The following is a 121896-nucleotide window of genomic DNA, read 5'->3' as shown; positions in this document are numbered from 1 at the left end:
GGCCAGAGCACTGTTAGTGGATCCTTTAGAAAACCCAGCAAGGTAGATCAATTTTTGAGCAACTTGGGGAAACTATAATGGCTGCAGGACACGTGCTCTCATGCTGGGAATGCTAATACTCACTTCACCCAAGTGAAAGGCTATTTTTTTGACTATGTATGTCTTACATTTCAAACCGTGTCTAGCTAAGACAAAGTCCACGCAGCTCTTGCATTAGCTATATTAAACAAGAAGGCAAAGGTGATATCCCTAAGCTGCTTTTTATACTGCAGGATTTTGGAGCAACGTTCCTGTGAGTTTTGCACGGACAATGCAGCAGTCATAGTCCTAGACTCATTGGAAACCCCTCCCTGCTGCATATAAAAGCTCCTCTTTTTTGAAAACATCATTTACTTTTGGAAAATGACGCCAAAAACATATACATCTGTGGCTTCCCGTCAGTGCAGGAGAACAGTTTTTGTCCACATTTCTCATGTTTCTTAGCACGCTCTCCTGTGCCTCGGCCAGAGCTATCAATATAACTTTCTGCTGAGTCAGGCTGCTGGTTTCCTTATCCCAAATCCCAAACGGGTGGTTTCAAGTACTCCAGACATTTTTCAGCTATAGTTTGAAACCCAACCAAGCCCACAGGGATATAATTCTTCTACTGACTGACTTGCAATTGAATTGGTTTTCTCCCGGGAAGAGCAAGCAGGCCTGCAAAAGCAAGACTGCAACAGCCATCCCAGAGGCCAGCACCCCCTTCCCAAAAATCAAGTGAACTGCTGGGATGGGCAGTTTCGTTTTTTCTTTAACTCTATGATTCATGCTGTTTATCATGAAAGTGATCTTGGTCACAAACTGCCTGCTGCAAACATCCCTGCACAGCTCGGGACCTTGTATAGCCCTGCCATCTATTTTATAAACGTGCTTCTCCTGCCGGTGTCCCTTCCCAGAGCTGGCACTCCTCAGCCCAGAGCACCTCGAAGGCGCGTTGCTGGTCACAGTGGATTCAGCGCCCAGGGACTGCTCCTGAGGACGCCCCCGCTTGGGGGTTTCCAGTCGAACCCTTCAGCATGGCCATGTCTGGAGCCCGCCGAGGCCAGTATAAGCCAGTGTTCCCGTTGCCTCCAGTGGTCTCGGGATCAGGCTCCTCTCCCCAGCCTCCACCTCCCCCAGCCACCCTGTTACACTTGGTTGCTCTGAAATCGTTCATTTTCCAGATCCTGCGTCTAGATGCCTACGATATAATAAAACAGAGCAAAGGCAAATCTGCAATGTAGAGATCCATTATGCTTTATTTACATGCGTCACCATCTCTTTTACAAACTAGATTACAATTTAAAATGGAATACACAAGGCAATATCTACTAACACCAAGTGGAGTAAGCACTGCGTCTCAACTTCGTTTGGAAAGGGGCAGAGCTCCAAAACAAACTTGCTTCCAATCTCTGTGTAGTAAGGTAGTATATTCATCCAGGGCAGCATCTTTTTTTTTTTTTCTATAAAATCCTCCCTAAGAATGCAACATGAGAGTGTCTGCTTTCAAATGAAAGTACAAGATAGCCCAAATGCAAAGTATAAACTGTTCAGCTCTTCGGTATGTAAAGATTGCCATGCGTGATAAGGCTGTGGATTTAAAATTCTTCCAATTTACATGGCTTGAAACAAAAGCAGATAAAACAGCTTTACAGATACTGTATACATATTTTTTTCAATCATGCAACTTTTATAAAAAAAGTTAAACATGTGAAGCCAAATGTACAATCCATTTTTTCCAACCCACAGTAACGAAATGTATCTATCTGGTCCCCCTTTGCATCTGTTGGCATTCCTAATGTACATTGTGTACTAAAAAACAATTACAGGACACTGATTGCCAAGCAATGACATCACTTTAGAGAAATACATGACCTAAAAGGTAGCTTTTTGGAGCAGTGGCACAAATACTTCTGGAATTAGGCAGTGGCCAACTAACTAATCAAGAGAAAAAAATTTACAAAATTATTAAATAAAACCCCAACCCTGTGACTGTAGGAACTGCATAAATGTCACCTTTTTTAGAACTTTTTTTAGACAAAGGGTTTAAGCAATACCTGTGTAATTCTTCTGGACCTGTATCTGTTTTACATGACTTCAGAAGGAAAATTTCTATGCATAAAGATGTTCAAAGACTCAAAGGCCAAAGTTTTTCAAAAGGTAGGTTCCCAAAATCAGCCATTTTTATCTATATTTTGACATGGAAACAAGTGACCCTTTGAATTCGGGAAGATGTATTTATCCAGTGCCTCTGAAGACGACGGCAATTCTTAGACACCTAAATGCCCATGTAGGGCAGTGATCTTCCAGTGGGCCTCCAGCAATCAGGCACCTCTCCTTCCCCGGAAAAGCAACGAGAGCAGAGCAGCTAGCCCTGTGAGACCACTTCGAAGTCCCCGCCTTAGGTGCCTGGCACGAGGCGCTTCAGTTTGAAAATTTTGGCCACAAAAACGAGCAAGAGAGAAACCAAAGCAAACTGAAGAGGTTGTCCAAGCCCATCCCTCTCCAGTTAGTGCAGGGGACATCCTCAAAAGAAGGGGCCCAATCTGTCCTAGACAAGCCAATGAAAATGCTTTCCTCGACATTGCTGGGAGGTAGATTAGGCCTTTCAGCTGGTAATGCTTTTAATATTTTTCAAAAAACTTCTCTGCCATTGACTGGTTGTCTCCAAATCAGTCGGGTTTTTTCCTCCATTTTCTGAACAGAGCGGACCATATTTTTCCCTTTCATTGACGTCAGCGTGAGTTAGCTCCATGAGCTTCAATGGAGCTACGCCGCACTGCTGAGAGCAGAAATCGCCCGGCTATGTTTAAACTGACCGCCTGGTGTGCGACAAGGACAGCTTCCGTACCGAGAACAAAAATTAAACAACGGATTTTCGTCATGCCATCCGGCTAGGCTGGAGCCGGATTATAGAGAGGTCTTGGTGGCGGTCCCCAGCTCCACAGTGGTGGCTCGAGGGCAGCGCCCCGTCCCTGGGAGGGGGGACTGCAGAGCGAGGCTGGCCAAAATGCGGGGTGCGAGCCGGCGGGGGAAAGGCCGCCAGCGTGATTCATGTTTCCAGACATACCGGGGACTTGACAACCACGGGTGACCGCTGTACGGCCTGGGTGATCTGGACAGCTGGCTACTGGAAATATCTCCCCAGATATGGAGATCGGCAATCAGCCTCAGCTAACTCCAATAAACATATAATAAACTAGTCCCCAAACTGACCAATAAACTGCCTTGATGTAAAAACAAAAAGAGAAGTTTATTTAAAAGGAGAATGATAAACCCTTAGCTGCTTGGAAGAGTTGGTAGGCTACAGGGCTATGATAACCACAACCGCACAGAGCTTACACAGCCATAACTGCGTGGTGCAACCAAGAGGCGCAGCGGGAGCGTGAGGAGGTCACAACACAAAACAAAACTTCCATCACACAAGGAGCTGTTACTTCACCAATATCACCTCAGGGACCTGGCAAGTAAGGAGCAAGGTAGGGCCCACAAATGCTTGTGTTGTGTCTGTGTGCGTGACTGTGCGTGTGCGCACGTGTGGTGGCCGTGGCGAAAGGGAGTCACTCCACATTGCATGGTAACACGTATCAGTGGGAACTCATGCACTGAAACTTTGGGTTAAAATGCTAGTTTGTTTTCCTAACATCCATGCATAATGAGCCATTTCTGTACATAATAAAATATATTTATATATTTATATGCATAATGCCTTTATGCAAAGAAAAAAACTTCATATATCGCTTTGGAGAATCATGTATACACTGTCCTATTCAGAACTTCTTCATACCAAGTTCATATGTACCATTGGTGTTTTCCCCTCTTTTTTCACATCCCTCCCCCCCCCAAAAGATACTAATAAAAAGTAATCAAATTTTCCAGATTATAGAGAGGATCTATACAGCACCATACCTTTTATTCATTATTATTAATTCATTATTATTCATTTTACAAAAGAAAATCTTAGAAGCAAAATATATAAAACTGCCTTGTCTTTCAGTGTCATTTATCCTGTTACAATCTATGCTCATATGAAAAGCCATTTGTACGATACTGTCACCTTGCCATTCCCTCTCCTGCTTCTTCCACAATGGATTATGCATAATGAGAAGGAAAAAAATAATCAAGGATATGTCAAAAAAAAAAGAAAAAAGAAAAATCACTGACGCAGTAACACACCCTGCAATGATCTGTGCCTGAACTCCTGACGTTGCCGCTGTCAAGCTACTTGCTGATGCAAGCTTATCTTTTCTGCCAAGTGGTGCGTTTTCCTTTCCTTCAGCCTCCCGTTTTTAAACAGATCTTTACGGGTGGTTATGTTCAACTTGTCTGGCAACAGAGGGGCAGCTCAGCTTATGACTTCTTCCCAGACGACTGAGGCAGCCTAACTGTGCCTCGCTGCGGCAGCAAGGGCAGCCCTGCCAACATACCGTGAGAGGGGAGACTGCTCCGGCTGGCAGCGAACCGGGTCCCGCGCCCGTAAACATGAGGGCAACGGCCTCCTCGCTCAGCCACTCCTCACGAGCACGGGCCAAGAGGCAAACGGGTTGGTTGCCCTTGTTTTCTAATCAGCCCTGGTTCGACGCTTACGGGAAACAGGGGTGTACCATTAAATTTAAGAAAAAGAGTAAAAAAACAAACAAACAAACACAACCCAACAAACAGACCACACAAGTCACCTCTCGCTGGAAGTCGGTCAGTTGATTGGTATAATGACTGCTGTATAGTCAGAAAACCTCGTGTCAGAGCAATGCAGGGTTATGATAATCAGGATAAGATTTCCTTGCGCGTAGGCTGTATTTCAGATTTCCCCAGGGAGAGAAAGCAAAAATGGTCAAAAATCTAAGGAAATCAAACTGGAGGCTGGGGAGGAAAGGGTGGGCAGACAGGGAAAACCTCCAAAAAATAAAAAGCCAACTTAAAACATCCCATAAACCATTAATATATTGAAACACCACATACTCATTGACAAAGAACTACTGTAAAGGCTACACAGTGTGTTCTCAACAGGATGGTGCTGAACATTGTCTCCACAGCAGGTGTTTGGCCATCCCAGAAAAGGAAGATTTTGCATACTTTAGAATGAGTTCAATTCCAAAAAAAAAAGAAAGAAAAAAAAAAAAGAGGATCTTCACTCAAGAAAGGGGCTTATTAACAGTCTGCTTCATTACGAAAATAATGCAGGGTTCACAAAGGTCGTAAGCTGTAAACAGTATCACTGTCCACTTGCTGACAGCAGATTTGGCAAAGGGTTCGCTCTCTCTCTATGTCTTGTGTCAGTTTGAGGGCCTGGAGAGGAAGAAGAAAAAGAAGAAAAGACAGTGAGATTGTTGCACATACAGGGGGGGAAAAAAAAGAAAAAATAACCAAAAAAGCCAACCAAGGGAACTTCTAAACCCAACAGCAGTTTAAATTGACAAGCAATTTTCATTTGTTTGTACCCAAAAGCTTCAAATCTTGGAGCAAGGAGTAAGTTGTACGCTGATCCCTCGTGAAAATACTTCTCTCTTGCCAAGGTTTGTGTGTGCTTCTTTACTACCTTAGCTGCTACCAGCATTAAAGCAAAAAACTCTCTCTTAAAGGAAAAACAACGGCCAAGTCTCAGGTACAGAAATTCAGCACATTGCCCATTTGTTCGGCATATTTCCAGGTGAAGCATGGAAGGATCCTTCAGTTTTTCTCCATTTTTCATGATCATCCTTTCTCAACATCACCAAAAGGCTAGACTAATCTTCTGTCAAGGTTTGACACTGAACACTGCCCTTGAATGACAGCTGAAGAAGGCTGCTCAAGAGAAGCAGCAAGGAGCCACAAATTTTGTTTGGACTTTTTTGAGTTTTGACTTTCCTGCACAGTGCAACGTACCATCAACAGACAGCCCGAACTGGGATTAAAAATGTGCTTTGGGCCCAGTTCTTTAGCTAACTGTGAAAATTTTGTGTAGAGGGAGACTGGAAAGGGACACCCTTGGGTGTAGCAGGGGGGATGACTACAAAGGGACGCAGCAAAGTATGTAAAACATTGAGAACAGAAAACATTTCAGCTTGCCAAGGGGCCAGGTTTTCAAAGGTACTCAGTGGCTTAAAGATACAGGTAGGCACCTAGTTGGGTTTTGAAAAGTATGTACTTTTAGACATTCCCATGAAATCCTTCTACACCTTCAGAAATCCCACGTGACAGCCATCTGCACTGCTTGGCACGTAACTTCTCTTACAGACCTGTCCCTGAAGAGGCTTTTGAAATCAGGGCTTTGTCCCCAACACCACTTACAAGAGTTTGAAGATTTTCCCCATGATGAACAACTCATGATTTTACCCAGCCCAAGAAAAATGGGACACTTGCTGAAACCAACAAGCAATTTAAATTGATTACAGGAATGTCTCTACTCTCTAATGAACCTGCTATCAGGCCACCCTCGGAAAAAAGGGTGGATTTAGGGGGACTGCTGGACCAATCTGGTATTACAATTCCTATGTTCCTGTAAAAGAAATCACCCAGTGCATTAGAAAGGCCATCGTGAGATGACTCTCCGCTACTGCAGAGGATATTCTGAGGTCTCTCCTTCTTAAGGTGCCAGACAGTGATCCTGCGATAACATTTCATTAAAATGACCTATTCTGATAATGCTAAATGATTGATGGGAATTTAATCATTTTGTCTTATGGTTATTAGAGCAACAGCATGACAGCTGCTCCCGGTACCATTAGGCGAGCCCTTCATTCAGAATGGCTTAGGGAGCAGACAGATTGCGCATTTCACCCAGACAAAATTTGGCTTTAGTCTTAATTATGTGGGCTTTTGGGGGGGTAGGCTGTTTTTATGAATAAAGGGATTTCTGACTGGATCAACATATTGATTTCTTCATTTCCAAAGAGTAAATTAATACTAGCCGTTCGTCAGTGTGACTGCCTGGCAACGACTCCATTTAGTAAGCGCGTGCTGTTGGCCGTAGCAAGGTCACTCCAAGACATCCAGACAGGCCTGGTAACTCCCAGTATAACCTGGGTTGTGACTTGAATGTGGACCAGATAAGTCCTTGCCCTCTTCACTACCGTACTCCCCAACTTTTCATTAAAACCTTGGCACCTGTGAGGCTGGAAACCAATGACTTCCCAAAGCGCAAATTCACTACAGGGAAAAGCCTCCGTCCTGAGCGCCGCAGCTTGGCAAAGCAGGGAGGCTTCACTCAGCAGCCATTTAAGCTAAGCGTGGGCTTAGCTGCAGCACGTGTGAGAAGTCTCCCTGACTTCAAGTGGAGCTATTAACTAAAAGCAAGCGAGTACAGAAACTCCTGAATAAGTGCCAGAGTAGTGTTTAACATTTAAATTAAAAATGTATGTAAAACATTGTACTATGAAAACTGGAGGACAGATGATCATGGACATAATTTGTGTAAGTGGCACTGCCTGGTATTTTTTCTGAGAGCGCCTGTCCTTCGGACGTTACAAACGTTTAAGAGCCTTAGGCTGAACAGACTGATGCACAGCTAAGGTGGCGTTTGCTCACAGCAGAACCAAAACACGTTCCGTGTTCACAGCTCTGTTTATATGGACTTTGCAAACGGATTAGAAATTGAAAAGAAGTAGATCAAAGTCTTAACCTACATGCCTTTAAATTACCCCATTAAAGTCTACAACAGACACACACGCTCTCGCCTTCTGTCTCTCCACAAAAAACTATCAACTTTGACTTAGTAGCCTGCTATTTCCTAGCAATGAAAACTGTATCAGGCAAGGAAGTAAACACTCACAGAGCCCAATCCTCTGGCTCTAATATGTGGCATAGTTTCTTGTTTCCTTAGGCTGGGGGGAACTTTGGGATAGGGAGCTTCCCAAAAAGCATCCTCTGCCTATTCTTCTTAAGCCGCTCCCTGGAAAATTCAGTTGTCCTTTGAAAAGTTCCTGCGCCAAATCTGGAGTCTACATATCATCAGAAAGTGAAAATAAAGGATTTTACACTTTCTTCTGAAGTTCGGCGCAGTCTTCGCAACCACACTGACACCTGAGTCCTGCCACCCACGCACATGTGCACACAAAAACACACAAGCACACACGCACTGTATTTTCTGATTCTTTAGTGTGCAAGGGATTACGTGGGAGATGAGACGCCCCTTTATTCTTTCCTTTTCTACTCCCTCCCCTCCTCTAGCTTGCTACTTACCTGCTAGAAATGCTACTCTGGCTTTTCTCTGAGACTGAGTCCTTGGTTGGTATTTCCTTCCCAGCAATAGCATTTCCTTACCTCTATCTCACCTCATTGCACCACTTAACTGGAAGGGGCTCTCCCAAGCCCCATGTCAGCTCGTGCATCATCAGAGAAGCTCTGAAGTATCACCTGCCATGTACTGCTTTCTCCCTTGGAGTCCCACCGGTGCTAATTACGCAGCACTGGAAATTTCTTCAGAACAGAAAGGTGACACACTGATGCTCCCCGAGAGCAAGGCACAGATAATGTGCATCGGTGGTGAGTTTATCAGTAAGGTAACCATAACAAATCAGCACATACAGCGTTTGCAGAAAGAAAAGTCATGGGCACCTTTACAGAATTATATTGTTAGAAACTGTGCTATCAATATATAGCTCCTCCACCTGGCAGCTTACTAAAGAGCTCCTGATTTGGCTGAAAGTCTTGTTGAGTGGACTGCATCTTGAAAAATATCACCACTCAAAGCTCCATAAAATAAGTGTTTTCCCTGGGTACCACTCAGTACTGCTCCCCAATGACAGGAAATCCCAATAACTACTTTTATAAGTAACTGTCCAGAGGTTTTGGATGTAAACATGTTGAAGGAAACTTTCATCCTTCAGTGGTAGACGTACATTTATTCTAGTGCCTCTGTCCCTTGTTTTTGTGACAGCCACCAGCAGTACTACTTCTACTCTAAACGGGGGTAGGCGCAACAAGCAATACTTGATTATGTATGTTGACCGCTCTTCTCTTGTTGAAGTTAATATTCCACCTGGCATTTTCACAGCTCAGTCCTGAAGAGTACAAAGTGTTTAGAAACGAATAAGGAAGATAACTTTTGTGGCCAACCCTTCTCTGACGACAGAGTTGCCGCATGAGTTTTTTGTTCTCTCTCTCTCTATCTGCTCTCTCTGGGATAAAACGCTTGCCCAGAACTGTCATGAGATGCCATGACTATTAACATGCATGTTATTCTGATATATCAGTCTTCTACCTCCTCCCTCGTTGTGGGAGACAGTGCTGTTTGTCACGACTGTAACAACACTAATGCTTGTTCTTGCAGAACGAAAAACTTGCAGCATCACAAAAAGTGTAGAACTCATGATAAACCATGGCTTTACTTTTTGTACCCGCCCCCCCCTACACAGAATAAACCTCTGTGATTTAAGAGTGAAGCTTTAAACCAGATTGCCTGCTTGGGAGACTAGCATTAATTTATTGGCATAAAGTGACTTTAGTTCTATGGATCTCAGCACTTACTCATCTAAATCTGCTTTCATCTTTCCATGAACTGTATATTTTGTCTGTATAAGGCAAACCGGAGGAGGGAGAAGAAATTTTTCTTTTCTTTTATTCTTTCTGCTTTTGTGTAGAATATATATCATATGTAATTAAATCTTTAATAAATTACCATCTCTTTTATGCACGCGAATAGTTTGAATCAGGTAAAAAATAGTATGTTGAACTTCTACAACCCTTTATGAAGCTTTTAACAAACTAAACCTCACTCACAGAATGACAGAAAAGTCTAGGTTGGAAGGGACTTCTGGAGATCACCTGATCCAACCATTTGTTGAAAGCAGGGCCTTAGATCAGGTTATCCAGGGCTCTCTCAAGCCAAGTCCTGAATATTCCAGCAAGGGAGATTTTACAACCTCTCTGGGCAGTTCACTTTACCGCTCCGAAGCAGGTAAGGTGCCTCCTGCCCAGTGTGCAGATAAAAAGGAGACACCCAGAAAGAAAGTGGTAACCTATGCTCACACAGTTGAAGGGAAAAGTAGCTCAAGGTTTCCCCTATGTATCTGGACCCGATACTGAACACCTGAATCCACAGGAAATTCTGCACTTGCTTGCAAGAGGAGCAGGCTCATACAGACTACACTACATATGTCACTGTGTTGTTGCCCATACAAAAAGACCATATGCTGCGACACTTGTTTTTACACCTACAGATATGTCAATATGCAGTTATGCTGGCTTTCCAGCACAAGCATTATTAATATGCAATCTGTCTTTGTCTGAGAATCGCCACATCTGGCTAACTTTATTTCTCTGCCCTGGCCAACTGTGAAAAATTCAGATGCAGGGCATCACCTCTCTACACTCTCCAAGCTTCTTACTTGACAATTTTATGGCAAATTTTATCTTCAGCCCTTCCTTCAGCGGCCTGAGGAGGGAGGTGGAAATCATGCCAGTTCTAGGCGAGTTCCTGGCAGTTTTGAAATCAAAGATAGTACCGCCATTGATTGAAGGAGGTCAGCCTGGGTGTTCAGCACAGCAGCTTTCAGGCAGGACACTGCTGCACCAGTGCACGGGCTTGCTACATGGGAGAAGAAAGCCCACACTGCTCGCAAAAATATATGTCCTGTGAGGGGCAGAGTACATCGGCTGCAGTAACGGCCCTTTCTTCATGCACTCGGAGGCACTGGGAGGAAGACTGTTCTACCACCTCTGCAGATGAGAAACAGACGGTAACTACCCCACCTGTGCAAGAAGAGAGAAACACTTTGCTTGCACTTTTCAATCTGAAGGCCAAATGCTGCTTTCCTAACTAACTGGACAGGAAAAGGTATCTACATGACTGGCAACAGAAGTAAACATTCTGAATTGTGGGTTTATAGCGTGATGGAAACATGCTACCTACTCTTATTTATTCTAAATACCCTCGCAGAGTTTATTTTTCCTCTGTCGGGTAGCAAGCCGCTTTTTATAAAGATCCTTCCTGCTGTGCAGTCTTCTCATTCTCCTCTGCAGTTCATTGAAAATGACAGGCCAATAATACTTAGATCTCTGAAAAGGAGCTCCACCACGCTGCTGTAAGGCAAGATCCCCTGTATCAGTACTTATATGTGGCAGAGAGAGGCACGAGAGTCAAGGTCCTCCCTCAGAACCAAATTTTCTCTACATTTCTATTAAACACATTACCTCTGAAAGTCAGGAGAAGCCGTTTGCAAAGTAGGCAGTACCAGGGAAAACTAATGGGCAAGACAGGCAGCTAAGCTGAAAATGTGCTTATTCTCGCCACTCTCCATGGAATCACGCGGGAAAAGCGTTGTTTTTCCTGGACCAGTCTCAGACGACCGTGGCAACACAGTGGCCTCTGTGAACTGAGCTTCCCCATCCATTTCCCACTCAACAGATAGATGTCTGTGCCACAAGACTACAACAACAGCCACCCTGCATGGCAACGAGTGGAAAAGCTGATGAAATAGCCTTGTGGTCCCACCACTCAACTGCAGGTACCTTATTTAATGGAGCCACATACTCTGTGTAGTCAATGGTGAGACCAGCTCGATCGGGGGCAACCTTGACAGAAGCTTTCTGGTGGAGATGCCCTCACTCTCCACTAACTGTACCAGGAGCTGAGGGAGGGCGTTGGAAGAACGTCCTTCCTTCATCTTCCTTCTCCTGGCGAGGAGAAAAAGCCCATTTTTTTACTGGGCTGTATTTACAATACTACTCAAATATGGAATAGTGCATGTCTATGCCTTTGCTGTACTTGCGCTCTCAGACTGTCATAAGCATAAGACTTAAACCTCTCAGACTGCCAGTTCATCACTTCAGCTGAGCACTGACTTCCTATGAAAAAATATCTCGACCTTTACTCAGCTGCATGACGTTACGTTTCTAAACAGAATCTCTGATTATGCACTTCTCTACAAAGATATGTTTTCAGGGGGCTATTTAAAAGAGTAGCTCCAAGGAAGGAAAGAAAAAAAGAAATCAACCTGTAACCATCACAGCACATCTCGGAACAAGAGCTAATCTGCAGCTCCTAACAATCACTACAGCTCATTCACATGAAAAAGACGATGTACAAGGACTCGTTCTGTAATAAAATCTGCATGCTGTTGATACAGAGAGGAAAGCATTGGGGAGACCAATTGATGCAGGCTTTTCTAAAAATACCAGTTTATGCTGTCATCTGGTGAGAGTATGTCATCCTGTAATCTTGGCATCTGCAGGGACAGCAAGTTTCTGCCTAATTATTGCTGTTGAATCACATGACAATACATAATGTACTAAAAAATATATAACATGAAAACAGAAAAACACCCAAACCACAGGATGAGAATGTTATCCTGGCTTTAGCTGCTGTCTGCTCGCAACACAAGGCTGTGGAGGGAATCCTGGTTGTTCAGAGATCTTTTGGCTAAGTTTATAAAATACAAAAACGTAACCCCAGTTAAAAAAAGAAAAGTGACTTCCTGAAGCAGTGAGCAATTCATGGTGTTTATATGTCAGCTCCTGCTGCTTTTACTCACTCTGAGCAGGGCTTCAGTGAGCAGCCCTGACTCACAGAGCAAAGTGTGAGCAAGTACTCTAGCTGAATCTGCTTCGTCATATTTTTGAGTGGCTGCAATGGCTCTTGTGAGCGTCTGGAGCCAAATCGCAGACTGCTCGTGACAGTGCAGAAGGCGCTCCAGCCACGTTTACCGCTTGCGCCCGGGGCTCTTTTTTGCAGGGAAATGCCGCAAACGCAATGCCGATGGGGGGCAGCCCTGGCAAGGACGATCTGCCTGGTTGCCCAGGATCCTCCCCGGATCTCTTCCTCCCCGGAGGCGACATGCTCAGATCAAGCCCGGCAGCTCCTCCAGGCGCTAGCTCCTGCGCAGCTAGCACACTGCTGGTGTGCGCCCAGCAAGCGAGGAGCTGGCCCTGGGCTCTCCTCTCCTTGGAGTTACTGGAATCCCTGTTCCCAGCGAAACACGGAGTTTTCCACTCTGTTATTTTCATTCGAAGACTAAACTTGGCGAGTTTGATGTGCAGCTGGTCACAAAACCACCTTTCAAAGCTTGGGCTGGCCGAAACAACACTTCAATGTTAAAAGTGCGCCACCACCTTAACCACTAACCTATTTGAATTGAAGCAGAAGCATTTTGTTCCCCTGAATTTCCTTGAGATTTTTACATGTAGCCCCACCTTGGCTCCACATATGAAACCTGCTAGCCCTACTCCTAAAAACCTCATTTTTGAAACCAACAGAGAAGGGAAGGCCGCTTGGTCCTGAGGCAATCAGGATCCTTAGGCAACAGGTTCTCACGTTCTGGTTTCTGCATTTCACCTTCAATGAGCAGAAAATAAGCTTTCTGGAAAAAATGAAAAACAGAAAAACCATTGTCCTCATGGAACATTGTCTAGCCAGAGCTCTCCGATTCAAAGGGGACAAACTCTATCCAAATTGAGATCTTTTTATGATCTACTGGAACTTTAAGAGGGTGTTTTAGTGAATACTAAGTGATCCACAGATCTATATGTTAGTCTTTGGCATGAATTTCACCCAGAAACAGTTAATTAACAAATCAGCAAGTAGTGCCAACAGGTATGGACGACTGAAATATAAACAGGCATTTCACTACGTTTCACAGGATTTTTCTTTATCGGAGAGGTTAGCTATCATATTGCGTGAAATGATACTCTGCTACTACTAGTAGTTTGTGCACCCTCCTGCTGCAGGAAGATGACTTCGGACTTCAATGATGCTAGAATAAAATGAATGACTAACTGATCTGTGAAGTATTTTACTTTCAATTTTCAAGCAAGTCAACTTGACTTTAGTACAACTCTGCTACAGAGCCCGGAGGGATCCAGCTAAATGGCACGTTAAAATCTCTCTCAAAAGATGCAGTTATATGAGGAGGTTTTCCAACAGCAAAGGCAGCAAAGACGTTCCTGCCCTACTTGCAACTCTGCCACCCCCTTTCCCAAACTCTGCCATCGGAGCCGTCTGGGGAGCTCTGTTATGAACTGGATCACTGAAACAATTGAGGCAAAAACAACTTCTTACGCTGGCTTTGATGCCAGGGGAAATGTTTGTCTAACCGGTGGTTGATCACCAGCTCATGACATTCCAGGCAGCCATAAATCTCCCAAATAGTCTCCCCTGTCAGTTTGTTTAGGGCTATTCTTTGGCGAATGCCAAGTCCCTTAGGATTCACAGCCTGAGAAGGACCACAGAGTAAAGAGGAGAGTGGTGGGAATACCAGACTAAGGGAGGACACATTAATTTAAAAATAAAAGGTATTCTAGAGAAAGGCTAGGAAATACTGACATCTTTATTTATTGATAAATGGGCTGAAAAAACGGCCTGATGATTACTGCAGTGGGTGGAGGGTATATTCAGTACTCTTGGGAAGCAGAGAGAGAGAGAGAGAGAGGGACAGAGGCCTCAACCAGCCTGAGAAGGGAAGATTATGGCTCAGAAAATAAAGTAAGAAAAAAAGCATATTGATTTTCTCCTTTCCTTCTCGTAGCGGAAAAAACAAAACAAGACAAAACAAATCCGGTTCCATGCCTCAACTGGGGCCCTCTGAAAGGCTGCGCATGGCAAACCTCACGGGTGCCAAGCCAGGGCAGTGCAACCGGGGAACGCTCCCTCCAATAAACGTGCACCGGCACTAAACTAGTAACGCTGGAGTCTTTCGCACATGTTTTACCTCCCCTGTAAAGAAAGTGTAATTGATTTTTTTCCTAAGTAAATACCCATCTATACCTGGGGTATGTACAAGCTAAATAACTGTTTATTTGCTCCTTTCTTTTCTAACTAACTTTTCTTTTCAAACTCACCCAAATTTCTTTCCTATTTCTTCATAGAAAACACAGCATTCCCTATGGCTAGGTATGCCAATAACCTATTTTAACTGCTTTAGTTTGCCAGCCGCCTTTCTGAAACGGATTTAACGTCGGCAAGGGCAGGACTGTTCTGCTGGATGCGATTCCTTATGCAAAGATTCTTCACTGAGCTCATCAAAACTGCTCAGAGAAGATTTTAATTCAGGGGTCCCTATTGCAACAGCAAAGCGAAGAAATAACTGCGGAAAAGATTCAGAGTGATTACATCCTATTTCATGCGAGACCCTGTCAAAGTAAGAGACACTCACATGGAAGCAAACTCTCAGACAGCATTAATTAACAGACAAGGAACCGTGCATTATGAACAAGCTCAGCAGAAATCATCTCCGCTTGCACCTGATACCAGAGGCACCCAGGAGCAGCCGGTCCATTTGTCAGAGAGAGAGAAAGAGGCTTCCACAGATGACTGGACAGTAATCCGCCACGGAGGACTCTCTGCTTAATAAATCTGTCCTCCGATATGCGAATCCTTCACACAGATGTGTCAGTTCCTTTCCTCTGAGGGCAGAAAAAGGTGAAGGCAGCTACACTTGTTGTGAATGCAACGGCCCGGGGTTAAGAGGCAGCTGAGAGCGTTTTGGGAGGAACCCACACGGTGTTCTCCCTTCACACTGCCTGGGCAAATCTCCCTCCACGCACCTTTTACCTATACACAGGAAATGATGATGCTGAAAGAGGAGGCTGTGCTCTTTTCCTATTAGGAACGCGTCAAGCAAGATTGCCAATAATATCTATTTTTTAAGCTGCTTTTGGCAAATTGTACTGCTGGATGTTTCACAGTTTAAAAAAAAAAAAAAAACTCATGCAAAAAGATAGGGTTTCTACATCCAAACTGCTCGTGCACCTGGAGGAAGAGAGAACAGATCAACAAGCATGGCCTTCTGCAAATTTTTGCTTCCTGGCTCTCAAATCACTTTTTTTTTCCCTCTATTTTTCCTTCCCTTTCTTAAATTAATGAAGGCCTGGAACTGAAAGAAACCAGAAACCTGTGAACGTCTGTAGCCATTCACTTGACACCCTCACCTTTCCAAGGTGCTACCACACACACGGTCAGCGGGACATTGCTAGGACTGTCCAAGCTGCACCCTCTACAGCACAGCTCCTCTGCAGACCACCTCGTGGCCTTGCACTGCAACACTCCTGCAGTTAGAGCTAAAATGCAAAAGAAGCAGAGGAACTCCTCTCCCTTAGAAAAGCCAAAGTACTGTGCAAACTAATTGGTCCAATAGCAAGAAAGCTTTGCACACTGACTAAATGAAGCACTCTTGTTCAGTCTTGTTTTCCCTTAAATACAGCAGATCAGCATATGTCTGATCCATGGTCCTCTAGACACACAGGAAGACATTCAGGAGGTTCACCACTGCTGTTTACCTACCGCAAAGCTTCCCCTCAAACATCAAACTGTGAAACAGAATGAAAACTCAATTAAAGATGAAAGGGCCATTCACGAGCAAATTATGCACCCTAAAGTCAAAAGACACTGACTCCTTCTTTCCATCCTTTCCCCAGAAAAAATGAAAGTTGGAAGTAAGCTGCAGACTGCATGAATGCCTCTTTCAACCTCACTGTTGGGATACTCTACATACTATTCTGAAGTTAATAGAATACTTTCAATAATTTATGGCTAACCTTTTATCCTATAATATTTTGAAATCTACTCCTTTATGCTAATAAATAAACAAAGGAGAAAGGGCACTTTGTGTGGAACCTGCTCCGTGAGTCAGTGAATATGTACGTGCCAGTAGGCAGAGCTATGGGCAGAAGCCTGCAGAATCACAAAGGATGACAGAAACAATGCTTACAGGTTCAAATGTTCCCAGAGTTACGGAAAAGAAGCTCTGAGAAAAACCTCCATAGTAACCTGAAAAAGTTAATCTGAATCAACTGCCATTTGAGGCTAACATTCAAACAGGACCTATGTCACAACCCAATCCAACTCTTGGTGGAATCCAAAAGAAAATGACACCTACCCAGGTCTTGGGGTGCCCAACCAATTTTATATATTTAAAGCATTAAAATCAAGATGTTCCTGAGTCTAGGATCCTACCTTTGCTATTTCAAAATATAATTCCTCTGGCTGCTATTTTTTATTGCCCTGAGAAATAAATTTAAAAATAAAAATCAACAATTTCACTAGGGTTACTGCACCACCGCAAGAAGTACAACTCTAATTCAGTCCTGATCTGTCCCACATCCCAGATCTTCAGTGTGTGCGTGTGGATCTTGCAAAGACACTTCTCTCCCTTCCTTTGCAGTAATATTGCCCCACCGACTGCAAAGTCTCTTGCCCTATCCCAGTATAACACAGCTTGACTACATGAGGCCTTGGCTGCTGAGAAGAATCCATCTGTTGCGACTTCAAAGAAGAAACGTTGGAGCTCTGCGATTCCTGAAACCCACAAACATTCCACCTTGGTTTGCTTGATTTGGCATTAACATTTCTTATGCCTAAATTAAGCAGGACGCATAGCATCAGATGCGTGCTGACAGTGTTGCAGCTGAGTAACTTTTATAGCTTAGCCTCGTTTCCCTTCACACCTCCAAATTTGTCTTGGTTGTGCCTGCTGCATACCAAAACATAGCAAGCCGTCACAAGCCAAATTGATATTATTAGTGTGCACTATTAAGTGTTTGGTGCAAACTCCAAAAAAACTAAGGAACCAAGTATTTTACCACATCTACAGGGCACTGACCTGTTTGCCCATTTCCCCTGTTCTCAAAGATCCTTCAGCCTGGTACCCAACTCTGTGATGAAGCCTGTTTAGCACCAGTGAAGTTCCCCACATTCAGACTGACAACGTTCTGGGCTGAGATGAGGGAATCAAAGTTAAAATCCAACCCATCTGCATCCATGAGTTCACTGCGGATAATGGACTCCATGTCACACTCCAAGCTCCCATTGAAAATATCCAGGTCCAAGTCACTTGGGAATTTCTCATGTCCCATGACCGGGAGGTTCACGCTAGAGGAATACAAAGAGGAGCCTGAGAGTGGGTCAGAAAGTGTTTGCATAGACTGATTGACAGGTGACTGCTGATGTTTGGTGGATCCCAAGCTGTTTGAGTCATTTAAGCCTATGTTACTGATGGAATTCGACAAGGCACGGCTGCCACTAAGAGAGGAATTGTGAGACTGGTGCTGGTGATGGGGCAGGCTCTGATTGACCAGACCGCCCTGGTTGGACTGCGCAGCAAACGACATCATGGGGTCATTGCGGAGCATGATATTCCTGCGGGAATTCTGGGCGGACACAGCTGTGCTGGCTTGCGACATGAGCGGGTCAGACTGTGTCATCATGACATCGCTGTGACTAAGTGCATCAGAGGCGAGCAGATCCTGCAGCGTCTGGTTGTTATAATGAGAAATGGAAGAGAAGGTGGCCTGCTTGTTCTCTTGAATGGTTTGCATGGGCGACTGGCGAAGGGAGTTCAGGGACGACGGCCCGAATACGGCGTTATTGAAACTACTTGACGGAGAACCCAGCCCTGAACCTTTGGAACCATATGGAAAACTGGAGCTTCTCTGCATTATCCCTCCTGTGGGTGACTGCTGGGAGGAAGGGAGTGTTATGTTGTCCAAGAGATCATCCATGAGGTTGTCTGCCAGTCCGTCATTCAAATTCATTGTCCCAGCCATATCAGTCAACCTAGGTAACTCCACAGTACATGGTTTGTTTACTGATGGGGACAAGCTCGATGGACTACTGTACAGCATGGGAGAAAGTGGAGCGTCATCATCTTGAACGTCATCTAGTTCGGTGCTTGCCAAAATTGGTGACAAGCGGCCACTTATCGTACTGGCGTTTGAATTTGTACGGGAGCGGAAATCTGTCCATGCATCCAGCTCATCGCTGCTGCGAGAAGTTGGACTCCCGGGCCACTTGGAGAGCTGAGAAGGGCTGTCCTCACTTGCCTCTTGGGCAGTTTGCAGAGCTGCCTTTTTCTTAGCTGCCCGCCCTCTGCTCTTCGTGTACTTGTTGCTATTGTCCATTGACACAGCACGTCTTCGCGGTGCCTTCCCACCTTTTCCACCATCTGGATTGATCATCCACCAAGAGCTTTTCCCAGTGCCTTCGTTCTGCACCCTGATGAATCGGCTGTGAAGTGACAAGTTGTGCCGGATTGAATTCTGCAGGAAAGGAATAAAACAAAAAGGTCAAGACCAGCACTACTTCTTTCGCTGCCCAAATCTCAGTCACACAATCAACATTACATGAAAACACCAACATGAATAAAAACATTGGGCCGTGTGGATATCACCAGGGGTTCCTTGGGTGGGGGACACAGGAGGGCTGGCACGTGACTGCAGACTGCCTGCAGGCTGCTGCAAAGCAGGCCCTGCACTTGCACTAGCTGTGCTCTCTTGGTGCCCATCTTCATACCCCAAAATTTGCATCCAAGCAAAAGGAGTGCGACACAGCTCCGTCCCTGGTAGCAAGGAGCTAGACAAGCTAGCAGTATCAGCATGAGGATGCAAGATGTCCAACTCCTCTTTCCTAACCGTTCCTCTGCTGGGATGAGGGTAGAACCCGAGACCTCTACCCATGCCCTCAAATCATTCAACAGCAATAGACTCGAGGGAGCTGCGTTTCTCCTTTACTTTCAACTCAAGACAAAGCTCTATACTGTTGCCAATCTTGCCACGTGCTCCTTCAAACAGGAACTGCAAAAACACTGCCAAAAACTGACTGCAAGGGTGGCCATCCCCACTGCAGCCTCTGCAAACATCTTTTTTATTCTTCGCTGGCATGTGCGTTTGTGTAGTTATTATAACAGCTCTTGAGAAAGCTACACCTGCTGTCGCCCTCTCCGAGAGGCACACAGCACCCGAGGAAGCTCTACTTTCTCTCCTGATCAGAGACGCCAGAATTACGCTTGAACCACAGCAGCTGGCCAGCTGCCCCCCCGATACAGTATCCTCACAGTCTTTAAAACATGACATGACACAGTGCACAGCAACACCTCTGTCCCTGCACACTGCCAGATACAGAGTTGTATAAAGTTGTACGTGGTCGTAGACCCCACACTCTAGCAGAGGCTATAAAATACAGCGCTTTCAAGAGGGGCTGCTGCACAGTCCACTCTTGCACGTTACCTGCTCACGCTAGTCAGGAACATCCACGCGCCGAAAACCACAGCAGCACAAACCAATCAAAATTACCCCAGAACAAGAAGGAAGGCAGAGGAAACCAACCCACAGTAGCTCTAGTGAAAGGTCTTCAGGTTTATGCCGGAATAACTGAGATCAAAAACCTAACTCTACTCATCCTACTGATCTTCGGCTTAACATACAGCTCAAAAAAGGACCAATAAGTGGTGCTTGCTACTGAGAATGCTTCCAACCTTTTTTTCTTTTTTCTTTCCCCCATATGCAAGTCAAAGATTTTTGGAGCCATATTCTCTTGACAAAACAGTTGCACTATTCCTGCATGTTAAAGATGAACAAGTTTAAACAGTTGCATGAATTTTTTTTAATGGGCAAACATCAGCTATATCTATAAAAAGGATAAAAATACATGTGTTCTATCAGCATGTCTTAAAAATACAGCTTCAAAGGGATCATAGCATAATCAAGGCACTGAAGGATTTCCAGATTTAAATGAACAAAGAATATATCAATCAACAAATCATTCACAAGCATCTTGACATTTCCATCGTTAGGATAAAGGGACGTTTGATATACGTGAACTGAAGACACACTGGATGTATAAAGAAATACAGCCCAGCTTTTATAAAATAATTCTTTTCAGTATAAAATGCCTTTTCCCCTCTAAGTGTTGTGGTTTTTATCGGATTCTGAAATGAAAAACATGCCTAAAATTCCTCTCGCACGCAGATAGCAGACACATTTGTGATTATCACTTAATGAAAAGAGAAATTCTATTGACTACGGTTCAAAACAGCAACTGTTACGTTTTAAGCAATTTGCACAGCAGAGCCGACCAGACTTTACAGACATACTCAAGATAAGTTTGGGTCCGTATTTCAGCTATAAAGTTGTCTATTTGTAAGGCGCTATAATGCCATTAAAATATGTTGAATTGAGTTGCAGCATAATAGTTCCTCAGTCTAGGAGGCAAAGAGCTTTTTATTTTTTAACTGATGATATTTTTAACTGTATTTTGAGTCTGGCAAAACTCTGTTTCTAGCCTCTACTAACTAGATGCCACTGCTTACTTCCTCAGGTTTCTTCCAGCTGGCTGGGCACTGTTGACTTCTTGAAAAACAACCTTTGCTGAGATTCCAGCTTGCACTGCATCAGTGCAGGTAGTTCTCACATTCATCCTCTCGGACCGCAATGGACAACTGCACGCAAGAATATTTGCATGGGGATCTCTCTTCACAAAGATGCAGTGACAGGATCAACAGAGCTAAAACGCCATGCCAAACCGGGCTACAAGAGTCCTACAAACCACGCTGAACAAGAGCTAACAATGCTAGATATAAAGAACAAACAGAACACTGACTCTTTTCACTGAAAACAATCTTAGAAAACCCAGAAAAGAAATACCAAAGGTGGCCTACACAACACGCTATGTAGCTTCAAACATGAAAACGAACAGCAGAGTGCCATCAGCTAACAGTTTTCAACCCATGGTATTCTCATAAAATGGCTTATTTCTGCTGGCAGTAAGCATAGCATGAAACTATCTGGTCTAAAACCACAAAAAATCCAAAACAGTCTATTAGTAAAATTATGGGATTGAAGCACCTTTCAGGGATGAGGGCTCTTACATGTGTGGATATGTGTGTGCACATGTATAATTTTCTATTATAGTATCTTTTCACTCAGTGTTGGTAATACACAAGTAATAAAAGAATGTAATAATACTTTTGCATTGAAAATTGGTAGTTATGAAAAAATCCAAGCAGTTTGTTTGCCTTTACATTACGCAATATGCCATTTATGCTCCAGCTCGTTTTTTTCTTTATTTTTCTTTTGTAGGAAGATTGTTTTCTTAGGTATAATTATGGAGCAATTTATTTCTGTGTACCCCATCTCCACCCTCTGTTCAAACACTGCCTTAAAATCCACTTCTTTCACGTAACCTCCCTCACTAAACTCTTCAGCAACAGCATCTGAGTTTCTTGGTTCCTCCTCATGTTGGAAGCTCTGCCAAATCAAATTAGGGCTGGATCCTGTTATCCCTTCACATGTGAGTGTTGCTACAGAAGGCACTGGGGTTGACAGCTCACAGTCAAGGCGGAGCGCTGAGCTGCCAGGCTGCGATCTTGGTGGAAATAAGCCTGTTTTGCACCTGGTTTCTAAACTGTCTATGAAAGTTCACGTCTGCTTAAAATACAAGGAAAGATTCTGGGGCAATGTTTGCTCACGAGCACGTGCCTAAGTGATATATGACCACGTGACAAACCACAAAGGAGGAGGGGAAGCCCCAGAAAATACAGTTTATGATTCAAACCCACCACCATTCAAATCAAGAGGAATTTTGCCTTTGACTTAATTCGGGAGAGGGATGAGGCCATTACGATGGAAACGTAACACATTTTTCCATGCCAAAATACGACGAGAAACCTTAAAAGATCTTTAAAGGAACTCTCGTCGATCTGCCCTGGAGAACATATGTACACGGGACAGATGCCGGCCAGACGGCAGACACCTTGGAAAGAGCTCAGATACCACTGGTGGGTTCGACATAAGGACTGCACAAGAGCAGAGCAGAAAAGAAATATGATGAGCTCCTCCCTTTATTAGTGTTACTATTTATACCAGACTTGAAGTATGCTATGTACTTTGCTCACAGACAGAAGACCGAGGTTCCTGCAGATAAGATCAAGAGGACACAGTACAGCATTGTGCCTAGCCCAGCCGGGTCCCAGTCTCTCGACAAAGTTTTTAAGTGGTCCTGCAGGAAAAAAAAATGGCACTAAAGATAAGAAAGACCCACCACAAGAGGAACACAAAAGACAGGGCAGATGTGATTAGAGGGGAGGACGGTAGAGTGGTACAGGAAAACAACATTGCTTTACCTGACTGCAAGCTTCCCTAAGGTTACTGCCCAAAGGCTTCGCAAAGACACCTCCAAGGGCAAGGGATGAGCTCCCTTCACTAGGCACTTCTTTTGGCAACACCTCTCGCAACCTTTAGCTTTTCATACAGACCTGTACGAGCAAAGGACAGCAGGCTGCAGGGGAGGAGGTGGCCGGCCAGCACGCAGAGCCATTCACTAGCAGGAAATCAGCAGCTGAGTGCCCCGTCTTAGTTAGATGGGCAACATATCAGATGGGTGACACTACTTTCCTAAAACCCAGAGCCACATTTTGAACTTCAAAGAGGTAAATGTTTATCCACTGCACAAAATTTTGTTCAGTCACTGCTTCTTGAAGCAGCCACAATTTGCTCGTGAAAAAAAGGAAAAAAAAAAAAACTCAGTATGTCCTAATTACATGTCACTCGTGATATTTTGGTAAGATGCCAAACGGATGCACTAACAAACATTTCCAAAGTGCTATACACCCGATTGGGTATGAACAACTAAACGAGCTTCCCAGAAAGGGCTTTAGGACTGCGAGTTACTTCAACACTCGGCCGTGGCCAGGCAAAACCAGCAAATCCTTTCGCCTTGAAAAAAGGAGCGAGTTCCCCCACCCCGGCGCGCCTGTGTCTGTGTGCGACTCTTCCAAACCATGTTTACCTTGTGGAGCCCGTCCATTAACGCAGACACCAGCTGCAAGTGCTTCCACTGGAATACAGAGTCCTTTTTGTCTGCAAGCAACATGTGGTATCAATTTATCATTCTCAACAACGCAACAAGGAATCCACTCACTTTAAAAATAAAAAGAGAGTTGTGTAACTTAACTCTTAAAAGCCTCAGCTCAAAAAAAAAAAAAAAAAGAAAGCCTAAAGATTAGCAAGACGAGGTGCAGCTGGTGACTGCCGAGTCCAAGTTACACACTGGTCTGTTTTCATTTCAGCGTTTTGTAGTGGTTAATTCGTTATTTTAGATACAGGCTCCTAAACCGTAAAGTTACATCTACAAATCAAAAGCAGTCGTTTATTTTAACAATTGACACACTGGGAAATGATGAGAGAAAAACAAACACTATCTGTAGACTCATAAATGCTGGTAAAGCTCACTTAGGAGAATAATACTTTATTTTATACTTTACTACCATATTTAATGTTGTAACCTCACCATACAAAGTTTTCTGGTAGCCATGTAGCAGTGAAAGGAGTAAGATGTAATACTACAGAAAAGAAGCCATGAAAATAGCTGCAGTTTATCAGTCTCCAGCTGGCATGGGCTGACTGAATGGCAGCCGCGCTTCTCAATGGCCCTCGCTTGCTAATTTCAATTTCAGTCTCCAACCTACGTCACCTTGCTCAAAATTTTGTAGCGCACATCTCTTTTGGGATGAATACTCCTCCAGAAGACCTTCACTAAAAATTATTTCTTTTCTTGAAGAAAACCAAAACAAAGCAAACTACTTTGCTTGTGTTCATTGGCCTTGAAAAAGGAGCTTGTGAACAATCAACACTTTTCGCCCATCTGTCTGGACCAGAGTTTGTGCCTTCTCATCAAGTAACTCAAAATTTGCTTCAACTACCAGTTTTACATTTTGTTTGCTTTGAAGTCCTCAATGAGATTCAGCAGGAAGTACACACGAAAACAGATGCAGTAATTTCAAAATTATGAATACTGAAAGCCGCCAACTGTGCGCATGCATATACGAATTTCTGGTAAAAGGAATTTGCAGGTCCCAGACAAGGGCATTCTAGTTGGTTGGCTGCATACAGTCTTTTCCTGCTGTGCCCTATAGGACTGTGCTGCGCACCTATAGGAAGGTGCTGCCCTTCTCAAGGAACCTGAAAGTCTACAGGCCAAAGAGGTCTCAAAACATTTTACCTTTCCCATCTTTTTTCCTTGTAAGTTTTTGGAAACCACAACAAGATAAATAATGTAATATAGTAGTGAGAGTGCTCTGGAGACGCAGACTAAAACATAAGGAAAGGCCTCCCTCAGTATCTGCTCAGCCATGTTGCACCAGTATATAGTCTTCTAAACAGCTTTTTTTCATATAAAGCCTACATTATGTGCTCTTGTTTGTTATTATATTTTCCCCTAAATCATTAAAGTTGCAGGAAAAAATTAGCATCGAACAAACTACACGCACAACAAGAGGAAACGTCTCTGACACTGAAGCATTTTTGATGCTCACGATTTGATATTATCTGCAAGTTTCTAAGGCAACTGCCGCCTATCGCCCCAGATGTTCAGCAGCAGCAGCAGCAGGGCGTGAGAGAGCCCCACTGCCACAAAAGTGACATTCAGCAGCCCTTTGTACGGCGTGAACAAAGCCTACTGCCCCTTCAAGCGCTAAAAAGAGAAAGTGGGAAGCCCCGCCACCTCAGCCCAGCCAGTTCCAGGCAAACAGGTCATCCAAGCATACCCTCCTGCTAAGGGGAGAAGAAAGGGAAAAAAAAGGAAAAAAAAAACCCCACCCAACCCACAGATATAAGGGAAAAAAATCAGCTTGACATCTGAAGGATCGTTTTGTGGAGTTCCCTCCTCATCCTCTCCTCAAAGGAGAAGTGTTTCTGACCTTGACTGCAGGGGAAGAGCTAGAAGAGCCCCTTGCCGCAATTACTTCCCTCTCTGTGTCTCCACCTCGGCGTCCCCCCACCGCCTCGCAAGAGAAGTAAAGCGCTGAGTGATATTAAAGCTCCTTGGGAGAATATTAAGTCCAGTGAAGACTTATGCTCTGAAAGCGCAGCCCGCTCAGGTAGGAGAGCCTCTCCTCTCCTCTCCCTCCCTCCCAAAGGAAGGCCCTTGCGCCGTGCCGAATTACGACGGAAGAATTTGATTAGAGCTGGGGAAAAACAAACCCTCCCTAATATTAGGCGCGCCTCGGTCCCTGCCGCGGGAGCTGCTCCTCTCCGCCCGGGCAGGCCGCGAACAATTTGCAGGCAAAGGAGGCTTATGCCCTCCCTTTCCAGGCGGCCGGCATCGGAAAGCGCGTGCCTAAGAGGACTTAGTCACAACTCTATCAAATGTTTTTCCTATTAAAAAACAGTCGAGTTAAAACAACTGCTGCCTCACTCTTTGAGAACACTGATATTGTGAACCGCTGCACTGACGTAAATAAAACTTAGCTCAAAATACACGCTGCCTGGAAATTGTCTCAAAGCATCACACTTCCAGTTAGCAGAAAAAAATCTCCAGTCATTTTACAATCAGATGCCTACTGACCACAGGAGGACTCTAATAAATAACATTTGTTTTGCTTTGAGTACAGCGTGCTGGCTGCCGTTTATTTTTTTCCACCGGGTGTTGGGAGAAAAGAAGCAGGGAGCGAAGAAAACGTTGGCATTTTAAATAAGGTAACTGCGGAGCCCTACTAGAAAGCACAGAGGGTGAGGCAGGGACGAGGCGAAGCGAAGGAGAGGGGGACGCAGCGCGACACAGGGGAAAGGACGCAGGAAAAATCCTCTCGGCTAAAAGGAGGTGGCGGGGCGGGGGGGAGGACCAAACATCACTGAAAAGTGTCACGAACTTCAGAAAGAGAGGACGGCAACGGCTGTGCGGCGCGTGCTTATTTTTTGCAAATTTGGAAACGGCCTGAGTAACCTCTTTCCCAGCTGTTTTTGCTCCTGGAGGGCTGGGGAGAACATGCCATTCCCGCAGCCGGACCTGCGCCGCGCTCGCGCCACGCGCTGCCCGCCGGCTGCTCCGGCTAATATTGAGAGACGCGTACGCTGGCGCTCGCCACCCCACGAAGCCTTGTAAAAACCTTGCAAAAACGTCCCGCTGACGTTTCTCCTCCCGTGTTACACGGGATTTAGGGAGCCGGAAACAAGTCAACGTAACCGGGAGTTTGCTAAAGGCACCTTGTCAAGGGCTTCCTCTTTCGTCCCCTTCTGTCGGGTCGGCGCAAAACTGGAGAGCGCAATTAATTTCAACCAACGGATTTAACTTAATTAAGCGGAGGAATTTTCTTTAAAGCGCTGATCTTGCAAGGTGCTGAATTAATGAAAATCCCATCAGCGTAGGCTTGCCCGGGACATGAACGCAGTCAGTAAAAGAAAGCGATGTTGCCGCTCACGGTTTTTAAAGTGAACTTAAACACGAAGAGTTGCATAGAAAAAAAGCCAAAATGGACACACATGGCTGGGCCTTTGCAGAGATGGTTAGGATCTCTGCTCGCGATCAGTGTCACTGGCCGATTTGTCCTTTTTTTTCCTCCTTTTTTATAACTAAGCCTACCATTTAAAGTGTTTTCACTGTAGAAACTTTGGCAATTACATCACGCTATTTGCAGAGCACCTTCAAGAGGGAATTGCTGACCTTCTCCTCCTCAGTTCCACCGAGCCTCCAGAGAAGTGCAAGCGCACACTTAACTAATCAACATGAAAATTATACCTACAGTAATACTCCTAAAAATAGCTGCCACCGTCTTTATAGGCCCAATCCAATGGTCGCTGCAGCTAATGGAAGAATGAATTCTCAGAGGCCTCAGTGGTCACCAAGTTCGACCTCAATGAAAGCAGTACAACTCTACTGTAAGGCAGGTTTTCATCCTGAAATATATATGCGTTTTTTTTTTTTTTAAACTACAAGAAAAATTGCCCCCTCAATTTTTCCCTTTTTAAAATCCAAAGATCCCTGCAAAAACCTTGCATGGTATTGTGGAAACCAAAGTGCTAACGTTCTATTTTTGTTCATTCTCTACACATGGCCGTTACTATACATTGACTATTTAGAAACAGGCATGGGCGTTCTTTCATGTCCTTATAAATAAATGTGAGTGCTGCTACTGCTTATAATAATTCGCTAAAAATAGTAGTTTCCCATGAAAGATCACAAAGGCCTGTCAATGCTGAATCACCTATTATAAATCTACTAGTTTTTTTGAGTTTTTTTTTTTAAACACTTACTAAGCCTGAGAAATGCAACTAAATCAGCAATAACTTCCACTGTACTGCAGCAGGGAAAGGCTAAAATCAGTGTGCGTTAAGAAAGCCTTTTAGGGCTTCTGCTTTACACAACTGCAATGCTGTCTTGCACGTAGCTCCAGAAAGTGTTAGTTCTGAAGTGACATAACTCCGAAATGATATATTGTTAAATATATGGGCTGTATTAATTGGAAGTGTTGAGCTGCACATATTAATTGCAAATCTGGTGACAGTTTTAGCTAACGTGACTGATTAGAGGAATAGATCTGATATGCTGTCAACTGGCGGAGTCTGCTCAGGCCTGAGCAAGCCCTTCAAAAGCTAGCACCAGCATACGAGACCTTCGAGCAAGGGAACAACCTTCAGTACAGCCCTGGGCATTTCTATTATGTAGACTAATCTGAAACAGGACCCCTCTCCTGAGCTATTTAAAGCATATAATTAGTTTATTATTGAACTAGGAGAGATTCTCTAATTAAAAAAAATGTGCATTTTAAAATATGATGCATTTCAGTTGGCAGCTGACAGGTCAGAAGGAACGCTTTGCTCAACATGAGCAAACATCCATAAGCACAGGCGAGAAGTCGAGGATGGGCAAGAAACGTGATTTTCAGGCTTCTTCTTAAAGTGGGTCTAAATCTCTGCTGTTAGAGGCAAAAACCCTTGTGAGCCCCATGAGAGTGCTTGCCTGGGTGAGAGGGCAGAGCAGCAACCAGAATTGTTCACAGAATTACTCCACTGCAACTTGGGCTGGGGTGCGAATTAGGAGATGATGGATGAGTGAATAGGACAACTTGAAAAACAGGTATCTTTTCTTTCAAAACTCAGTACAGGATAACTATGGTACTACCAACAAATACATGACCCATGCGCTCTTCAAAACATAATGGTAGCTATAAAATATTAATGTATTTTGAAAGTAGAAAGAAATCAGTTTTCCTTTTGATGCTTTCTGATGCAACTTATTTCATCCTGAGTTTACGTTTGAGGACGCATAGGCCCTTGTCAGTCTTTTCCCTCTTTTTTCCCATGTTTTCTAGATTTTCCCTCAATGTAGGGAAACATTTTAAACACAGTGCTTGGAAATCTATTTGAAAAATTGCATCCAAATCCAAAAAATTCTGTAAATACAAACTAAACTCAGGGCATGCCATGATGACATGGATGGGCAAAAACATCCCTCTTTATGCCATCTGCACGGGAACAGTAGCAACATAGCTTTACTCCAGCAGTCTTCCTCCAGTTCGCTCCTTAATCCCGCTGCCATGTGAGTGTTAGACAGAGCAGGGACGCAGCTGTGGAGACACTCAGCTTACAAGACACAGCTTCAGTTTGAACACTGCTGCGCCTCGTCTGCCTTCTCCGACATGACAGCGTTTGCTTTCTTTAATGGAGAAAAGCCTTTTAGAGCCTTAAAATGTGATTGATCTCATCCAACTTGGGTGAGTCCACGTTAGACCCCAGCACGCGAGCTAGTGACTCCGGCCTCCCTTTGTGGGCAGCAGGAGAAACAGGCCCCTCCAGCAAATGATTCCTCCAACCGATCTTCGAATTTTCCTGCCAAGGAGCACAGCGAACACACAAGGGCAGGTACCCAGCCCATGCAACCGGGCACACCTCCGCGTCCATCTTCGGGAAAATCATCTCGACTCCAGCAGGAGTTTTACAGAGCTTGCCCTTAGTCAGGCCAAACACCTTCTCTCCTTTTAGATTCATCTCAGCCTCACTTTAGAAACTGTTTTGTTTTTAATCAAACCTGACCTCACTCAGATGACTTACCTGTTACTGGTTTTACTGGATTTTTTCATTTATTTTCTGTTCACTGCAGGGGTAAAATATACCTCAGGAGCTGACAAAAGGGAAGATGACACCTATTACTCTGCCAATGAATCAGCCCTTCACTACGGCAAGCAGGACATTCCTGTTTCACGTGTAACTGGCAGCAGACACCATCCCAGAAACCTCAGAATCGAGGTAAATGCACAGATATGAAGGTCTTTTTTGTTTTTAAGCTATTTATCTCATCTGAGGAACTAGCGTCACACTGTCATTGATACAATCACAAATCCCAGGTGCTAAACATTGACCTTAAAGTTAGGCTGGGTCCAAAGGCTTCAGTACTTCCCAGCGCATCATTAGTGCCCCACCCCGACACCAGCGCCTGAATAGCACAACGATGACTGGAGCCCTTTCATGTTCCTGGTTTGAACCTGTACGCACGACTGATTCCTCCCGAAGGCAACGCCGGGGCCATGGTGGGGCCTTTGCATCTGTGTCGCTCAGTACATACGCTGGGTAATTGTTCAGAGTGCAGCTGCGGAGTTACAAGGACAAGAAATTTCAGGACCTCGATGGTGTAAAGAGTCAAAGTCTTCACCATGTATTCAGGCAAGCATTACCTGCCTGGTATCTTGCAGTCAGATTGAGTCCCTGTTGTGGAAAGTAATGCACAAGTAGAAGACGCTGCGTGCCCAAAAGCTTACCGTCTCAACAGGCAAAGAGATGTTAAGGAGCCTTAATTCAATAAAAATGCTACGGAACATAAAAATCGAGTGGCTTTGTTTCTTCTAGTTAGCACACACCAGCCATGTGTTACCTGCCCTTCAAGAGAAGCATCAAGGCAAGCTCTCAGTGTCCCGAAATGGTTTCACTTCATGGACAGTGTCCTCTGCTGTGGAAAATTGTAAATGTGGGTTTGCCAAATCAAAATGTCTGCCTCTTGGGCTTGCAAGAGCTGAAGGTATTCGGAGGGAGTCCCTCCATCCTTGCAGATACACACTCTCTTATAGTGCTGGTATGGTAGACTAAAGTCTGCTTCTCAAAGAAATGGGGCATAAACCCTGAATAGGATGTGTGGGCACACACCCCAAATCCTGCCTTTAGGGGAAAAAGAGGAGTTATATTAGTGGAACTATATAGCTTGAAAATAAGTCCACTTTTAAGATCTGTATGGGCAAAACACAGGGCAGATTTTAAAGGACAGTGCTAAGAATGATGATGCCTTTGTACATTGTTATTTTAATGATGCTCTTCAGAGTCTTCATAGCTCAAGAATGCCAGGCCTCCTCCACATGCCAGGTATCATCATTTTCACAATAAAGGAATGTAAGAAAGAAGCATCTTCAAGCTGCAGCTGAAGAGATGAGGAGAGAAAGAAAGGAGCATTGAATGGCAAATGCTTATGGGTATATTCTCCCTCCTCCTGGGAAAGGGAGGGAACCCATTAACCAAGCACATTGAGCTAAGTTTATGTGTGTGCATTATGACAGGTTAGGTAATACTTTTATAATATGAGCTCATATGCAAAATATAGAACGGACTAACACAGACCAGCTTCCTTTTTTTCCTTTTCATAGACAAATAGCAAGGGTCCTCTTTGCAATTAAAACTTAGGAGATGGGGTAACTGGAGTATAGAAATGAACTGGCCTAGTTTTTGGTTAAGACTGGCAAAGTGTACAAACTGGGGAATGATAACAAAATTAAGGAGAGGGCAGAATTTACACTTTTCTCAAGTCAGGCCTTTTTCAGAGCCAGCAGAAACACATTCTGTTTGCAGGCTCCAAGCACATACCCTATTGCATTATATACACATTCTCACCTACAAAGGCTTTTGCATATACCTTCATGTGTGCCCTGTGAGCTGCTTCATGGTCTTCAACAGGAATGCCCACAATGCAAGGATAAGCAGGAGGAGAGAGACACAAACACAAGGAAGTTTCCAATTTTGTCCATAGGCAAGTTTAAAAGCTCACAAAAGCTAATGGGAACTTTCTAGTAGTTTTGTATCAAGCTCTCTTTGAGGTGAAAATATATCATATTAATTCTTTCCAGCAGAAACGGGTTCTTGGTGCCATCCAATCACAGATATAACCCCAGCAGCCCTTCAGAAGCAGAGTAACAACTGAGTCACTAATGTTAAAACAGGGATGAGAAACAGAAAATAAAATAGAATCTAGGCTACTTCCCCTGAGGAGCTAAATACAGTATTTAATGGCATCTATTTATAAGGTTAATAAATTGACTGCTCCAGCTATGAATTGTTGCCATCATCACAACTACAATAGGATGTTCCTGGACAACTTATCTCCGACTAGTATTTTTCCCTTCCGTGACACACACACACAAGTAGGAAGAGACTGGGAGGCTGCCCAGCCTTTCAACATATTCTGCTCATCGGAGGAGATGGTCAGTGATAGCCACACAAGGTTATGGTGGAACAAGCAGCAATGTTGTCAACACAGGGTGGGGAAAGCGGGCGGCAACAGATGGGGTGCTTGTATTTCCCGGCATCTGCAGCAGCTGCCGTCTTTGTCAGCTGTTGTCCCTGTGGCACTCTGCCTGCATGGGCTGGAGCGGAGAACATTTTGGTTTCTCTTCTTTAACTAACCCTGAAAAATTCTCACCGTCCCGTCCCCCTACGTGGCCCTTAAATGAGTGTGTAAAAAGCACTGAAGATGCTGAGAAACCTTAAAGCTACATGTGTAAAGGAACATCTTTTCCCCAATGCTGCCGAAGTGTGGGGCACATCTTTCTTTTGCACCCACAGGACCTTGTCACTTAAGAGTTATATTTTAGTGAGGTAGCTTTGCAAAGGCATGCGCCAGAAAATCTCTCTCCAGCAGACGAGTAAGAACTGAAGCTGATTTTCCAGGAACCCAGCTGAGGCCACCTGACAGGCCTTCTGTATTAGGAGACCCTAAATCTACTTCTAATGCATTATAGCACAACAGGGCAAAATTTTTGCTCATTTTCTCTTTCTCCCCACTGCTAGACCACGCCACCTCTGAGCACCAGCCCTGGCTCAGGGCTGCACCAGGCTGACAGCTACCCACTTCCAGCCCCAAACAAATGGCTCCTGCTTCAAGAGCCAAAAACGTCATCACAAATGCAAACGGGATTAGAGGGTGGCTCAAAACACTACCTCCTGGTTTGATAGCAGGGAGTGCACAAGATACAGGAACGCAGGGAACGAAGCCACCTGGACAGATAATTCCTGGAAAGATTATACGTGTTTGTACTTACCTTCCTCCTTGGGGATGATGCCAGAGAGTACACATTAAACACTGGCAGTGCTGCATTTATGTGTTCTTTCAAGGGAGCTGCTTTCTCTTAGTTCCATCCAGAGTTAGGGCTAACTTTGGCCCACTTGCCAAGAGAGCAACATTTTTGTATAATTAATCCCACACATGCCTTCACAACCTCTCTGTTCAATTACTTTAAAACACTCCATCCATGACTTATCATAAACTCTGGCCATGTTATTATTATCACTTTAAGCATAATCCGAGCATGATCCTGAATAGCAAGTAATCGCTGTTCATGCAAGAAGTCTGGCTGACCTCTACAAAACTCTTCACAAGAGACAAACTTTGCAGGATCAGGGCCTAAGCTTGAAGGCAGGATAATCTCCTCCCTCTGCCCACTCCCTCTCCCTTAGCTCTAGCATCCAGTACACAATGTTCTCTTCATTACTTTGACATAGTCTTTAAGGCTTTAGACCTGAAGCTAGAAAAACAGAATGTGCAAGTTCCGTGATTCAAGGGTATTTAAAAGAGGAAAAAAAGGGCAACTGTTAGTCAGAATCTTCCAAGAGCGAGAATCAGTCTGTGTGCCAGGAGGCAAGAGTCCATAGCTTGAATTTCAAAGGCCTTTCAGGAAAGACTACCTCCAACATACTTTCAGAAGCTAATTTAAACAAGTCACAATTCTGCTGGTTTTTTCTTCTCCTCCTTTTCCATCCAGATAATCTATTTTTTTCACTTGGTGCGAGGCAAAACTTATGCACTCCACTATTTATGTGCACTTACATGTCAATTAACTCTGGATGGCTGCTATATATTGAAACATTGTACAATTTGCAAAACAGTCACTGAGAATTAGAATGCCTTAACATGACACGGTGGCTCAAGCGTATTCCATCTCTTTGGTATTTCAGCCAGCAAACACAGCACACTTTTTTCTGCCTTGCTCCTTTTCATTCCCTTTCCTTTCCTAGGATTAGGACATTGCTAGAACCTGATACAATGCTGTTTGCAGTCATATAATGTTTGAAAAAAGAAAAAAAAAAGTACTGTACGGAAACAGGATCATATCTCAGGCTGCCTGCAATCCAGCACCCTAACACGGCCCAAAATGCAAAGTTGGAGCTTGCATGTTTAGATTACAACTGCAGAAAAATGGAGACAAAAACTAAGTAATCCATTTTAAATGGATACAGACGCCAGAATGGTTGCCAAGACTTTCTGGCACTCGCCACCACATTAAGACCATTTGACTTGTTTCACTCCCAGGTTTCCACTACGAGTGCCTGGTGGCTGGAAGTCATCTGAGGACAAAAGAGGGTCCAGAAGAGCACAGCACCTGCAGCCCGGAGTCTGCTGGGGAAGGGGCTAGCGAAGGGGCCAGCTGGCAGAGCCACGACAGTGAAGAACGCTATTCAAGGAAGGCACAAGATTCGGTGACTTCAGGGAAAACACGCTGCCAACACAGGGCACACAGGGCCAGGCCTGCTTGCTAGACCACAAATAGAGACCAAGAGAGGTCAGTGTGACACTGGGAGTGTTGGCAAGGTCCCTGCAAACACTGGGTTCTGCCTTCCAGAGAATCAGTGCCGGCTGGAAGGTCATAAAAGCTCCAAAGTCTAACTCTTGTGGGTATTAATAGTAGTCACATGTTCATCAGGAGCAGAGTCTATCCTTTCATTAGCACACACTATCATTTTTGCATTAGGTGAAACAAGTCATATCAGAGGATCTGGGACACTGCAAACAGCATGTTTTGCTAGGAGAGCATGAAAAGAAATACAAGGAAACTCTAGTCTTGTTAATGGCTGGTTCCTACAAAGTGCTGCACACTGTCTGCGAGGTGCTGACTCCCTTCAATTCATGCTGGCTTTAACTGGAGAGAAAAGCAATCTGCTAGATCACCCAAAACCTGCTGACAGCAGGATTTGGTTCACTATCGAAGAACTTTCGGAGCCCCACACGTCAAATGACAAAAAGCCCTGTTTTGCTTTGTTCTTTTGGAAATATCTAGAAAGAAAAGCTAGGGGCAGAATCCCACCATCAAAGTTTGCACAGGTGTTCCTGAGAAAAACAAGTAATATGGCTGAGAAACTTTACGGTGTCATGATGTCTTCCTGATGCACAGATTTTCAGACATCATCATACATGCTGCTGCGAGCTCTCCTCCTTTCCACCCAGCCCAGACCTCTTTCTCAAGCGCTGTGATACAGGCACTCTAATATTTTACAGGTTAAATCATATCGTACCTCCTCCAGAGCAGTAGTGTTTTTGAAAATATTGTCATCTTCAGGAACAGAAAAATTCAGATAATCCTACAGGACATGATATGTTTTCTGTCACGGCTATCCCAAAATGTAATGCTAGAACAAAAAACCTGGGACAAATGTCAGCAGATATCACATGCTCTACACAAGCACTCAAAATGAATGCTTTCTGCCACCACGGAAAGGCTGGGAGTATCACCTTCCCTTTGGTACACAGCAACGGTTGCTAGTACTGGCAGACTGCAAGATGCAGAGCAAGACGTTAGTATGACATCATCTGATTATCACTTCGCTTTCTTCATATTCGATTGAACTCCAATAAGAAATTATTTTTAGAAACACCTCAGACAAAATCATGAAAAAAAATCTAGCAGAGATTTGGGTAGAGGTGGGTCAGGGCTGTATTTCTAGCAGACAAAGACTTAACAAGGCCCAGGTATTTAGAAACTGAAACCACAGCAGAAATAACATGCACACATTAGCAGTGAAGGCAATTAACCATGTGAACAACTCCTTTAAAGGTGCAGTGGATTCTTCATTGCCTGAAGTTTTTACAGTTAAAGGTGGATATTCCTCTAAAAGATGGGATGTAGCTGAAACTGAATTAGGGATTCGCTGTTGAAAGAAGTGGCCGAAGTTCCAGAACTTTCTAACCTCAAAATCTGTGCAAGTTTGTTTGCTGGTTGCGCTTGGAAAGTTTGCAGTTATGAAGAAAGTGAAGAATTACCACAGGATACCATGACATATGATGTAAGTATTCAGGGAAAGCGGTACACCCCCCAAAAAAACCCTCTAAAATGTTAAGTGAAAGCGTACGTTGCTCTTACCCTGGCACGAGAAATTAATAACGTCCTGCCTTCTAACTCTGTGTCACCGAGAGCTTTGGAGTAATTGATCTTGCCTCAGATTTCAAGTGAGCTGTGGTGTTTGTTTAGGAGAGGAGGTTCACATGACAGCCTCGAGGTTCTGGAGGAGACCTTTTGTCGAAATGGTGGCCGCTTGCTGGAAATAAATAATCGCAGGGATCCACAGGCAGCTGGTAGGTTGCTGGCAGCGCTCTGCCGGTTCGTGGCGTTGAGCAGTTGTTCGTTATGTTTATGTAACTACAGGTATTAGTATTTACAGCAAACGGCTTCTTTTTTACATCCCTCACTTTGAATATTTGATATCCTTTATGAATTTTAATCGACCGTTGTACTGTCTTGTGTTTTTTAGCTTGTCATTTAGTACGCTTGTACAGTGACAGACTAATGAACTACCGAGCGATGTGAAGAACTGTGTGACATGTCATAACATCTTGTTTTATAAAATAACAGGGCAAAGCTTTCTTTACTTTTGTACTAAGGACAGATTCTCTTCTCTACTTGCCCCAAATGACAGTGAAAACCATGTTTTGAGCGAGAAATTAAAAAAAGCAAGATAGAGACAAAACTGCGTTGTCAGCTTTTCATTTTCTTGCAGGCCTCACCATCAAAACTAAGAACGCTACGCAGCAAGGGGCCCTGGATCATCATATCATTCTGCGTGCAAAACTTCTGACTGACATAAGCAATTGACTTGTCTGCTAATTTGATTTCTACAACTCACTGCGTCGGGACGTGACCGATAAGAGCTGACTAGCAATTCCCACAGATAGGGATTTTGCAGAGCCTTGCATGCAGCACAGCGCAGCCAGCTCCACCCGTTTCTTTCCGTACATGTCCCTTCCACCAGCAGCACTGAGGTGGCCACACAGGACTCTGTATCAGCAGGACCATATGTGTCTGCAGAGATAGCAAAAGCCAGAGGATGCCATTATCTAGCCGAATAAACAACTTCACATGCAAGAAATGACACGTGGCAAGAAAGACCAGGAAGGGACATGGTTTAAGCCTCCTATGATCAGGGGCCGTTGTTTCACTGAATGCCTCTGGGAGATTCAGGGGCCAACCAAAAAGCCAGAGAGCTTTTCAGCGACACTACGCCAACTGTCCTATTTATGGGGAAGTCAGAGTCAAGATGGGCAAAAGCCAGATCCAAAGCAGGGCAGGTGACCTTCTTTGATGTATCTAAATGGAGGACTTCTGTGTGTATGAAAGGCCTCAGATAAATACTTTGGCAAAAAGGAAAGAAAGGGAAAAAGAGTCGGCCAACAAGTAACATGAGTAATTTGAAAAGAAAATTTGGTGGGCAAGAGGTGGGCAATAAACTACAGATAGATTTATGGGAGGCTATCTGCCAGTGAGGCCAAGCAACCCTTTTTTCTGGAGCGGGATAGGTAGGGAGGTGCAAGGGGAAAGTCTGAGAATCTTGTTTACTGGAAAAGCGCAGTTTTAAAACCCTCAGAGAAGACATGACAAATTGAAAAGGAGACCGCTGAAAATGCTCAGACTTCCTGGAATTACACGCCTTGAGTTGAAGGTTGTACGAGTACCCTTGGCCATAAGTGCCTCCCTGCAAAGGACACTGCACTAATGGTGCCGGGGCTGGAAGTTTACATGACATTACCCCCGAAAGTAACAGACTTGGGCAACTTGCCCCTAATGCACCAACAAAAATTTACTGCTTCCCCTGGGCTTTGCAGGGGTCAGTTCACAACGAAACATCCCTCGTCCTTCTCCGAAAGTGCCAGCCGGCCCTCAGGGCTGCACCTCTCTGGGGCGGCACCTGGGGATTCCCGGGGCCCTTCAGCCACTGGCTCCAACGGTGACCGCAGTGTCACACAACAAAGTAAACACGATTTACTTCTAGCAGCAGGGAGAGAACACACTGTTTTCCAGAACCAATAGGAAAAAAAAGGATATGTGTGTGTCTGAGCTCGGCCCAGTACCACCGCATGTTTATGGAGATGCTGCGAACCTAAATTCCTGTAAACTCTCAAGCAGGTGTCTGTTCCCAGTGAACAGCTCCCAAACAACTGCCTCCTTTCTGCCTGGAGAGATTTTTTAACTGTTTATAGTGCCTTTGATCTGTCCCTTCTCAACATTGGCAAAACAAACTGGAGCTGAGGAGGCAGGAGCTTCCCAGTTAATAGCTTGGGCACTGTATCTTAATCCCCCCGCCTGGCCCCGAGGCGTCTTCTCAGAGTCATTTTACCAGCAGCCACTGTCTTGCCTGCCTGCTTGTTTTTCAAACTACCTGCTATTAAACTAACACCACAACAGCCCTATAGTAAACATCCCAATACTGGGAAATACACCTTGTCCACCCACTACAGGGAAGCGCGTGCCAGGCTGGGGATAGAGGGTGAGGAAGAGAGGGAAGGAGAAAGCAAGACTCAGGTTGCCTAACTTTAGCCATCTTGGATGTCAAAGTTGGGAGCTGAGGCTCTCACATGCCCCCGCTGTCCTGAGACACGAGGCTTGTTTCAGAGCACCCAAGATCACAGTTCCCCTGCTCCTTACGTACAGTAGAGAGGCACCTCAAGTTAGACTGGGAAGATTTTCTCCTCTCCCTCCCAAAAGTTATTTTTTCCCTTTGGCTTCTCCCTTTCTGTCTCTAAGACTGCAAGCTCTGTGCAGGCTGGTCTCATCTTCGCATAGCCCTGGAGAAATAAGCCAAATGAGAGCAATAGTGTATGAAAACGGGGAAATTTCTCTCAAGATCGTAATGTTTTTAGCAAACTGACTAGAGGCACAAGGCTCATGTCCTGAATGAGGGAGAAGAAAGGAAGGGAGGCAGCGAGAGATGGGAGGAGGAAGCAGTACTACAGACACACTAGATGATGAATCATCCGAACCAATAAGAAGGTGCTACAGACTTTTTTTTCCTCACCCTTCTCAAGTAAAGGATTTGTATCAAAGAATGAAGGTTTCTCTACCAATAAAACAGACAGGCACTTAGCACCTGTAATTTTAGCCTTAGATAGTAAATTCTGTAATGCTCCATTTTTTATTTCTTTTACTTCTGGAAAATCACTGTCTCCCCACTCTAGTGCTTCTACAGTAGTTAAACAAGCATCAAATGACAAGATAACACACCGATAAACCCCAGTTCAAAGAAGAAATCTCTCTACCCTCGTTTAGAGCAGGAACTTTCCTATTCAGGTACGCCCCTTCAGAGAAAATCCAGAATAAGCAAATACAGCTCTGTTCTTCCTCTTTCATTTAGAAATAAAAAAGAAAAAATAAAAAAACCCCACCATGTGATATGGCCTCAGGGCCATGGCTTTCTAGAAATAAAAGGCCAAGTGAAACAGTTGTTTCCTAAAGAGTTTGCCTGACTGCACAAACACGGTCTCACCAAGCAATGAGCAGCCGATTGGGTTCCTTAAAATCACACATTACAGCTGCTTCTCAGCCTGTAAAGAGGCAAAAGGGCTTCTGCAACTTCAAAAAAGGAAGTATGACTGCTACAGCTGGAGCACCAGAGCTGGGAAGTGGTAAGGAAAAAGAGACAGGGCCGTGGGTTTTGTGCTGACTGAACTTCTGCCTCTCCGCTCCCCAAAAAGCTCAGGCTATCTGGCCATCAAAAACTGCCCAGCTACAGGTCAGGCAAACAAAATCACTGAATCCCTCTTATGAGGAGGCGGAGAGGTGGAGACGTGACTGGATGGCGAAACAGGCAGGAAGCAACGTATCAGCTGGAAAAACTAACACGAATGAAAACCCAAACGTTACCACAAAAACATAAAAGCCATGAAAAAAGGAGAAGTTCCTGCAAAAATATTTTAATAGGTTACCTTTATGTGGATGACTCTTTATGTGAGTCGCTTAGACTGACTCACCCTGTTACCCGCCTCATGGTCCAGCTGTCTGCCAACTCCTGGCTAAACTTGAATATCTTGTGACCGAAACGAAAGCATCGAAGGCTAAAATGCCGCAAGGTAACAAGGTTTTCTTTGTCTAGCATCTCCAAATGTACCACCATTTCCCTTACTCTGGCTGTTATGTATCCTCTGGGTCTATATTCCGTATTTCTGACTTTCACAATCTGTAAAAAACTGGCAGAATCGGTCTTTGCCTCAGCCTACTGACCTCTGCAGTCACTCCCTCCCCAAATAACGGCAACTCGCCCCAGCGGCCCCGACGTCTCACCGCCAGAACGCAAAAAGCCAAAAACCCTTGCGTGCCGGGGCTTTGCTCTCCGTGACTCACACGCTCATCACTTTCAGCGATTTCGATGCAGACCTTACCCCGGCACGGCTAAGGAAAACTGCCCTCTTCATTTGCAAAACACCACTGCAACAGTTGCACCATTTATCCTGTTCCCTCGGTGGCCTCCACACCCTCTTGGGCCATCTCCTCTGTCCCATCCCCAGGTTAGAGGAGAAAGAACCCCAATATAGCAGTAATAAACCAAATATAAACCATACCATAGCCCCCTTCCCATACCGAATCCTGCCCTCCTCCCTGCCCTGGTTAACTCTCTCTCACCTTCAGCTTGCTTTTTAGCCAGGGCCAAGTCTCACTGGAAAGAAGCTTGCAATATTTCACACAAAAGATACTACTGGAAAAAAATGTTGGTTTTTTTTTTTAAAATGTGGATCTGTATTTCAATTCTTTGTTCCTTCGGATAGAAAATTTTGCTGTCATCTACTGTAAACAACTTGCAAGTGCTGGAAGACACAATTGCCGTTTTTTGTGTATGCACAGAAAACATTTGAACACCAACTCTTACAGCAAGCAATCCTGTCTCGCTGGCTTCTGCACTCCCACCGTCTGCCTTTCAAACTGCTTGCAACAATGGTGAGGAAAGCAAACAAACAAACAAACAAGGTATCACTTATTTTCCTAGCTTTCCACCCCAAATCAGGAATGTTTTACTATCTATAAGGTGACAATATAGCTTAAATATGCCTCCTGTCCTCACCAAAAACCATTTTAAAACTAGTAGCCAGGAACAGAAAAAATGTACCAGCTAATGTAATGTGTATTACTCAGTGATAATAAACACTGTACACCCACCTATACTTTTTACTTGATGTGGCTGGAAACTGCTAGGTAAGGTGGAAAAAGTAAGGTAGGCTGCTTTTATTTTTGGCATTTATTTAAAAGTTTAGACTTACTGCAGCAGTTTGTTTACTTTATCTCCTCCTGTTGCTTGCAGCCAACGGGGTGAAGATACTTCGTGGACTAATTCTGAGCGAGGAAGAAAGATGTATCACCCCTTTTGATTTCTTACTACACAACACAGCCAAGCTACAACAGCAACTGAGCTCCACTGAGAGAGGACCTTGTCTTCCTTGCTCAGAGCTCAGCAAGTTAAAGCCCTGTCTAGCCAATAAAGCTCTTTACTGCAAATATCCTTATTAAACACAGCCTTATCAGAGTCCGGTTTCTGGAGTTTCAAGCAGACAAGAATTAACTCTGTCAATATTTAAAATTTCAAGCCTGGATTAGAGCCCAGACCCGAGGGGATGTAGCAGGCGTGTGAGCGGCAGTGCCGGCGGGACCCCCGCTGCCTGCCTCTCCCCACCCCGGGCACGGCTGCCCGCACAACCCCGAGAAGGGGTGACCTCAATGGGGACCTTGCTCCTGTGGCATCCTGAAAATGTTATTGATGGAAAACGCCACAAAACACGTTTTTAATATTGTACTAATAAGGCAGCAGTGAGGCTGTTGCGCTCCTTCATTAGCGATCCCAGGGAAGGATCCTCCCGCTGCCCTTTCCGACAGAAGGAAACCTCCGCGAAAAATCAGCGTGACTCTACTGCTTCTGGCAGGACGAACAAGGTTGGCACAGAGCTCTCAGGTGTAGGTGCTGGGCTTCTGCCAGCAAATGTCAGCCGGGATAGATGGTGAAAATAAACGGTGTGTTGCTAGAAACACTGCAGTCTGCAGGGTTTTTTTTTTTCCAGATAATCTATTGTCTCAACCCGATACCCTACTCCTTACATTTAGTGCAATGACTGGCATTGCAAAGTAATAATTCACATGTCAAGACACTAATCTCTAAAAGCTCATGATTGTAGTAAGGGATATTACGAGTTTGTACCTCACTTTGTAGTATCCTACTGCCTTATCAACTGAGAAATGAAAGCATCTTTCCTGGGACTCACAGTATTGCTGTCAGATCCTTTCACTCGAAAGGTATGGAAGTAGTGTAAAAAGTGATATAGGAATAGGTAAAATGATATGAAAATCACAGGTTGTGCCTACTAGCCTTTTCTGTTTTTCCCCTGGTGTTCTTAGAGAGTCATGCAAAGAACTGGAAGAAAGGTTAGAAGGAAGTTGCCCGAATAAAGGAGTAGAGAGAATATTTTGATCTTGCATTCATTTGCACTGTATCAAGCCTCTTAGCTGAATTATAGCCTTGGCTTGAAAATCAGAACACGTACTATTTGCTGTATACTAACCTTCATATCAAAATCATCCACATCAATGACTGCTCAAGATTTCACTGCAAGTTCCTATGTACTTCTTACTGCCTAGAATTTCTGTGTACCTCCCAGTAAAGCAGAAGTAAATACATTTCAGTACATCCTAACTTACAATAATTTTTAAACCCTTCCTCTCCCATTGAGCCTACTTCACAGTAGATTTTAAATGGTTAAGCTCATTACTGAGTCCACCTATGAAGGTGAGGAAAATACTTATATCACTTCTGGCATAAAGTAAGTGCAAAAAAAAGATTGGCTTTCCACTGCAGTAAAAGCCTAAAAAATATAAACAATGCACTCACAGCATACATCGTTCAAGAAGGGAATGCAAACAAGCTCAAAAGCAGATGAACTCTGTGGGTGCCATGTGAAAACAAACTGGGAAGAATCCATCGTTTTAGCCACTTTACCCTTGGGAATCAGGCGCAGAAACGGCCGTGCAAATGGTGATTTAGATCCTGATGATTAATCTCTGTGCTGGTGCTGGGAAATCCAAACTTGCACCTCTGAAAATAAGCAGCTGTTAAAAAAAGTAGTACAATAGATCCTAGTCTCCCCTCGGGCTTTAACAGGGCCTCTGTCTAACAGCAGCAGGTGCCCTGCGAGCGGTGCAGTAGCAGAAACGTGCCCCATTATGCCAAGGATTCTTGTAAATGACTGGGGTTTCCAAACCCAGCCGCAGACAGCAAAACAGAAACTCGGTTATACTCTATGTGCAATTTTAAATTATTAAACATTTTAACTTACTCTGATTTTAACATAACAGCATCGAGGGACAATTAAGTTTTCAGGGTGCTTATCCTGTATCAAGGATTGGACAGTATGAACAGACAGGAAAAAATTCCAGATAGGAAGTGCAGATTACACTATGTGAAAAGTTTTCAGTTTCCTTCACAGTGGCTCTGTGTTTAAAAAAGTCTTAGGTATGGGCTTTTTAAACCTACTAACTATACAGAACCTGCTGTTACCTGTATGATCACATTTCTCCTGCACCCACAAACTCCTTGTGCCTCTGAACAGTCCATACCCCCCACCCCAAAGATAAATGTAATAACAAGGCTTAACTCTGTTAATCAAAACAAAAAAAACACCTGAGAATCAGCGCTGTGGTGTTACAGGAGACAAACTGGAAAAAAGTCTGCGGCTCAGAAAGAATCACAAGAGACGGCCATCACTCCCCCGCCCCCACCAAGAGCTACAACTCAGCTTTAAAAACCCCCGTCTACAACCTTCTCCTTGCAATCTAGCCTCTCCGGGCTCTAGTAACTGGTATCAGAGCTATAAACCAGCCCTGTGCCACAGCCTCCTGGAGACAGAGTCTTACCATCACCAACTTTAACAAAAGAAAGAAACAGGCAGAGCGGCAGAAAGTCCTGGCCGCCTGCCTCGCTCGCTGCAATGGAAATATGTGACTAAAGGAAAGACGTAACAAAGCTGCTACCAGCCCCAGCGTTTAAGGCTTCGTTTTATTTAGCTTGCGTACGAAGAGCTTTAACGAGACAAGGCCTTCACCCCCAAAGAGCACACACTGCTTATTTAAAGTTATTCATCCTTCTCCAAAAGAAATGAAGAAGCTTTCTATGAGCCAAAATGTTTGGGGAGATTTTCAGTCACCAGAGGCAGTAGTAGGTGCCTTGATTCCTACTCAAGTCAGCAGAAATCAGGTGCCTCGCTCATTTGTGCCTCTGAAATCCCCTCAGTAACAGCCGAATGCAACAAAAGGGAGAAGCAAATGGGTTTTGTCTATAGGCTGCTTCTCAAACAAAGGATACAAATTGCATGTGACAGGCTGCTGCACGAGTTTGACTGTGTTTGTCTATGTGCAAGTGGAAGAGCTAATGGAGAAGTATGCAAACTTTAGAAGGGCATATTGCTGCCAGTCATTTCTAATAAAAAAACAAAAGTCATCTCAGGGATGACTTTATGCAAGACTCCTTGATTGGAGCAATCTGCAGTTTGGAATTAGCATGCACCATTGCATGGTCATGTCTGTGGACCCCACAGCATGGGGCTGTGCTCTGCCTGTGAGACGCACTGCACTAACGTGAGTACTCTTTTCATTTCAGCATCACTAGAGCTAATGCAAGTTACCCCTCAAGTCTTCCGCCCTTTAAAAGCATTCATTTCCACATCCCGGTGTGTCTATTTACAATGGCATTGGATCTATGCTGCTACGGCTGTAAAATCTGTAACTCCCAAGAAACATGAAAACCACACTTGAAAACTTCAGCAGTAATGTTGGCCAAAGCTGGCCTCTTCTCCCCGCACCAGCCATCAGGGTTTGCTGGAACTGCCTGGGAAACCAACCCAAGAGTAAAAGTACCCTTTTTTGCATCATTTTCCACCCTTACAAGTTCCCCAGTGTAGAGAGTGGCCTTGCTACTCACAGAGTTTTACCAGTATAGCTGTGAGTGCAGGTCCAGGTTGGTCCATGCTGATCTAAACGGGACTCCCACAGTCCTCGCTCCTTTTTTTTTGCCAACACATTTTGGTCAGATCGGCTCCCTGAACTGACCTACTACACTGCTACAATGAGCAACACTGGTGGAGAAAGGGAGGAAACAGGAGAACATGGCGAGGGACAAGGAGGGGAGGGAGGACGCAGGACAATCGAAGCCCTTCTTTGGTCACCTTGAACCACCATGGAAACACCTGGCTGTCAAAAGCAGTGCTCATCTCTGTGCCCGGAGATGAAGTTAGTCTCAAGTGAGCACAGAAACATCCTCTGGAAAGTTACTGCCATTCCTTCAGGTGAAAAAATAAAAAGTCAAACAGGCGACCCCAGGGCGATGCTCTCAAAGTTCCAGTCAAGCACCCCAAATTCCAGGACTTTTAAGTTTCCGTTCCTCTTTCAAGAGAGAAAAAAGGGCAAAACATAAAATTTAGATCCAGGTCCAAATTCTCCTATATACTTGCTTGGGCTAAGGTAGGGAGCCAGGTCAGGCACATATCAACTAAAAATCTCATTTGGACCTTGCTAGCTTCCAAAAGGCTCTTTTACTCAGCAGTAACCACCTAGCGCTGCAGCTGAATTGTCGTTTTCCCCCCTCTAACTTCCACACTTCTCCCTGGGTGACAGGTGATAAAGTTTGTAAACAGGCAGGGATTTTGATGTGGTTTTTTAATTCACAAAATATTTAAAGCACCACCAGTATCTGGCAATATTGGAGAAACAGCACGCAGAGAATTATCTTCTCATGCTAAGCATCTGGGGAGGAACGTCCAGCAAGGTGTTGGTGTGCTAAGGGAGGTTGCTAAGACAATTAGATGCTCCAGACTCATTGAATTTCAATTGAATTTGGGCTCTTACTTCCTTTAGTTTGTTTTTTTTTTTTTTTAAGCAAACCCATCATTTACACCTATAATCATACTTAACTTCTGAAGCGCTTTCTCCCTTCATGTGTATGCAAGTCTTTACTCAGGAAAATCTTGTGTGTGTATTATTAACTTTAAACACATCCTGAAGTATTTTTTTAAAGTAAATGCAACTTAAGCATATTTAGATTTAAGCAGGTGCTTGCGTGCTTTTCTGAAGAGAGATGAACTTAATTACGTGTCTACATATTTTTTTTTTAAATTGGGGCCCTTTACACTTCTGGCATCCAATTTTTCTTGTCATTTTTTAAAACAAGATGTTAACTCCACAATACAGAGTTTATGAACTCAGTTATTCTTAGATCCCTATAATACTCTCATACTGTGTGTGATATGTGAGTACAGATTATACTTACTTATTTTGAATATTTTAATTTTCATTCAAAGAAAACCATTCACACATATCCAGTTTCTCTACAAATCTAAGCAGTATACGATTAGCACTAATTGTTGGATATGCCACACTACTGTGTAATATGCTGATCTTCTAAAACCTTCTACTTGTAATCTTTCATAATCTGTCCTTAAACAGTGGTCTAAATTCAGCTTCTCTACATATTTTGACTTACTTAAAGTGCCTTGTTAATAATCTTCCCAAAAGCTGCACTCAAAGAGCAGTATATTTTAAAGATCTATGCTAAGAGAGATACATCTAGATTCATCTCATTTGCAACCAGCAACGCTAACTTTCACTTTCTAAGGAACACTTAGATGAAAGATAGGCATTAATCTACTTCCCAGTGAAAATTTACAATACGTTACGTAAGATTAAACAAAAAAGGCACAAGTACTGCAGACGCTGAATGACCACCTCCATGTACCTCTAACTTGTACTCTGAGGAACTGTATCTTGAATCTTTACAAACATGGAGTTGACGGCAAGTCCTAAGAGACCGAATCCTGCTACTGTTTCACCTCTATCCTGAAACCAAATTCAGAGAAAGAGACATAATCAAGACTCCTCCTCACATTGTAACCTTCTTCTTTGGAGCTGCCCTGTCATGCATATAGACATTTCAAGCAATATTGCGTTCCCACACCCAAGCGATACAGAGCATTCATTCAATCTTTATTAGATCGTTCTCTGTATCTCGCTCAGAATCTCAGAAAAGCTATTACTCCCCATCTCTGAAGCAGCTTTGGCAGCCTGTCGTAGAAAGGACTACCTGCCAAGAACAACACAAGCACAAAACCATGCAAAGAACTGCGTTAGCATGGCAGACTGGAACGCTCCTATTCAGCACAGCTCGTATTCAGGGTGGCAACAAGGGCTGTGGTCACAGTGGGGTCTTGGGGGAGGATCTGTGCCCCCTTTTAGGAAGACAGCTAGTATCCACTTTCTACTGCTCTTCGCCAAAGCACTCCTAGGAGAATACATGACAGAGGGTAAGACCGCGATCCAGGCTGAGGTCAGGCAGCCTAAGACATTGCAGTAAAATTTCAGCTGCACCAGAGCGGCAGTTTATACAGAAAGTGAAATGACTCTGCCCTTCCGCACATTTGCAACGCAATGCCCTATTAAACAAAATTAACTGATCATGTAGCAAACACAGCAAAATAAAACATTGACTACTCTTACAATGACATCTTCTTCTTAATGAGACACTGAACAATCTGTTACCAGGCCTAGTGCTGCAGACAATGTTTATGGTAATGGGTCCCAAGTTATCTATTTTTTTTTGTACTTGAGTACATACAGCAGATGTCAGTGGCATCAATATATTAACTGCTGAGCCTACAGGGGCACAATAGTTAGCCATGCCATTGGGGTATTCATAAGAGTTGCATGAAGGACCTCCAACAGTTCAGTATTTTCAGCAAGGCCTATTTTAGTCCCTCCACTCTATTACAGTGGCCTCCACCTTGCCTTATAAACACATGGTTCAACCCATTTGTGCCCATCCTCCTTTGTTAGGTCACCTCAAACTTTCCTTGCTTCCAGTATGCCATGCTGGCCATGCTTAACTTACAGGGCTTTTCACGCCAAGGAGCAGTGATTGAAGAACATTACTAGGAAACCCTACAGACAACTGCAGAATCAGCTCAACTGTGCACAAAATAGGTCACTTCTGTATTATCAAATGTACTCACTGCAATTACAATCACAGAGAACCACTTTGAAGGGATAAAAATATGGTAAGGAGCGGAGAGAAGGGGAAAGGCAGCATAAGCAAATGGGAAGTCCTACTCCTTTGCAAGAGAAAGCCATCCATGGTCATACTGTCTGGAAAAAGAACAAGCTCTAACACAGCCATGGGCTTTATCATGCAATTAAAAGCTGCAAGAGGAACCTGGTGTGAAGCCGCTGTCCACGCAAGAGCCTGGGTGTGAAGCACATCCTTCCTACGAATCCCGCCGACCTTCCACAAAACCTCCTCACTGCTTGAGAGTGCTGATAAGAGAACATCTGCAAGGGGACAAATGCACTTTGTCGGGCTTTTAGCTTGCAATATACAATCAGAAACATTTTCAAATGCCAGTTACTCAGGGACCACGCATTTCCAAAAAGAAGGTCTCCGGAGTCCCTTCCCAGTGACCGCTGACACCGACTTTTCCACCGGGGTGCCCTGCTTTAAGCTCCCACTCAACTAACTCTAGTGAATGACTCTCAGCAAAGCGAGGTTCTTTCCCCAAGGAGCAGAAAGACTCGTAGTAAACATATCCTGACATGTGAATGTCTTGCACTAATGCAGCAGATTGGTGCAGAGTACAGAGATGACAAGCACATGAGTGAGCCTCCCTTCAGGCACAGAGCAGCCAACAGGCTGCAAACTCTTCCTGGGATCCTGCACGTCAGAGGCAGTAGCCCCTGCAATTGTTACAGGCTTGACAATGCTGCTTTATGCGATAACACAAATGCAACGTAACACCTTTAAAAGTCACAAGGAGTCACCTTGGAAGTTAGAATTCAACCTGTTTTCGATGAGAGGACCAAGCTAGAGCGCCACGAACACTACATTGCTTCAGGTGTAACACGCACACTGACAGAAAAACATGATAATGTATGAAGTATTATTTTATATCAACCATGTAACATCCATACTTCACACCTTTCTTAAGACACTCTCCAACTAAGCCGTAAGCGCTACTGAAGACAACAAATTCCTTTAACTTCCGTGCAGCATGGCTACTTGTGCAAGGTAAATGTTTCCTTCATCTAAACAGATGAGTTTTGGAAATGGAAAGCATTATGTGGAAATAAAACTATTCTGATTTCGTATTTGCTTTTAGGACTTCACTTGAGAAACACAGACCTAAAGATTACAGAGCAGCATTGATGCAGAAAGGGACTGTGATACCAAACAAAACCGTAACAAGACTAATTCTCCATCTCCTCCTGATCCCTTCAGAGAACACAGGATATTTACTTTTTTATCATTGCCATCATTTGACTTCCCAGTCCTGACTGCCAGTTACAGTAGTACAGTATGTACTGTTCAGAGTTGCTGAGTCAAAGAAAAAATAGCTCAAGTAATTAGGAAACAAACAAAAATAGACCCCTTCTCTCCCTCCCTTCCTCCTCAAATAAAGCAACAGCACACACTGTGAATCACACCGCGGCCATCAGAAATCCGTATCAAAAGCCTTGTATTTGCTATTTCTTTTGTTTTGCCTGTAGACAAGAGAAAAATGTTTCACTGCGAGTTAGTCATCATAAAATACCTGCCGAGCCAATCACTGATCTTTTCAGTGCAGGGTATCTTAAGGTGTTGATTTCTGTTTATGAACCGCAGATTTTCAGAGGAGGGAACATAACTAGAGAGGGAGCATGTAATTCGTTTGATCCTAATACCTGTCGACTTAAGAGCAGCGTGTCTTTGTGCAACTTGTTCAATTTTAAAATGTGAACGCTGACACTGAAAGTAATCTTATCTTTACAAGAAGATAAAAAATGCTATCAGTAGTAAAATATACCGTGTAACATATACACTCTTTCTCTCTTTGCGCCTCAGTTTGGAACATGTATATTGCTAACACAACAATCAGGCTCCTAGACTGAAACCAAAAATTTACAATGTGCATGCCTGTGCAAGAGGGAGCACGGCTGTACACTGCTGTAAACACAGACTTTGGACATTTACCAGCGTTATATCTCCCACTTTCTCCTCCTTTCTGGACTGCAAGCAGTAGATGAACAATTGCCACCATTTAAATAACATCCGAAGAACGGGACTCAACTTACAGTAACTTCTCAAAAGCAGCATTTAACATAGTCCTGAATTTTCGTTGAGCTACGCGGGGACGCATGCATCCAGGTAGAGATAACGCTGAGGCTGCGCTGAGAGGTACGGACAAAATGGAAAATGTATTCGCTCCTACCAACTGCTGCCAGAGTATTTCTCTCTAAAGAAAGCAAATGGCTGAATAATCAACTGCAAATGACTTCTGGGTCACAGAAGGAGGCGGAGAGGCTGAAACCTTGAACTACTGCTGCTGATGTATAGTATCTTTATCTGCCTGCTCCCTATGGCGCGTAGTCGCTGGTTATCTAAAAGGATGAATGACCTGCCTGCAATGAATTATGCCTGCTTATCTTCCAGACGGGGTATACACTAAGTCATTAAGTCATCTAAGAGTATAACCCCAAGGGAATTACTAAATGAATGAGAAATCCTGTCTTGCTCTTAGCCTTTGTGCCAGACTGCTGTGTACTGCTGGGGCCAAGCGCTGCAGGGAGAGCGAGGAGAGGGTTTCTGTGTCTCTTACCTGTTGGCTTGGATACCTGTTTTCTTCCATTGGCTTTTTCTGCTTCTGTTTTTGCAAGCAATTAGATGATGCCAGAGTAATAACAGTAACCACTGCCTTCCCAGCACAGAAAATGTAGCCCCTTTGACCAGCAAGATTTTACAAACACAAACTTACCAGCTGAGACCCCAAGAACAGCAGAGAGCTCACAGCTATTGCATTTGCGTTGGGCTATAACGGATTGCATCTACATGAAAGTCTGCACTGCTTCTGAAGAACAGAACATTTATTTAATTAAAAGAAATTGATTCAGTGACAGGATTTACAATAGGGTATCTGACAAGCCCACTGACCTTCACACATACATAGCAATGACTGAGGCTTGATACATTCAGACAGGCTGATTCTCGTTTGAAACAATACAACTAGTAAACATTTAGAGCACCGACTCTCACAAAAACTGGAGACCCTCCCGAAGCAGAGTCTACCAAAGAAGGCTTAGGGTAAAGACTGAGCCGCACAGAGAGCCTTTTCAGATAACACCTCATGAAGTCTCAGGGATAAATAACATCCCTAATAGAGAGGAAGCCACACGTCTGGCAAAGGCTCAAGCAAGCTTTATTGCAGCCTTGCAAAGCTCCAGCTCATGATTTGCCTAGGATGCTTTATTTACTATTCCTGCTCCCATTGCTCCTTGCACTAAGTAACTCATGCAGCAGTTAAATATCTCCTCTCAAATATTCACAGGACCTACAAAAGAAAGAAGCTCAGCAGCATCCTAAACGAGAAGGAGTTACACCAGCACTCCCAGACGGTGCTAAATTGTTTGGCACCCAACAGCCTCCAAAGCTGTTTCCAAAGGGCTTATTGCTCAGGTTTGGTTTCAGCTCCCTGTTATCTGCAGTGCTGGTCTGCCAGGGTGAGCATCCTCATCGGTGTTTTGTTAGAAGTCAGAAAGAGCAGGCATGTGGCAGCGTGGAAGCCCCCAGCTGAAGAGGAGCTCAACCAGCAGGTCAGTTGACCCGAGCTTTTCCGGAAAGAAAAATAAGTAGGCTCCTCTGGGAAATAACAAAGCTGTCTGAATGAAAAGCTGTTCCTTTACAAAAGAGCGTCACAATCTCTAACCTTCTGCCTGTCAGTACCTGCACCACACACGACGAAACGAGGCACAGTGACATTTCAACATCCCCTACTAAATTTAAAATGATAGAATTTAAAAAGCTCAGTTTTCTTCTTGACTTACAGGCTTTGCTAAATGAACACTCCTCCCAGCCTGGTCATCCCGATAGGTTTCCCTGAATGCTACCAGATAAAATATAAAACCTAATCCTTGCTTGAACTTTCCTGGGGCTGGGCCAGGATATTTATATCTTTCCAGGGCACAACTCAAACTAGGCCTTGTACTATCATTTGTGCCAAGAAAAGTATTGCTAGGACATGGAAAGAGGAAATTGCTCTCTCATTTCCATGTGGACATCAGAAAACTGTCCGGAAACAGAAGAGGCCACACAGAAGGTCAGAGAGCAATCAGATTTTATTTAGAAAATACGAATTCCACTCACCACACTTGTGAAAACTTTCTAGGAGACAGTTCAGGATTGGTGGTCTTTTTCTGTTTTTTTGTCTGTTGGTTGGTTTGTTTGTTTGTTTGTTTGAATCAAGGTTTTCTACATGAAACCCTTAAGTAATCTGTGTTTCTTCTTCAAACAGTACTTTACACCCAGAGATGTACTGGGCACCTCCGGAAATGCGATTTTAATCTTATCTTCCTATGCACAGTGGTTTATATAAGGACTTAATTTTTGTTCTCTTACGTAACACCTCTTTTTTCACACTGTGCCTCCCGCCACCACCATAAATGAGGAGTTAAACTGTATGATGGTGAAAAGATTTCATTAATAGACTAGCTTCTAAGCTTGTGAGCAGTCTGCTAAAGGAAAAATAAAAGCAACAGATTTGCAGGTTTTGTAGGCAAGGTCAGAAAGGACTCCCTTGCTAGTTTCTATTTATGGTCCCACAGCAGATGACCTGAATCTCCTCCATACTCATCCCCCTCTACAGAGCCTATAGCTTAGATTATTCACTTCTTAATGAAAACACCACCTGCCAGATGGACAAGAAAATAATTACATTACACTTACATTAATAAAATACATACGAGCCCCATTTGCTGTGCACAGAGCAGTGCTGTACGTTTGGATGTGGGTACAGTAGCAACACTCAGAAATGTGATTTTCCTTACTGTATTTTATAGTAATGAAGATCAAGATCTGATTCATGCAGTTGCCTGGTACAAATCCACTCGATGTGGGAAAGGCAGCTGTTTTGGGGGTAGTACACTGCCTTTCCTTATAGTCTGAACTTGCTAGATTTTGTAGGCCAGGGTTCAACTCTTCCATCCACAACAAGCTGCCATTCCTACCTGAGATCCTGAGCAGAAGGAAAGAGACACGACCAGAAATTCCTCAGAAAGAGGAAGCTCTGATGGGAGTCAAATAGAGGGAGGCACCTTACCTGAACTCGATAAAAAACAAACTTTGGATATAATTTGAAGGGTTGAGCAGAAGTTCAAGCCAATTATGCCCCCATATCCCTAATATGATTCACAGCACTCCACTTACAGCATGTCCTGCTCTGGCCGTGAGTCTCAGGGAACAGTTCCACCTCTCTGCTAAAAGCCTCATTATTCATGTTTCTGGGAATCAGGAGTAGGGAATGACAAAACAAAACGCTTGAACGGGAGATGCAGCACATAATAGTTTTATCGTTAAAAAGATCGCCATAGAATGAATCACTTACTGTACGGCCACTGCTGCTGCATTTGTGTTGAATTAAGGAGCGCAGAAAATTTATTTCACCTCGCATGGAACGTCCTGAACTATTACTGCTTTATATGTGAGGGCGAGAAGACCAGCACGCATTTTCTTCTCGTTGAATCCATGTCTCTTTTTGCCCACGAGAGGAGGCATCTTCAAAAAAAAAAAAAAAGGCAACACGTTCCATGTTCAACCTCCAGAAACTCTGTTAATACAGAAATTTCACTGACACCAATTCTTTTGGTTTGCTCTGCTGCTCTGAACTGGAACACTTCTCTGCAAGTTTCCCAGCAAAGGGCTGGTTAAAACTTTGCAATCTATTCTCACATTCTTGGCTCTCGTTCCCTAGATGAAGTGGAACCGCAAAAGACCCTTTGGGGACTTATCGCACTCTGTTTGCAGACACTTGAGGAAACTAGTGTTTGCTTTAATCAAAAATATGAATTCTGCCATTCAGTTCGATTGTACCAGGAATACATAACAGGTATTTGCATTTCCTGGAAGACGCTTCTCGCTGTGTGAAAGAACAGGAGCACAGCCTTCGGTGCACACGTGGTATGCTCTCCCTGCCACTGGGGAAAGCACTAAAAGTTTCTCCTTAAAAGGACTATCATGTTTTGGGGAAGTAAAGAAAATGGAAGCAGCCCAGAGCTAACTCTAAACAACACTCCAGAAGCCTTGCACATAAGCCATCCTGTCTTTCTGGCTGGCTACTAATGCATATTTCCTTGAGGGAAGAAAATATCTCTATCAGTTTGCCCGAGACCCAAACGTCAGTCATAGCCAGACAGCAGTCCTGGTTTCACAAGAAGCCAGATTCCAGCCCTGGATGTTTTCCATCAGCATCCCATTAAGTCTGTGCATGTGCAGCTCACTCCGACTTTGCAAGAGCCACGTGTGTATTTGAGAGCACATTTTGACGTTGTGTTTGTTTCTGGCTTCATAACGGTTTTCATCCCCCTTAAATAACAGCCTGTTTTCTGGAAATTCAGTCATTTCTTCAACATTTTCACAAGTTTATGCCTCTTATCTGGCAAACAATGTTGAAGCTCTCAAATGTTTGTGGCTTTTGTCTTCACTTGTGAAGACAAAAGACTGCAAGCTGTGTTGAGAATGCAAACTGGGCTGTTCAGGAACCTTTTTTCTTTATCATAACAATGTACACACAAGTTCTGCTACAGCCGCTATTTTGTTTCCTAGGTTCCCCTGAGTTGATTTAAGCAGATGCAAGGTGTCACAGAACTGGACTAACGGCCATGCCGTGAAACCAAAAATTGCCTCAAAACATGAAACACACAAAGAAGAAAATCCTTCCAGAGAGTACAGTTCAGGTAGCCCGTGTTGCAGATCATCCATGATCCTCAGCAGTTCCCAGTGTTCTGGGCAGAATATAGATTTGAACTCCTGAATGCAGCAATGTTTATTGCGCTAGCTTGGTGATTCACTAAGTACAGGATGTGCCCAATTATTCTGTGTATTTTTCCAATCCTGTTTCATAAACTTCAGTTGCACAAGTACAGCAATACATTCTTTCTTTCTTGTCCATTAAAGCTCATTTTATGAAAGGCCCTCCAACTTGAACAATAAAATCACAAACTGGCTATATGCATGTTTTTTTGGCTTTGTTGTTGTAACCATGGAATCAAAAATCTCAGCTGTTCAGTGCATATATTCTGTGATACAATCGCTTTCTTTTTTGTCTCAACCTGCTGAGAAAAGTTTTGCATTTAACATAGGATACTGTTGCTGTTCCAAATCCAAAAATTAAAAACAGCAGTTCTGAGGACACAGATATCTAAGCCAACAACATTTGGCTGCCTAACATAAAAATTAGCAGAATTGTTATTACTAAAAACAAACCATTAGATCTTTCCAAGATAAATAAAAACTTAAGAATTCTGACTATCAGTCCATAAACAGAGCTTCTAATTTAGTTTGTTTGAGCATCGCCCCATGGATAAAATAGATACAATTTCTGTATGTCTACAGCTAATTTCGCTACCTTAAGTAAGCTGGCTAGAAACTGAAGCTTTACCTTTTTTTCTTTCAAGATGAGTTACTACAAGTAAATACAAATCTTTCTATTGCAGTTAAAACATCATCAAGGTAACATGGCCAACAGCAAGCTGATATCTTAACAAGCACATCCTATACCTTGTGAAACTCAAGGCATTACATTCAAAATTATGTTGTAAATGAAGTGTGTCTTTTGTTACAAAAATAGCGAAGAGGATGATGTGAAAGATGAACACGGTGCAGGGTCACCCATCTTCCATTGTAACAGGCACAACATTTACTAGAACCCTAGTTAGGAATTACAGTGGGAGTATTCAGCTGAAATAAAACCACGTTCATCCAGAGAGAGCTCAAATCATCCACTTAAAACAGATGGTGGAGTTGGAGATGCAGTGGCCCACAGCAAAGGAAGCCCCTACCCCCTAAACCCGTGACTGGGATCACCTTGGCTGTGTCTACATGAGCGTGTGGATCAGCAGCAGCACGGTCTTACAGTAAATCCCCCAGTCATCCCCTCCTGCTGCAAGCTGGCTTGGTTCACGAGGCGGCTGTGCTGTGCCTGAACTAGATTCCTTTCAGAGAAACTAAATGGGAAATTCTGCTCCAGGGATGCATCAAATGCTTTGCTGCCCTTAACAGGGATTTAAGGATCTGAAACAAGAGGCCCCTTGGACAGATTCAAACTGCGTGAGTGGTGGAGACATTTGGACCAGACTAAATCTCAATTTGGAATAAAATGCTCAGTTTGAATACACTGTAATATTGATATAGAAGCCTCTGCACCAGCTGCTTTGATCTGCTCATCCACTCCTACTGTGCCAAACAGTTTGGTAACGTAGACACAGCCCCATCTCTCTAGCAGAGAGAGCTCTCAGGACAGCCAGCGCATCCTGCTATTCGTGCAGGACAGTTTCCTACCACATTTTTCCTGGATATCCATGTATTAGGTTAACTAACAATTTTATGAATTAAATTTGATGGAGGTACAACCTTCAGTTTCAAGAAGATAAGTTCATAAGGCGGATCAGTCTTCTGGCTAAACAGTACTGACAATACAGGGAGGATACCATCCCACAGTCTTAACTCATCCGTTCTCCTTTGTTAGTCCTTGCACATCCAATGAAACCCATTATAGGAAGTATGCCAGGAGTAGCTCCCTCCTACAGGGAGCAAACTCGCAGCATTTATACTGTTCCATTAGGCTGAGCTCCACCTCCAGGGGAATTTTTATCATTTGATGCAACCCATTTATTAGATCACCTGCTCTCTCCAACATGGCTCAGTCTGAAAAAATATGATCTAAAATATGATGGCCAGTCAGAGGCAAACACCCCATTCCTCTCACTAGAGGCACTAGTTCCAGCACTTTGTTTAAGGAAATTATTGCCACCTCAGCACTTTTTGTGTGCATCCGGCAGTCACTTGTCAGGCTTTGCAACCTGTCTTAGGAGAGATGTAAAACAGGCCAAATTAAAACTCTAAGCCCATTAATCACACCCTCATGACTTCAGATAATGCAATGTGCACCATATGCTTATGTAGGTCTTGCCTTTGGCCATAATCTAGATTATGGAATCCTCTCAGTGGAATAAGCCATGAGCAGGACTGCAGCGAAAAAAAAAATACTACAGAACTGAGGAGGGATAGGCAAGGGTCATTCATATGAATTCATTCCCCCTATAAAAGGCAGTTATGCAAGAAGTTCATACCTGAGCTCAAATGGGCTGATTAACATTCCTGAAATGAAATTCATCAATTCTTCACATAAAATGAGGCCAAAACTGATGGCACATACCCATTCTTTGACACATCAGATGCTTCAAGTGGAGTTCAAATGGATCATTGCAGCTTCACAAAGTTGGCTGTGAAGAACTGCCAAAGGAGCAAAATTATGTGAAATACCGTTTCATCATTCCGATGGTAGAGGCAATGGGCAATCACACAAATGGCAGTGGAAGAATGCGGCTGAAGTAGTTCCTTTGACCTGCTGCAACGTACTGAGAAGGCTCTTCAGCCTTGCTGCTGAATTGTGGGAAGTTAAGTATCATAGTTATTTAATGCCTATATTTACAGACAGTATTGTACCATATTTTGCACTCTACATGAAAATAAATCCTTAAAAAAATCAGGCTTACTCAGATTACTTTATTTCCACGCTATGTTAAAGGTGAATTCTGCTCAGTATAAGTGCACAGCATTCCACATGAAAGAAAATCATTCTGAAGGGGAGATCAGCCATATGGAGATTTACAAAGATTTAGAAAAAAAATCAAACTCCTCAGAAAATAAGTATTTCTATTAAACTAATTGTTTAAAGTCAATGTCTTTCTAAAAAACCTATTGTACTTTCAACAGATTCTGGCCTGATACAGGAAGTTCTGGGTAAACTATGGGTAATATGTATGGTACAAGACTATATGTTTACTTCTGGCCCTAAAACATGCCTGTCCTAACAGCTAAATTAGAAAAAAACGAGCCTTTTTTGATCTCCCTTTCACTAACAGAGGGCTTTCTTATGCGGCTGCATGCACCTGAGTTGCTGAAGCAGCCTGTTACTTCCAGGTATATCTTGTTTACCCCAGCCATTTAAATAGTTAACCTGCTCCCAATATCTGTGCACCAGAGCGCTAACATGTTGACATCCTAAAACATTTTTAACAATTCTTTGCAATTAGGCATTTAAAAATGTGAAAACCTTTTGCATCAGCTTTTAGTTGTGAAAATAAAAAAAGCTACGCATTTTAATGGAACAAGAGCACTGATGGGTTAAGGCACTTCTGTCGCTCTCTCTCCAGCCCTGGCTGGAGTGTTAGGAGACTGAAGCTTTTATTGGGCTTGAAAACATTAACGGCATCCGTTGCCAGGTTCATACCAGTATTTTTGCGCATATGCAGTTTCACACAAATCAGAGCCTCATTTCCTCTGTCAAAAAAAAAAAAAAGGACAATTTTTTCTTTTACGTTTCGCCACTGAGTTTCTCCACACACAGGACATTTATGTAAGCGTTCCTACCTAAGTGTCCGGGAAGGACACACCCTCCACTAAAACGCCAGCACACGGTGTTATTGCGAGGGCAGCGCTGCAGATTGCCTAGCATTTCAGGTCTCATCTGGATGTAAGAAAGAAAAGTGATCCGTTTCTAACTTGGCTTGAATCACTGCTGTGACTTTCAATCCTTTTACTCAGTGGGAGAAACATCAAAAGATAGATACGCGCTTGAAGAAATTGCAAAATTTGTTCCACTTACATGTGGAAACAAATCTGACACAGACCCAGATCACTCTGCAGTCTCTGACAATAGACCCGAATCATGGGTGAGACCGAGGAGAACAAGGGCTGACCGGGAATACGCACCAGACTTAGGTATGTCCAGCACCTAAGTGCCAGAGTGGGAAAGAGAGGGGAGGGGAACTTCCTTGCGAGCCCACCCAAGAGCTGAATTGTCCATTCTCTGGGGGACCCTCTCCCAGGAGAGCGGCCCTGGGCGCTTACCTCCCTCAGGGCTGCACTTCAGCTAAGTGCCTCCATTTAAAGGACTGAAGTGCTGTCCAAAGGAGCTGATCCACTGGAGGCAACCCCAGGTGACTCCACCTACCCCTCAGTGAGGCCCAAAGTGCAAAAAATAAGCAAACGAAAACTGCGGAGGCAGTTTTGCTTTTCCTGAGCCCTTTCAGTTGGAGTAATCTCAGATAATATGAGTGGCAATAGTAGGTAATAAATAAATGCATAAATATCCAGCTGCAAGCCTCCTGAGCTCCTTTGATCACTGGTCTGTGAGTCACACAGTCAACTACTTGCAATGCTGTAAACCTACCTCAGTGTTTCCAGGAGGTTGTGGGGGATACCAAAAAACAGGGCTTAACACAAAAAAATATTATGCAGTATCTCAGTGAAAACTAAAGAAAACCACAGCGCTGAGGAAATGAAAGCATGTACTGCGTGCTCCTCCGCGGACAGACGTGAGCAGGCGCTGCTGGCAGTGGCGCCAGGGCTCTGCCGTGGGACAAACCCCAGCCTGCACGCTCTGCGTGCCACCACTGCTGCGTGCCCCTGCTGCAGCGTGCCCCTGCGGCCCGGACTCCCTGGCCCACGCCACCAAATCTCCTCCCCTTGCAAACAGGGGGGTCAAAGGCTACATATCCTTCCCGGACAAGTAGTATAGGTGTAAAAGACGATTTTTATTGGCAATTATTTTGCTTCGGATGTTTTCTCTAAAAACGTTAGCACTGCACTGTAAGAGGCAAAAAATAGGTTCTTTTAACCAAGAGGTTACCCTTCCCCAGCCTGTCTTGTTAACACAATGCAAAGGCGTCCTTTTAAGTGACCTTCTTCATGCAACTCCCCCTCAAGCCAACAGTAGTCAACCGCTAAAAATAGCTAAAGGTAAAAGCTGCTCCAGGAAGGTCCTAAAGAAGATAGCGGTGCTGCATGCCTCGAAGCAGTCATTTGCCCATAACATCTCAAGCATTCAGACGGAGATGGGCAGAGATATGCTTGGCTTAATGCTTCTTTCCCTCTCCTCCCCCCTTCTTGGAAATGGTATTATGTTTGAACGCTTTGCTCCAAGTACCCATAACCCTTCCTGACTTTAAATGCCCCTTTCCTCCATGAATTGTTTCAATGTAGGCCACTCTATTCATGTTACTCTTCTCTAATCAGAGGATGAAAGACTGACTTGCAAGAAATGACTACTTGGTTCCCAGTCCATCTTCAGGCGGTGCCAACAATAGGGCTGCTTACAGCTAATCCATTTACTCAGCTTACCTGTTACACTCCCAGCCCCGTAAGAGATGCTACGTGGGAGCTTCACTGAATTTGTAAACTGCTGTTAAGTGACCCGTAGTAACCTCCCTTGTGCCACACACTTGGAAAGCTGTCGATTTGGATTAAGATAAAAGTAAACCAAAATTGTAATAGGAGTTTGCAATGGCCTGCCAATGAAAGAAAACACGTACGCCTTTCCCTTTGCGGAGATACAAATGACAGCGCTTGTGACCATTTAATAGATGTAAACTCTTTCCTGTCCTATGGCTGACCTTCAAGAAACAGAAGTCATAAATGACACGAACGATGACACTCCAGCGCCAAGGAAACAAACGCACAGTATGAGTTGATAACCCTTCTTTGCTTCTCTTCCATTTCTACGTCTCCTCTTCATTCCTCTAGAAGTGGATTGTGAGTCAGAGCAGCCGAAGCGCGTGCTCCGTTCTTGAGACAAACCCTTACAAAGTCAAATACTTTTGAGTGGTTAAATAGGAGGGAAGCAAATGCAGAAAAGAAATATCGCAGAGTATGGGTCTGATGCCATTCTGACAGAGCCAAAACTGGAATCTTTTTCAAATTCTGCTGCACTCAGTTTGCTCTGACTTTGTTACTTCCTCGTGAAGGCAGGAAACACTCCTAACAGGTTGCTGACTTTATTTGAATAACTTGCAGCCTCCTGCAAGTTGCTCTGCCACTTAAGAGCTCAGTGTTTCCCTGCTCCTCTTCAAGATTTTCAGTCTTACTTGCATGTGCAAAATATAATGCAGGTAATAGAGACATAAAAAAAAAAAAGAACAGAAAACAGAGCTTGGAGCATCAATGGCTGTAAAAGAGCCACAGCTCCTGTGTCTACAAACCATCATAAGGAACCAACCTTCTTGCCAGAAAAATGCTGGGCAAAGTGTATGTTTGCGCTGATTTTGGAAGAGCCAATTATTTACAAATGCAGTGACCAACCTGGATCAAAGGCTAAATTGTCCAGCACACACAGAGCAGAACAAGGAAGTGGATCAAGAATACAGAAAACGTAATGACAGTCCCACATGATTCTCACTTAAATCAAAACAAAACATTTAGCATGTCTGAAGTTTAAGTAAAGAAACCTTTCTTTCCCTAAGAGAGGTCTAGAAAGAGAAGTGGAGATTGTGGGGCTCTGGCTTAAGAAATATATTCAGTTACCATGCTAAACAAACAGAAATCCACAGACAAATTCAATTAGAAAAAAATCCTAATGGTGACTCCCCAATCTGTATTAAAGGGAAACTTCCTGAGGTTGTGATAGAAATGGACTTTCATGGAAATCCAGTTACAAAGACTGCTACTGCTGGTGTTTCTGTGGACCAAGGAATTCAAATTCTACGAATTATCTTTGCAAACACTTCTTGGGAGCTATCAAAGGGGTTGAGAAAGAGGAAGAGGTAGAAGAAAAATCCCAGCCCCAATTCTGAGGAGCACAGCTGTATACAAACTATAAAGAAAGTCTGTGCAGAGGAAAGTATACAAAGAGAATTAATTTTCCATGAAACTCCAAGCCACTTTGGTAAAAGGTTCCCCCTGTCCTTCCCATAGCCATCTGAAAGTCAGATGTCCTGGCAAAATTGTGTGTCATGACTGCCTCAGCTGTCAATAAGATGGGTATGAGGAATCACCCCTGATTCTCTTTCGACTGACTCTATAGGGGGGTATTGACTAAGAATTTGGACTAGATGCCCCACACTGTGACTGCTGAAGGTAGGTGAGATAAGAAAACAGAACTGACTTCTAAATTCCTACGTGACAACAGCAGACTCCAAGCATCGTGGTTAAATCTGAAGATCAAAGTGTAAGCCCTGCCTGAATATTATTAATGCATTTAATTTATTCATATGAATTATTATAACACAAGATAAAGAAGTTACCAATAGCACTGAGACTTGGAGTTCAATGATCAGGGTGGCTTACCCAGTAGTGAGTACAGCAGCTTAGGGACTCTGGAAAGCAGCAGTGGGATTTCCGTGTTTTAAATAGCCCAGCCACCAATACTGTGCCTTTAGCTGCTGCTGAGTGACTGCGCTCTGCTAACTAGATACAATAATACATCTTCCTCTATGCTCCATATCAAGGAAATATTTAAAGAAAATAAAGGCACAATTAAGAAAAGCAAATAACTGGCAGGTAAGAACTAGTTAAGGCTAGTTCTAGACTATAGGGATGCATCGGCCTCTTTCTGTTCTTCAGCTCCGGAACAGAAACTAGCATATGGACTAGCAGCAGTGCAGGTTACTGAGCAGAAGGAAAGCACAGTTGTACCTTTAACTTTGCAACCAAACTGAATTCAAAAATCCCAAATTCCTAGCTGTGAAAACTAATTTATTCACAGTCTGGTGCATACAACACTTGACACTACAGAGGGCAGCTCAACTGGCCTTTAGTATACATAATTCTTATGTCAGATCTGCAGTTTATGCTGCGCTAGTCTTTTTTTTTTCCTGATCTCAGTCTATGCCTTTTAAACATTTTCTTCCAAGTGAAATTCCTCATGTTTCAGAAACCCTCACTACATTGATGAATAAATCACTGTAATTTCTGTAAGGAAGATACCCAGCCAACAACGATAGTCCTCAATTCTCAGCCATTTCTGAGGTAATAATACTTTGTGACGCTTGTTCCTCACCACTCAGGAAGTGAAGGTCCTCTTCCTCTTTCCCTTGATCCGAGAGGACTGCCCCCCCAGGCTGTCTCTCACAACCCCCGGTACTACCTTCATTTTAACTGAACTGAACTCCCCAGCATTTTTATTTGGTGAAAAATGCTGAAACATTTCTTAACTGCAGTTTTTCTTTATTTTAGTGCACACTGAAAATTTTAGTGCTTCAACTTTTTTTTCCAGATTCAGGCCAAAATCTCAAATCCAGAGCTCTCCGTGACCCCCAAATTCCTATTCCCAATCACCTCTCATTGTTAGGGGGGAAAAAAAAAAAAGCTTCAAGGCCCCTTTCTGCACCTCACAAACTGGCAAATCCCTACAGGTTAACAGCAAGTCTGGACTTTGGTGTCAATCTCCAGACAACTATTTTCAGCCTATGGAGTAGAAGAAGTTGGGCAGAAGTTTAGGAAACATGACATATTTGTCTCTCATCACATCACCTATCATTTCTGCATAGCATATAACCCTCCTGACTCTTAAGGTAGCTAAAAATGTGCCATTCCACAATCACACGCACAATGCACTCACACACACAAACACATACACTCCATACCTGCCAACACAAATGATCCTTTCTAGTGTGTACAGAGGGTTGTGGAACTAGTACTTCATTAACGGAACACTAAATAAGATTTTAGAGAATTCCATTTATTTTAAAAAGCTTAGAATGTCTGTAATAGAAAAAAATACAGCAAGCAATACTTGCGTAAGTGGCATTGAGAATGGTAAAGGACTAACAAAATAAAGACACAAATGGTATACCTTTCAGGGAGGATAGGAAGAGTCCAACTTATTTAGATCATCTAAGAGAAGACTGAGGGGTGACCTGATCATATGTACCTTCACTAACAGAAGACCTCTCATAGCAGGCATCTGTCAAAGTTAGTACACAAAAATGGAATATGAAACAGTGCCTTGATAAATTCAGAGTGGAAAAGCAGCATCAAAATTCTTTAAACAAAAAAAAAACCCATTAACAACTAGAAAAGCTTGCAAGAGCTATCAATTCTTTATCATCTTACGTCTTTAAATCAAGACTGGATGCCTTTAAAGGAACGTCAGCCTTGGTCAGAATACATGTGCTTGATGCAGGAATTATTAGATGAAATTCAATGTCCTGTATGTCACAGAGACCTCAGACAATGAGCATAATGGTTCCCTCCAGCCTTAAAATCTACTAATTCTACTCTGTACGTGCTAGGAACTCAATTACATTTTTTAGCTAGCAAAATCTATACAAATATTATCACATTTCTGCAGAACACAAGTCAAAGAAGGAACAGTTTAAAAGTCACTAAGCATCACAAAAGATGACCTCCTCTTGCATTGTAAGACGAAAGTGCACTAATTATTAAAAAAATAAAAAGATGCACTTATAAAACCCATCTAGACTTAATGCCGTTTCTCAACACATTGTGTGGTAACACACAACACTTTCAATAACACTCCTCGGTTAATAAGTAACATCAATAATCATCGCAAAATGTGTCCACCTGTTTTTGGAACATGAATGGCAAAAAGGAATAAAGGGAGAAGAATTGTCATTCAAATCCACCACCTGGATCTTAACCAAGAAGAGGTGCTCTCTTTACACATACTTTACTCCAGCATGGAGTAAAAATTCTTGAAGACTAAAATACTGCAATTTAGAACAGCAGTTTCCATTATTAGCACTAACAGACACTGGCAGTTAATTTATTTCTCATAAGAATATATCCTACCTTCTGACAAGCCCGGGTGAGGGCCCCATAGTACTAGGTGCCGCACAAACGCAGAATACTAAGAGATGCTCTCTCTCAGACAGCGTATTCACAGTGGGCTGTGTCCTTGCCACGTGTTGAAGACATACAGGTAGGTGAGAGAAATGTACCCTCCAGAAGCCACAGTGACCCTCTGCATCGCTCCTAAGTCTCTCCCTTCCCCTTTACGTGGACAATCATCTCCCATCCTTTCTCGCTAAGGTTGAGCTGTACGTGCTGACTTACACTTGTAACTTGATTAATCAAGGCTGCTGCTATATAAAATGAAGTAGATATGGCTCCGTTGCATTTCTACATTAATGCCACTTCACTTAATATGATCTCAGTATTATACTCCATCATTAGGCATAGTTTTCAAATTTGCAGCAAATTATTCATAGAAAGAATTTTCTGGTCATTTTTTTTCTATTAAGAAAACAGGGAAAAGGACTCTTCTGTCTTTTTTTGAGAACAGGCTTCTTCTTAGTAATAAAAAGGATCATATGACAATAGTTTTGCAGTGTATCGTGCAAGCTCTGTTGGAGTCAATCCAATTTCTATACAAGTACTGCCATTTTGACAACAAAGCAGCCTTATTGAAACAGGCAGGCTTCATCTTAATTCTGGCACTACTGAATGGAGAGTACACACTAGCCAGGGAACAATGAACCAAGAAAAGAGTTACAAATCTTTAGTGACAACTGCACGCAAAGAAAGAGAAGATGCATTATGATAGCGTTGTTTGCTCCACTCCTTCAGAAGGCCACTTGCAAACAATGATTGCTTTTTGCACAGAAAACTGAAAGCTCTTTCCAGCTTTTGCACGTGGATCTTCCTACCCCCATTGCCACCCCAGTGCTGCCCTCCATTCCTCCAGCAAGCAGCTCCGGACTGGCTCTGCTCCATATAAAAAGGTGAGAGAAAAAAAAGTCCCATCTTCCCCCTTCCTTCCCTCTCGTCCTTTCCTCACCTGTCAGGCTTGTTATTTAGAGCCCCCAATGCTATTTTCTTGTTTAAGGCACATGCAACTGGATTACTGTATTGTTCGGGGGGAGGCGGGGGAAAAGATTTGCTCTTCATTTCATTTAAATTACTTGGTTCTCAGTGAAATTTAACTTCTCTTCCCTGAAATTCAGCTGAGTGCAAGAATTCCTGCTTGACTGAGGCTCTGTGTGAGCAACATCACTAGTTGCTCTCGTTCCTAACCCATGTGCAGATACAAGCTAGAAGTATTCACATGATGTGTTTTGATGTATCATTACGTACGGCTGTAGAAATATACACTAAAGCATATGGGTGATCAGATATAATGTTCAATAAAGTGTGCATTAAATCCCTTACAGAACAGGTTAAAAAACAACAAAAACAAAACAAACCTATCTCCTACCTATTGTTTCCATCCGACATATTTTCCAACTGGGAGCAGAAGCAAACAATATAAATCCACAAAGGAAAAAAAAGCAGGAAGATTTTGAGGTAGCAGAAGACAAGCTATGCACCTCCTTTCCACGGCAGCAATTCTCACATTGCTATGTATGACATTATTTAGGTGAATATATACTCCTAGGCATGCAGGGTTGATTACTACAGACCGCTTCTCTTTCGCAGTAAGACTTCTTCACTTTGCCTTAGCTTGCACGGAAGAGCAAAGCAAATCTTTTCTCTTTGGGAATCAAGACAATTTTAACAGTGTTTGCAGTACTAGAAAAGATGGCAATGTGTATTTATCCTGACCAAGGATGATTACAGCTCTTCACACTACTTGCTTATTGGTAAGGTAAATGCAAGGACACACAAACACCCATATAAACATGCATGCACATATGAAGATAGGACAAAACCTTGTGAAACCTGAGAAACAGGCCAGCTCAGTTCATGAGCTTCAATGTAATGAGTTTCTTAAAACCTGGCAAATACAACCTGATAATACAGGTATTTGTAATATAAATCAAATACAGGTGTGTACATGCTTTTTTAATTAAAGCAATTACAATCTTTTAAATATTTGAATGTAAAAGCTTTGCTGGGTAATTCTGGTAAGAAGTTCAGGAATATACTAGCTTCAAAGGCTCCTGAGAGAAACACAAACTCATCACAAACTGCTAGGCATTTAGGGAAAGATGATTTCAAGGACAGAAGAAACAGCTTTTTGTTCATTTCTCACCAATATCTGATGGAAGCTGAAGAGATCAACTCTTTTAATACATTTGAAAGTCTTCTCATTACTGTTCAAACAGAAACACCAGAAAGCATGAGTGACTTTAAATTAAAAGGCAGTTAAATTAAAGCCGTATCTGTCACACCAGGTTTCAAAAACCTCCCAATTCCAGTGCTGATTTATACACAAATGTTCCACAGAAAGATGGGGTGGCAGGTCAAAAGCAGGACTGATACTGTTCACATAGTGACAGCTATGAGATAGGAAAGAGAAGGATTTGGTGTTTTCTTGTCTTTATTAGTAAATAGCTTTAAATTCTCACCCAGAAAAAAAAAGTATATTTTCTCCCTAAAATTGCAACCTATTGGCAGCAAATACAGAACACAAGTGTAATCTTCCTAGACTTAAGTCAGCAAGCTTGGATGGTGTGAAGGAAAATATGTTATGGGAGTTTTCCCTCTCTGAGAATAATTGACTAGGAGGGAGGTGAAGCACGTTAGAGAGCTAATGAGAAGATTTGCTCCGGTCAGCCATTTTGCTGTCCGGTAAGGAGAACACAGCTTTTGGTTATTTGATGAAATGAGCAAACTGCTCAGGTTTCTTTTGAGCCTGGGAACCTCCATCCACTGCATGCAACAACTGCTTCTCACTTGCCCCTAATCTGAATTACTGGGAAAAATTAAAGGCACTGAAAGCTGGGGGATTTTCCTTTGAGAGTGTTTTCCTTTGAGAGTGAAAGAGTCAAAGAACTAAAAAAAATCCAGTCATCCAGAGGACTTGGACAAGTCCGCGGAGCTCGAGCAGACGCGTTCGGACCCGCGGTCCAGGCAGCGGGATGCCCTGCCATGTTGCTAGAATGATGGCACAGCGAGGAAACGGCAGACGCAGCCTGTGCCTAACAGGTCCTCCCACCAAAAATAAATTACAAAACATGGTATGGAAGTTACCCTGGGGCAACGATCACCAGTCTGCTAATAAAGGCAAAGGTTGTCTACTTTCAAAAAGCTGCTAAGGCAGCTATATAAAGATCTTAACTTTCCACTGAACACTTTGCTTGAAGACCACAACTGAAGCTGGCTGGTGTACTCAGCCAGGTTTCATTTCTTTGTCCATCAGAGCTGGGGCTCCCAGGCTTTAGACACCTGTAAGCACAGGGAGCACCTGCTGCTAGAGCCACGGACACCAAAAAGACAGCTGAGGTCTCCAGCAGCTCTCAGGAACCCTGAAAGGCCTGCAGGACACTTCCTTTGAATCTCTGAACACACATCAGTACCAAGATGATTAAGGTCCAAAGACTCCGACTGTTCTGGGAAAAATCTCCAACCAGCTCTAGGCTCACCTACATTAACCTTGTTAAGAAAAAAAATCAGTTATCCAAAGAGTCGACCACAAGTCTCAACTGAGAAAAGCTGGTATTCAAGTCACTGACCACAGAAGATACCAGGTGCTTTAGAAGTAAACAAACAAAAAAAAGGTGCTTTTGGTAAGGAAAATCTGCTAAATTGCTCTCCAACATTTTTAAACCAAGCCCTGGGAGACACAACCGAGTGGTAAGTACAAACATTTTCCCTCATCACTGTGTTTAACACATTGAAATTTATGGGTAATCTCTCCAATAAAATATACTAGATGTAAGACTCAGTCTACTTTGCTACTTGTCATTTATAAATACAGAAAATAAAGAACACCTTGCTGATTTATGGTAACAGAGAGAAGAGGATTCATGGCACAACATTACAACTACCATCCTTCAAACAAAGGAATACGGAAGCAACCACTGCACAGTGAGCCCACGCTGTCCCTTATTCAGATGAAAGATTTGTAATTGAGAAATGCAATGCAATGCAAACAAATTCAGCAAAGAGAATTTGTATACTCTATCTGGTTTATCAGGTGTTTTAAGATGAAGTTAGAATAATCACATTAACAATGCAAAGGAAAGAAATAAACTTTTGGGGGGAGGGGGGGGGCGATCATTTTATTAAAGTATGATGGAAGGCACAGATAAAAATCCAGAATGGTAATATTGGAAAACTCCTTCATATGATTCACAAATTCCAGAAAGGGGGGGGAAAAGTGTAAATAAGACACCAGTTTATTAAAAGGAGCTTTTACAGTTTAAGTACCAGCTCTTTTAAATCTTCTGACTGCATTTCCAGTGTTATAAATTTAGTCCGGCCAAAGGGAAATTAATATATACTTAGAAAGAGATGCTAGGGAAAAAGATGAGCTTCTTTATGCTTCCCAAGTGAGGGGAGGTCACTCTCTACAACAATGTAAAATATGGTATTAATTTTAGTTGGCTTGTCATAGCATACTAAATGTCTGAGCTACATTCCAATAACACGTCAGACAGACTGAAAATAATAATAATAAAAACCAAACTCCCAAATGACTTTCTTCCTGAGTGTAGAGGCTACCAACACAGAGAAGCAGACGACAGAGCTTTTCAACGCTAAATGAACTAGCTTTTGTGTTGCCTTAATTTGACTTTCATCCACATACAAAAAAGTCTTGCATGACTGCAGAACTGCTGCGAGTTCAAGACGATGTCTTTTCATCCCTGAGATATATGCCCAGCAGAGACTTAAGAGAGAAGCTTTAGAGCTGTTAGCTGGAGCTACTGTGTGTTGTGTGAATGCTACTTTAAGTTCCCATCTTTAGAATAAGTTAGTTCTGGTAAAGCGTGCAACTTCTTGGCCTGTGCTTGTTTAAACACAGCCTAGAAACTCTCTCCGTACTGACTGACATGCTAAAGCAAGAGTTTCTAAAATGATGCCTGAACATGGTAACTCAGAAAAATATTTTCTCTGTACATCCCTTTCACTGTTTGGAAAAGTTGTTCACACTCTTCCTTAGGACTATGAAAAAAAAAATAAAGAATTATAGTCTAAAATTAATGTAATTACTATGACATGAGCTCAATTTTCATTCCCTCTTTTCTGAATCAAAAGACACAGAAGAACATCCCGCATTAAATCAAACACATATGGAATATTAGGCACATATAAGAATTGCCTGGCATGATCCAGCTCCTGCATTTGAATAAAATCAGAACAAGTATGCAATTAAAAATTTATTTTCCCTTTTTCCTACCTGGAATCTAAAAAACTCACATCAGGCAGCAAACTATGACCACCACGCACCGTGCGCTAATGAAACAACAGAACAGAAAAATAATCACTAGAGATAAAGAATGGGGAGAGGTTACTATGGAGCAAATAAAACTAACCACTGAGAACTATCTAAAATAAGCAAGGGATTTAAAAAACTGTTCTCAAGTCCACTCAATTAGATGTGAATTCTGAAACGATTTCTACGTAGGAGGAATCATTTCACCTACTACACGCCGATAAAATAATCAATACATCTTCCTTCTGATATGCAGAAGCAGTTCCTGTCCAAAAATCTGATGCAAAGATAACAGCAACCTGCCACGACAGAGTATAGGAAAATGACAGGAAAATGATGCACAAGAGACAACAGGTCCCAGTGTTGCATGTTTATTCTGAATAGAACTAATCGTCTACAACAAAATGAATCTTGTCAAATATTGCAAAGGTAGCATTTGTATTTTTGAGTTACCTGCCTGAATACTGGAATCAAAGGAGCCTTTTGGTGACTTGGCTCTGGGAAGATAAAACAGCCCCTTCCTGACAGCCTGCTCAGCAGTAGTGTCCTCTTTATACTGAAATGCCTTAGATAGAGACCACTGGTAGAAGCTTCTTTCTGAGAATGAAAATATGTCTCCATGTAGTCAAAAGACTATGTTCAAGAGAGGGAAAAGGCAATGGCTGCCCCAAGGGAGGATACTACAGTGAACAGGGCACATGCTAAGGCTAGTTTCTCTCACTCCAAAAAAGGAGAAATCAGCCTCGCCAAATAAAACAACAGATAGAACTTGAAGCCTCCTAATGAACAAATGCATGAAATAGGAGATTTAAGGTTGAAAATGACGAAGATTGCACCAAAATAAATCACCCTGGCTCTACAGTTACTTGGTCAACAGGTGCTCAGAAAAGACAGCAAACGAAAGGAGGAGAACCAGCCAGCTGCGAGTGAAGAGGCCGCCCAAGAGGAGGTGGTACATGCCACCGAACACCACAAACCGACCCTCAGGCTACTTCTACGGCAGCAAATATCACCAGCCAGGGATTGCTTTCTGTCCCTGAAGCCAACCGGCAGCACACAGCTCCCGCCTGCACAGCAAGTTGCTCCTTACCCTCCCCGAACCCCCCTGGGGTGGGGGACCAGGTCCAAATGGCTTATCGGGATGGTTTGCTGGCACAAGCCGATTTCCGGCTTGGCCCTGTGCTGGCTGGAGGGCTGCTGAAGAGACAGGGATGGCGCTAATGCTCCCGCAGCCTGGACTAACTCTGGGGATAACATATATGGGGTGGGGGAGGAAGAGGAATAACATTTTGTTTAGGAAATCCTTGAGGCTAATAGCCCTGGCCAGGCTGCTAAAGCCAAGGAGTGGCATTGCACCAAGGTGGCGGGCAGAGGAGTAAAGCAAGTCCTGTTGGATCAGATTAGTGGCACTAAAAAGGAGCCGCTGTTTGACACCAAACACCCAAACCCGCTGGGCTGCGATCGCTCCACGGCTCAGGCAGTTCACAGGCCTTGTTGGTCTTGCAGGAAAAACGCCCGACCCTGGCGAGAGAAGGGGCGCCAGGGCAACCTGCCATGCCCTCGTCGAGCAAAACTTCCTCGGCTTTTCGCTAAGACCCGCTTCAAGGGTGGGTTTCGTTCCACTTTCCTCCACTGTCCCCCCGAGTTTCGTAGGCGCCTGTGGCCATCCGACGAGGTGGCGCACGGGAGAGCTGCCCGTGGCCTCCCACCTGAGGGAGCATATCTGTAAATCACACGCTGCGAGAACACGTAAACACCCTCTGTCTTCAAATGGCCCAGTAAGATCACCCCACGTTAGACGACGTTTGCAAGATCACGTACGCAGCTGCCTCTGAACCTTCACATTTAAATTTTGCTGGCCTGACATGCAAGGAAATCGGAAAACCTCCAGAAATGTAGTCTCTAAATGAAACTGCTTGCACAACATTAAGTAGGCTAGAAGAAGAGAAGAACATCTTTATTTTCTCGTGTCTTGGAGAATATTGAACAATCTTAATTGTTTGATATATTAGAGATAATAATGAAGGATCTGAATTGACTATTCATTTGTGGAAGCACAGCGCTAATTCCAGATACACTCCTGGGCTGAAAAGAATAAAATAAATAAAATACTGGCTGGGGAAACAAAGGAAGGCAAAGACGGAAAGATAGGACAATCTTTACCAGCACTGTAAAGAAATACTTATTTCTAAAGGAAGAGGTTTGCTTTCCTGAGATGGCTGAGGAAAAACGGGCAGAAAATTTCTAAACGATAGGCTGTTTTTGATACTATTAATACATTAGACGAAAAACAATTTAATTTTTTTTTGCCAAAGGTCATGGGAGCATCTATATCTTGGCTAGCATTAAAATATTTAAAAAACAATTCAGTCCCATCTCTTGCTGTTCATTCCTTTAAATGAGAGTTTTAGGTATGAGAGGCTCATTCCAACAGCCAAAAATGTATTTAAGCGCAGCCACGCTATTTGGTTAAATTATCACATATATTTACAATCTTCCTTTTATGGCATGAATATAGACTCTAGTCCCTCACTTGGATGTCTCCCTGGGGAAAAAGGGGAATCCTAAGAAAGATGGGAAGTCCCGTCCACTGGATTTCCCAAAAAGCTGGAAAAGTCCTGATGGAAACGGCATTCACGTCCTCAGTGTCCACCTCTGACTCCAACACAAAAATCAATGTGTTATTTCACATGCTAGACCTCAGACAGTCCTGAACTCTAGACTCAGAGCGTAGCCATGAAGAAAAGATGACGGTGAGAAACTGGTGCTGTGAGCTACAAGTCACTGAGGCCTTTCCCAGCACTGGAAATACGACAAATAGAAAAGGTCGTCCTGGCAGCTCAGAGGGGGCCCTCTCCTGTGAGAAGGAAACAGCAGCCGCTAATTATTATTTTGCCATCGTAAATCTTCTGGTATTGACTTGGCTTGCTTATTTTCACATTAGTTTAAGCTGCTCGTTTTAAAGACAGAAGGACGCCAGTTCACTAAGGTGAGAGGTACGGGCAGGGTAAAATACTTTCTTGGCTTCACTACACAACCAACATTTGGAAAAAAAAGCCCAGCTTCACAAGAAACCTGCTCCAGGAGTTCACCAGTCCAAGGATTTCTGGGGGGACACAGGAAGAGGCCTCGTTCTTCCCTCCCAAAGGCCTGCTTATCGTCCCCCCCTTTATAATTCATCACCTCTTCCAGCAACAGCTGGACCTTCTGTTTTAGCACACAACTTTGCTAAAGCTAACCTTGCTACAGCTAAGCCCACATACCACGCTCGAAGCAATGGCAGTTTGCTGAGGCCCAAAAATCAGCCAACAAGGCTACCCAGGAGGCAGCAAGCAAGAAAAAAAAAATCTAAGGAGAGGATAATTAGGCCTGACAGTGGATTTAACTAAGGCCATTTTATACACCACTGCAACGGAGCAGAACAGGAAGGAGCCGAGCAGGAGGCAATGCATACCGGCCCCTCGGGCGCCCCTATTTGCCACCGCAAAGTTTGTGTGCAATAGTGTGCTGGAAAGTAAAGTGCACTGACCCATTACCCCCTGCCGCTGCTCCCAACGCACAGGGGGAGACCCTGGCCGAGGGCAGGAAGAGCTGTGAGCATCCATCCCAGCCAGAGCTGCTCCGTCTGGGCTGCCCGTGGCCTCCCCCGCCAAGGCAGAAACGCCCCGGAGTTACAGTCACTGCTCCAAAGCAGGAGAAAAGTCTCTTATCTGAGGCAGCATCTCCTGGGCAGAGTGCTGGTGTCTGAGAGAGGCATGCAATAAAAACAGGGTGGTAACTGTAAATAGCCGGGATCTTTTTGGCTATGCAGAGCCCTTTCCGAGCCATAAGGCAAGGCACGGCTGCTGCCTCCAGGGACCTGCAGTCTAATTTGGACTGATAGCAACACCGTGTCTCTCTCTCTCTCTCTCACACACACACACACACACACACACACACACACACACACACACAAACATGGGCAGAGCTAGAAACTCCAGGAGTGAGAGGGAGAAAGATCACATCTAAGGATTAAAAAAAAAAAAATTTTCTTTCCTCCCCACAATCGATAGAGCGTTTTGAGTCCATTCAGTCAAGGCATTTTCACACAGGCTTTGTTTAGGTAAATAAATTGCTTTTAATAAACTTTGTTAGACCTCTCAAGACATTTATTAAATGTAGGTTAATTGCAGAACATAGAGGTGACAGTTTTACTGAGAACCATCTTCCTTGAGGAAGCTTCTTCACTTGCTGCTTAAAAAAATAAAAATGAAATTTACACTTCATACTAAGACCTTCTTAAAAAAAAAATACTATCTTGTATGCATTCCCTCCTTCTGCAGAAAAGGAGCACAAGCTCTAAACTATGACTCTTTCAGAATCAAATCTCAATAACTGAAACAGTAACTACTAAAATTTGGTATCTAACACCCAAAACGGTTTATATATTCACTGATAAGATAAATGAGGTTACCTTTTCTAACCAAACCCAACCAAATTAGGCCTGCATCGCACTGGACCAACCCCTTTGTCTTCAGAGAGAAGTACAACCCGAGGCCTTAGATGCCGCACCAATCGTTCCTAAATTCTACAGAAGGCACAAGAGTGGACCCCCTGAGGAGTCGGTGGCAAGCTTTTTGCTTTTTTAGTGTTAAAAAAAGGGAAAAAAAAACACTCCAGTAAACTGAAGTAGTATTTGATAACAGATTGAACTCCACCCAAGCACAATTACCAGCCTCACGTCTAAGGTCTCCAAAATATATTCTCAACAGTGGTTCTAATTTTTCCCCCGTTGCATTTATTTTAAAAAGGCAAAAAAATAATAAATCAAACTTTGCCCCTTTGTGGCTCAACCTTGCCATGTTACATAGACTTGAGGAATACAGTAGTGTTTAAGAAGAGCTGGGAATGCGCCAGATTAAACAAAGCGGGATTCGGGATGGAGAGCAGCCAGCAGAGCCCAGGTTGCCGCACTGACCTATATTAACTCCCCGGCAGCTGAGCAGAGCTAAAATCAGCTGGCCAATGTGGGGCAGGGGAGGCAGCTGGCTAAAACCTACGGGAAACCAGCCAGCGTGGCCCACCTCATGTTGGGCCTCTATATTTTTGGAGGCGAAGGAGGCAGGAAGAATAAAGGTGACATGGGCCAAGGAGGTCGGAAGAAGAGGTGACAAGCTTTCGTGGCGTGTTAATCTTTAAGCGACTCACCTGAGAAACTGGAGAGGGATCTCAGCGAGGTTGTGCCTTAAGAAAACCAAAATTCTTCCAGAAGCAAATAAGAGATCACAGTAACCAAACTAATATTACCCCTGCCGCATAGCTGGGTTTCACACTACAGCTCACACGTCTGCAGCCTTTTAAAAGGCCCGAGATACTAGGGGAAACGCTGAGGCGAGGTGTGTTTGAGTTAAAAACCACACGCACGACGTAACGACAGGATCGGTCCTGGGAAAGAGCCTCTCGTTTTCAGAGCACCAGATCAAAATCCCACCAAGGTCAGCTTCTGGTTACCGTCTGAGAGCTGTCAAAAGGCCTCTGTAAAATGAGTCGGCCGTTTTAATCCAGTTTCAAGTGGATTGCGCTTAGATCCCAAGGTGGTGAAAGCTTTAGCAATCAAACGGGCAGGCACGTACCCCTCACGCAGAACTCAATACCACCATGCCCGGTCAGCACCCACATAGGAGAAAAGCTAAGGAGTGAGAGGAGGTTGGAAATCCAGCTACCCACTCCATTCCTAGAAATGATTCAGCCAGACTGGACTTACAAACAGACAGGACCACAAGTAGCCTGTCTTTGCTCCCTATGTTTTATGAATAAGCATTTCAGCTCCTGAACCCTTGATCTCTCTCCCCATAAAACGCTATTGCAAAAGCCAACTCATATTTTCCACACACATGGAGAACTATTTGCTACCCATTCAGTTCCTTAAATAAACACACACTTATCCAGCAGCTTTCTCTCTGACCCCCTTTTGGCTAATGATTTATTTTTTCCTGTTGTGCTTAAGTTTCTTCTTTTTAGGCTTTGCCTTTCAAATATCACGCTTCCTTTTTTTTTTGCTCGTGCCATAACCAACTTTTGGGGGGCAGCAGACCATGCAGGGAACCCTTAAAAGAATATTAGGATTTCTGCTTACAACCATATCATAGTACGGTGGGAGGGGGGGGGTCGTTAGATTTTCACTCCTGCAGAGCAGTTGAGAAGTGAATGAGAAATTAGAGTACAGACAAGCGATTAACTAATGAAAAAAAGTCTCAAACCGCTTAAAATACAGCAAATAGCAGTTAGGGGAAGGAAAAATAGCAGTTAGGGGAAGGAAAGGTTGAATGGGACATTTTAGAAATTATAAATGTGTAATAATGCGTTAATTCCAAAAACTCTCTTCAAGCTGTTATGTACAGATTTTTTTTGAAAATTAAGAGAAAAAAAAAAAAGTCCTTGTACTATGCAGAGCTTTTGGCTCATGCGACACCGCTCTGGTGACACCGGGTACATGATATGCTATCACAGACTGTGCTGGTCTGTCCTAGTGGGTCAGTGGCATTGCATCACTTCCAGGGAAACAATACAGCTGCCGCTCCACTTCTCTTTTTTTTTTTAAAGTGATAGCTAATTCCAATGCAATAAATATTTTGGAGTGTGTGGTTTAGCTTGGTAGTCGCAGTACGCACAGTGTATCCCCCGTGCAGGCTAACTTCATCACAGTATCCTACTTTTTAGGCCTGCTTCCTTCTCCCACTGTGGACACATTTGGAAAAAACAACCCACCCTCAGTCTCAAAGATGTCACGATTAAGCTTAAAGATTGGCAGCCGCGTTATTGACTGTCCTTATCCCCTTAGGCCGCTGGGATTACTGCTTTCACTGACCATTATCAGCGCTGGCTCTGGAGCTGTGCTGCTTTAAAGGGCTTCTGCCACAGCCCCTGCAATCTGCAGCAAATGGTGAATTCTGCTAAAAGGCCTCAGCAGCAGCCGACAAATCCCAGCAGCAAAACACACGAAACTTTCCTCCGTGTCAACACAGAAATTAAAATAGGTGTGATAAATACTCTCGCGCTAGGATACTGCCCTCAGTTACTGTTCGATGGGCACACAGCCACAGCCTCGCTCGCGCTCCCGACACCGTTTCAGCGCATTGAGACCTCGATTCAAAAAGTTTCCTCTTCCAGCTTCACCCATTATTTGCCTGCTGCAAACCTGCCAAGTGCTGCTCTTTAAAAGGCAGGGTGAAACGTCACAGCTATCTCTGCGCACTTTTCATTGCTTTAGTAGGTTGGCAAAGAACAACGGAGACCGTGAAGACATCTTATGCTATGTTTTGACCAAATTTTTAGAAAACATGCTGTAGTTTCCTTCCAAAAAACGCCTAAGATAAAAATCCCTTTCTTCTGTATTTTGGCAGCGCAGGACAAACCCCCTTTGGGCGAGTTTTCAGTAACGACAAGAGGGTTTCCCAAATGACAGACTTGTTGTGTCCACTCCCTCCCCCTCAAAAACCAAACAACAACAAAACCCTGATTTCTCTCCAGAGCACCTTCTTTTAATTTTAACAATTAAATATATTAGCAGAAGACTCAGCATCAGCTGCAAAAACTCTCACTGAAACCTGCAAGCGACATACTTGTTCAACCAGATCCATGTTATTATCTTTTTCCTTTCCCTTCACTGCGGCAAGAGTAACAATTTAATTAGATGTGAGAAAAAAAAAAATCCCATATTATTTATAACCATAGCGCAAGGCATTATTTTTAGCTGAACAGCTCTTAGGGAGGAAGTAGTGCCCAGACCGATTTTCATGTACAACTTCCTGAATTTGTGATTCAGACCCCAATTTCAGGCACAAGTTTAATTTTGGTTTTGATCCTTTCGACCTCAGCGTGTTTAGCCGGCGATCTGGTTTTAGCGGCTGCGGGCTTCGCTGCTTTCTCGTCCTACAGACACAAAACTCAACAGGTACATCAGCGGCAAAGCCAGCAACGCTTTAGAAAACGCAGCCTCCACTGGCATAGCAGTGAAATGAAGCTGCCAGCTTCTTCTAGCTCTTGGGGAAATTTAGGGGGGTCTACCATCGCGCAATACTCCACTGGTAGGAGTGGGACGTATCCCGTTACTAGACCTTGCTGTGCGTAACCGAACAGGCTGTTCTGTGCTGTGAAGCGGCGACATCACCAATAGGTTTCAGATTAGAATTCCACTGTCTGCAGGGATTTTTTTTTTTAACCTAAATTATATTTGACTTTACTGTCAAGTCTTTCAGTGCAGCTGCTATTCTCAGGTTCTCCTAAAATACACACAGTAGGTACTGTACTATTACACATATAAACATCTACCTTCCTACCGCAGCTATTTATAATTAAAATAACTTTTCTCCATTTCTGATTTCATTTCCTCTCTCTGGGCCCCATTCTGCATTGCACAGGAGGCGCTTTCAAAACTGCACCCAGGACCAGCCTTTAACATGAAATAATGATATTAAATTGTAGCCTAGTTAGAAGGTTAGAATTTAATGTCTGATTTCCCTAATGGGTGACGTACAAATCCTTTTTTTTTTTTAAACAGGATTTGAACTCTGTTTGCTCTGGTCATGATTTAGAAAGAGTTAGGAAAAAAAAAAAAAGGATTGAAAGGTGTCATTTGCTATTCCCTTAGATACCATCAGTGTTGGTTCTAGTCTCTGCTGGAGTTATCACTTGAATTACTGGGTCTTGCACAGGGTTTGCCTGTTCTGAAGATCTGACCCAACTGCAGCCACCGCAGCCAAAAACTGTGTAGCTACACTACAGCTACACTTAACAGTGGCAGATCTTACTCCAGCTAAAAACTAATTCCTTGGGGAAAGAAGAATACATATCCTTTCTCGCTGAAATGGAAGAGGAAATGAGGAGGCTAAAATGATAGTATGCAATTTAACAGGCTTTCCACTCTTCTGGGACACTTCCACGGTTCAGGCGTTCGCCACTGCCTTGATACATGATAAGGAGCAAGCAGCTGCCATCTGCATCTGGAAGACAGCTCTTCCGTGCCAAAAACCCACACTACCATTTCCTAAGCTCGCCCATCCAGCTTAGCAGAGGGTCTTCCTCATGCAAACACTACTGAGAGATTGCAACCCCTCTAGAAACCGAACACCTTGTTTCCATTCACCCTTACGCCAGGCAAACGTGGAGGCCTAAGGATTAACAACAGAGTTTCAAAGCTGAGGGGTCCATACCCAGGATCAGAAACCCCCCAAACACTCGGTTTTTGAGAGGAGCTCCAAGAAGCAGCGCTCTCCACTGCGCTCCGCAAGCAAGCTATTGGGTGCTCGGACACCCTCATCCATCCTCACGCTGTTCTCCTCAGCCAAAACTTCCATCCAAGGTGCCTGTTTCACTGAAGAGGACGCATGTACAGCCACTACACGTGTATCCTCGCACAGTCAAACATATTCAGTCTCAAACCTCTTCCTCCCAACGGTTTTGCACAGTCCACAGCTACAGCATGACATTAGTGTTGACGCTTTGGGAAGGTGAAGGACTGCCCCCACCTACCTCTCAGAAAGGTTAATGTCCTTTGGATGTACTTTAGCAGCCTGATGCCTTGCTCACGATCATCCAGCTACTCAATCAACTATTAACAAATAATTAAACTGCACTGTGGTAAAGGCTCCTTTCTGCCTGATGGGATAGGACCTCCAGTTTTCAATGTATGGCTTCTTTATACTTAATCTAACATTTCCTAGAAATCCTTCTGTGGACAGCTGTACTTTAAGCAGTATAAACAAGAGAGGTTCGTGGGGGTTCATCCCTAGCTGTTAAACGAAAGTGAATGCAACAGTTACTGATCATTTTGAGGCGATAACAGACTTGGGGTGAACGGACTCAGTGATCTAGTGACACATATCCAAATGCAGCAGGAGGAAGCTCAGACCACGCACAACTGAATATGAATTTTCAGTTCCTGAAACTGAGCTGCAACCCACGCCAACAGATCCCAGCCATGGGTATGTGCATTCGTGCTTCAATGAGTGCTTCAGGCATAGCATTTTAGGAACACTTCAGTCTCTCTCTGCTCTGTCTCCTGCACGGAGCCGCTGAAGACTCGCCATTCATTTACCCGTCCTTAAAATGAGCTGCCCAACTAAAATATCATTGGGAGACAAGAACAAGCTCTTTTTAGCTCAGAGTAAACACAGAGCATGGGAAGTGGCTGGCAATACTTAATATCATTTCAGTCTTTCTATGGTACTCAAGAAAAGCTGTCTATTGCCAAGATTATTCTTAGGCTTGGATGCCATTGCCACCAATTCACAACCACAGAAAAACTTCATTTGCCTGGTCCATTCCTCAAACATGATCTAAACACGAGCCTAACACCACTGGACTGGAGATGGTGCAACCGTGCAATCCCAAGCAACACGTTCCCCTCCAACAGCCATAGGACAGTAATCTTTCTTCTGGGGCTGAGACCAGCGAAGCAGTGGGATACCTGTGTACATACACACTCTGAACCTGTCACTTCCTTACAAAATTTGGTAGTTTTCCTAAACAGCAGTTGTTTCACATGAGCTTTGGTCTGCCTTATCCTTGTTGTTAAATGCCCTTTTATTTATCATTAAGGATTTTTCATGAGGACTTTACAAAGAAACATGCCTTGTAGAATGAAATTCATTACATTTATGGAAGGGACAGTGTAACTACATAGGGAAAACACTGGAGACGGGAAGTGAAATTTGTGATCAGATGCCCCAGATGCCCCTATATGTCAGTCAATCAGTAAATACCATCTCACTGCTTGTCTGTGCTGTCTGTCGTGCTTCCTCCAAAGCACATCGCTAGAGACGTGATGCTGGTGCTCCTCCTGGCACTGACTTCTCAGGCACCAAAGGTAGGGCACTATTTAAACGCGTTCCCACTTAAAATGACTGCTGGATTTGCAGTCAGAGGAAATCCTCCTTCTTTCCCCTGCCCTGCCCCCCCAAGATCAGACTGACAAGCTATTGGAAGCCTGCTGGAAGACTTTTTGTCCTGATTTCTGGCACAGGGCCATCTGGACACCTTATTTAACAGATACCCTGCCACTGGCAATGCCCTCAGTTTTCCCCATTCTTTGCACACGGTACATTTGCGTTATGGTTTCTGTCTTTTAATGGCAGGGCTCTGGTTTGTCGTAAGGTGATGGGAAGCGTTTTGCCCTCAGTGGTGCGGGGCGGTGACACAGTTGGATCTCTGTGCATGCCTGGGAACAAGCGGCTCATCGCACGCTTGTCCTCTGCTGCCCGGGACTGGGCTCAGCGACACAAGGGACCCACCTACTCCAGGTCCATTAACAGCTCTTTCTCTGCAGGAGAGAAAGGTGTACATATACTGCAAAAATAAGCTTACCAACATGCTGGAACCCCAAATCATGTGTTTTTCTTTGAATTTTTTTCCACCTACTTTTCACACACCTTCTTAGTGAAAGAAGAACGGCTGGTTTAATTAAAACATGGACGCTCACATGCAACAAAACTCTGATGGCCTAATCTCAGCCTACAGCATGTTAACTCAAGGTCATCACCTCTCCTACCTGCTTTCTACCTTGTTACACCTTATACACTAGAAAACAATAAAAAAAAAAACAAAAACCACAAAGGACACATGGAAAAGCCTTGACGCAATCGAAATGGGACAGGTCTTCTGACTTCACTTTTAATGTCTCTACTTTTCTGTTTCCTCAGACACCAGGTGACATGTAAAGGTTCTTATAGCTACAAAGGCTCATATTTTTTATCCGGAGTAAGCTTCCATACATGATGTGCAGCATGGAAAATAAAGGTCACTTAAACTCCTCCAGCCTCACAGATGCATATGAACACTTTAGCTACCAGCCAGCACGCTGCAGTAATCAGACTGTTTTTAAATCTGCAAACCAACTCCCAGTGTGTATTGTTGCATAAATACTTATCTGCAGTTTAAATATATGCATCTGATTTTTCTGAAGTGTGCAAAAAGCGCACGCTGCAAAAGAAAAGCAGTTTTAACGTTGCATAGATCTCTACAGCAGAATTCCCTGCTCCCTTCACTGTTATGCAGCTAAAGTTTCAGCTGACAGTAACGGGTACCCGACAGAGCTACAGTTCGGTAAAACTGTAAATGATTACAGAATAATGCCCTGCAATCAAAGAACAAAATGTGTGTTGTAGATTAATCACTTTCCAAGACTGGAAAGGAAAAGATAGGATTGAGAGATAAATCTGGCTGCAGTGTTTATGCAAGCGTATCATGCTTCTTAGGACTGAATGTCCCAGAACTTGCAGAGGAAGTAAACAATGTTCTCTGTGTGTGTGTGTGTGCGTGTGTGCGCGCGCGCCTGTGTGTGTTCGCCTGCACTCCAAACCCTAAATATGACAGCTTGTGAAGCATGCCTAACTTTCAGTTACGAAACACTAACATCAGAGGTCTCCCAACTGTTGGCTATCTCACTACTGCCCAGGAAAATTGAAAACAAAGATCTGTTTAGCTACAGCCCTCCTCGGCATTTCAAATTTCTCTTAAAAATTCTGCAAACTTGCCCACAGACTCCTAAGCTCTTCTCCCCCACATTGCATAAACAGCCATAGCATACACTGCATTAGAAGGCAAAGACTATAAGTACTTCTTGTTGGGATTTACTTCTGGAGGCATCCTAAGGCAACCTACATTTTCAGTGTCCCTCTAGCATATAACCACGCTGCTTTTGGCTGTCTAAGCAACGCCAGCTTTTTCATGCATTCCTCATTTTTGTATAAACATATTTACATTTGTCGCTCCTCACTGGCTTAACACTACGTAGACATTTTGAGGAAAACCCTACTAGTGCTTGAATTAAATGCAACACTCTGGCAGTCAATTACATACTAAGCAAACAACAGACAATCTGAATTATGGGGGCTGCGTTTCCACAGAGGGTTTCCAGTGACTTCAGCAACCGCGCAAGCAAGAGCTAACATAAACAGTGCTTCCACTTAATAGGCCTGTGAAAATGCCGCGCTATACTGGAACAAAAATTAGAAAGTAAACCAGGGAAGCAACTCTAAGATTGACTCTGATCTTTCAGACCGAAGCAGACAGCTCAAAACTCAAGCCGGTGAAGTCGGGTCACAGCGCGCTCATTTGTCACCTGCGAGGAAGCACATGCAGAATCTGCTAGGTCATAAATTACAAGCGCCTGAGTGCACTGCGTAATGCCCGCGCCGTGTCACGTGGCCGTCATCAGCGCAGAGGAGGCCAACGACCTGGATTTAGACCATGAGGCTGCACGTAACAAACCAACAGGTTCACCGTGAAACCTGTCTGCAAAAGCTTGGAAGTGGCCTATGCTACACTATGTTGAGTCACACAGGTGCTGAGTCCCCTTAGTACAATTCATGCTCCCATTACTGGGGGGAAAAAAAAACAAAACAAAACCCTCAACATCTCCATGCTGACTGCTTTGGAGAAGATCGGGGCATCATGCAGTGATTCCATATTCACGGATGACAATTCTATGTTACATGTATATTTCCACACACAAGCTGACAATATTTTTCTGAAAACATTGGGATGCAATATCAGGATATATGCTGCAACAGTGCCACATATAGGGAAAATACTTTACAGAAACCGACTATTTAAGTTTCCTCCGCAGTGCAAATATCTGGCTCTGTATTAAAACCAATTAACAATAATCTACTAATAACAAGACTGTGATGTAGCTGCAAGATTCCCCTAAAGCAAAATCCTGCCAATGCTAGTAATTGATCCAGCAATGTGTACCAGCTCAATGGCACAGGCGTCTCCAGTTCTTGGAAACATTACATCCAGTCTAATTCCCCCCCAAGGTCACAACCACTCAGAAAACCCCAGTACATCACGACCCAGAGATCTGTCACTAAGCAGCTGTTATCAATAGCCTGGGAAACTGAAGCACAGTATCTGAAACGTATCAGCCATGACCAGCAAAACCCTTGATCCGCCAAGCTACCGAAATGCCTTGGAGAGCAATGACAGAGATTAAAATACAGATTGCGGAGGGAGGGAAAAGGGCGTGCCAGATTTGCCTTCGCACTACCTGTGGCAATGCATGTTTGCAAGCCCTTTACTGGGCCAGAAAGAAGACAGGCTGTTCCTTTGCCTGATTGAAGTTCCCTCATGATAAAGTTCAAAACAAGGGAGCTATAAACTGCATGATCTATGCCTAAGCTCTTTAAAAAGTTAATACAAGGTTATTCATACTATTAAATGACTTGATCCAACCCAGGTCAGAAAGACGCTTTCTACTGACTACAACCGAGGCTAAGCCAGGCCTAGTGAAAGAAGCAAAGGCGTCCTGTGACGCGCTTCCATGTCCCAAGGCATCACCTTGCAATTTTATGCACCAAATCAGTGTGAGTTTCTCAGTCTAACCCTGATCTCAAAAAATTGCACTTAGTTTTCCATCTGGATTTGGAGGCATTTACCAGAATCATTAAAGACAAAGCATGATATCAACAGCAGAGGCAGAAGATATAAGAAAACCAAGGAGCTATATGAGGAAAAAGCATGTACTGGCAGGTGCAGAATATATTTTACGGACTGTATACTTTGATATCTTATATATTATCAATGAGGAACCTGCAATGTCTCCTCTCTTCTCACCAGGGGGAAAGAAAGAAACCCAGCCCCTCACCATGGAAATGAGAACAATTATGGCACATAAAATGAAATATAGCATAACCTTTTAAGGAGCTGATGTTTAATTTCTCTTTTAATTTTTGTGGAATATCAAAGGCAATTAGCCAACAGTGCAGGTCACTGAACTAGCACACATTGATGAAGCAATCAGTCAGGTGGCGACCACTTGGTGTGTGTTAACAGGGGTGATGAGCTTATTTTGACCTTGCCTTCGGTCACGAAAACGTTGCCTGTTCTCGTGCAAAAGGGTAGCAGAGGATCACTTCCAACCCAAACCACAGCCACCACCCATTCAACCAGATGGGAAGCAGCCTTCATCCTCTCTCAACAAAACCCTGCAGCTGCCAACAGGAAGGGGGAACGCAGGGGGTTAAACACTGCTAACGTACTTCCCCCTGTCACAAAGCAGGGAAAGAAGCAGGATTCCAAGATTTTTGTCTAACATGATCAGTGTTTTAAAGACTGCTTAGTAGTACCCTGAACAGTATCATCTCAGAAAATGGTTCACTCTCTAGCTAGGGCCACACCAAAATAGAGATTGAAGTCTCTCAAATTAAGGCCAGATCCTCTAATTGCTTACACGAGTGAGCAATCCCTATTTGCACAGTATCAGCAGAGTGAATGGGGCTATCCGGATGACTAAGGCCTTGCACACCAACAGCACCATGACTACTTACCCAAGGGAGGATTACTTAAATAAATAAACAATGTTCTAAATTACAGGTGGTGCTGCTAGCCCCACCTATACCTCATATTGTCCAACACTTCCTATTATAAAACCCTGTTCCCAGTTGCTAATAACTTTGCAAACTTGAACTGAAATTGGGATTAGAAATTGGGTAAGTAGCCTGCAACAGGCAAGACACTGGAAATAGGAAACCTTGGGGCAGGATTGACACAGGACTGACATTGCAATGACACAGATGAGCACACAGGGAAAGGCATGTTTCTTGACTCAGAGCTGAGTGTGAGCGGCCGTGCAACGAATACAGCACAGGGCCCACAGGAAGAGCAATGGGAACAAAGTAAAACGGTGAACACCCCGTGAAGCATCCAGCCCAACCAGGAGCCTGGGGGTGGAGAGTGCGTGTGAGCCTGTTACTAATGACAGTGTCATCATGAGCAGGAGAAGCAATTTCATGTTTTAGAGGCAACTTTAATTCTGACATTTTGTACTTCCTGAGCACTTGGCTTCTATATCAAAACATATACCAAAATCTACCCTGAAAAATAAGTAGGCTCTTACTTAATACTTCTGGTTGGCATTTCACTAACAGTGAGAACTATCCACAGAGATACACCACCAGCCTGAAGTTATTGGTCAAGCCATGCAAAATCCAATGTTCCTGTTCCCTGTCTGCTGCTGGAAAATGGGAAAGGCACAAGCCTGTCATTGCTTGAACCTCACCCACTGTATCATGTTGCTTCTAGAGAGATTTCTGCGGCTTCCAGCACATTCGTACCCACATGGAAGAAACAGTGGTTTGATACTTGATACGGTTTCCTGCAGAAACTAAGGAAACTCTCTTCTCGCAGCCCATAGAGAGCTTGGGACACACACACACACACACACACACACACGCACACACGTATACACACACACAGAACGAAAATGTCAAACCAGAAACCAGGCGCTCAAGACTGGATAAATTTAGTAAGATGTCATGATTCAGCTACAATTGAAGGAAATTCATACTTAATTTCTCCAACAACTGGTATCCTACTCCTGTTGAGCAGACTGTTTTTTCCTCCAGGCCGAGGGTACACCAAATCCACATTAGTTCCCAATTTACTGCTTTTTTCTTTTTTTAATTAGAAAGCATTGGCATGCCATGTGCTTGGTACCAGTCTGAATAAAAAATGACACGTGAAAAGTTTTTGCCAAGGTTGACTCCCCACACAGCTGCTGCAAAAACCCAAAATGAACATTTTATCCTGGCCAAATGCGTGCTGTTTTCACTGCTTAAACCCTTGGATCCAGTAACTGCAACTGTCACTACAGGTCACGTTGCTCTAAATGGACAAAGAATTTGGTGTTACTCTCAAGTTTTGGAGTCTCGTTTGTACTTCTGCTCGCTCTTTGAATAACTTACAGCACTGTTCCACTGATACCAATTTGTGCTACGTTTGAGAAAGGTACCAAACTCCGGTCAGAACTGATCCTTCAGTTAAGATTTTCCATCATTAAAAAAAAAAAAAAAAGTTTTTTTTCTGCTTTCATTTTTCAGCACTACAGGATCAACACTGGCTGTTCAGCTGGTAATACCCCTCTTTATTTGAAATTATTTTTCTCCTTTCACCACCCACATTCATCTGGGACTTATTCAGTATTATTCTGTCTGACACTTGTCCAAAACAGCAAACAATTTCTGTAACTACACAATAAGCAGAGCATATCCTAACAGAGGCACTTTGTCATCTAAGGATCCCCTTATGTAACAACTAGCTACATACTGAAAATAATGTTAAAAGACTTGTAACAATGTTAAGTGCAGCTCCCTCTCTAACAGAACCTGTTCTCTGGTATCAGGACTGCATTTTACCAGCACAAAGTACGTTTCTGTACTTTGGCCTTCTGTCATCAGAAAGAGGTGGAGATTTATTCCCTTTCTGCTTTTAAATTAGACTCCTTCAGTGCCCTATTTTATATTCTTCCTGACAGGTCCCTATTTTGTATTAAAAAAACCTGCTGTCAGTGTGTTGCATAGCAAAAGACCTTTCCAGATGAAAAAGAAAACTCCTGCCACTGAGTCAAGTGGCAAGAGGTAGCTTTGCGGTTAAAACTGCAAGACTAAAATATTTTACCCAGCAACACATTCATTTCCAGTAGGATTTGATAAAATTATAATTCACTGTCCAGAAAAGACTGAAACATTAAACATTAGACTGAGAAAGTCAAAATAGGTCATCCAATCAGTGTTATTCCCCCTTCATGTTAAACATAATACAAAGCAGTTAAGTAGTTTCTCTTGCAATTAGCATCATCTTTGTCTCCTCAGTGTCTAAAATACACTGGAGAAATGGAGCTGTTCTTACTGTACAGCAACCCAGGCTCTGCTCCCTACCATCACCAACTTTTAAATTAAATACAAAGAGGTGAAATCTTGTCCTTACTGATTTCCACCACGCTCATTTTCTCTGCTTTTCCAATTCCTCGGTTTATCACCTCAGATAGGACACATTTTCCCGGAGACTACAACAAAGACCCGTATGGACGCATTCAGGAGGAACCCCAATACATCCAACTGCTAATGAACGTCCCACTGCATCCTCCGACCAGGAGGACTGCTACCTGGCAGAGCCTGGAAGAAGGTGAAATGGAAACAGTCTCCCTGGGGAACGAGAGGCTTTGAGAGATCTTTCCTGGATGTGAGAAGTCTGACATATGCTTCAAATGCATTTTAATTTAGAATAACGTTGGAAAGATTTTATTTATGTTTCTAATTAGGTAAACAGTATGCTTCTTCCACCTGCTCCAAGCTACCCCACTAGGCCCAGTAGACATCAGCTGTCTATAAACATAAATCAGGTTGATTTACTTCCTACTGCCAGTTCACAGAAATCTTCCTCCTCCAAGCCCCGTATGCCACTACCTTATGGCCTAAACACCTTCCCTCTTTTTTGTATGTAAAATGGCCTCCCTCTTGATTTTTCAAATACCTTCTTAAGCATGCCGCTCCCTTCCCCAGAGCTTTCCAAGAATCAGCTCCTCATACAAGACTTCTCCCTCAAGTGTGCAAATCTTCCAGTACATTTTTATCAGAAGTATTTTCACCATGCACCAACTGGGTTGTAAGAGCAGTGGGGCAAGAAACAAATCATGATATGCTTTGTGAAGGGAGAATCACACACTGTCAACCTAATGATAAAAATCATGATATCAGACTAGGAGGTTTGGGCTACTCACAAACCAGGCTAGAAACCTCTGGTCCAATCCGTTCAGGGCTCTGACATGATTTGCATTTTCAAACCTAGTAGTTCAGATGTGGCCTATTTATCCGGGCTACATATAAGGCTCAGGCTATGCCGAAGCAGAAGCTGCTTGCACAAGATTCACACGACGCTTTAGAGTTTTTACAGCTTCTCAGTGGCAGCATCGTTCTTAGCGCCGACGTTATTCTCCTACAAAGGTATAGCAGGAACAGCATTTCCTCATTATAGGTCTTGATGAATACTTAAAGAACCACCATTCACTTTGAAACCTGACATGTCAGACAAATGGTTTTGAGTTCCCGCCCACAGTGAAACTTTTAAACATAACAGATCGTGTTGCACAAAAACAGGGACAGTGGCTTTACGTGTCTCAGCTTACACGCATCTCAGGACACAACTTGAACTGGTGTCACCTTCTCCTATGAATTCCTGGAAAAAATATTCTCTGAAAATTAGCTAAGGTCCGTGGCAGTTTAGCAGAATAAATAATAGGTTACAGGTTTTCAGGAAACCACATCACTGTTCTCAGAGCAAAACCAATCAGCAAAAAAAGGTGATAATGTAGGAGCCTGTTAAAATCTCACACAAAGACATTCTTTGTTTAGCAGTATTCTCGCTTATCAGAAGCCAATTTTATGTACTAAGCATATCTAGAACTTTATATGTGGAACTGATAAATCCTCCATGAAGTACTAGCAAATGTATTTACACAAGATATGGGTTCACAGCCTAACTTTACAAATACCCACCAAGTCAGAAATTTTTGATTTGAATTAAGTCTGGCATTTTAAGGTATGTTTACACTGCAAACTTCATGTGAGAAAGCGGGGCTAACTTTGGTCATAACATGCCTTCGGAGAGCTGAAACGTCTGCTTGAAGAGCTAGCATGGAGAGAAGAAACCAAATACAGCAGGTTTTTAGAGTGCGGACATGCAGCTGGAGTATGTATCAAGATAACTCAGGCCCTGTTCCAGAAAAAATAAATATGGCCCTGGAAGTCATATCCTGAAATTATTTTTTAAAAATAATATATTTCAAATAACATATTTATCCCTCTTCATCCTATTTTGAAAAAAATTGCAGAAACCAATCTGATATAGCATGAGAACGCACTAAGCCATAATGGCAAACCATCTACAATTTCAGAGGTGCTGGCTGTCCAGAACAGGAAAGTGGCCTGTATTAGAATATTATTAGGTAATTAACATGTTTTTAAGCAAAGCTTTGTTTGCTTAAGTGTAACGCTGTTACTAACATTCCCTGGTCCTGCTTAGTCCTCGTGGGGAGTCTAGGCTCAGCTACAACCAGGATTTTAAGCACTGCTGGCTTGAGTCTTATTTACACTAATGCAAATGCACTCTGCTGCAGCACTGCAGGAGAGCCCTGCTTTCACAGGAAAACCCCATTATGCTGCTCTAACACGGCCCTCAGCCAGGACAGGAATCAGACTCTGCTCTCTTTACCTCGTCTACCCATGAAAGCTGTACTGTCATAAACTGGGCTGCATCTGTGCAAAACAGCTTGCATTCCCACTACAGATTGCTTTGAACTGACCAGTCGCAGCACCCTGGAGGTGCAATGAAGCCTGCGTAGCTATGTTCAGTGTGTTTTGGTGCTCCTCTATCTGTTCTCCCATGACAGACTGCTTTCTGTCCCCACCAGCCTTCCTATTTATTCGTTTGCCTTCCTCTCCTCTGGGGTCTTGATAAACAGAAGCTACCGCCCGGTTAAAACACTGGCATCCAGCCTGGTTCTGCCCTTTTCTGCTCCTGTACGTCATGAGCCAGCAAACCTGCTGAGAACTTTTTCCTAGGACTGTGTCCCACCTGCCAGTCACCAGCCCAGATGTACCCATGGCCTTCACTGCTCTCTAGGCAGAGCTGAAAGTCTGGGAAAACCAGGGGGGGCAAGATGGACTTGTCAGAAGGCCTTGCACGGCTCAGGGCTGGGTGATGAGCAGGCCGCCAGGCAGCCCCACAGTAAAACAAGAGGCGTGAAGGTAGCCCCAGAGGTGTCAAAGGATCAAAGCGCACCTCCAGCAACACCTCCGGCCCCTGTCCTAATTCTGAAGCTCTGGACAGAATCTTGGCATAGAAATGCCACCATGGACCCACCCTTCACGTTGGCACAGGCAATGGGTGAAGGGACGCAGAAGTGGCATGACACAGTGACTCATGCCACTAAAACGCACCTGACTGTCAGGAGCACTCACATATACAACAGCCTGAGCTTGCACAGGCAGCGCCCCACACCCAGTGCGACCAGCCTCCAAAAACATGCAGGCAACGCTGCCCAGGGGACCTTCTAGGCACCGGCTGCAGAGGCCCCAACTAGTCATTGGTACTGTGCCGTGCTGTTCACGTGAAGCGTGTTTTCTTTCTGAAAAGGTACCCTCAACTCGAGCGGCGCTGATCTCAAAAGTTTTCCAAGACCTCCTGTCCCTCTGAAGTTACAGCCTATGCCACATGCTCAAGAAGTGGCGCCCCCATTTACAAAGATCGCAGTCCCAGCTGCTGCACAAGAAAGTGATTTGAATGCAACATTTCATAATTCAGCTCTTAAGTACACAGCATGTTTTGATCAAGCGAGCAATTAATTCATTTCGTTAGTGCAAGTCTGTTACAAGAACTAATCTTCACAAGGCATTTCTTTATCAGTGCAAATCCCCAGAAAGGCATTTTGCTATCAGAGAAATCTTACAAAGGCGTTTTATATCAGCAGAAATCTTTAAATGGCCTTTATTTTTAATCAGTACAGACGCACAGATAAAGAAAATTGCACCAATAAGCAAAGTTCAGGTAGGACACATACACAGTGTTACGAACAAGGCACCGACGCTGTTAACTCCTGACCTGCCTCAAATTCTGTGCAAAGCACTGTTTACAAGTGTGTTGGAGGAGACATGCAAGGGGATCCTGCTTTGCATGGCCAGGCTGGCTCCTCCTGATCCTTGCCCAGCAGCAGGAGGTACCATTAGGGCAAAATGCAACAGCAACACAGTGATGCCCTTCCCCTTCAGCCCCACTGAAAGACAGCTCCCTTGCTGTTTCATCACACAGATGAGGCAGGGCACTAATGCAATCGCTTGCTTGTTCCCAATCCCTTACAGTGTCCCGAAACTGCCATTCATTGGGGCTGTAGCTGCACCTGAAATGCTACTGTACTCTGCAATATGCCCTGCAGAGCGATGAGTCAGCTGTCCATTCACCACAGAGGCAATCTGTGCGTCATGCAACACCCCACAACTGGTGTTACAAAAGGCAAGGAAGGAAAAGGTGAAGTAGGATATACCAGCTCTGGAGCTTCCCTAGACTGCAATGAGGAATTGGGGGATAGGGAATTGGGGAATGAATTTTTTTTTTTTTAATGGTGGTGCTTTGGAGACTTAACAACAAGTGGTCTCTGCTTCTTACTTCCCTTATCCCACCGGTCTTAGACCAAAGACTTGGCACAAACCTTGCTCAGTGCATGGTAAATTGGAGAGCACACAAAAGGAACACAGGAAGGAATTCTTGAGGTCTCTGCGGTGGAGAAAAGGGGGAGGAGAGAAGTCGTGGGGTTGTATAGGTTTCTTAAAGATGATAAGGAGCAGAGAAGCCCAAGAGGAAGTGCCTGATGGTCGCCAAGAGCTGGAGGAGAAAGGGCTTGCTACGCCCAGGGAACTGCCAGAAAGGGAGGCTCACGACGGAGCAGAGGTGGGCTGTGGCCTCACAGGCTAGAAACATTTCCCAGAAGGTGCAGCTGATGATGATCATAAAATATAATCTGCTGTTGCTGGAGACCACACTCCACTCCAGTGGTGACTTTTTCTCAAGCACTGCAGGAACCTGTAGGTTCATTACCCTTGGCCTTACAAACCCCTGAGTAGCCCTCCCTGACAGGTGCTGCAGGTCACCTCCAGCAATTCCTCCCTCCAGCCTGCCCGTCTAGCGTAGCTGAGCTCTTTCGACCCCTCTACTCTAAACATGGGATTGGTGCCATGCCACTGCAGGCCCCCAGATTTCCTTGTGGCCACCAAGAGGAAAATCCTGAGTCCTGTGAAGCGAAATGAACAGTGCCCCTTTGTTTAAGCCCCTTACAGTTTGCACCATATGCCTTCCATTTAAGGACTTGTGTCTTATGGGGAGAAGGGAGGGGAAAAACATTTACAAATTCTGAAGGTAGAGTTTTAAAAATTTCCACCCCTACGCCAAAGTGATTTACATTCTGAAAGCCCATCCGCTCATCTGAAAGAGTCACGTAGATCTCCCATGTCACCAAGAGTGTCTTAACATTCGAATCTGTCCCTGCACCACAAGGATGATACCAAGATCTTCTACAGTTCGAACAAACATACAGCCCATGCAAAGTGACACCCCTCCGCAGAAATGCACTTTCCTCCCTGCGCTGCCACAGACATTCTCCTGGAGTGAAGGGCGACAACAGGCCCTGACCGAGCCCTCCCCGCTCTGATAGACAGTTGCTGCTTCATTTTAAATAAATGGCAAAATCAATACCCCAGGGCAAAATCACAACCTGTGGGCTCTGCTGCTGGGGCCATGCAACACAGACCATGATGAGCCACTCACCACGTTAGAAAAAGTCCATCCCCAGAACACAAAGTCCTTTCCTCAAAGTCGATATACGAGGCATCCTTGATAAGGTGCCTCTGGCAATTGTCACGTAAGGGGCACCTCGAGGACTATTCAGAGCTTGCTGCCACTCTCTGAACATCTACCACCCCGACAGGGTGCGGACCACGGTATGCAGTTATCATCCACAGCAGGTATTGCTTCCTTCTGCTCTTTGACAGCCAGTCGCTCTTCACTCTCCCAAAGGCATCCTGCAGCTGCTCCGGTCCTGTTAACACTGTGCCTTTTTGTGACTCAGATCTCCAGGAAAAAAATCCCTGTGCCTGATAAAACTTGTGAACCAATAAGGAATTGCTCCTTGCAGCCCCTGGCAGCAGCTCTGGAGCAAGTGCCTCACTGTTCTCCAGAAAAGCTCCTGTCCGCTACTTTTCTTCAATTTTGTGGCTCTGTCAGGCCTGATGGCCTCTCAGGTCTGCAGCACTATCCATACTTTATTTTTTGGCAAGCTGAGAAACAGAGCTACCTTCTCTGCCAACTCTGCACCAAGAGAAGACTTTCTGGAATAGGACTCCACTGTCTTTTCAACCAAATTCACATTTTTGCTCCCTTTCTCCAGCTGCCTCAGCCAGAGAAGAAAGAGTTGTACCTTCTGCTAGCAAAAACCACTCGGAAACACACCGGTTTGCTTGGAAATCTAAGCCAACGTCAAGCAAATGTGGAATACACACAGGCAAGGAGCTGGTGACTGCCAGCACTGCAATGGTATCCCACCACGCACAACTGGAACATAAGAAAACCGGTAGCTATGCAAAGAAGCATGGGATACCCACTTCTGACTTTGTCTGAAGCAAGTCAGAACAAAACACCTCACTCCGAAGGAAAATCCCCTTCTGTAGGCAAGCCACTTTTTAATAATAAGTGCTAAATGGACTATTCAAGCAGGTAATTAATGTTAATTACATATGTCAGGCCATAAATTGACTAAACGCACCTCATTTTCCAAGCTTTGTGAGTGGCAATGCTCAGAAAATTATAATAAAAAAGAAGAATCTAAGTTCGTAGAAGTACAAAAAAAGAGAGAATAAAAGGTTAAACTTCATCTTCACTTAACTCATGACGCTCTGAGCAAGCGCTGCTGAAAACTGAAGAGCCTTGCACATTGCTTGAACGTTTTATTTTGCTACCTGAACCGCCGCGCTGCGCACGTATCGTCGGCCACAAGAAAAGCCACATCAAAAAACCTGCAGCTGTGTTATCAGGCTCGGCCTTTATCAGGGTACTCGGTAACTTGCCGAGGGATCTGCATGCGCCTCCCACCACGGGACATCCCGGGGCCGGGGCCTCTTTCCAGCACCGACTTGGGAATTCCAGTTTGTCTTTGCACGGGAAGGATCAGCGGGAGGCAACGCAGAGTTCGCTCTTCTCCAGAGAGGTTCTGTCTCGAAACGTGGAGAGCCTTCTGCCTTTAAAAGAAATTAAAGCTGCCATTTTATAACCCTGCCCTTGGGCACATTTTCTGTGACAAAGATAGTAGTAAAGCTTTCCCGAAAGTGGGAGAGAAACAGGAACACGCAAAGATTTCAGTCGAAGTAACAACTTGCATTATGAAACATTTTCAGTTGCTCCCTTGGCAAGCTGCCGTTACACTAAGGCCCACTGTAATTGCATTGCAAACAAGCAACAACCCTCGCTAAAGATTTTCCATACTTTCACACAAAATAGTTGGCAGCCAAAATGTTGTAGGGCACCTTTAGTAGGCTGCCACCTAGAGAAACAATCTGGTGAATTCTCACGAGTTTTCCCTTCTCTCCAAGGCAATCCTTTCAGCCCCTCTTTGAACGGAGCACATCCACCATAATTTTCCGGGGTGGTTTCACGTTTTTTTCTCCCATTTTCCCCATCCACCCCACTTAAGCTCCTCAGAAACAGTCCTCTGCCACGGGGGCATTCGATGGCGCTTCCTCCTCGGACAGGCAATTTTCTTCCCAAATTCAGAGGCGGGAGCACGTGCCACCCTCCCCGAGGCTAGCTTGCCTTCTGCCACCGACTTTGGATTTCCACTTTGTCCACATCAGCACAAAAAGCTTTCACAAAACGCCCGGGCTAACCCTAATCACTCGCCTTTTTAAATGCACCAGCACGTGCCCAGCCTTCCATAATCTCCCAGGATTACAGCAAAGTGTTGTAGAACTACCAAAATGACTCGAATACAAAATGGCCTCGCATTTAAGAGCGCGCTCACTTCCCGAGGGCAGGAATAAGCGGAGGCAGGAGGTACCAGGGCAGAAGGAGCTGTGCCGGCTCTCTCCCACGCTTTGATCATCTCAACCCTGCTGCACGGCCCACCACCGTATGTAGCTGGGGCTCAGAAACCTGCTGCACAAATACAGGGATGGTTGGGTTTTTTTCTGAAATAAAACACTGTCGATAGTGTTTGTTCAAGCCAATACGAGACGACAGATAGAAAAGCCAGCAACGTGATTTACTTTTTCCTAACATAAACCATGTGCTTTCAAACACACAGGTAAGCGTAGGAGCCAACATCTGACTCTCAGGCTTTGTATCCTAAATATGCTCCCATATTTACAATAATAATAGGTTACAGACAATACCAATGTTGTTTGATTGTTTTTAAATAACTTTTGTTTTTAAACAACTGAGGAACATTGATTGCAGTATTTATCAAGCCAATCTACCTGACAGTGGTATCCTCTGCCAGGTGCTGGAGATTTGCAATCCACATCAAAAGTAAGTTCATCAGAGCCTGTGATTCTTTACAGTTGACAATATTCAGCAATATGGTGTGCATTTAAGTCCTTAAGTAAAGGTGCTCCTCACAGTCACATAGTGGATGAAACAATGTCAGTGATTCTGGAAGAGCCACTCGATAGCCATTCTTCCCCTAATAGCCGTTGCCTGCCTGCATAACCTAGGGAAAAGCAAGCTCTTTGATGTCGGTTACAGATATAAAATAATAATGTGCAATAATATCTATGTACGGCACCTACTGGAAAGTTTAAAAAGTCATTTATTACTTTGATATTCAAGTATATTCTACCTATCTTTGATGCAATAAGCCTGTTACCTAGCAGTTTAAAATTCAGGCCTTCATCTCTCTTTTGCCCAGCACAAAATGCACTTGCAAACGTTACCGAGAATTTTTTTAAAGCACAGCACAATAAAGCCTTGATCAGGTAAGATGCTTAAGCATGAAGTTCACTTTAAGCACACAGGTAATCCCAGTGAAGTACCAAGCGCCTTTCACATGCTTAAAACCATGCTTGCTCTGGTAGATCAAAATGCAAAACGCTCAGACTACAGTTTGTAACCTACACCCTTCTGCACAGGCCAACAAGGCAGCTTATAATTAGAGAAAAAAGGAAGGATTTTAAAAAAGTTTGGAAAAAATACTCTTGCTAGCAGTTAACCGGGAAATATGGTCCTAAAAAAAAAAAAAAAAAAGTAGCACAAAAAAAGTGAAACTGAGGCAAATTCCAGCTTTATGCTGTTGCTCCCAACAGAGAAGCTATGCGCCATTCCCAGGAAGGAGAAATAAGAAGAACAGAGAGCGGTGCTGCTTCCTTCCCACATCCTTTGCAAAAGGATGACAAAAAAAGTCCCACACATCTTGCATATTAGCATCTGGCTAGCAGATTTAGACATCTGTCCACATAGCTGCTAAACTCCTCGAGCCTTTTCAGGTCTCAATAATTACAGAAAAGACTCATGCATTTGCTACACTGAAGGAGCTGCAGCACTTTGGTACATTCTGGTCAATAAAAAAAGGTAACGAATGACGAAATGTTCATGTACCAAGTTTCCAAAAATCTCCCCTCCAAATCAAATATCCCAGCAGCTAGGAGTTATCTTTCACGAGGAAGATGAATGCAACAGGTGTAAAACAAATAGGCTTTTGATACAAAAACAAAGCAAAGCAAAGCAAATCAGCTGCATTTAAATTTGGGAGTTACTGTGTCTAAAGGACCAGGCTCATCGTCTTATGATTCTGCTCAACAAAGAGGAAAATAGTCCCCCTAGTGTACTCTTCCTGCAGAAAAGACTGTGTTTCACAGGATAGTGCTGCAAGAAAAGACAAAATAACATCATAGGAAGAACTATGAAAGTGCTTAAATGGGCTACGGTGAACTCGGGCACCTCCATTATTATACATGGACACAGAGGTGTTTCAATTTTCTATTTCAGGATTATTGAGCGACGTAAGTCACTGCATCCTAAATATCGGAAATAAAAAAAAAATTTAAGTCAGCACACTAGTTTTGCTACTGTAGCACTTAGATAGGGTAACAGACCCTTGAATTCAGAAATGCAGGTAAATCTAGTCGTTGAGGAACTCTGTGGAAGTAACTGCAATACTCGCCTTCTGCAGCGCATTTCCACGACAGTGATATCACCTCACTCTCACCCCTGCCCCGAAATACTATATTAAAATACTGACTTCCCGTAACTATTCCGGACAGTAAGCAGATATTGAAGCACGCATCTAAATCCTTTCCAGTGATTTGGAAGTGTGCACAGGTCGAACATGGGCATACGACAGCGTTTGCAGCATGTCAGGTCCACAGCAATGTAGTGTATACTAGTGCCCTAGTGAGCTGTCAGGTAGTATTAGGTTAGCTCACATCCCACCGGGGCAGGGGGAAGGGGAGCACAGAAGCTTGTTGGTGTGTGTATTGGGCAAACCTTATCTGAATTAGCGGAAACGTAATATATGCCTTCCTAACCACATCTGAAATAGTCACTTCTGCTTTCATGCCCTAGGCAAAAAAAAAAAGAAAAGAAAAGAAAAGAAAAAGTGTAGCTGAATAATAGCTGTAACTTTAATTTATAGCTCTGAAAATAATTGTTTCGAGGAGTATAATCCCAGCGATGTTCATGGATTACGGTCTTCAGTGCATCTCACTGCAAACAGTATTAGTATGTCATAAATAATAATGCATACAATAACAAAAAAAAGTTATCTTCTTCCCTTTGTTTAAAATGTCAATTTTCCCTTTCAGTGCAGAATATTGTTAAATGCGCTTGCTGCCTTCAAAGAGGAACTCAGTTGTGTAAAAATATCCTAAATTAGGATAAAAGCCTTCTGATTCAGGAGTATCAACCATTCATTTAAAATTTCGATTTACCAGCAACCTGAAAAAGTCTGAAGTGAAAAGCTGACATTAGCTCCTGAAGAGTCGTATTCATTACCTGTGATGATAATAACATATAATGTGTTTTAGCATGGGGAAACTAAGATGGAGTCTCAAAATCTAACTTGTGTCCCAGCCAAGAAACTGAAATATTCCTCTTCTGAATGCACGTGCATACATTAAAAGAAACTCCAGCCCTGCCAGGAATTAAATCCTTCAGTTTTGGATGCCTGGCAAATTATTAGCTCCTGACCTCTCCTTTGCCCCCTTCAGCGTGCCCCCACCACCCACGCACAAATACACACTCCCTTAACATGGTTAAACATGTTACCATAACTTTCAAAGACAGCTCACAGTCATTAAAAGCAGGAGGAATGTTCTGTTTCCAGTGCGCTTGCATACTCTGATAAAGGTCATCCTAAAGGCTTGTGAGAAACTTCTGAACTAAATTATATCAGAGAAGTCTCAAGGGATCCAAGTTTTTAGCATTTTAATTAGCTCCAAGTACCGGTTAATGCTGCTCCGAAAAGGAATCAATATCAAATTAACAGTATAAATTGTCAGAAAAAATTGTGACCGTATTAAGCATACTAATCAATGTAAGCACTTTGCGTTATGGCCCATATCCTGCTTCTGCCCAGGCGAATGGGAGTTGTGCCACCCAACGGAGCTGAAACAGTACCAGTGCTTTTGCTTCAGAAGCCTGTCTTCTGCTGGGAGCTATAATTTACCGAAAACTCGAGGCAGCAGATGAGAAGGCTACATTTCTCGTAACAGCTGACAATGTAAAGCCACTGCTCGTGCACCTAGTACCAAACAACCTGCCAAGGCAAGGGCTGTCAGCGTAGGATTTAACCCTTTATCACAGTCCGTGTCGTCCGTGTCGCACTTGTGAAGTCGCGTCAAAATTCAACATTTAATACAGACGCAAAAGCTTTAAAGCAGATCCGTGCTTTCAAGAGCCCGGTCTCGAATTAGTGACGCCGCTGGTAAACTTTCTGTTTATATCTTCGCCAGCCTGAGACAAATAGCAGGGAACCGCTGCCTCTGTAATGCTCCCTTTGGGAGGGAAAAGCCATACGTCTGCACTTCAATTCCTAACAGCAAGCCCTGTTCAGAAACCAAAAGACGAGACAGAGTTGCTAATACGAAAACACCCAGAAATTTTTCCTCCCTACAATGTTTCTGACTGATTCATACACGTTTATCCCCCGACGCAAAGAGAGAGAGATGCAAGGGGGGATTTAATTTCTCCATAACGCCATAAAACTTCCCCGCAAATTCGCCTTCAGTCAGTCACCCTTTCAGAAACTCAGTCTAGGATGCCACTAACACGGGCCCTCGGCGGCCACTGAACCGTGCCAGGATTTCCCTCCGCAAACAGCATCTGCCTCAAGCAGCACCTACGTTGCCGTGTAGCTGCACGCCAGTGACATTCCAGCGTCCTAATGAAGAGACGCTCACAACCGGGGGGGGGCAGTTCCGTAAATCCCTTCAGACGGGCTTTCCGCGCAGCACCAGCTCCTCCTGCTAGGCCTTAACACACTGTGAGCTTGCAAAGCAAAAAACCCTGACCGCTCACAACGTGCTTTTTGCACGCACTAAGTAAACAAGCCCCCAAACCCGATTTTTTTTCCCCCCTCCCCTGCCAAGTGTCACAGCGCCGAGCAGAAAACGCTCGGATATACGGGATCCAGCGGGGCCGACGCTCTCGCGTGCACCGACGCCGCAGGAAAACGCAACGCAAGCGCTCCCGCGCCCCAGCAGCCCCTAACTCCGACGTTTCATTAACTTCATAAAGAAACGGCAACATCCACTTTTTCCTCCGTTGCCTTTCGGGAACACGTGGGGGATCACAGGGGTTTTTTCTTGGAGGAAAATAAGTCTTTCTCTACTTGAGCTTTGAGACTAGGACCGGTACGGCATGAAAGCAACTCTGCCCGTTTCTATGACGAGTGACACGAAAGGTGCCTATAACTTAAAAGGGGCCATTACAAGCATCTCTCTTTTTTCTCTTTTTTTTCCCCCCGCCTCCTTTTCTCCCCTGCTGATTCCCTTGGGCACCAGAGCAGCCTGCTCCACGCAGGCATTTCAGCCTCTCCCCCACCACCGGGGTCAGCCCTCACCGCTTGCACGCAGCAACAGGAAAGCGCCTAAACTTTCTTTCCCCCCTCCTTCCCCCTTTAAAAAAAAAAAAAGAAATCCAAAAATAAATCGGGGAAAGGTGACAACGCAGCCACCGGCCGCCGCCAGGAAAACCCGCGGCCCGGCCGCATCCCCGCGGGCCCCCTCGGGGCCGCCCCGTCTCACCTTCCAGCCGGCCGAGCTGTTGCTGTCGCCCTTGTCCTTGAAGTAGGGCACGCAGCGGACCATCCAGTCGTAGATCTGCGAGAGGGTGAGCCGCTTCTCCGGGGAGCTCTCGATGGCGCGGGTGATGAGGTCGGCGTAGGAGAGGTTGCCCCACGCGTTGCGCCGCGACGAGCACTTCCTCGGCGCCGCCGCCGCCGCCGGGCCGCCGCTCAGCCCCCCGCCGCCGCCCGCCGCCCCCCCGGGCGAGAGGCTCGGCCCCTCGGGGCCGCCGGCGGGCAGCGGGGCCAGCAGCCGCGCCGCCTCCTCGGGCACGGCCGAAGCCGTGGCCGCCGCCGCCGCCGCTGCCGCCGCGGCAGCCGCCGCCTCGCCGCCTCCGGGGGCCGCGCTGCCGACGGCCATGGCCGAGCCGCCCCCCTCGTCGTCGTCGTCCTCCTCCTCGGGGATCATGGAGGCGGCGTCGGCGGGCGGCTCGCCGGCGGGCTTGGCCGGGCTGGCCTGCAGCTCGGGCCTCTGCAGCGGCCAGGTGCAGGAGCGGGGCCGGCTCTGGGGCTCGAACTCGGGGTCCAGCTCCACGTCGAGGGGCGAGAGCGGGCCCGGGGGCGACGCCTCTGCCATGTCGGCCTCTCCGGAGGCGGCTGGGGCGCTGCGACGGGGCGGGCGGCCGCCTGCTCGGAGCCGCCGGGAGCCTAGCAGGCGCGGGGCCGGCGGGCGGGCATGCCGCTCTCCGCTAAGGGCCGGCCGCCGCCGCCGCCGCGCTGCGCCGCGTAGCGCCGCGCAGCCCGGGCTCCCGCTCCCCGCGGGCGGGGCGCCCGCCGGAGGGCGTGGGGGAAGGCCCAAAAAAAAAAAAAAAACCGGAATAAAAAGCCGGAGCGGCGGCGCCGAGCGGGCAGCGCGGGGTCGGGCGGCGCCCGCTGCGCTGCCCTCCGCGCTGGGGGAGCGCGGCGCGACCACCGCCGCTGCCGCTCCCGCGGTGCGTGTGTTTGTTTATGTTTCACTCCATGCAGAGGCACAAGTAGCTCCAGCGGCAACCGCGGCTGTATCCAGCCGGGAGAGCACCCCCCGCCCCGGCACCTCCGAGCTCTCTCCTTGTCGCTTCCGCAGATATCTTCCTTTGGGTTTTGTCTTTTTTTTTTTTTTCTGGTGTTCCTTTTCCACCCTCCCTCGGCAGGAGGTGGGGGGGAGAGGGGTCCTTCAGATTACACCGAAGACTTTTTCCTTCTGCAAAACGCCCTAAAGGGAGCCGAAGTCTTAGCAGGCATCCAGTTGCATACTAGCATAAGCCTGTCACTTTGCCGTATCCCCCAAGCCACACACAAGCAACCCCCCAAAATCTCAAAGCCGACGGAACGAGGGGGTGGGGGGAGAAAGGAGGGAAAGCAACCTTGGGGGTTGGTCGGCTTAAAAACAAAACAAAAAAAATCCTTCTTCTCGCAGGGAAAAAGCAAACACAACACGAGCAAATCAAATCACCAGTCTTCCAACAGGTCCAGAAGCTTTAAGCCCTCCCTAGGGCTGCCAAAGAGAATAGGTTTTGTTCCAGCATCAACACCACATTCATAACCTCCTTGCTCCTGCTGCTGCCATCTTGACAGTTTTTCCCCCCCTTCACACAAGTCATTTAAAAAGCACGGGCAGGAGAGGCAGCGAGAGCCGCGCCGGGAGGGGGAGGAGGCCGGGGGAAGGATCAACAGCCACCTCCAACGCCGGCAGAAAGCGCGATCCACATTCACGGGAGGAAAAGGCAGCGCTGCTGCTGCTGCTATTGCTATTGCCGCTGCCGCTGCTGCATGGTTCCTGCTGCTCCTGCGCCTTCAGCTCCGCCGAGCCTTCCCTTTAAAGGCGAAGGAGGCGAGCGCAGCCCGCCGCCAGCCGCCTCGGCCAGCCGCCGCGCACAGGCCAGCCCGCCGCCGCCGCCGCCGAGCAGCCGCGCTGCCGCCGCAGCCCGCCCCAGCCGCCTGGCGCCCCGCTCGCCGCCGACCTCCACATCCCTCCTCCTAACAACCACCGGCAGCAACACAAAGTTATAGACACACGCAGCCAGCCTCAACCTAACCGCACGGCACGGCACGGCCCGCCCACAAGGCCGAGGGGGCCGGGCCGGGCCGGGCCAGGCGGAGGCGGCGGCGGCGGGCAGGGCTGGCCGGGGCCGCCCCGACGGGGCGGGCTGGCCGCGCAGACCACGGCTCCGCCGGCCGCCCGCCGCTGCCCGGAGCCTGGTGGGACTGCTGGAAACGAGCGGGGAAAACACGCACCCGCTTGCCTGTCCTCTCCCCCGCCCCGACCCGCTGCTGTGCTCCCCGTCAGCCCCCGACCTCGGTTTCCTCAGCCGGTGTGAGCGGAGGGCCCACGGAGGGAGGAGAGCGCGCCGGGCTGCCCCGGCACATGGCTACAGAAAGTAATAAAAATCGAACAGTAACGCTGTATCTAGGGTTACCCTAGTCCGTCCTCTCTGCACTCACCCGAATTTAAGCAATGAATAATTTCAAACCTAATAAGCTGAATAATTTCACTTTTCCTTACTTTCTGTTTTTGTTGGATTCACCTGACTAGCCAGTAGCACTAGTAACACAACTGCAGCTATTGCTTTTTTTGTTTTACTATAAAAACAGCTTTGGCTGACAGTCACAGCGGAGGAATGTTGCCCTGTTTCTTTTCTAAATTGTTTTTCATTGGTCGTAAACCTTTGTAAAAGTTGTGTTGGTGAACTTTAAATTTGGAGTCAAACTGAATCTAGCCATTTTTCAAAAAAAAACTTCTCTTTGGCCTGTTGAGTGACAGAGGAGCATGTTCAGGCATGTACACACAACTATAATCCTCCTGTACTTCCTCCTTAGAGTACGTGCTGTAACAGAAAGCCTCCAAAGTAGCTCAGATGAAGATGTAGTTAATTATGGGTTGGATAAAGGGGTGACCCACAAAGCCAAAGAAGATAGAGCTGTTAATATAGATGCAGTTATAAATACCTTATGAAGCAATGTCAAGGTATCAGTTCTTGCCCCACTTTGTATTGACCCAAACAAACTATGGATTAGATTTAGTACAAAAATAGTGTTGTCTCAGATACCAGACAGAGTCAACTGCATGTGTTGAGAAGTAGGTGTGCTTCTAAAGCATTTCTGGATAGAATTAGCTCAGCAGACAAATTAAATTATCCCTGATTTATTTAGCATTATAGATGAGCAATGAGATTTGAAAGTCATTCGGTTTGATTAGAAAACAGTAAGGCCCTGATCCTGCATGCCTTACACGTCCTGCTAAATAAGGACTAAGGCCCTCAGGATCTAGTTAAGTTTCAAATTCAAGTGGCACTCATTAGGAATAGTTCAGCATGATTTTATTACAAGGGACAGGATTTCAGCATGCATACGATTAATCCTCAGTTATCTAAATAGGGAAGGTTCACCGAATTAATCAGAATAAATGCAGGTTCAGGTAATGGAAGCAATTTTCATTACAACTAACACATTCCAGTGCATGACCCCACTTTAGGTCACGACGGTGTGTGTCGTGCCATGGCTTTTGTCATACCATGGCCCCTTATGAAACCGGAAAGGGGTTTCGGTCTCTCAGAAAGACATCAGCTACAGTGCAGTTGTGATACTGGCATTTATCTGTACTATTTAGCAATCGGTAGGGTAGTGGTACTGCAGCAGCATTGAAGACTCATGAGCCATCACGAGACAAGGCTGCTCATGATGAGAAGATGCTCAACCCTTTCCCAAAACCTTCAAACGCTTGGGGCAGATTTTCACCAGTGCAAAAACCTCCTTGGTTTCTTTAGGTCCTGAGGTCCCAGGGAAGTGTAGCACTTTGACCCTGAGCTGGATTACAAAATGAAAATCTAGCTCTAAATTATGTTATCATCTTCATTTATTTATTTAATTGGCATTGCATTACAGTATAGGCATTGCTGTTAGGTCTCATTGTACTAGGTGAAGGCCGTGAAATGCCCCACTCCCTGGCAGAATTGCAGTGCAAGTAAGACAGGCACAGGGCGGGAGAAGGGAAATAAGTATGTACTAACCCTATTAAAAGGATGATGGACTGAGGCACTGGGAGATTACGTGACTGTGCTGAGGTCATACAGGAAGCCTGTGTCAGAAATGAGAAAGAAAACTAGATCTCCTGAGTGCCAGCCCCGGGCCTTTACTACAAGATTATCTTCCTTTTTCAAAATTCACTGGTATATCAGCTGTACGGGCTTTATCAAAAAAGTTAGAGCACCAGCTCTTCATAGCTCCACACAGCATTTCCTGCCTGTGATATTGCAGTTTAGAGGCAGAATTAAAACCACAGTTCAGTTGTTCTTACACATTTTACTTAGCCAAATTCGTGCGAGAAAAATAGACAGATGAACCCTTCTGATCACTGTTCCATGACCGGGCTGACCGAAATAAATAGGAAAACTCAAACTAAAACCTGCATGATTTCCAGTCTCTTCCTTTAAGTACTTCAATGCCCCAAGGGTGGGATTTTCAAAAAGGCTCAGTTTATGGGAGTTTTATCGCTGACTTCAACAGGAATAAAGTTAGGCTAGCCCTGAGGCCATTTGAAAGCCTCACTCCTTTATTGTGCCTACTTAGACTGCGAGCTTTTCAGGGCGGTACTGCGTCTTCTGCAACTCTTTTAATCCCTACTCACGTTTATGTTATGAACATGTGTACCCATCACGATGGATCATGTAGCCACCTTCTTACGCAGAAGGTTATGGGGCTACCAGCTTCTTGGATGGAAGACAGAGGTCAGTGGCTTATAATATGGATCTGGTGGGGTCACAGCTCCTTTGCAGCTCTGAGTCATGCCCGTGGGTGAGCTTGGCTGCTCGTGGACTGTTCAAGCCCCACGAAATGTGAGGCCTATTGCCTACTGCTTGGGGGAAAGTAATGTTCATATGACACCATGTGAACTCTGAGTGGGAATCTGCATAAGTGATTTTTTTGTTGAGCTAAACTCTTTTAAGCTTTATGCTCGACTACAGAAGGCTATTGCTGGCTCAGTTTTCATTCTGATTCTTCCATTTTGTTGATTCAGAGAGTCAGCTTTTCCTAAGATAATAGTGTACCTAGCTTATAGCAGTAACCCAGATAAAATCACTCCTTCATGCTCCAATAACCTACACTCTCACTGGGCTGGTAGCTGGAGAAGTGCAGGACACACTTCTGGCTTTACATCTCTTATACAAATACCCTATTGCAGAACCGTAGGTGTGCAGCTGAAGGCAGAGTCGAAGTTGCACTGGGGGCGGAGGACCTGAAGCTTTCCCTGATCGTTTGAGAAATCTGTTGTAAAGTATACTGCTGTTCGCTAAGACAACGTTATATTGCAGCTACTTTAAACAATGGCCGCATTGTCTACATTGACTTCACACAAAGAGTGTATAGCAGGTTGTTCTGTCAGCCACCTGGAGCCTGGTCTCCAACGGGTTTGTGTCCACTGCAATAACCCTGTCTACTCCTCCCATATATCCCACCAGATAGCTGCTCCCCCTCTGTATTTCTTGTTCTTCCCAGAGTTCCTTACTACCTCCTTTCAACACAGACTGGGCAAAGGGCAGCAGGTTTTGTGGCTGATTCAAAGCAACCTGTGTGCTGATTAGTAAGAAATGTCATCTATAAGCCAGCCAACTTCATGCTTTGAGACTTTAACCTTTCCGATCAATTTGGGTAAAACTGGCTAATGGGTTTCAGAGTTATTAAGGGGACTGACTGGCAGATGGACACAGAGCAAGAGTCCAAATTGTGCCATGGAGACATGAGGGGTTTGCCAGAGATGACTACAGACTTTGGACCATAAAATTTCCCTCAAAATGATGAACAGCAATTTAAAGATGAACTGAAGTTGGACTTCAGCCTGTGAACCGACTAAGGGAACATTGTAACAGAGGGGAGGGGAAGGAAGAGAAACACAGTAGCAGAAGGAAATGGTGATGTTACTGCTGAGGAGAGGAGAAACCTTTTCCCAAGTGATCTGGACGATCTGGGGAGCAGATGTAAGGCTGGAAGCATTCAGGTCTGAATACACCTAAACCGGAGCACCCACCACTGAGGAACTGCCTGTTTCTGCACTTTGTGGAATACAGTGACTACAGTTGTCCACATTAAAAAAAAATGGGGTGACCTTTCTGGAGAAAACAATGTTTACTACAGAAACCCTCCAAAGCTCCAGTCTAAATGTGAAGCCAAGGAAGTGGGAAAATTAAACCCTGCAACTTCTAACCGTTCCTAAAGTGGCCTCCCATCTTCTGAAGCTACATTACCAAGGCCCACCAAAATGCCACGTCTTGTAGGTCAAGAAAGACTCACAGCTTCCCTTGGGTGGAAGAAGCAGGCTTGTAACAGCGTTTCATGTATTTAATAACAATCTCACATGGAAGCACACAGCTGCCTTGCCAGCTCTCTCAGCTTTATTTATGAGTCCTGCAACACCTGTGTTTTCCTTAAAATCCTGCTTTTAAAGTCCTATTAAAGGAACATCTCAGTTTCCATTTTAAATCAATAGCCAAGTTTCTAATCCTCTATGGATGGGACCCAAGTATGTTCTCAGGGCTCAGTACCCAAAGAAGAAAGTAAGAAAAAAAATTGCATTTTCAAAAACGATTCAAACCTGATTTTTAAATTGACGTCATGGTGCCCAAAAGCTTGCATCATAATCTTCACACACTTGGGAGTACATACAGGTACTGAGTTTAGATCATTATGGTCAAATGAACCAAAACTGCTAAGATCCAGCAAGCTTTGAAATAGAAACTTGACTTTTTTTTTTTTTTTAAGCATAGTCGAGATGAAAAGAAAGGATTTAATCTCTGTAACAAGGACTTAACCTCGGTAACAGCAGCTTCTGCTAATGAGTCGAGGAGGCATTTAACCACCTCCCCTAGTCTCCTCCCCCCACGCAGGACGCTTTCATGTGCCAACAACTATCCCTTCGGACGCTTCTCTCGCCTCCTTTGGGGTTTTCCAGGCAGATAAACGCGGTCCGGCCCTGGCACCGCCCCACGGTGCAACCTGGGCACGTCCCTCGGCCCGTCTTCTGCCGCCCCACACGGCCTCAACCATACCCACTCAGGGCTTAATGGCCCCATTATTGTCGCTTAACACCTTCCTCTCTGCTCGCGCACTCGGGGGCTCCGGCCCCGGCCCCGCCCGAGCAGCCGCCCCTTAACGGCCGCCACGACGGTGGGTGAGGGGCTCCTGGCGGGCCGGGCGAGCAACCACCCCGTCACCTAACCGGCGGCGGGGCCACAGCCGTTAACGGCCAGGCCGCGCCCGCCCGGCGGAGGCACCGCCCACCTGCAGCGCCGCGGCTCCTCCCCCACCCCCCACCACTCCCCCTCCCTACATCCCGCCCCGCCTCCCGCCCCGCCCCGCCCGCACCAAGCTAGGCTGCGGCGTGCAAACAGATGATGTCATGCTCTAGAGCCGCGCGTGACCGCCGGGGCCCACCCTCGGTGCCCATTGGCCGTCACCCGTCGCCCGTCAGGGCAGAGGCGCTTCCCATTGGTCGGCGCCGCCACTCCGCCTCCGCCCCCCTGGAAAATAATAAACAATCTAGTAAAATGCGGCGCGGAGCCGCGCGGCGTGGGGGGAGGGGGGGAAAGAGAGAGAGGTGCCCGCCGCCGCCGCCTCACCGGGCCGGGGGGCGGCTGCCGGCGCGGACGCGGTGAGGGGAGCCGGCCCCCCTCCTGCCGCCGGTGAGGGCCCGGGGCTCGCCCGCCGGGCGGAGGCGGGGGGGGGGGAGCGTTAGGCGTTGGGCCGGGCCTGCTGCGTAGCTGGCTGTCGGCCCGCGGCCCAGAGCGGGTTGTGGGAGTCAGTCGCCGGCACCCCCAGGCCCGGGTTTGTCGTTGGCTGACGGGGTGGCCTGTTCATCTGGCGGGGAAGTGGCTGTGGGCAGCTTAGCGCGGTGAGCCCTTGTAAACCGCTGCCTGGACGACTCGGTCTCTGCGTGTAAAGTGGAAACGTGGGGGAGCTGAACGCGGGTTTGAAATGCTGTGTTTGGCCTAATCGGGGATGAGCGCGTCCGTGGGAGGGGGGGAAAAAAAAAGAAAAAATCATTCTCTAAAGTTTGGTGAAACTTGTACTAAAAATTGCTGTCAGCAAGAAGCTTCTGCTATATTGAAAGTTACAAAACTACCTCTAGATTTTCCTATTTCAGTTGTCTCAATGTTTAATCGAAGGCTACCTCTGGAGGGGAATTTACTGCCCTGCAGGAGGCAATTGAGGTCTGTATGAAGCATAAGGGATGAGTGACGTGTCTTGCAATTGGATCCAGAGTGCTAGGTGCCTAGAGTTAGGGCACTGGTAGGGAAGCCTGAAAATGTTACACTTCTGAAATTGTGGCGTTGTCGGATGTCTTTGTGGGACAAAATATATCCCTGAGGTGGCTGTCGTGTCTGTGTGGTGCTATGCAGAGAGATGTAGCCCAGATGCCTGATTTGTTATAGCAGTGCTTGTACGGCAGAGCCCTAAAATAACTGCCTTTCACAGTCCTGCTTCCCTGTGCCTCCAAATACTGGACACGCTTGTATAGTGGAGGCCTGAATCAGGGATCAGTCGAAGAAAATTTGTATTGTAGGAAAGGATCTTTCTCTGGTGGGGATTTATAGCCTGGCCTCCTCTTTTGAGAGCAGGTGCTTACATCCATCCTTTGAAAGAACTGAAAAAGGCTATATTATTTTCTCTTGCCTGTGGCCACTGCAGGAGGAAGTCCAAATGCCCCACGTAATGTATCCCCAGTGATCAGAGCACTTGCATTCAAAGGAGCTGGAGATGTGGGCTTTGTCCCTTTTCCTAGAGCTTTGGGTTTTGCCCTCTCGCTGTTCAGTGCAGGAGCAGACCTGGAAAAGGGGACTGAAATCCAAGGTTGTTCCCCTCCCTTCCCTGTGGCAGTGTTGTTATTGCTAGGTCATGGCCTCTCCTTATTTGCTCCCATGGATCTTGCTTCCCCACCCTCACCCCCAGGCAGCAGTACAAATTCAGCAGGCTAGTTGAAAATGGAGTGTGTGTTAGGCTAGCCTATCTTCTGGTCGGTAAGATGCTCTTCAGGAAGGTCAGGGAGAGGCATCTGAACCCCATCAGGCAGAAGGGAGGGGAAGTTAACCTTAGATCTCCTAGTGTGAGGCACTGCAAGGCACACAGAGGGAAGGAAGTCCCCCCTGGGGAGTTGAGAAAGGGTTCAAAGGGGCTGGTGAAGTGTTAAGCAAAACCAGTCAGCAGCTCAGCACATGGTGGGGAAGTCAATGATAAGCACTTGCAGCTGGTTGTCTCTCTCCTAGCCTGGAGGAACTGAGCGGCTGCTGACTCAGGAGTTGCATCAAGTCAGAGGATTGGGAAGGGGGTCACATTTTCTGAGTGTCTGAGAAGTGCTGCAGTGAGCTGTGGGATAGTGCTGGGCACCTCCTGTCTACTGTCCTGTCTTGGAAGAACGATCACAGCAGCATTTTGTAAGGAGCCGGAGCCTGCTGGCATGTGTTGGATGTGCTCTGAGGACTGCAGAGCCAGGGCTGTGGGTCTCATCTTGCATGGAAACGTGGCTGAGCTCTGAATTCCAAAATTGGGCCGAGGGGGAAGAAAGGCAAAGAGTTGCCCAACATAGGGCAGCTCTGGGAATGCCAAAAGCAGAACGTCCTGTATCTTGAGATGTTGACAGTCTAAAAATAGGACTGCAGAGCCTCCAGAATTAGACATCCGTTGAACGGGAGCTTTTGGGACTGCAGTTTTGAACTTTGTTGCCTCAGTTCTGCCCGAGTCCTGCTTGTGGTATTAAAGGCCTACATTCCTTGTGGCTCGTGTGAGTGTCACTTAAACGTGCTTGGGGCATGCAATTATAGCTAACTGCCCTGCAGACTCCTCCTGGAATTTGAAAGGTTGAATTGAATTCTTTCTTTCATATGCATCCTCACCTGCCCTGCAAAATCGTTTCATTCAGTTTAGCAAACTATTGTGCTGGAGATGCACAGTTTAAGTCACTCTGCTGTTTAACCTGTGGAGGGCCAATGATAGTAAAAGATTAAAACTTGATTTTTTTTTTTCTTTTTTTTTTTTTTTTTGGTACCATTTAAGTGAGCACACATAACTGAATACACACTGAGAAATGATCTGCTGAGGAGGCTGCTGTTTCTAAATACAGTAGCTACTTTTCATAATAGGCATATTAAGCTTAAAATGTATCTAGGCAGAGGTATTATAAGCTTTGTTTTATTGCTGTGGATTGTTACCTTGGAAGTAACATGGAAAATGGGGTGGAACTGTAGCTGAGATCTGACAGATGTTCAAGTACAAGAAGCTTAAAGAGTAACGTATGCTTATTGAGCTTGCTCATAGAGGCTCTGTGACCTGTGTCTTGCAGTAATGATGACACAAGCTTTTTTGAATAAAAGGAGGAAATTAACTGCCTTGGCTAATTGTACCCTTGCTAGCTAGCGAACCAAGGACACCATTTGACTGTGAAAATTGTTGGTGCACCCAAATCTCTCAGCTGGGAAGAATACCTGAAGGGAGAGCGTTTCTATATCCATGGGCTTACAAGATCTATTTAAAATCTCCTAATTGGAAAATTAAACACTATTGCTTTAAAACAGTGGTGCACTGCTTTGAAAAATTAAGGCCATATGGAATCATTTATTACTTTTCAGTATGCATTCAGTCTCTGGTGCAATTTTATGTACCCGCTAATGCATAAAGTCTTTTCGAGCAGGAATAAAACACCACAAAGCATGATTTAATACTATAGGGTCACCAAATCTGTTTCAGATTACTGCTTGTTTCAGTCTGCTGAAAAGAAGGATATGTCCCTGAACCAATGAAACAATGACAATGGTGGTGGTGGGGGGAAGCCCATAAATCTGAAATGCTTTGGAAACTTAGTGCACATGTCAACAAAAAACTTTTAAAGTATTCAGTGGGATTTGGTCATGTAAGAGATACAGTTAGGAAACAAATTATACTAAATAACAGAAAAGTTGAAACAAAGTCAGCATTAATAGTGTAGTACTTGGTTACAATTTAAAATATCTTAATAAATTATGTTTTCAAACAGTACAGGCCCACACAAGCATGTGAGTGTAAGAGAAAGTAAGAGTAAGTAATCCGGGAGTGCACAAAAGTACTTTTGTTTATAATTCTGCGGTAACTGGAAGTGCCTATTCTTGTGCTTATTCACAGACACCTCTGGCGCTTTCTACCAGAAATCCTATCCAAATCATTTTATTCTGACTTCATTGGAAGAGGGGTGGTTTTTTTTTTTTTTGGTTTGTTTTTTTTGCTTTAGTCCTTTTCATATGACTTCTACAACTCTTCCCTTGAGGTTCAGAGTTACAGTGACCTTCCTTGTGCAAAGGGCTGAGATAGGTCTGATGCCTTAGCCAATTTTTTTTGTTGCTGACGGACAAGCTATGGGGCAATCTTTGCTCTCAGGGCCTGAACATTTTTCTTTCACTGGTTCTGCAGGGACCAAGGACAAGAGGGTGGGTCTAACAAGTTAACCATGCATGGTTCATGCCACCTGGCATAGGAGGCGTGGGAGGCACTCTTTATGCATTTATCATGAAAATGAGAGCTATATAACTGCCTGGCTAGTTATAATTTAACATAAAACACTTTTTTAATCTTGTTGTGTTGTTGTGCTTTCTTTTAAATGTCATCTGTAGAGTCTTTCAGTGAGTGGGAGCTTCAGTTTTGTTTTTTGTTTTTTACAGATACTGACAAAAACTTTCTTTTGAACATGGTCCACACGGTTACTGGAAAAGAGCCAGATTCTTTCTTAAAGGCATAAGCAAGCTAAAAAGAGTTTGTAATTTTTAAAATAAACTATTTTGGCAGTATGTGTTTGTCATTTATAATTGGTAAAGCATTAGACTGGTTCTTAAATCAAGGTTGGTCTTTTATATTTTTAGAATAGTTAAGTTTATTAAGCAAGTAAATTAATCTTCAACTTTACTGTAGCACTGAAGCCCATTTGTCACTTTTGTCTTCCATCACTCTTTAAGAAATTGTTAACTGATAGTAGTAATTTCAAATAGGTTTGAGTCTCATGTTAAAAAATAAAATACTTTTTCTGGGTGGACACTTTCAGTGTGAAAAGCATGCTCAAACTGTAGCACCAGAATAAAATTGCTCAGGCAAGAAGATGCCAATTGAATGAGTACATAATTAGGATTAAGAGAAATGCTGCGAAAAGTAATTGCTATCTGTGGTTAACTTTTATCAAGATCCTATATCTTAGCTTTTTGGAAAATCTAAATAAAAAACCTCTTTGAAGTCCTTTAAAACTTTCCTGAGGGTAGGTGTCAATTTAGGTATGCATTTCTACTTTAATTTTTAAGTATGACTGGTAACACTTGCCCATAGATGGCAATAACATTACACGGTTGAAGTAGCCCCCAGCTTATGAAATGTGGCTATGATGGTGGTGAATATCTTGCTTTCCTGTTGCAGGAGTAGTCATGGGGACCGTTCTACTTGCAGCGATACTGGGATCAATCATCGGAGAAAAGATCCTGTAGAGATGAGGCAGCGTATTTCCCATTTCTGATGTCAGGATTTGTTCTGTGAAACTGACCTTTAAAGCAGCCTGAAAATGAGGAACGTGGCACCAGAGAGCAGATCAGGAAGCGTGAAATGATGTAAGATATTTCTTCTGCATATGAAATACTTTTTTTTTTTTTTAAATGCTCCAGGTTTGTGATTCAGCATTTTCTGCTACTGACATAAGAATATAAGAAAGGGAAAAATTCTGTGGGAAAGGAGACAATTTCTATTGTTCTAGACAAAATCTGTCTTACAAAATAGTAGCAACCAAGTATTTTTCTTTATTTTTCTTGGGTTCTGTTGAGATGTGGGGGGGAATATCTTTTCCCCAAATCACTCCTTCCTCACCTTCCTAATCTGAGAACCCCAGTAATCTAGAGAAAGTAGAATGCGGGCACAACCTAGATATTTCAACTGCTCAGCTACCTGCAATGGACCTGAAATACCTCCAGCTTTGTAATAGTTAGATACTTGGGCTACTGCTGTTTTGACTCTGATAAGTGGCCAACTCCAAGTTTTGAGTTTCATGACAGCGGGAGAGGCCTACTATGTGAAAGCTCTGGGTATGAGTGCTGAGGCAGATATGTGATGTAGAATGGCTAGCTCAGAGACCCCTGAGGATTAATGCATCAGCCCATGACTGGTTGCCAGGCCTAGCCAGCCACCTGCGTTTGGTCTCAACTGTGTGATGATGCAAGAACTCAGACCCAGGCTCTTCTCTCTGAGCTTATACAAAAATGTTGTTGCTGTCAGTGGCAGTTTTGTAAGAGAAAGAACTACAGGAGGCAACCTTGGTTTCACAGCCTTCTGCTGCTGAAACAGTGGTAGGATGTTGCAAAGTGTCTCTCCCTGTAGTCTCTACTTTGAAAAAGCTCTCGTCTCCTTTAAACATAAGGCATTTCCACCAACTCTTCTTCCTTATTCTTTGCCTTTTATTCTTGTGTCCTTTCTCTTGCTGTGACAAATTAGGCTGTACTCAGAAGCTTCATACACCTGCGAGAGGCTCTGCTGCAATGGAAATCTTGCCTCTGTAGTGTCAGCATTAGGCCTTTGACCATTGCTGTGCTAGGAGGATGCCCCAGTCTGATCTGAAACCTGCAAACTTCTCAGAAAACAGGGTTTCGAGGAAGAAAATGAGGGAATCATTTAACTGTTCTCCTTTCTTGGGGGCTGGCTCTAAGTTGGTTAAGGCACCATTTATAAAGTTCAGTAAATCAGGCAGCTCCAAGGAGTGCTCCCAGGCACTGGAGCTCAGTTCGATTCCCCTGTGAAGTTGCTAAATGGCCTCTGGTACGGTTTTGGCCCAAGCTGCTAGCACTTTTCCAAACGATTCCCAGGCATGGATGCAAAAGTTTGGGTGCAGCCACTCCACTTTGAAGGGTAAGAGGCTTTAATAGTCTGGACGTGGCTGCTCCTCTGTGCCAGTGCTCGTGTAGATGTGGTCTGGGTGTGCCTCAGGCAATATATTTTCAGAGTGGAACTCTACAAAGGGACAGTGTTGCTTTCCAATATTAAACTGTATCGCAGTGAACAAGCAGGGAAACAGCCTTGTCATACCTTCTCTTTACCTGCTGAAATGTCAGCATCAGTGAACGTGACTGATGGCTGTTTTTCAGTTGCTCCAAATGCCATCCAGTAGGAAGGTCACTTGCATCTGCTTATGACTTTGAATAGATTTTAAGAGCAACTGGGTATGAGCATATACCGTATTAGTGAGATCAACACCAGAGTGGCTTGCATGTTTTAAATTGATGTTGGAAAGATCAGCGGTGGAACAGTAGAGCCACATAAAATGATTCAGAGCCTGAAGAAAATGCTTTACAATGAGAGACTCGAAGCGCTCCCTCCATAGCTTATCAAAAAAGACTGAGCAGGGAGTTGATTACGATGGCTAAGAAGCTTCATTGGGAGAAAAATATTGGGTACTGAAAAGCTCTTTAATCTAGTAAATTATGGGAATGAGTAGCAGAAAGCTGAAACCAGATAAATTCATATGAGAAACTGGGCACAAAGTCTTTAGAATGAAGGTGATTAATCACTGTAACAAGCTGTTAGGGCGGTTGGCACGTTTTCCATCTTCGGATGTGTCCAAGCCAAGACGGGACATATTTCTGACGGATGTGCTCTAACTGCAGTTAAAAGCATGAGTGACACTGCAGTTAAGTCCAAGGTAAGCGGGTGAGGTTTGAGGACTGTGACATACAAGAGGTCTGACTAACAGACCCAGAGGTCTGTTAGGTCCCAGAGGACCTACAGAAGATCTAATAATTCCCATCTGTCCTTAACCTCTAGGAGACTGAGAAAAATAGCACTTAATAGAAAGTGGAAGGGAAGAATTGAAATGACAGCCCCATCACTGGCACGTTAATGTGCGCTCCTGTTTCTCAGAGGACTGTATCTTTCACCTGCTCAGCGCTTTATTATATATTTTTCAACACTGATTTCTCTGCAGTCCACAAACCCTTTGTGCCCATTGGTGTCGGTGTCTTTCATCTGACCAGACTGTGAGTAAAAAGCTGTGATGCTCAGCAGCTCACATGGCAGCTTCTTTTCATTTATTATTATTTCGTCATCTTAAGCTTTCGGCTCGCCTGTTCTCCAAGCCTCCTAGTTTGCCTAGTACCCGTTTCCTTATGTTTCCTTTATCACCAGGCTTAAAATACTGTACTGCATTGATAATCTCAGGTATAGTAGAACTCAGAGGCTTCCTTCCACAGGTTCTGAGACCGTTTCTTCTTCATAATGTGACAAAATGAGCCCCCTCTCCCTTGCATAGATTTCACGTGGGGTGAGTGTCAGTGATGTGCTGTTTAGGTGAAAGTTTGTCAGGGAATTTTTGATAAGCTGCCTTTCGTCCTTAAGTATAAATGCGTAGATACCACAGCTACTGACAGGACCACACAAAGATATCTTTGCAAAATACCTTCTCCTGCAATCTGTAGCTAGAAAAGCATTCTAATCTCATTTTAAAAACACAGGAAACTTCCCTCCTGGAAAACCAGTTGGAGATGGAAGACAACAATTTCTCACAACTCATCTTTTCCAGGGTCCCAGTTCCTGAGCTTACAGTCCTCTCCTATTTCCGTCCCATCTGCTTGGGGTGATGTAAGAATCTGCTGTTCTCTCAAGTCCTAGGTAAAGTCTGCTGGCTTCTCCCTGCTCCAAAGAGTAATTTTGTACAAAAGTCAGAGCTGTAAGAAGGCAAATGGAGGAAGGGATAGAGAGAGATCTGCTTGTGGTCACTATCCACAAGCCAGTAACTTGGTGCATAGGGTCTATGTCTGGGACACAGGGAGTCAGTGATCAATTTTTTTTTAAGAATAATACAGAGCAGGGATTTGAACTAAGATTTTCAAATACTAAGTGAGAGCCCCATGCTTATTTTAATGTGAACCACCTTTTAAGAACAAGGGAAGTTCTTAGTGGGTTGAGTTTTTTTGTTGTTGTATGGTGGTGTGTGTGTTTTTCTTTTTTTTTTCTTTTCTTTTCTTTTTTTTTTTTTTTTTTTAGGAAATGCATGCATTTTTCCATACAGCTGTCAAAAAAAATCCGAGGCACATGCGCCTCTGGAAAGCAGTAAGAGTATCTGCATGAGTAAAGGCCTCCAATATGGGAAGCTACCGTGGACGTGAGAAGAATAGGGCTGCGACGGGAGAGAAGGAAATGGCTTAGAGCACTAGGAGAAGTCCTGCAGTGACTGTTCTTATTTGCCAAAACTGCAGCTGAAAACAGACCAAGGCAGGAGCTGACCCAAAATATTCCCAACCTGTAGGGAACGTTCAGTTTTGAAACTGAATGACCTGAGTTTTAGGCTGAATTGAATGCACAAATCTGAAACTTCTTCAAACTCTGGGGAGATGCTGCTTTTGACTTTGCTTTGTATGAAGGTTATTCTCAGCGTCAGGAAAATATGCACCTTTACTCCCTGCTGTCAGGCTCAGATTCAGCTTACTGTTTTTCTGTCCTCTATTCTTTTCTTGGTTTATCTATCCACTTTTATTTTTCTACGCGTATCCTGCTGCTAAATGTGGGTAAAATAAGTGTCTAGTCCTTTTACTCCATTTCCTTGCAGCTTGTTGATCACAGGGTTCAGTCACATGCTTAGTAGTGCATAACTGAAGGATAGCAGCTTGCGCAGCTGGCTTAGATCTCAGCTCTAGGCCAGCACTCAAAAAGACCTACCTATTTTGAGTGGCATGAGAAGGTCTCCAGGGCCCAGAATGTGAGAAATAATCAATTCCTGTAGAACTGTTTCTGTGATGCCATGGAATCCAGCCAGCAGACATGATGAAAGTGAAAGCTGTTTTCTAGGACATCTAGCTTCATTTAATTTTGTCGTGCCCATACAACTTTTCTGCAAATCTCTGTATCCTTCTGCATGTTGATTGTGTCCTGTGTGCTTTTGTGATCTGGTTACCCTGGCGATCCAATTGATTTTCCAGAAAAGTCAGTTCCACCAAAGTTCATTGACCTTTATACACTTTATTGTTCGTGAGTTGCAGGTTCTTTCGTGGGGTTGATGGCTTCTGAGAAGAGATCTGCAAAGAAGGCTATGCTCTGGCATGTTTAGCAGGAGCTGACTTTTTTTAACTTGTTCCTTCTTCATTTTAGCTGAACCGATCATCTTTCTTGTTTTCAAAAAGTGGGACAGTTTTCTACATATTACCAGACTCCTTTTCCAGCAGTTCTTTACAGGAATGAAGTTTACCAGTAGAAGTCCTTCCTTATGTAGCTTCCTTCCAAGTATGTGATTACAATAGTTTATGACTTGAAAAAGCCTCAGCAGCACTTCTTCCTGTAGGCAGGCCATAGAGGGACCAATGCATACCATTTTTCCACTTAAATTTAGAATTTTTAAGAGCTTGAGGATTAATGGATATAGCCCAAAAGGGTCTTAAATATTGCACAATACTGAGCTTTCAAACCCCTGGCCCACTGAATTCCACATGGGGCACTTGCACTCTGTACGGGCGGAGCTGGGTGCCTCAGAAAGACAAAAACTGGGATACGCGAGAAGCTGTCTGAACTTGCCAGCAGAAAAAATGAGTGTGGAAGGGAAAACACACAGCAAAGTCCACCCAATTAATTGCTGTTCCAATCAAAAACAACAAGGATACAGATAATATTAAACAGAGAGGTTGACTCATCTCCTTTGGTACATTCCTCAAAAAAAAAAAAAAAAACCTATGGATGCTATGCCTCTATAAAAAGAGCCGGTCCTTGCCATCCCTTCTATACCAGTCTCTCCACTTCTTTCCCTCCCATGTGATTTGACTTGCCAGCAGTTCTGTCCATTGCCTGTAATCTGAGGTAACTGCATGGTCTGCACCCTCTCCAAAGCAAGGACCGGCTCTTTTTATAGAGGCATAGCATCCATAGGTTTTTTTTTTTTTTTTGAGGATTCCTCCATATGCTACGTCCTTGGAGTGCTCTAGATTTCAGAGCAGCAGGGCTTCAGCCTTATTCAAATGCCAAACTTCCCTTGGCTAGGAGGGCACTAGCTTGTACCAGTGGGGAAGAAATGAAGCTACATCAACTCCAAATCTGTTTCTGGTGTCTTAGTTCTTGAGAACAATGCCAGGATCCTCACAGATGAAGGAGAAGATTGAAAACATTTAGAGATTTCCCCACTGAGATACAGACAGCTCCTTGTCATCACAACTGCTCTAACAGCTGGGCACTTCTCACTTTCTCATAAAGCCACTTCCATGTGCATTGGGAACCTCAGAAATAAATAAAAGCCTGGGAGTGGACAGCACTACTCACTAGCTGTGTAAGCAGGGACTTGCTGAAATGTCCCCATATGGAGGGGCAGCAGTGCACCACCGAGCCTGCTGTGCCCCAGGGTGGAGGAGGCCTTCCAGCACCAAGCTATCGTAGTGCTGATATGTGCCAAAGAGAGTAGGCTGGGAGACAGATCTGGATGGAGATTGCCTTAGGACTTTCCAGGCAGGCATGCTGTGAAGAAGTCCCGGGCTTTCCAAACCCTTTTGCGGGCCTACCTGTTGCTGTCATGCCCAGCTCCTCCCAGGCAGAGGCTGCCAGGCAACATACCAGCAACCACGAGGCCTGATGAAGCCACAGAGGTGGATGCCTGTGCCAATGCAAAGGCCAAAGTGTGCATGCTCTTGTTTTGTAATTGTACCAAGAGTCACCTCTGAACATTGTGCCCCCTGCCCCAGCTCAGCTTCGGCCTGGGCTAGGGTCCAGGGAGTGGAGGAGGCTGGCTGGGGGCTAGTTCTCCCCTTGGATGCTTTCTCCTTCAGATCCAAGCTCGGCAGAGTTAGCAGTGATTGCATACCTATGTGTATCAGTGGGCTAATGTGCGCTTAGATGTTGGCTTGATCAGAAGTGGGGACCAGCCAGGAATGGGAGCAGTGAGGGCTCCCACCAGTCCTTCAGAGAGGGCTGGTGGCAGTGATGGATAAGGGATCTTGCAGCTGTCCAGCTCAGCTCCTCAGGCAGAGGAATGGTCACCATGATTGTGACCCCCCATCAGAGCTGGGCCTAGCTTTGCTCATCACCTCCCATCCACTCCTCTCAAGGTGCCCTCTCTATGGTAAACCCAACCCTGGCTTTTCTCCTAGACTTTTCCTCTCAGCAGAGGCTGACTACAACACAGGGACCTCAAAGCTATTGAGATATAGATGCAAAGGTTGAGACAGGTGCCAGTTTTTCACGGTCATCTTCCCTGCATTAGTACACACTGTACATGCTCTGCTTTCTCAGATATAGTTGCTCTTCTTCCACTCTCTCCAGATCTGGTTTGTATCTGTTTCATTGCTTAAGACTCCCTGTTCACTCCTCTCTCCAGTTCTCCAGTTCACTTCTCCATGGATTTATTCCCTTTACTTGCTGTCTGCCCTCCTGCTGAATCTCTCTGCTGGAATTAGCATTCCCCTGTGGTTTGGCTTGTCCTGCAGCTCCATGAGCAATAAAGCCCTTGGTGGGCTTTATTGAGAATGTACATGTGCCAGAACAAAACCTTGGCTGAGACTTTTGTAGTTGGTTTGGGAGGTTAGTCACACCAACGACAGTGAGGACTCTACAGTGAAAGCAATATTACGAGTCGGAAAAGCTGAACTTGTCTCTTAATGGGGTGTTGTAAGGCACATCACTTGCTCTGCACAAGTAACCAAAACCATCACTAGGGCTTTTTTTATTACTTCTTCTACAAGTTTCAGATTTTCTTTTCTAGTAGGCTAGCAGTACGAAGTGGACAAAGTCCCAGGCTTATGCTTCAGGCAAGTCAGAGCACCTATAGGTGTGTGGAACCTTGTTTGGGGAACTCTTTTCCCTCATTTGGGGAACTGCTGAGATTTCTGGGCCAGGTGTAATGAGATCAGTTACCACCCTTATCTCTGGTTCTTTTCCTTGCAAAATGCAAAGCTTTGAAAATACAAATGTATTTTGTGTCAGAAGCCTGGTTTTTGTCTTAAAGCATCAGATGAAGATGGTACTGTGAAGCCTGTTAAGCCCATGGATTTATGTGGTTGATTGGATGGACAGATTGATACATATTTAATTGCTGAGCCCTCTGTTTTGCTGAGTGTGTGGTTTGCTGAGCTTGTGTGGCTTGAAAACAAGACTAGAAGAGAAGGAAATAACTGCTGAATTCTAAAGCTGGTGCTGATGTTCACACCTCCTGTGGCTTTAGTCAAGCCAACTAGTAACTAAGCTTCCCTGTTTGTGCTGTAAGAAAGATAGTGTTTACCTATCTGAGAAGGACAAATAGGACAACTAATAAGTTTGCAAAGGGCTCTCAGGGCTAAGAGTCAAGATTCTGAAAATAAACAGTTATTTTTCTTTACTCTTCTGCTTCACGTGACCCTATGTAGCAACGAGAACCTCCCTTTGCTTAGGAGTCTGCATGCCTAGTAGCCCACCTCAGGAGATCCTGTGTGGTAGTGCAGTGGTGAGGATACTGCTGGAGCCATCCCATGAGCAGCAATCACAAGGCCGGATCTGGCCCTGGGGAAAAGGCTGGAATACGATCAAGCCATGGGAAATACTGTATTTACCTGAATGTAAGGCAGCCCTACTTCTAAGGAAATCCTCACTTTCCAAAACCAAAAAAAAAAGTAATAATTGACTGGATGTGTATTAAGAACATAAATCTTCTGCGTCACTGTAAAGGGCAAGTCATCCCAATCCTGCACAAGGAACCACAGCCCCTCTGTCCCGTACTGCCCTATAGACCTGCCTCCCCACAGCCCCATGCCACCTCTCTGCTCCCTTTTTCTTGTGGTCACCCCACTTGACTGCTCTCTGTTGTTAGATACAGGGGTGCCCCTGAAGTGCCTGGTGTGATTACACTTGTTGCTCCTGCCTGCAGCCAGCTTTGGACTTAGGTACTGCAAATGGAGGAGGGGGGAAATAGCCTCTGCAGTGCATCCTGTCATGCACACGCCTTTAGTCAGATAAATACTTAGCTCTGTAAGAGCTGTGGCTGATAGGTTTCCTCTTTCCTACCCTGCCCACGTTTAGCACCCTTTTGTTTGTAGCGGGGTTTCTTTCTGCAGCAGGTTCTGGTCTAATCGAGGCTGCCTACGTTGAACTAAGTTGTCCAGCAAAGTCCTGGCAGTTGTGGCATACACCCAGTCTACATTTTTTTCAGCACTTACTTTCTAAAAGAAATCTCTCTGTCTAAGCTAATATGTTGTATTTTTTTTTTTTTGTTTTAAGTCTGATGTCGAGGTGAAGGTCTGAGCATATTTCATCCACTTCTTGGGAATCAACTTCTTAGGAAAAAGATTAAGTCTTTTACAGTAACAGCTATTAGATGGCCAGAGGCTGGGTCAGGCTGCCAGGCTTGCACAGTTGCATGTGACAGAGGCAAAGTGAATCCTTTCCCACTTCCCGGTTTGTTTCAAATCAGCAGTTATTAGTGTCCAAATGCCATGATCCGATCATGCCATCTTGTGGTCTTAATTGTATTTGCAGGTAAACGCCAATTCAGTCTTGACAGCTGGGAGCATAACACAGTATGCTTATTCATCTTACTTTTTTTCTTAACTTTTCACAGCAGTTTTAAAATTTAGAACAGGTCTAGAAATAAGAGTAGGAG

At 44.5% G+C, this 121896-nt stretch overlaps 1 protein-coding gene and 1 long non-coding RNA gene across 2 annotated transcripts in view; one reads left to right on the top strand and one right to left on the bottom strand.

Moving 5' to 3' along the window:
* Positions 1-1252: 1252 nt before the first annotated feature.
* FOXO3 (forkhead box O3) lies at positions 1253-101049 on the bottom strand. Its single transcript, XM_068937973.1, has 3 exons — positions 100306-101049; positions 17529-18963; positions 1253-5304 (listed from the first exon to the last, which is right to left on the bottom strand). The coding sequence occupies exons 1-2, from the start codon at positions 100918-100920 to the stop codon at positions 17563-17565; spliced, it is 2016 nt and encodes a 671-aa protein (XP_068794074.1). The 5' UTR covers positions 100921-101049; the 3' UTR covers positions 1253-5304; positions 17529-17562.
* A 6812-nt stretch (positions 101050-107861) lies between these two features.
* Positions 107862-121896, top strand: part of LOC104145426 (uncharacterized) — a 26449-nt gene continuing 12414 nt past the window's right edge. Inside the window, exons 1-2 of the long non-coding RNA XR_011140158.1 lie at positions 107862-107995; positions 112737-112924. This is a non-coding gene — a long non-coding RNA (uncharacterized lncRNA). The remainder of the gene's footprint in view (positions 107996-112736; positions 112925-121896) is intronic.

The sequence above is a fragment of the Struthio camelus genome, chromosome 3, assembly GCF_040807025.1.
Source record: "Struthio camelus isolate bStrCam1 chromosome 3, bStrCam1.hap1, whole genome shotgun sequence".
NCBI classification, from domain to species: Eukaryota; Metazoa; Chordata; class Aves; order Struthioniformes; family Struthionidae; genus Struthio; species Struthio camelus.
Note: the sequence above shows the minus strand (reverse complement) of the source record. Positions and strands in the feature narration are given on the sequence as shown.

Excerpts from the sequence above, each read along its gene's own strand:
- FOXO3 (XM_068937973.1), bottom strand. The coding sequence starts at position 100,920 with ATGGCAGAGGCGTCGCCCCCGGGCCCGCTCTCGCCCCTCGACGTGGAG. Across the intron at positions 18,964-100,305 it reads ACAGCTCGGCCGGCTGGAAG|AATTCAATCCGGCACAACTT; the intron begins GTGAGACGGGGC and ends CCTTTCCTGCAG.